This window comes from Vombatus ursinus, unplaced genomic scaffold, assembly GCF_900497805.2.
Source record: "Vombatus ursinus unplaced genomic scaffold, bare-nosed wombat genome assembly UNPS02014808.1, whole genome shotgun sequence".
NCBI classification, from domain to species: domain Eukaryota; kingdom Metazoa; phylum Chordata; class Mammalia; order Diprotodontia; family Vombatidae; genus Vombatus; species Vombatus ursinus.
The window spans coordinates 1,410,544-1,547,846 of record NW_020954586.1 but is presented as its reverse complement, the minus strand read 5'-3'; the positions used below and the strand labels follow the sequence as shown (position 1 = coordinate 1,547,846).

Below are 137,303 nucleotides of genomic sequence, written 5' to 3'. Positions count from 1 at the left end.
CCCCCCCCTTACACTGTCGTCACCGTGGACCCCCCTTACACTGCCGTCACCGTGGCCCCCCTTTACACTGCTGTCACCGTGACTCCTGCTCACTTGAGGCTTTCTCTATGTCTCAGTCTTCCGGTTCACCATGTCTAATGCTACAGTAACATCCCATGAACTTCATGTTTGTGCGGGTGTTCTGCCACTGATGTGTGCGAGAACCAGCTCTTGATGAACTAGTGTCTTACCTTCAGGATGCTTCAATATCTCTGAATTCTCTGGTGTGGAACAAGGGCTTGCCTCATTCTGAAGACTTTGCCACGTTCATTACATTGGAAAAGTTTCTCTTGGGTATAATTTCTCTGATGCTTGATAAGGTTTGTCCTTCATTTGAAGGGTTTCCCACATTCGTTACATTCAAAGGGGTGGAGTTGTAAAGTGATTCAACCATTCTGGAGAGAAATTCTGAACTGTCCCAAAAGGGCCATAAAACTGTGGATACCCTTTGATCCAGCAATACCAGTACTAGGTCTGTATCCCAGAGAGATTTTTTTTTTAAAAGGGAAAAGGACCTACTTGTACAAAAATATTTATAGCAGCTCTTTTTGTGATGGCTTAGAATTGGAAATTGAAGGGATGCCCATCAACTGGGGTATGACTGAATAAATTGTGGTATATGATTGTGATGGAATACTGTTGTGCTAAAATAAATGATGAGCAAGATGATTTCAGAAAAACCTGGAAAGACTTATATGAACTGATGCAAAGTGAAGTGAGCAGAACCAGAAGAACATTGTACACAGTAACAGCAATATTGTAATTATGATCACCTCTGAATGATTTAGCTATTTTCATAAATACAATTATCTAAAATGATTCTGAAGGACTCATAATGAAAAAATGCTAACCACCTCCAGAAAAAGTCCAAATACAGAATGAAGTATACTATTTTTCTTTCTTTCTTTTTCTTTCTTTCTTCTTTCTTTTTTTCCTTCCTTCCTTCTCTTCTTTCTTTTATTTAATTCCACAAAATGACTAATATGGAAATATTTTATATATGATTGCATATGTATAACCTATATCAGAGTGTATACCATGTCAGAGAGGGAAAGGGGAGGGAGGCAGGGATATAATTTAGTACTCAAAATACAAAAAAAGGAATGTAAAATTGTTTTTACATGTAATTTGGGGGAAAATAAAATATTATTTGAAATGCAAAAAAAGTGTGAATATTAATCTTGAGCAGTGCTCTCATTTTTTCAAGAACTAATGCTGATGGGGCTGTGAATAAATTGGCATGATATAAAATTGTTAGTGCTATGAAATGATTCCATGTTATTGGAAAGAAATATAACAACACACGAGTTACAAAACTGTTCATGCTCTTGGACTGAGGGATGCCCCTGCTAAGCTATATCCTTAGATGTTATTGAGAGGGACAAAACCTTCTATCTTTATCACAAGCCACTAACAAGATAATGCTTCCACACAGTGCTTCAGTCTGTGGTCAGTCTACAGTCAGTAAGCATTTATTAAGTTCCCACAATGCCCCAGGCACCGTGTTAAGTGTTGGGGATACAAAGAAAGGCAAAAAGAAAACAGTCTCTGTCCTCAAGGAGCTCACAGTCTAAGGGGGAAGCAACACGCAGATAACAATGTACAAACAGGTTATGAATGGGACAAATTGGACAAAATCAGTGGAAGAAAGGGACTAGCTCTGAGGGGGATGAGGAAGATTTAAGTAGATGATGAAAGGAAGGAAATAGAGAAATGGATTATAGATTGCCTTCCCATAGAGTTCATCCATCAACAGGAGATCTCTGGAATGGTAGCTAAAGGGGGATGGATGGATAAAGTGAGGTTTTGGGCGGATGGAGGAAACATGGGCACATTTTACAAGCAGCAGAGATCCCTAATAATCTGTAGACAGGGAGAGATTAAGGATAAATTGAGAGAGTGGGGATGATAGAGATGACAATGTGATGGAAAACAAGGGACAGGATAGGATGGGATCACTTGTGCCTGGAGAGATGTTTGCCTTGGTAGGGTGAAGGACCACTCCTTCATGAGACAGGGTGAAGAAGCAGAGTGGCAGAAGGTATCTGAGTGAGGCGAGATGAGGAACAGGAGAGACAAGCTCTGGGTTAATGGCCTCCATTTTTTCTGTAAAATATGAGCCGAAGTTCTCAGCTGAGAGGGTGGGAGTGGGGATCTGTGAGAGGTATGAGGAAAGTTGGAAAGGTTTGGAAGAGTCACTGTGGAGAATGGAATAGTCAACCATTTGGGGAAGTATAAAAAGATAGTGTGGAAAAATGATTAATTATATTGTTTGGGAAAAAATTATTATATTGTTTCAATCCAACCTTATGTGATTAAAGGTTGTTCATGCTTAGAATGTTGCATGACCCTATTAATTCTCCAGGAACGCTAGGGATGGCTACAAGGTATTTTGTGGGTCCTGGATCTACCCAAAGCATTCTTGTTTTGGGTTACCACACCCCAGACTTGTGTTTTGAGTTCCCCTGTGTTTTGGTCATATTGCCCTCTTGGTAAAATTACTTAACTGTGCCTGTGTGGTTCCTCTGCAGACATCCTTTTCCTATAGAATATAAACCTTCCAAAGCCCAGATGAGAGGGAGCCACACCTCCTTTCTGCCTTGCTCTCCTCTATCAAGTGACCTAACACAATTCTTTCTAAAACTATTTCAGATTTTGGGGTCTGTTCTCATGAACAATAATCTTACTGCACTGAGAAGCTGGCTGAGATCATGTAACAAAAATCTGTAGCTGGCCCAATTGTCATGGTTTCGTGATTTTCTCCAGCTTTGTTCAGAAGTACAGGAATAGGAATGAAGGGAGCAGGTGGTGGGAGTAATCCAAGACCAAGGCTTGGCAAGGCAAATTCCTTCACCGTGTCCCCAAGGGGGCAAAGGATTTAAGAGAAGAGAACAGTGTAGTGCTGAACTGGTTCACCAATGGATCAAGAAGGGGAAGAAAGAGGAAAGTGTGGCCAGTGTGGGAATGATGGTCAAGGGTTAAAGGTCACAGTGCAGATGAACAGGACCTGGGGTTGCAAGGCAGAGGGAAAGATGAAATGACAAGAAATTGTGCAGCTAAAGGAGTTTCAGAGTTCATGACCATCTGTGGGTGACAGCAAGATCAAAGGAGTGGCCACTTTTGCGTACAGATAAGGTAGAGAAGTAGGTCATGGAAAATGAGTAAGTCGAGGAACTGGGGATTAGGGTGTGCGGGGGCACATCAACATGCATGGTGAAGCTTCTAGTTTAAGGGCAAGAGTTGAGGAGGAGAGAAAGACTGTGAGCCAGGCACTGAACTCACTGAGTAAAGAAGGGGAGTGTTCTGGAGGTTGGCAGACAGCAGACACTAGATTGATAGAGTGGTAGATGTGGATTGAGCAAACTGCAAAAAGTCAGAGGTTACCCAGTAATGATGGTGGAGGGACAGGCAGCTTTTAGAGGGGCAAGGAGTATTTTAACTCCTCCACCTCAGAGTCACTGAAATGAGTGAAAGTGTAACCAGTGCTGGGAAGGGAGGCTGGGGAGGCTGTGTCAATAGTCAGGAGTGTCAAGGAGAGCCAGAAGATGGAAGGAGTGGGAAAGGAAAAGACTTCAGATGAAAGCCAGTTTGTCAGTTATGAAGCAGGCATTCCATTAAGCGCAATGGAAGGGGTGTAGAGCTTTAGAGTGGGACATTGTGTGTTTGGGGAAGTTGAGGGGGATGAGGATAAGGGAATGGGCAGTAGGGAGATGGAGAATGGGTTTTGAACTATGGGGAAGGGGTTTCATAATCGCTAGGGAAGGTCTGATGGGGAGTTTGTTAATCATTGTGCAGTTACTTCAAGTATTAATATTGCTTGAGTTTGGCCCCAGGGTGGATGCCCCTCAAGGCATTAGGCAGCTCAGGCTAGGGGACCAGTGTGAGGAGCTGATAGAATGGCATCTCTCCTCCTCCCCTGCAGGAAGGGGCCAGGTGAGGAATGCAGTGTGCTGCAGGGGAATGGCATAGGTGTCCTGTCCGGCAGGCAGGAATAATATTCACTTGAGCAATATTTATGCAACTAGCCTCTTACAGTAATGCTGCTTTTATATTTTAAAGATAACCATTTACTTTAAAGTAAAAGGGATACTGTCATAGACGTTAATATATTAAAGCAATAGGGAATGAAATATATCACAGTACATATGTAACCCTGCATCACACTCTCCCACAAATGCATTCAATAGCTATGCTGAAGAGTGAGCGCACACAGTCAGAGGAAACTGGCAAGGAAACCGCGGGAGGGAAATTCATGTACTCAGGGTAACTCACAGTTCTAGACTTTAAAGTTATTGGTTCCCACAAAACTGCTTGCTCCTTATCACTCTTCAGCTGGAGACATTCTCTGTTCTAGTCTATTCGAACGTACAATTTATAATTCTTTCAATTAACCATCACCCTTAAAAGATGTTAATAAAATGTCAGCTCTTGGTAGGAAAAGCAGTTCTCTTTAAGCTAGAGATGCACAAAGCTCATCAGACTGGCTCTCTCTGTAACACAGAGACTACCAGACCCTCCAGCTATTTGCTGACCAGACGCTGCATTGTCCAATAAGAATCACGTTCATGGCCACGTAGTACCTCACCTGGTTGCCAGGTGACCAGGATCTCAAAGCAGCCGCTTTTGCTTGCCAAGCGCTACACCGTTCTCCATTTCTAGGGGGCGCTCAAGAGCAACAGCGTCATTATAACTCTTGGCCAATGACGTCAATTTTCTCTCCACCAATAAGGAATCACTTGGCTGAAGCCTTCAATTAGAATTGCTTCTTACTCTCATGCCCCCTGTGCAATATTTCTCAGCCCCCCTGCTGTGTCGTTAATTTTCCTCCTCCTGTACCTATGGCAGCCTGTTCTATAACCCAATTCCTCTGCCTTTCAATGGCTTAATTATGAGCCTCCTGTTTCCTGCATGAATCTCAGTGATTCATCTTTCTGTGTCTTTAATAGCTTATTAATGTGAACTCCCCAAATTTCCCTTATCAAATTCAGTCTCCTTATTTAATCGACAACATCAGTGAGAGGGAGACTGTAAGAGACAAAAATAGAAGAGGACTCCGGACAGATCCGTTAGAGACACCCACAGGCAGAAGGTGTGACAGAAAGGAAGATAAAAGTCATTTTAGCGGGGAAGGGGGGGCGAGGGTGTACTTCAGTAAACTTATTTTGAAAAATCCTTCCCTATGACGGTGTGAAAGGAGAGAGAGAACAGAAGAAACGAGGGCGGGGGGTGGGATAGGATGGAGGGAAACATAGTTAGTCTTTCACAACATGACTAATGGAAGGGTTTTGTATGACAGCCCATGTATAACCTACATTAAAGTGCCTTCTCAGTAAGGGTAGGGAGGGAGGACAGGAGAGAATTTGGAACTCAAAGTTTTAAAAAGTTAAAATTGTTTTTACATGTAACTACAGAAATATAAAATACTAAAAAAAAAAAATCATTCCCTTTGACAAAACTGGACTTATACTGGGAGTGCAAGGATGGTTGCCAACTGCTGTCCAGCCTGCAATCGCAGCCAAAATTCGATCCAGCCCAAACCACTACATCCAGAGCTGCTAACAATCTGGAAATCACCGATCCTTCGTGACTTCTCGGCAGGATCCGACACTGCGGGACCCGTGTGCTTGTGCGCTGTTTCCAGGTTTTTGCGACATTGTTCTCTCCTGCCTATCCCTTCGCAGGTTCTTCATCCCGTCATGTTGGCTAACCTGGGGAGTCCCTTGAGGCTCTGTCCGGTGCCCTCTTTTCTCTCTCTGCTGTTTCCCATTTCATCCGATCCTATGGTTTAGATTTTCATCTCTGTGCGGATGACCCTCAGACCTGCTTGTCCAGCTCAAAGAGGCGACTCCTTATCAGGCTGCCTACTAGACATCTTCAGTTGAATGGCCTGTAGACACCCTAAACTCAACGCCTCCAAAGCTGAATTCCCCTTTCTCCTGCAGACGCTTCCCTCTTCTGAAGTTCTCTATTACTGTTGAGGGTCCCATCGTCCAACCAGGCCTCCAGGTTTGCAACCTGGGTGTCATCCTTAACTCTTCCCCCTTCCCCTACAACCAACCAATGGTCAAGTCCTGCTCTTTCATCTCTCCTCCTCCCCTTCCTTGGGGCAGGCTCCTCTGCACACACCTGGACCACTGCGATCCCCTCTTGGTGGGCTTCCCTTCCTCAACTCTCTCCCCACTCCAAGCCACCCTCCACTCAGGTTTAACAATATCCCTTCCTCTCCCCCATTCAGTAAAGTCCAGTGGCTCCCTATCACCTCCAGGATTAAATATCAAATCCCCTGTTCGGCTCTTAAAACTCTTCATAACCCGACCCCTCCCCGCCTTTCCAGTCTGCTTACACCGCCCACCTTCTCACAGGCTCTGCCATTCATCGCCACTGGCCTTGCTGCTCTTCGAAGACTGCATCACCCAAGCCCGTCCTCCATGCTTGCAATACTCTCTCTCCTCACTTCTCTCTCCCGTCTTCCTACAAGTCCCGGCTAAAGTCCGACCTTCTGCAGGAAGCCTTTCTTAGTCCTCCTTCACCCTAGGAACTGCTCCCAATCTACCCAGCGTTGATCTCGCTTATACTTAATTGTTGGCATTTTGTCTTCTCCATTCATGAGACTGAGCTCCTTGAGGCAAGGGTCGATTTCTCGTCCTTCTTTGAATCTCTAGTACTTAATGGATCATCATGACCTGACTAGACTCAGTGAGCATAACAACGGAAGTGAAAGGAACAGTAACAACAACAAAAGTATATAATCAAAATTACCCTATTTTATACCAGTGAATGAGAATAGAGACAAAGTAGTGAAAGATCATTGGTGTTGAACGCTGCCTATATGATCAGACTCGCTTCGACTGAGCTGCTCTTTCCCCTTCTTAATTTGTTAGGAGGGCTGGCTCTCATTTTGGGAAGGGGAAGAGACATATTTGGAAATGAAAGTGATGTAAAAACAAAATATGGAATAAAATTGTATTTTTAAAAATCAACAGGGTATGCTACATTGAACTTATTTTAATATAATTACTAAACTGGTAGAAGAGGGGAATGTTGCAGACATGGTTTACCACCTAGGCTTTTGCAAAACATGATAAAGTCTCATGCCATTTATTTATTTTTTGCTTCTAAATTGAATTTTATTTTATTTTCCAAATTTCCTCCCTCCCCATGCCCTACCCATTGAGAAAGCAAGAAAAATAAAACCCATTACAAATCTATATAGTCAAACAAAACAAATTCCTGCATTTCTTATGTTCCCAAAAAGAAAGAGAAGAAAACACATTTCAGTCTGCACTCTTACTCATCACTTCTCTGTCTGAAGACATATAGCATTTTTCATTATGAGTCCTCAGGAATTGTGGTGGGTCATTGTGTTGATCAGGGTCACTAAGTCTTTCGAAGCGGATTTTTTTTTTTACCATGTTGCTGTTACAGTATAAATTATTCTCAAGGTTGCTTATTTTACTCTGCATCAGTTCATACAAGCTTCCCCAGGTTTTTTGTAACCATCTCTTTTCAGAATGGCTGGACTAGTTCACAGCTCCACCAAGAGTATTGTTATTGTACCTGTGTTCCCACATCCCCTCCAGAATTTTGTCGTTTCTTTTTTTGTCATGTTAGTCAATCTGACAGATGTGAGGTGTTACCTCAAAGTTGTTTTGATTTGCATTTCTCTAAATATTAGTCATTTAGATCAGTGGCATCAAATTCAAATAAAAATGGGGGTCATTAAACAATGTATAAGTATCCCTGTGGGTCCCATGTTGACTTAGAAAACCACATATTATCTATGTTTTATTTAAAACATTTAAATTTTGTTAAGTATTTTCCAGTTATGTTTTAATCTGGTTCTCCTATGCCCAAAGGGCTATGAAACTGTGCATACCCTTTGATCCAGCAATACCACTGCTAGGTCTATATCCCAAAGACTTCCAAAAAAAAGGGAAAAAGACTATTTGTACAAAAATATTTATAGCAGCTCTTTTTGTGGTGGTCAAGAATTGGAAATCAAAGAGTGGCCATCAACTGGGGAATGTCTAAACAAGCTGTGGTACACGATTGGAGTGGAGTACTATTGTATTATAAGAAATGACAAAGCAGGATGATTTCAGAAAAACCTGGAAAGACTTACATAACTGATGCATAGGGAAGTGAACAGAACCAGGAAAACACTGTACACAGTACAAAGCAATATTGTTTAATGACAAACTGTGAATGACTTGGCTGTTTTCAGCAATACAATGATTCAAGACAATCCCAAAGGACTTATGAAGTGTACTATCCACCTCCAGAGAAAGAACTGACATGGATTGAATACAGACTGAAGCATGCTATTTTTCACTTTTTCTTTCACTTTTTTTTCTTTTATTCAAGTTTCTTGTACAAAATGACTAACATGGAAATGTTATGTAATTGCACATGTATGTCCTATATCTGACTGCTTACTGTCTCAGGGAGAGGGGAGTGATAGAATTTGGAACTCAAGACTTTAAACTCAATTTAGAACTCCAGACTTTAAACACAAATGTTAAAAAATTGAAAAAAAAATCTGGTTCTTGCTGTACCCAGGAGTGTTGAAGGGGTTCCCATCTTGATATCTCTGATTTAGAACATTTTTTTCATATGGCTATTGATGGCTTAGATATCTTCCTCTGAAAATTGTCTATTCATATCCTTATATCATTTGTCAGTTGGGGAATGCTCTTTTTCTTGTAAATCATGTCATTCTTTTGGAGAAGATACAGATGATCACATATTTAGGTAGATCTAAATCTTGAATCGTTTTCCCCAAATGGCTATCATGATTTCATATGATACTGTGCCAGGATCCTGCAATTTTATTTAAAAAAAAAAAGAATGATTTTGTACTTATTTATTTTTTGTTATTTCTAATTGGAAAATAACATCCTGTGCTGCTTTAACACAGATTACACACTTATCAAAATTTCAAAACATCAAGTAGGGATCTTAATCTAATCTCTCAAACAGAAATTGAACTAGCTCTAAAGGAATTATTTTTTTTAAATCAGCAAAGATGAATTCATTGACTTGTTTTTAAAATTTTTATTTATTTCTAACATTCTTTTTTTTTTTTTAAATTTTGAGTTTCAAATTCTCTCCTTCCTTTCCACCACCTCCCCATCCACTGAGAAGGCAAGCAATGTGATATAAATTATATATGTGGAAGCATGGGAAATATTTCCATATGAGCCATATTTTGAAAAAAAAAAAGCAAGAAAATGGACAAAATTATACTTCAATTTGCACTTAGCTTTCACCAGTTTTCTCTCTGGAGGTGGAAAGCATTTTTTCATTATGAAGTGTTGATCAGAGTAGCCAAGTCTTTCACAGCTGATCCTGGTTCCAACTTTGCTATTTTATTTTATTATTATTATTTCTTTTGGGCTAGGCAATGGGGTTAAGTGACTTGCCCAGGGTCACACAGCTAGTAAGAGTCAAGTGTCTGAGGACAAATTTGAACTCAGGTCCTTCTGACTCCAGGGCCAGTGCACCACCTACTTGCCCCAACTTTGTTATTGCTATGCGCAATGATCTCCCAGTTCTCTTCACTTTCACTCTGCAACGATTAGTATAGGTCTTCTGTGTCCTTTCCCACAGCACAATAGCATCCATCTCAATCATATGCCACAACTTGTTCAGTCATTCCCCTCAATTTCTAGTTCTTTGCCACCACAAAAAGAGCTGCTCTAAATATTTTTGTACAAGTAGGTCCTTTTCCCTTTTCTTTGATCTCTTTGGGATACAGATCTAGCAGTGGTATTGCTGGGTCAAAGGGTATGCAGTTTTAGAGCCCTTTGGGCATAGTTCCAACTTGTTCTCCAGAATGGTTGGACCAGTTTACTACTCCATCAGTAGTTCATTAATGTACCTATTCATTCTCCCTCTCCAGCATTTGTCATTTCTGATAGGTGCGAGGCAGTCAGAGTTGTTTTAATTTGCCTTTCTCGAATCAATAGCAATTTAGAACATTTTTTCCTATGACTATAGATGCCTTTGATTTCTTACGAAAGATGCCTGTCCATATCCTTTGATCATTTACCTATTGAAGAATGGTTTTCATTTTTATTAGTTTGACTCAGTTCCATATTCAATATATATTTGAGAAATGAGGCCTTGATCAGAGAAACATGATGTAAATTTTTTTGGATATTATTTCATTGTCTATGGTATCTTTTAGCAAAATGTAGTTTCCCTATCTTTTAATTAAGCCTTATTTTTGCTTTTGCTTCTAGCTCTATAAAATATTCTTTTGGGAGTTTGGTATAGCCCTGAACAAGTGAATTGACTTAAGTATTATTGACACTTATTATATTGGCTCAACTGACCCATGAGCAATAAATGAATATTTCTCCAATTATTTGTCTGTCTGTATCCCTCCACAAGACTCACTCCCTTCTCCGAGTGGTGAGTTCTGCTTGAGACCGAGGCCTCCATTTTGTGAAGGGGCCCAGACCAGCCAGCTTTTATTTCTCTATGCTGGGAACCTTTATCTCCCCTCATCCCCTTTTCAGCCTCTTTCTGGGTGTTGTTTTGCCCATGAGAATGTGAGCTCCTTGTAGGTAGGGACTGTCTTTCTTTTTGCTCATCTTCATAGGCTCGGTGCTTAGCAGTGCTTGGCACATGGCAAATGCTTAATAAATGTATTTCCTTCCTTTATTTCTGTAGTGTTTTACAATTGGATTCACAGTCCTTGGATGTCTCCAATGTCTCAAAACACTCATCCTCCTGTCTCTAACTCTTGGCTTGTTTCCAGTTGAGTCCCACCTTATGTAAGAACCTTTTCTCAGACCATTACCCACAATTCATCCTGTATATATCTGGCTTTTATGTAGCTGTTTGCACGTTGTTTTCCACATTAGACTGTGAGCTCCTTGGGGGCAGGGTCTGTATATGTGTATGTGTGTTTCTTTGTATCCCCAGAAGATAGCATAGTGCCTAGAACACAGTAGGTGCATACTAAATGCTAATTGACTGAATCCTGGAAGATACACTTCCAAATACATTGTAGCTACTATAGTTATTTTGAACCAAATTTCTTTTTCGAGCTTTTCTTGCTGGGTTTTGTTGGTTATTTATAGGAACTTATAGAAATGCTGTTATTTAGCTTATATCCTGCAACCTTAAGTTATTATTTCAATTAATTATTTAGTTGACTACCTAGGGTTCTTTATACCATTATATCAATAACAAAAATTGAGAATTTTGTTTTCTCTTTATTTTTGCTTATTCCCTCAATTTTTTTGTCTTATTGTTGTTGTTTTTGGTATAGCCAGCATTTCTAGCACTATGTTAAATAGCAGTGGTGACAATGGGCATCCTTGATTTACTTCTTATCTTAGTGGAAAAGCCTGTGACTTTTCTCCATGACACATAATGTTTACTCTTAGATTTAGACATTTAATATTAAGGAAAGGTCCATTTAATATTATGGAAAGGTCCACTTATTACTGTGATTTTTAAATTTTCCACAGAAATGAGTGTTGAATTTTGTCAAAAGCCTTTTCTGCATCTATTGATATAATTATGGTTTTTATTACTGATATTATTAACATGGCTTGTTATATTTATAGTCTTCCTTATATTGAACCAACCTTCCATTTCTGGCATAAATCCAGACTGGTCTTAATGTAAAATCTTTCTAATAAGTTGTTGTAGCATCCTTGCTAACATCTCATTTAACATTTTTGCATCAATGTTCATTAGGAATATTGGCCTGTATTTTTCTTTCTCCGCTTTGTTTCTCCTTGGTTTAGGTATGAAGACGTTATTTGTGTCTTAGAGATGAGAAGGATTCTTTTTCTTCCTGTAATAGTTTGTGCAGTATTGGATTTGATTTTTCCTTGAATATCTGATGGAATTCACTCAAGAATACATCTGGCTATGGCGTCTTTTCTTTGGGTGTCCATTTATGGCTCGATTTCTTTTTCTGATATTGGATTAGTTCATCCATTTCTTCTTTTGTCAATTCGTTTATTTTATATTTTCCTAGGTAGTCACCTCTTTCTTCTAAGTTACCAGCTTTTTAGCATATAATTGGGAAAGTAGTTTCTGATAATTTCCTTTTGCTCTTCAATTGTTCCAAGTTCTTCTTTTTAAATTTTCTTTTTAAAAATAGCAGGGAGGTGAGAGGGAGAGAAGGTTGATTTTTGATAATTAAAAAGAATAAAAAGTTTTAAAAGTTTTAAAAAAAAAAGGAATATCTAGGCTACACTCTTGAATGCTTATGGATGTCTTTTAAGAGGCTCTCCTGTGTGCTTGATGGAACCAGAGCAATGATTTGGCAAACCCCCAGAGGGAGTCCCTCTTCTAGCTGAACCTTGGCAGAACAGACTCCATGAACACAGTCATCCTTTTAAAGACTGCTCCATACAAATAACCTGAGGATCATGCAACTAAATGATCTCTGTTGTATTCACCCCCATCCACTGTGCTATGGCTCATGACGGAAAAGCATTGGACAAAATGCGCAGAACAAAATGCCACCTTCCTTGTTTTTACAGTGAGCTGTTTCCCATCCTTACATCAGGATTGTCCAGGATTCCTTGGAAGACATCTCCGCAGAAAGACCCCTCCATGGTCACAGTCATGGTCGTGGTCCCACTCTCCTTACTGCTGCCCTTGTGATAGGACTTCACTTTAGTCCTATGTCCCCAGTCAGAATGGCCAGGACTACAGCCCTGATGAAAGGCCTCAGGACAGGTGGATTCCTTTCCCTGGGGTTATCCTCCAGGACCGCCTTCACCTTCGAAGACACTGGGGCCCTGGGGTGCAAAAGCAAGATCCTCTTAACTGGGTCCTCCATTGTTTGGCTCAGGTCCCTGTTCTCAGCTGAGCCCTGGACCTTGAGGTTTCCGGGCTGGGCTCCTGAGGACTCCATCAAGAGCTGCTTGTGCCAGAAAAAGGATGGAGGCATCAGGAGGGACTGAACACACAACATAGCTCAGGGCTTTCTGATGGTCATGGACCCTGGACACAGAGAATGATTATTTCTCTCATATTAATAACCAATTAATATGGGGGGAGGGGGAAATCCAGGTTTTTTCTTTTCTGTTTCCTCATTCAAAGTCCAGTCTCTCAAGTTTTATGAGTTGCCCAAAAATTTACCCCACCTAGACCATCTTATCTAGGTGGAATTCACACTCCACCCAACTAGAAAACCCTACAAAGAGAATCTAATCTAGGTGAATTCCAGCCCATTGTGTTCCATTCTGACAGTCTAGGGTGGGTGGGTAGATTCTCTTTAGATTGGCTGAGGCTGGGAGTGGTCTGGATGGAGAAGAGTAAGAGAAAAACAAAAGTCATGTCTCCCTCTGCCCCCCAGCCCAGCTCCCTATTAGAATAGGTTCACCTCTCATTATAATATTCATTCTTCATTAACTGTTAACCAATCAGAGTTGATTTCCACCAGTTGGGAATACACACTCTTCCATGTGTCAAGAGGCCTCCATGATGGGTCTCTGGTTTACAAGACAAAGCCAAATGACCATTTTATTAATTATTTGCTATCCACAATTAATAAAATTATTAATTACCCAGAAATGATGTCTCTTGAACTTTTCATTCATCATATGTAGGCTGTTGTGTTGCAATGTTTCATTCATTCAAGAGACACTGACTGCCACATATTGGTGGGGAACCAGCCTGACTCAGTGCAGGGGTGCGCAGTCACAAGAAGGACGGGCCACGTGCTGATGGACTGTTGAGGCCACGCCAACTGAGCTGTGGAGGTGGTGCAATTGTGGCCCCTTTCCCTCCCCACAAATATCTACACTTTTACACTTAAATGTGCACACTCGAAGGCATCCACAGTCCAAGTCTACTGAGTGTTTCTGTTCCACCAGTTAACACAAGTAATGGTTAATCGATTTTGTGCATGTTCTTCTCAGACCGAACTCTTAATAATTATGGTGAGTATTAAGAGGAACCTTTTGAAGTGCAAGTGTACTATAGAGATAAGGCAGGACCTTGGACGCAGCCACAGGGGCAGATTAGTACAGATCTGGGACATACCCCAAGAACCATGGATGGTAGAGACAAGGATCCCAAGCCAACAGTCAGAGGACCTAAAAATACACCTTTGCAAAGCATAGAGGAATTCTTACTTCAGAAGTTAGGGGGAAAGAACAGAGGGGAAAGTGGGTGTCTCCCTAGAGAAACTGAGAAAATGTGAGGATTGCAACGATAGAAATAAGGGTGAGAGCAAGGTAAGGACACTAGACTACTAGCCAGAGGACTTTTTATAAAAACATCAAAACCACTGGAACTTAAGCTTAAAAACACCCCCTGAAAGGCATTGAGAATTTTCTACTTAAGAAATTAGAAGGGAAAAATCGGCCCAAATTCCCTGAAATGAGTGATTTCTACCCTATGGAAACAGAAAATAAGACTAAAAACAATGAATAAGTGATCTGGGGGATATCGGGCCATGTAGCATTCTAATGTGGCAGCAAAAACATTAAATTAAATAAAACCTCTTTTGTCCTGAACCGTTAGGGGACTGTGTTTTGTTTGTCTAATGTTTGTTTTCTGTAATGTAGTGTTGGTGTTCTGGGGTCTGGTAAAGCCAGCTATCCTCTTCCTGTGGTCTTATGAGTCAAAGGAAAAAGGATGAAAAGAGAGAGAAATTTCCGGCTGAAAGTTTCCAAGCTCCTAATTCTGGCCAGGTTGGGAACTGGGAATGGAAGGAGAAAGAGAGAGGGAAGGAGGGAAAGAGGAAGGACAAAAGAGACAAAGACAGAGATAGTGAGACAGAGATAAAGATAAAGAGAAGGGAAGGATGGGGAGAGAGAAACAGTCTTTTCCCCTTTCGTAGAAACATATGGCATTGCAAACTAATTAAAAACAAATTACACAATGTGTAATTTGTTTGATGTGTATTTCTAAATTAGAGTGTGATTATTTTTATATGTACTGAGTATCTGAATGGGGTTCTGGGGGTATAGCCCCCCAGGGCTGTTAAAAATAGAAACTTTATGGAATTTCCAAACAAACAGCACATAGAAGACCCTCTAACACTATTTCCCTTCCGTGCAGAATGAAAGATTTATTGTTTAGTGCAGGGGAAGAAGGTGATTTCACTGACTACAGATTGCTCAGTCCCTAAACAGAATTAAAGCCAGTTTAAAAGAAAACAAACCCCCAAAAACCTGCAAGCTGCCTTCTTTTTTTTTCCCAGCCTGAAGTTCCAAAGTATTATCTGGTACTTAGGAACGGCTTAGTGCAGCTGTTAACTTTTCTCTCTAGCAGCTGTTAACTTTTCTCTCCAGCGGGGAAAGAAACAGGTGCGTTTAAATTAAAAAGGCAAATTGTTTGGAAAATGACAAAATTTCATTTTAGGAGAGTGGTTTATCTGATCACTGTCATCTGTGAACAACAACAGAATTTAATTAATTCCCTTGGTAAATTAGAAGCAAAGCCACTTAAAAAGAAATTTCTGCATCTGCCAAATTGGAAGTACTGTATTGGCATAATGAGAAACTATCAGTAAACCTGAATGTTCTATCCCCGTCGGAGAAAAGCAAAACTTTGCGATGAATCTTGCTATGTGAGAAAAGTGTGCTAACTGGCAAAGGAGAGATTCAGTGGATTAAACAGGCACTAGTTATGGTTTGGAACATGATTTGACAAAGAAGTGCAGGACTGAGAAGTAGCAATAATGGAAAGAAGGAGGGATACTGAATCCAAACATAAAAAGAATGTAAAATTTGTGATTTGCAAGATCTAATCTGGGTGGGTCAGTCAGGAAAGAGAATTAAAAGAAATTATATTTACTCTGACACTCTCTAGACTCAAAATTAAATTAAGAAACAGTGAAAACTATATAAAGGATGCTCTTAAAAGCAGAAAAAATGTAAATGTAACTCCAACAGCAGAACTACAGTAGAGATTTTTCACCCAAAAGGGACTGTACGAAGACCTCATTCTCCCCAGCTATCAGCACCTTCCAGCATGGACCAAAAGAAAAGACCAGGATTTAGGGAGGTGTTGCTGAAACCCTCACCTCCACACCACATCCCCCTAATCAGTAAACTCCAATGGCTCCCTATCATCTATCTCCAGGCTCAAACAGGAGACGTTTAAAGCCCTTGGTGACCTGCCCCCTCCCCCCTTTCCAGCCATCTTACACTCGATGCCCTGGCACATCCTCTGTGGTCCAGGGACGCGGCCCCCAGCTGTTCCTCAGACAAGACGCCCGGGCTCCCCACCCGTCACACTGGACTATTGCTTTTCCTAGGTTTCCAACTGCTCTTCTGTTCCAACTTTCTCCCCGCCCGAGTCCATGATCCATCCAGCTGCCAAAATGAGTCCGAGGCACAGATTCTCCACAAACTTATGGCAGAACCCAGGATCACAAAGTGCTTGCTCTCTCTGGGGTCGGTGGTATTTCACTCTTCTGGACTCGGCTTCTCCTGCCTTTTCCGTCTTCTCACACTGGACTTCCCACCCTCAGTCCAGCTTCACCCAGCTAGGAAGCCTCTGAGGCCAGATTTGAACTCGGGTCTTCCCTGACCCCAAGCCTGGCACTCCATCCATTGCACCATAACATATACAACACATAACCAGTTGCCCCCAAACACATACAAGGTATTTCTAGATCATCTCCGATTATTACAGCTTGTTTGCACACAGTCGTTTGCATGCTGTTTCCCCCATTAGACTGTGAGCTCTTTGAGATCAAAGGCTGTTTTTTGCCTTTCTTTGTATCCTAGTACCTGGTAAACAGTAGGTACTTCATAAATGTTTGTTGATGTGTTAACTTGACTTGTAATGTAAAAGGAATAACGTGGACAGTGGTACATGAGCTGAATCCTGAAGGAATCAGAGATTTCTGGGGGTGTAGGAGGACAGAGTGCACACAGGGGGTTGGGGGGCAGCCAGGCAAAAGCCTGCAGACATTAGGGATGTATTGCAGGGGTCAGTCTTGGTCCCAGGCCAGCTTGGGAACATGTGTGGCACATGGAGGGAAATCTAGAGGATGTCCCAAATGCCTGAACTAGTCTCCCTCCCTCTGCCTCCCAGGGTCATGGTCTTCCTTGAAATTCGGCTCCAGCCTCCTGGGACCTCTTTTGTATGTGCATAAAATAAAATACCCGGGGTTACAATGGAAACCAATTAAACCGAGATACAGAGGCCCCAAGTATATGTTCTTTGAGGAAATGGACAGTTTTGCTTTTGAATCTGTCTTCTCGGCTCCTGGTGAAGTGCTGGGTGGGCATGATGCTTCCGGCCCATTTCTGCACGTGGCTCACCGCGGCGAGGGGGAAGGATCCAAGCCTAATCCACCTTGTACAAGGAGCTCTCCCAACCCTCTCTCAATCATTTCCCATTTATCCTGCCTGTAGCTAGTCTGTACATGTTTGCTCACCATCTCCCCCATCAGACTCCTGCTCCTCGAGGGTAGGGACTGTCTTGCCTCTTTTTCTCCCTCCGGTCCTTGGCCCACACAGTAGATGCTCAGCGTTTACTGGCTGATGGAGGGAATGTGGTTTGTCTGAGGTAAGGCAGGAGGTAGACACTGCTATTTCCTGACAGGACATTTGGGAATCATTTCCACCTAGACTGTCATCCGGCAACTCTCTGGGTTTTGATGTCTTTCCTTTCTCCCGGTTCATCTCCCTCCCAGCTGTCAGATCACTCCTCAGTCTCTTCATTCCATCATGTTCCCTAACTGTGGGTCTCCTCCAACGTTCTGCCCAAGCCTTTCTCTTTTCCCTCTTTCCATTTTCTCTCTTTTTCTCTCACCTCTACAGCACCCAAGTCACAAAATCTACCCACCCATCCAGCTCCAGCCCCTCCCCAAACCTCACTGCTGAATCACTGATAGACATTCCACACTGGATGCTCTGGAGCCATCGGCAATTCAACCTATCTACAGTTGAACTCTTCATCCATTTTCTCCCTAAACCCTTCCCTCTTTCTGTCTTAGGCACCAACGTCCATCAAGTCTCCTGGCTTGTAATTTTGGTGCCACCCTGACCACCTCACGCCTTCCCCCCACCAAGTCCACATGGCCATTCAGCTGTCTGCTCTCACACGGCCTTTGGCATCTGCCCCCTTCTCTTTACTCCCATTACAAATCAGGCCCTGGCTGCAGCCTCCTCCTTGCTATCCCCACCCTCCATCCATCCTGCACACTGCATAGGTCTGACCACAGGATCCTCCTGATCAATAAATGCCAGGAGCTTATGACTGCCTCTAGGATAAAATATGAATTTGCTGAGTTTTTCAATTCCTACACAGCCTAGCCCTAACCAATCTTTCAGGCTCACTGGACACTGCTCTCCCTCCCAAGTCCTGTGATCTGGCCCAACTGGGCTTCTGCTCCTCACATTTCACCCGCTTCCTTTCTACGTGCTTTTTTCCTCACCACTCCCCATGCCTGGAATGCCCTCCTGTCCCTCGCTCCCATTAAAATGCAGCTGAGGCACCGTCTTCTGCACGAAGCCTTTCCTGGTCCCCCAGCTGCTGGGACCCGCTCTCCCAAACCATCTTGTACTAAGCCACTTTGTATAATCTATGTTCCTTACTGTTCTATTTACACGGCATGTGTTTCTGTATGTACTTGCTGTGTCCTTAATGAGCATGTAACCCCAAGTGAGCGCCTGGATTTATTCCCAGTGCCGGACCTGGCCCTGTGGGGTGCTCAATAAATCCTCATGGACTGACGGGGTGACAGCAGCAGAGGTGTGTGCTGTGAGCCAGAGAGGAAGGAAGTCAGGAAGGTGGGAAGGGGAAGCACCAGTAATCGCTACACAGGCCAGCCGGCACCACAGACGACACCTGGGCAAGGATGTTCTGAGTTCGAGTTCAGGCCTGCTTAAGATGTAGGGAAGTGGGCCTACATTTCAAGGAGCCAGTGCGGCTTCTCTGGAACGTCACTTGGGAACCTCTTCATTAAATGAGAGGACGCGGATAGCTAATAATGGACACGAGACCCGACTGCTGCCCCTTGTCTTGTTTCCCAGGTCACAGGCTGTTTCTCTGGAGCAAACCAACGTTGCCATTCGAACTCTGGGCAGTGGCCCCCTGGCCCAGGAGGCCACATTTGTGTTTCCTACACAAATCCCAAGCACTCCAGAAGAGCTGGTTGGAACTGGGAGGTCCTGGAGTCGGGCCCACAGTCCAGTTGCTAGAGAGTGCTAGACCTTGGGGAGTGGGCCTGGACCATTGGATTCCTGGATTCACTGACCCACCAAGTGGTCTATTTAAAAAAAAAAGTGCTTCAACAGTGACAGAGGGAAGGCGTCTTCTTTTCTACCCCTGAGCAAAGTCTTGACCTAAAAGGCTGGAGGTCAAAGTGCAGCTTTTGGATTGAGCTAAACCAGAGAAACACCTTTCACATATGTGTGTGTGTGTGTGTGTGTGGGGGGGGGGGATCAGCATTGCTGCTGCCATCCCTGATGCCATGGGCAGGGGGTAGGGGCAACCTTCCCTCTCAGAGCCTCCCTGGCCTGAATGAACAGTACTGAGAGCCAGGGGCAGCTCTGCCATCCCTATCGCCAAAAGCTGAGAGAAGCTGCAGGGACCCCAGAAGCACGACCCATTAGCCTGCCATTCAACTGGACATCACAAGTCTGTCAGAGTGGGCAGAGACAATACAGATAAAAGAACAAAACTCCAATCTAAGACAGAGCATCTGAACCAGGAATGGAAAATTAAAAGGTGGCAGCTGGCACAGGACAGGTAGAGAGCTGGAGGTGATTCCTCATGGTGAAACTGGGGAGGACCCCACCTGAGGTGGAGCCAATGGTAAAAGCTGGACAACCCCTTGGTGCCTGGCCTGTGCTCTCCCACTGAGATGGATAAATCCAAATGACCGTGGCTCCCAGCACTTGGGGTTAGCGGCCCCCATGAAGTCCTGCCCCTTTGGGAGGCCTGGCACACACCCCAGCTCACCTGGGCAGAGCCCTTCTAGGGCTGTGGGCTGACTCCAGTAAAATCACCCTGCTCGGGCCATGGGGTCAGCACCTAAACACAGAGCTCAAGGCTGCTGAGGGACAGTGCTCTCCATGAGGTCCAGAATGTTCTGGCCATAACTAGACCTGGAGGGAAAGGACTCTTGATTCCTTTAAAGTTAGATTTTTGGGGGGCTTCCTTTTCAATGAGAAGATCCTAAGGTTCTCCCATTTACTCACATGCTAAGCTTTTATCCTTAACAGATCCCTTTGCCTCTATCACGAAAATGCAAATTAGAATGGGAAAGGAAGAAAAAAGGAATCAAGGCAGCCAATGTATAAATTACAAATCTGTTCCAAAATATACTTACATTAAACAGCATCAACATTCCACGAGGAGATGGCGCACAAGCGATCCTTGGCCCTCGGGCACACACCGTGCAGGAGTCCACAGGCAGGCCGTGGGAGCCCTCCAGGGCGTGGGGACAGTAAGCGCGGCATCAGCGCAGGCAGAGCAGAGAAGCGCCCCCAGCGTGGCCGTCACAAAGGTGAGGCAAGCTCTAGCTCGCTAATGACCTCTTTAAATTTCTCAAGAATATCATCAATAGGCTATACAGGACAGGTTCAGCAAAGTAAACATTTTAAAGCAAACAACTTTTTTAAACCAAATACACACAAGTTCTTGCTGTATTTATGCGAGTTCTCCATGTAAAATGGACAGTTGGGAAGGTTTTCTTCTTCAGTACAACACGGTCACGGGACGTGTACAAGCCAGTGGGGCGGATGGGGAGTTGGAAGGGGTGGGGAAGGAGGATGCGGAATATTTGTTTTTTCTTTCTTTTTTTTAAGTGACAGATACAACTTGGAGGTGCAAAACTATGGTCCTGCCATCCTTCATCATCTGGCATAACGTTTAATGTAATCTTCAACTTTATTCCGGAAGTCCTCCTGCAGAGCAAGAGAGGGAGTTAATGATACATCAACACTCCAAGAAGAGAACAACTCTAGCCAAATTAGACTGTTACTCCAAGTTCCCAGGGGGTGCAGTTAGGGGAGAGATTTGGAATCACTTTCTCTTGGAAACCATCACAGAAAGCCACCATTCATACACGCCACTGAACCGACGTGTGCAAGAGTGTTCTGCGGTAAGAGCAGTGGGCAGGCCAAGACCGCTCCTGTCCACCAAAAGCAAGCTGCTGAGCCACTGAGGACTAGACTGCCATCGTCAGGACGAAGGGAAGTCACAGCCTCTGAGAACCAGCCACTTACCGTCTATGTGCTTCCACTTCTCTGGCTATTAAGTGGACACGATTTTATTTGTGTCCCTGTTCTGGGAAGAGTCTGGAGGGTTTGGGATTCCTGTGAAAGAGAACTTGTCATGCCGGGGGTGAGGTCGGGGCAGAAGGCAGGGGGTTTGGGGCTGGTGTCCCGGCAGCCTCTGGGGAGTAAGTGACAAAACCCGAAATGGCCAAAGTTACATGGCCACACTCTCGGGCAGAGGGGGGCGGTCATGCGCGGTACCGAGCAACCCCCTCTGGGAGCAAGTTTGGCCCTCGGAGGTCACGAAGCCCCCGAAGGCCTTGGTGTTGGGTCAGCGGTGAGGGGCTAATTTTTGGCTGCAGACCTCCAGGAGTGAGGAAAACGTGCTGAGAAGAGGCGCTCAGGCCAGTGACCACTGGTCAAGAGCGGCTGTGGGCTGCAGGGTAGATGCAGGTGGTCATGACGGCCAAACCTCGCCACATCACTGTTCTGAGTTTTTGGCTGCCTAGAATGTTGTGTCACCATGAAGGACGACCTCAAAGGGTTAGATCAATGGGAGCTCTCTGGACCATTACAGCTATACCAAACGGCCTTCACTTGCCACCTGCCCTCTCACTCCTCCGGCTGTGACCCCAATGCTGGCAATGCCCAACAGCTCTAGGCATGTATGAAGGGCTCACATCCCAGGGGGAGACTCATACATCTGACATGGCCCTTGTCCCAAGGCTGCCTTCTCCACAGAGCTCCTTTTCCTACCACTCTTGGTGCTACCAACATCTCCTTTTACTTGTGACCTCCCTGCCCCGGCGCCAAGCACAGACCAGGGTACACAGCCTGGGGCACGTAGGCCAGGCCACTGCCCTAGGGGCTCTAGTCCAGGCTGCTGAGTGAACACAGACTGAGAGATCACTGACCTCCACTGAGCCTCAGTTTCTGCTCTGTACAATGCGATAATATTACCTTTGCAGGGCAGTTTGAGGAAACTACTTGGTACATCTTGAAGCAGCCCACAAATAGGAATGATGGCAGCAGATGCCCAGTCTCTGTTTGCAGCCAGCTGGTGATGCCGTGACTCCCTCGCATGCTCTGACGGCCCTGTCCCTGATGCACTTTCCCAAGGATCTGCCCTTAGCTGTTCTCTACCAGGGAGGATCAATTGGTCCTAAGCACAATAGGTTTCTGCATGGCTACACTAAGGATTCCTTCAAACACTCTTTAACTAGGGCAGTGAGAAGGGCTCAGACACACTCCAACACTTCTGCTTTTCTCATGTTTCATCCTCTCTTCCCACTCTGCTCTTAGCATCTCTCACCAGACTGGTGTCCTTCCTTTCAATCTCTTTGGATTCCATACGGCTACCAAAATGATCTTCCTAAGACAAAGACAGACCATGTCACTTCCTTTCTCAAAAACATTCAGGGGCTCCCAGTGCCTCTAAGATAAAAGAGAAGCTCCTTTGTCATTCAAGGTCCCTTCTGTCCACTCTTAGACCACTCAGCCAAACCCCCAGCTGACTTCTGAACTCGGCCACCACTCCCCCACCTTCCTGACTCTGAGCCTCTCCTCCCTAGCCCCACCCCCACTCCTCATCCTGGCTGTCCTTCACCTTACAACCCTTTAGTGAGGCTCAGCCCACAGACCTAGGATTCCCTGAGGAAAACATGGTTCTGACTTCTCACGTTTTCCTGGGGCCCTTTTCTAGCTTTCTCACTGGCTCTGTCAACCTTGAACCTGAACCACACTTTTCTATGTACATGTCACCATTTGGATATTTATATCCCCAACAGCTAGCAGCGTGTTTGATATATAGTGGGTGCCCCAAAAAGCTGAAAACAGGTGCAATCTCTAGACTGAAGAATACTCCACACCCACACGCAATGAAAGAAATCACTTAAAAGTCTGGGTCTGCTCCCTCTTGACACTGTTTTCAGCACTGCCCCACACAGCATGGGGAGCAGGGTGAGGAGACTGAATTAAAATGAACTGATTTACATTTGGCTGTTTCCCATCTGAAGATGGACCTGTGGCATTAAGCTTCTCCTCCTCTGCCATGGCTTTACTTTCTAGACAGTACTGGGCTGAGGAAAGTTCTTTGTATATCTCAGAGAGCCACAAGGGTTTTTCTGATTATAGGCACAGGGATCGGATCTGGGATACCACTGGTCCAAACGGAACTCTCAGGGGAGTAAATTCCTTTCACCAATGCAGGTTGGTCCCCTCTCTGAGATCTGTAGTCTTAAAGAGCTGCCTGGAACCTTCAGAGGTGAAGTGACTTGCTCAGGATCACACAGCTAGTATGTGTCAGAGGCAAGATTTGCATCCACAGTTTTCTGGCTTCAAGGAGGACCCCCATTCCATGTTACTATATTGTACTGGGCGTTAAATACTGTCTGAGCAAAACCACAATTCCCTACATTCTCATCAGAAAGGTGATGTCCATTCCTCGGGTTAAAATGGCCTTCAGTCTTATGTCACCTTTAGGTCACCCCAGACTGGCTGTCCCAGAGGCATCTCAAACTGAACTTCTATTCCCTTCCTTCCCTCCTCTCCAAGGCAACCCCCTCATTCCAGGCTCCCCGGGCTGCCACCTTGGTGTGACCCTCATTCCTCACTCTCCTTCATCCCCAAAGTCTAGTTAGTTACCAAATCTTGACATTTCTGCCTCTGCAACATCTCCTGTGTCTGACCCCTTCTCTCCACTTAGTTCAGGTGCTCGTCGCCTCTCCCTTAGACCACAGCCATGGCCTCCTGCCTTGAGACTGTGCCCACACCAGTCCATCTTCACCACTACCCCCAGTGGTTTTCCGCAAGTGCAGCTCCGACCACGTGACTTCCCTACTTGGCTAGCTCCAATGTTGTCTCCAGAATCAAACAGAGTTCTCTGTTCAGCTTTTAAAGCCATCCACAGCCTGGCCAGACACTCTCTGGCCTCACTGGACGTTACCCCAAGTCCTGCACTCCGCAGTGTGGACACACTGGCCCACTTGTATTTGTTCCATCTTCTACCTCTATCCTCTTGCATTGATGACCCCAGGCGCAGAGCACATGTTTCAAAAAATGCTGTATTATATTTTTTACTTATTTTGTTAAACATTTCCCAACTAATTTTCATTCTTTTCTTTTCTTTTTAGTTTATGGGATAAAACAAGCATTTCCATAATAACATGGTATAATTTTTAAAAAGGTGACTACACATGAAACTGCAAATCTCTTATGTACAACTTGCAATTCCTTTTAAATATATAAAGTTATGTAAATTTCTTTTTTTTTTCTTCCCCTCCTTCCCTCTCCCTGCAGAATACACTTTCTACCCATTCCTGCTGCAGAGAGTAACTTTCTTCCTTCAAGGCCCAGCTGAAGCTTCACCTTTGCCTTCTGCGATCCCCCAACTGCTGGTGACTTCCCTCTCAAAGTCTCTTGTGTTTACCCACTTTGTACTGAGGGCTTCCTTGTTGCCTTCCTTGTTAGAATGTAAGCACTTTGTGAGGATTACTTCAATTATTTAATTTGTATCCCTAAACCCTAGCACACAGCAGGCACTTAATTAATGCTTACTGATTAAACTGGCTTCATTTGAATCACACTACTGAATGCACTCCACCTTGTCACTGTGGGGACCTTCACTAATCATGTCAAAATTCCTCCATGCAGCACACACAAGGTTGCCTCAGCTGGTCACCTTCTATTTCCAGGGCAGGTTTTGGGAGTGTGTATTATACATAGAGCAGCTGCTCAGGCTGTCATTTGAGGCAAGCCACTCTAATGAATTCCAACATGAAAACATTTTTAATGACAGTTCATTTTAATGAAGCATGGGAGCCTAGAGAGAAAACAGAAAGCACACAGTGCTTTTTTTTGTCACCAACGACTGAACAAACACTCTAAAAAACTACTTCCTTTAGCAAAGAAAAAGAGGTCATTTCTTTGGGCTGATTCTTTTTTTTTTCTCTAGAGAAAAAACTACCCCAAACACCATCACATATACCAAAGAAAGAAAATGAATAGTGTAAGAGTCTCCAGTTGGGTGGACAAGGGAAGTCCCAGTTAGTCATTAACGACCTTGGAGCATGGGCTGAAATTCATATGCAGATTTTATTTACTCAAGATTAAAAAGGTTAGTAACAGAAAACGGCCCCTTCTTTTCAGGCTCTGTGGCAGGAAACAGCCTCCCAATGACCAGAATTCCAATGCAAGGCAGTCAAAGACTGGCTTTATGAAGAATTTTATCCCCAGTGGAACAGTGAAGGCTGCAAGCTATCATTATGTAGAGGGCATGGGCCAGGCTTTCACTTTTCCAGGTTCCCGGTCAGGTCATTTTCATTAGCAATGCCTACTTACTTATTCCTAAGAACACTTTGGTGCATGGGAAGGTGCTCTTTATAATATACGTTTTACATGAAAGGAAAAGGGCTTCTGCAGAATACCACACTGAGTGACCCTGGGGAAGAGGCAGGGAAACCGAGAGGCTTCAGGCCAGCAGGAGTGAGGACACTGAGCCAGGAAGAGCTCTGGATTTCAGCTGAGGTCAGAGGGAGGTGGGCGGTAATGGAGAAGGAAGGAAGATGCCAGATGACTCAGCTCAAGAACAGGGACGGCTTTATGGGGAGAGGCTTGCTGTCTTTACTCTCACGGGGCTGGACCAGGGGCAGTGGGCCCAAAGAGGCCGACCTGAGCCAACAGAGGGGAACAACGGAGCTCCTCAGAGCCACGTTCTGCAGCTCCCCCAGCAAAGCGCCTGCAAGCAGAGGTGGGATGGTGCAGACCGAACTTTGTGACCTCAGTGTTCTTGTCCACCTGAGGGATTCTGTGACTTGTCTTAACCCAGTTTAGCTCAGCAGTGACTGCCTAATTTGTCACTAGGTAATCAGGTAAAAATTAATAATGAGGAAGATAAATATAATTTGTTGCAGTTTCCAGATTTAAGAAAATCTAATTAAGAAAACATTACCAGCAACTAAACGAGTATGCATCATCTATTTCCCTTCCAAACTGAAATCTTATTTATTTCCATCTTGAATCACAGGAGAAAAGTCAAACCATAGTTTTTGGCCTGCAAAAACAATCCTCTCCATGTTAATATCTTTGTGAATCATTTTTGATCTATGCATTAAGTCGCCATCCGTCATAACGAGATTTTCGTGAAATGTCAGGCAGGATATAAGATTACATGGAGTAAAACCTCATTAAATCCAAATAGAATGCTCAGGGGAAAAGGTCAATTTGAATTGCATTCCCTGCTATTTTTATAAATAAGTTTTTACTGCAATCTTTTGTTTCCACATAACCTAAATTTCCCTCTCTATCTCTTTCCATTATCCTCTTCCCAGGGAGCTAAGCCCACAAAATTAAAAAAATTTTTAAGTAAAAAAAAACAACAACAACAACAAAAAAACCCTGCTATTTTTATTAAGGGAAAATAAGGCCCTTGGACAGGGTGAATAATAACTACTTTCCATTATGCAGCATTTGGAATTAAGTCAGATTTGCAGAAAATTCATCTATTAGAACAAATCTTTTTGTGGTTAGCAACCGTGCATTTGAAAAGCATGGAATTAGCTAGCAGGAGAGGAAGCGACTTGTTTAATGTTCTTTTCCTTCCTCCCAGTGCCCCAGATGTCTCCCCTCTGTAAAGCCCCTTCGGGAACACTCTCCTCAATCTGGGTGCCCAAAGGGCGGCTGCTACTTTAGGTTCTGGGGTAGCACCTACTGCTATAGCTCATGAGCTCCCCCTGGTGCGCTTTCTGCCAACAATCACCCAGCAGACAAAACAAGCTTTTAGCAAAGGGATTTACTGAGATGGGAGAGTGAGGCCAGCTGGCACAAAACACACTCTCCTACATGTCCACAGAGTCCCTGGGCAGAGTGGGGTCAGACTTGGCATACAATGGTCTTCATAAGCACCTATGTGGGATATAAGGGTAGTCAAAAAGAACACACTCTTCAGGTACTGCAGGGCCTGGAAGCCCTTTCTCTCTCACTACGTCTTCAGGGCAGCTCTTCTTGGGCACAAGGACTCTGGGGGAGGGAGGGGAGCCAGGATCTGATCCCTTCTTGCATCCATCACTGGCTTTACTCTCGGCTGACAGAAGTCCTATTCCCTTGGGATGCCTTCCTTTTTTGGGCAACGATCTCTCTCTGTCTCTGTCTGTCCTCAGATCTGTTCCAGCTGGATTCATTGTCTCCTATGACTCTACTGACATTGTTGACAGGGGATGAGAGGAAGAGAAAGTCTTCCCTACCCCTTGCTGCCCTAGTAGAGATGAAGAGGTCTGTCTGCTGGGCCCGGGGTCCTCCAAGAATTGCTTCTTTTATACAGAGAGAAGCGGCGCGTCTAGTTCTTTCAGCTTGTCATGAGATGTTTCCTGTGGGGCACCAGCTGCCTCTATCCAATGGCTGGGGCTTTATAATCTTCTCAAATTGACAAAAGATTGATCACACACTGTTGTGGGACTATAGGAGAATTCCTTTATACTTTGTGATTGTATGACTATATTTTAGGTCTCCTGTGACTTTATCAACTAAGTGTGGGGAGAGAAAGGCTAGCTAGGTAGCTCAGTGGATAGAATACCAGGCCTGAATTTAGGAAGATCTGAGTTCAAATCTGGCCTCTGACACTTACTAGCTGTGTGACCCTGGGCAAATCACTTAACCTCTATTTGCTTCAGTTCCTCATCTGTGAATGGGAACACATTGGAGAAGGAAATGGTAAACCACTCCATTATCTTTCCCAAGAAAATCCCAAATAGGGTCACAAAGAATCAGACACAACTGAATGACAGCAGCAACAGCGGGGAAAGAAACTCTCCCTTACACTGGTTCACCTTCTGGGTTTACTGACAATATCAATTGAGGCTGTCAACTAATTCTGCTTAAAATAATAATAATTATAACTACTATATTATATATTATAATAACATATAATAAATATAATAATAATGATAAAGACAAAATAATAACATGCTTTAAGGTTTGCATAATGCTTCCTTCTCAATAACCCTGTGAGGTAGGTACTAAATGCATTACTAATCCTCTTTTATAGATGAAGAAACTGAGATCCAGAAAGGTTAGGTCAAACTGGGACTCCTGCCAGCATCCCTGGTGCCTCTTATGATGAAGGTCTAAACTGAGAATGTTGGACATTTGAGTTTTACAAGGCCATGCAGCTGCTCCTTGATATAAGTTAATACAGGAAGGCCTTGTGCTTTTGTGTACGTGAGATTGTAACTCCTGTTACCCAGTTTTAGAGAGTCCCCAGAGGCCCTGAGAGGCGTCACCTCATTTCCTACCAGTTTAGGGTGGGTAAGGAGAGACGGTGGAAGACAGTGGGGGCCTGTGATTGTTACTGTCACCTCACACAAGGGAGTGAAGACGAGAGGAGTGGGCATGCCACCTCAGAAGCTGCCACTGTTTTTGTCCTTTGGTTATTAACTGTTTTCTCTTTCACTCATCTTATTTCTATCCCTGACCGTAGCGTGGATACAACCCAGGGCTCTCCCAGTTTATGGAGGAGTTCCCCAGCTCCAGTAGCCCCTAACGAGCTGGAAGGGTCCAAGGGCTTTGACCACTTGTCTACTGTTACAGGATTGGCTGGGCCAGGCCAGGAAGACTCATCCACAGTCACAAGATCAGTTTATTTTTGGCCATGCTAACTCCTGAAGACCATCTACTAAGTCAGAGACAGGCTGCGAGCATTATCAATGCAAAACGTATTCCCACTAATGAAATCACCAATCCTCACAGTATTAAAGAGAGAAATTTAATATACGGAAAATGTAAATCAAACAATTCAGTTAATCAACAAGCATTTAAGTATCTACTATGGGCCAAGCACTTACCTCCTAGAGATAAGACCCTGAGTTAACAATTGCTATTACACAAATGTGCTTTAACATTTACATTCATTATCTCATTAAAGCTCTCCAATAACCCTACGGGGCAAGTATTCTTAAGCATTACCCTTATTTTACAAATGAGGAAACTGAGGCTTCAGAGAAGTTAAATGGTCTGCTCTGATCACATACCTGGTAAAGTTCCTCACTGTAATTAACATTGTTTTGGACTGGACTTTTGGAAATGGTCTGCACTGGTAAATCATGAATGAATGAAAAGAGTTTTGTTTTTTTTTTCTGGCTAGGCAATGGGGTTAAGCAACTCGCTCACTGTCACACAGCTAGTGTTACGTGCCTGAGGCCAGATTTGAATTCAGGTCCTCCTGAATCCAGGGACAGTGTTCCTTCTACCGCGCCACCTAGCTGCTCTGAAAAAAGTATTTTTGAAGTACTAACCATGTGCAAAGCACTGGGCTGCACTCTGGGGATTCAGACAGAAAAGTGAGACCTCTTCTGCTCTCAAGAAACTCATAGTCTCACACACCTTTAGGGGAGATGGCAAGGCCTGGAGGTCTGGAAGGCAAGCAAAGGATTCTGCTGGAGTGAAGAAGGGAGCTACGGCTAATATACAAATGCGTATTTTTCAGTCACTTTGACCGAATCAATGAAAAAGTATTTCAGGGTTTGCTATGTGCCAGACACTGTTCTAGACCTTTGGGAAGCATTCCCTGCCCTCAAAGACCTTTATACTAATATCAGTGACAATCCCCGTGAGGTGTGGTGGACTGGGGAGTCACAGGGACGGATGGTGAGTAGAACAATAGGGCAGTTGATTGACATTTCAGGGGCAATGAGAGTACATATTGGATTATAGTCTTCAGAAAAGGAGAAGAGAAGAAAGAAGAGACACACACAAGCAGCAGCCAAAGACAGTCCGGGGCATTATGAGCTGAGGTGCTGAGCTCTTCCTGGGTGTGGCCTAGGGTGCTGTTTGGAAGGTGGTAAAGAAGGGCCCGCCCAGTGGAAGGTGGCCAAGGTGAAGATGCATGGTTCCAGGGGAAGGGCAGACATTCCAGGCAGAGAAGGAACCGTGAGCAAAGGTAGAGGACAACCACCGCCCCCCCGCAGGATGGTGTGCAGGGAAACAAACATGGAGACTGCAGAGGTCCTTGTGCGCCAGGTTTGTGAGCGAGGAAATGCTTAATCAGAGGCGTCTTTTAGGATGGATTAGGGCATGGGAAGGGAGGGCCTGGCAATTGAGCAAGCAGGCCAGAAGTTACCACGAGAGTCCAGCAAAGAGGTCTGGAGGGTCTGGCCCAGGAATGGAGACAGGAGACGTTGCTGCCTTAGTCACTTAGGGCAAAAAGAAGGAACCAGCAACCTCATCTCAAGGTTTTAAGCTTGAGTGATTGGGAAGATGGATGAGGAAAGTGGTTTTTTGAGGGGGAAAATAAGGTTTTATTAAAGAGGGAATGAAAAGATCCCAACATTTATTTCATTCTCCTTTTTTGTCCTTCAATAGCTTAGCTTTAACAGCTTAGCTGATATTTCTTAAGTGACTGAAAATCTTGAAAAACGTTTGAAATCACACACAAAAGATCACTTCAAGCTTCAGTGCCTAGCCGGTGCCAATCACGCTGCAAGTTCGAAGGAGACATTGTCAAAGCAGGGACAAGGCCTGCACTTGTGAGAACAACTACCTCCACAGCTCCTTTTGATTGGAGGCTATTTATAACCATAACTTACTTTTCTGTACAGATTTCTGCAATGGAAAAAGATCTTAAAATTAAAAGCAAGTCTTGATTGCCAAAAAATTTCTGTTCCATCACGACTACAGATGTCCTGTCTTCTGAGAGGATTTTGGGGTAATCTGGCCCCATTCAAACAGAGCTTTCATTTTCTAAGCTATTACCTTTGGTCAATCGATCACCTGGCTCTTGAAAGCAGCCTCCAGTGACTGTCATTAACTCCATCCTCCAGAGGGGTGAAGGGCTAGTTCTACAAAACCAGCAGTGTTCTGGGCTGCACTGGGGGCCAAAGAGGCCCAGAGTGAGGTGGAGGGCTATCTGACATGCCTTCATCAGTCCACATCTGGAGGATCATCTTGGGAGAGACGCTGACAAGCCAGTGTTCACTCAGAGAAGGCAGAACAAATTGATGGCTAGATCACTCGGGGATCACTTAATAAGATGGGGATGTTTAACCTGAAGAGGAAAGGGCTCTTGGGGCAAACACACAATGATTCAGGTAGATGAAGGATTGAGGCAGAAAGGGGCTCGATTGGCTCGGTGCTGCCTCAGAAGGCTGAGCTGGGAGCCAGGGCTTCGCAGAAGGATTCCCAGAAGGGGCTGGAGGCCCACTGGTCAGCAATGTTGGAGAAGGGATTCATGTTCAGGCAGAGGGTGAGCTACATGCTGGGGCTCCCTCTCACTCTGAGATTCTATGATTAGCAGATGGAAGATTGAAGGATTTCATCCCTTATTGAAAAACCATATCCAAAGAATGCTAACTGATAGGAACCTGAAGGAGTTCTCTCTCCTGGCATTCCACAGGCCTCTGTTCCCAGCCCAGCATTTTCAATGGATGATTGGATGAAGCCAAGAAGACAGAAGGTATGCCCACCCGGGGCTTGGACGGCTCAAAACAAACAGACAAAACTGAACAGAGAGAAATGGGAAGGCCTATATTTAGGCTAAAAAAAATTAATGACTCGACCGTAAGATGTGGGAGACCTGGTTTGATGCCCTTCACTGAGGCCTCACAGAGGCACCGCCTTCTAGTGGAAGCCTTTCCCCCAATGCTACGGTTCTTCCTCTCCCTCTCCCGCCATCTGCTGTTTGTTCTCCTTATACTTGTTCTACATAAACTTCAATGAGTACTTGTCTCTCCCTTTAGAATGTAAACTCCACCAGAGGAGGGACTGGCTCATTCTTTGTATTTGCCAGGATTTAGGGGTACCTGGGACACAGAGGAGCTTGAAATAAATGCTAGCTGACTGGAACCAAGTTAAAACAGTTCGGAGGTCCTCCCTCATCCCCATCAGATTGGCAAGACAACAAAAGAGCATAATAACCATTGTTGGAAGGGATGGGGGATGACGGGCCCTAAATATGTGCTTCTGGTAGGCTAGCCATCCAATCTATCATTCTGGAACCATAGCCAGAAAGTCACTAAATTATATATATCCTCTCACTCAGTGATACTCCTATTAAGCATGTACTCCAAGGAGGACAAGGACAGAAAGGATCCCTTATGGATAAGAATATTTCTAGCTGTACTTTCTGTTGTTTCAAAAAATTAAGTGCATTTGCATGTTGTTGGACTGTGAGTTCTGCGAGGGCATGGACTGTCTTTCTGTCTTTTTCTGTATCCCCAGTGCTTAGGCCAGTGCCTGGCACAAAGCAGGTGTTTAATAAATGCTTTTCGATTTGACCTGAGTAGCTAAACCAATTGTGATACTTGAATTTAGAGTAATTTTTCCATACTGTAAGAAATGAGTCACATAACAGATTCAGAGAAATACTGAGCCTCGTATGAACCAATGCAAATACAGAAACAGGAAAACAAATTATTCAGTGACCAAAACAATACCGGGGGTGGGAGGACACGGAAGGCCCTCAGAACTTTGACTTAAGTAGTGACCAATCTTGAATTCAAAAGGCTGAGAATGAAACCCACCTTCTATCCCTGTGCCCAACAGGTGACAGACCAGACGTACAGAACTAGACCTACTCTTTCACACGACCGAGGTATGGCTTCACTTTGCCCAACTACACATATATTTGTTACAAGAGAGGGCTTCTACTCACTGGAGAATGGTGGAATGGGTAGTCGAGTTATGGGAAAAAAGTTACGACATTTTATTAACTAAAATTAAATTGATTGCAAATTGTTACTGAACAAGCCTGGGGGGTTCTATTGATGTTCAGTATTATGTTTTCAATAGAACATTTAATTTTTTTTAATAAAATAAGGTGAAGCTGTCCTGCAGCAAGGGGAAAGAAAGGTAAAAATGTAAAAACCCACAGAGGAAGGTCCTCAGGGTTTCAAGGCCCCGGGATTTCAGCAGGGCAGCCGCTTCCTCTAAGCGGGCAGTGTTTTAGGAGACTGCCTTGAGTCACTGTGGTCAGAACAACTCCCTAACTGGTAGCCACCCTCACTGGGATGAGCCTCTCAGACTGGAGCTCAACAGATGAGCGCTTGTGCTCTGGATAACCCAGGGACCCCGGCGGTGTGGCTTAGTGTGGCTACTTCTGAGAAGCCCACTAGACAAGCACAGAACCACATACAACAGGTTCCACGCGTGGCCACAACGAATCCTCATGAGACATTAGTACCACAGACGAGGTGCACTGCTACTGTAAGCTGAGGTGAGTCCCTTTCTCTTCTCTGGGCCTCAGTTTCCACGTCTGTAAAATGAGGGTGCAGATAGGCCAGATGATCCTTAAGGATTCCACAGTCACTTAGCTTATTATTCTGTACTCGGGAGAAGACCTAACATTCCAGAAACGAAAAGAGATCTGCTCGCTGACAAACTATGCAGTGAAAAGCAATCGGGTTTGCTTGCCAAAGCACTGACTCACCTTGTCCCGCAGATGGTGTTCCGCAGCTTCAATATTCAAAGGGTCATCGAAATTCAGAAGGTCCTAAAAGTAAGAAAAATGGTGAGTCTGCGAGGGCCACTCTCCTCTAAGGGACTGGTGACAGGGACAGCGACTGCGTGGTAAAACCCTTGGGAGCCAGGATCTGAGTTCCTTGGCTGCTGGGTCACAGGGAGAAAGGGAAGAAAAGGCCACGGTGAACCAGAACCCCAGCACACATTCTATGCTGACTTAGAACTCACTCTTCAATATGAAAATAGGTGTCACAATGACTGGGAAAATCTCTTAGATGGCAGGGACTAGGGTGTAGTAGAAAAGCAGTGCTCTAATATCAAAAGACCTGGGTTCAAATTCTGAATCAAAAGTGGGGTAGACAACTCACAGGGCTGTTAACAAGGAAAGCCACCACTCTGTAAACTTTACGGTACTTCCCATGTTGGCATGCCCTATTCTGGTGCTACTTTTGGTAATGAAGTAAGTAGAAATAAATCTGTTCTCATAATAAGCGTCTTCACTGGTACATGGACAAGAACAGGGCTAAAAAAAATGAAATTCTTCAATTATGAAACTTGTTTAATAAAGCCCTGTTTTGACTCAGTATCTTTAATTCCCTTTTTTGACCCATTCACTAAGTGTCCATTAGTTTTCACGTTTATGAAAATGGAGACTTCACAACAGTACTAGAAATCTGATGTAATGCCAAAACAAAACTAAACAAAAACTCCAAAGGCCAAAGTTTGCTTAGAGAGCTTCAGGGCATCCAGGGCTGGGTCTAGGTGGGTCATGCAGAATAAAGCAGTTAGATTGAGTTAGATTTGCTCTTATTTTTTGAATTCTTCAAAGATAAATACCAAACAGAACAAGACATGGAAGAATTACAACGTATTCTCGGGAAACATAAAATGACTTCCCTGTAAAATGAGCCACCTTCTCCCAAAGGGATATGTGGATCGAGGGCTGTGTTCCTAACCAAAATTAGGCACCAAATCACTTTGTAAAGACAACTACTGTAAACCTCATAACCATCACTGAGAAGAAAGAAGTTATGAAAACCCAGGCAGAAAAGGACTGCCCCAGAGGTGAGGGCTGCTGTTTTACACGCATGCCCTTGCTGGACCCTCAGATCACCTGTGACCTGCCTGTTAGACACCAAAGCCAGGAAGTGGCAGGAGGGGGATTTTAATGTGGATCCTTCCACCTCTCAGCCAAAGCTTTCTTCACTCCTGTGGTTCCTTAGATATCCTGGTTCCACAAGAGGACTCAAGGGTTGTGAGTATACACTTCTTTAAAAATGCATAAACCAAAACAAATAATAAAAAGAAAAAACAACCTTAAAGTTGGTATTGATACAGCACTGAACATCAGCAAAGTGCTTTACATATATCATCTAATTTGATCCTAACTATAACCCCATGTATAAAGTTACTTACAAATATATTACTTAGATGATTTCATTAACAATGATTTTGGCTTCTCAGAATTTAGAAAAGACTCTGGAAGGCCCAGGTCATTTACAATGGTGTGGGAATTTCTCAGGACAAAGAAAATAATTCCAATGATAGACATATAATAAACCTTACAACTTCACAATGTTTTACGTTGTAAATTTTTTTTTATTATGCCATAAGTCTCCTTTTCTGTAATCACTTTGCATAATTTGGCACTGAGTTCATGAGAGTTTGACACATATTCCTTTATTCTTTATGACAAAACTACATTCTTACCACAACGAACAGTAAACACACTTTTGCTGAAAAGTCTGTTTTCCTAAGTCTAGCCTTGATTATAACTTAACAATTATTTTTTGGTGGGGTAAACGGGGTACCATGTCCTCAACCCTTCTCTCCTTACCACCTTCTCACCCCAAGCAAAATAAAATATGTGCTGTCAGACAAAGCCAGTTCCCACACTGGCCTCATCGTCCCTTGAATTCATGGGCTCTCTGTCAGGTAGGGAGCCAGCTTCAGTCCTCTGCATTGAAGAAGCTGGTCACTGAACTGTGTATTTCAAAGATAATTTTCTTTACAATGTAGTTATCACATAAATTGTTCTCCTAGTCTGGCTCTTTACCCTGTATCAGTGCAGTCTTCCTAGTTTTCCCTGAAACCGGACCTTTTTATAATTTATGATGCAATTAACAATCCTAATTGTGAATGTGAATGAGATAAACTCACTCATAAGATGGAAAAAGACAGCAGAATGGATCAGAAATCAGAATCAATGTTTACAATAAACACATCTGAAACACCTAGATTCACAAACAGTTCAAATAAGGGGCTAGAGCAAAATCTCTCCCACTTTGGTTAAAGTAAAAAAGGCAGGAATAACCGTCACAATCACAGACAAGGCAACAGCAAAAATATACTTAATTAAAAGAGATAAACAGGAGACAAATGACATTTTGCTGACAAAGTACCATAAACAATGAATTAATATCAATGTTAAACATATGGGCTTTGAATGACAAAGCATCTAAATATTTAAGGAAAGTTAAATGAGTTACAGGGAGAAATAGCAAAATCTAATAGTGGAGTACCACAATGTATCCCTTTAAGACCCAGATAAATCTAACCAAAAGGTAAACAAGAAGTTAAGCATCTGAAAATAATTTCAGAAATGTTAGATAAACTTCCAGTGATTACTGAATGGGAATAGAAAGGAGTATACATATTTCCAGCTATGAACTACACTTTCGCAAAAATTGATCATGTATTGGGACATTAAAAATTTTACAAATTCAGAAAAGCAGAAATACTGCATTCACTCTTTATGGACCAGAATGCAATAAAAGTTATATTCAATAAAGGCTTAGACCAGAATGCAATAAAAGTTATATTCAATAAAGGTTTGCTGAAGAAACAATGAAAAATTCATTAGAGACTAAACAATTTAATCCTAAAGAATGGGTTTGGTCAAAAAACAAATCATAGAAATCATAATTTTATTAAAGGTCAACAACAATAAAAAAAAAATGCAATATTTTGGGATACAGCCAAAACAGTTTTTAGGGGAAAATTTAACACTCTAAACACTTTCATCAATAAAAGAGAAATGGATCAACAAATTGGATATGTAACTAAAAAGGTTAGAAAACCAACAAACTGAAAACAAAACCAAAAAATACGTAAAACTCAATAAAATAAACTATTAGCTAATCTGATAAAAAGAAAGAGAAAAACTAAATCCCTAGCATCGAAAATGAAAAAGGTTAATTCAAAACAAATGAAGAAATAAAGAAAATTATTAGAAACTATTTTGCCCAGTTATGTGCCCAAAAAAACTGACAATCTAAATAAAAGATGAATATTTACAAAAAATATAAAATGCCCAGCTCAACAGAACAAGAAATAGAAGAGTTAAATAATCCAAATCAGAAAAAGAAACTGAATAAGCCATAAATAAACTCCTGGGAGGGGGTGGACTTGGGATCACGTATACTTATAAATAAAATCTATCAACTATTTAAGGTACAATTAATCACAATATTATATAAAATATGTGGGAAAAATAGCAAAAGGAGTCCTACCAAATTTCTTCTATGTTACAAATATGGTCTTGATACCTAAACCATATACCATAATTTGTTCAGCTATTCCCCAACTGAAGGGGGAGAAGTTTACAGTTTTATGATACTATCAGAAGTGCTGCTATAAATATTTTTATATGGCTTCTGTTCTTCTTTCTGTGATCCCTTTGGAGCAAAAGTCTCAACTGGAGGATGCAGATAACATACTATATGTTAGGGTACTATGTAAATATAAGCTATTATTACTAGCTTTTACTAGGTCTTCAAAGAGTTTTAAATCAGGTGAGTTTTCAGGCCACTGAAAAATGTTTATTTCCATCTCTTGGATAAATTTCCCAACTTTTCATGACACTTGGCATGGTGCAAAGTCATTCTGTTGCATTCTAACCCAATTTGGGAATTTCTGTAATTCCAGAACAAGTCTGTTTTTCAATATATCATCAATACATGTATGAGAGCTCCTTATTCCCTCAAATGGAGGACAAAGCTCACTAGAAACAAAAAATCTCCCAAATATTTCTGGGTGGTTATTTTAAAGCCTGAGAAGATGCCCAGATCTTACAGCCTTGACTTGGGTCGCTTCTGCTAATGGTTTTGGTATAGCCTTGAATGACAAAGTGGATTTCATGGGTGAAAATTTCCCTTTTCCATTCTTCAGTGCTCTAGCTTTTGCCTGATCGTGTCCATGACAAGTATTTTTTCTTCATGGCAGCTGTTTTTTTCTTGGTCTTTCTGCTGTTTTTCCAAACCCAAGGAGCCTACATCCATCTGCCAAAGAAGCAGTAACAACCCCTCTAGCTGCCGTGCCCCTCTAGAGTTTTGCTTGATTATACCTAGGCTGTTTTACAGCTATCGTCTGTCAGCTCTCAGTGGTGTTTTTTGCTCTTGACCATCCTTTACTTCTTGTAGGGCTGATTATGTTTCATTGCAGGTTTGAAGGATCCTTAAAATACTTGCTTTTTTCAAAACAACAGCAGCAGTGATATCTCTCACAGGGTACTCTTCAGGAACTACCCATTCTCCACATTTTCTCAGAGTAATATCCATTTTTTAAAACCACAATAAAAGAAGAACGCTAAGCATGAGCATATGGCACAAAATTCAGCCTGAACCAGCCCCATCTGGTCGAGGTCCAAAGTTCCGAATCAGCCTCGTGTAAGCAGAAGCACAAATGCACGAACGGAAAATTAAACCACATCCAAGTATTCTGCACAATTAAGTCACCTATGGAAGTGTTTCTCCCTCCATACATTTCCCCATCCTGAGCAGACGCAGAATGGCTCCACTTAGCTGCCGGCCGATTATCCATCTATTCTCTACACTAATCCAACTGAAGTGTACATAGTCTTCCTGCCAGAGAGGGAGTTCCTTGAGGGCAGGGGGTGTTTTTGCCTTTCTTTGTATTGCAGGGTTTAGCCCAGTCCTTGGCACACCGGACCTGAGGCGAGCTTGCTGGCTGAACCTCCATCTGTGCTGTGGCCCCTGGGCTCTGACAGGGGAGCCTCACTCATTTCCTCACAATTTCCAGTCCATGCTGTCTCTACTTCCTTCCCCTCCTCACAACATAAACTGGGAAGGGGCGCTCGTTTGCTAGTATTTGCATCCCCAGGGCTTAGCACAGTACGTGACACTCGTAAGCACTTAATAACTCCTTCGGTCCGTCGATCCACATTTATCAAGCACCTACTGTGTGCTGAGCACTGTGCTAAGCACTAGGGATACAAATAACGGCAAAAGACAGTCCCTGCTCTAAGCTACACAGACAGGAGAAATAGGAAACGCTGAACAGAGAGAAGACATTAGAATGAAGGGGGATAAGGAAAGGCTTCTTGTAGCCAGGATTTCAGCTGTTTCTTGAAGGAAGCCAGGGAAGCCCAGAGACAGAGATGAAGATTCACAACAAAAACGACAGTTTCTCTGGCCAAAAGTATTCTAAAAAGTAAAGTCCACATCATTATGTTTCGCTTCTCTGCCTTCTCCTTCCTCATAATGGTTCAGGGTCAGAGCATAGCAGGCCACCAGGAGATGGTAAGGACTGTTAAATTTCTGAGCCCTGGGGCAGCTTTAATCTGCTGACAGGTAGAAAGTCATAGGAAATAACTCCTCTGCTGTTGAGAAGGCCATTTAAAAGGGAACTTTACAAATCACTCGGGATGGCTAAGAGAGTCCTCCTGGTTGGTTTCACACTTTATGTTGTAGAAACTGTTTAATGTAGACAGATAAAGTAAGGGCAGGACGAAGTCAGAAAACTTCAAATGACCACAGCAGGGACTTGCTTTGTAGTTCTGAAAACTGACAACCGGAGCCACTGTGGAAATAGACAAGTAAAGACATACACCCAAGTCCCTACACGATCACACTGAAAGCAGGGCGGCCACTGGGGCAGAGGAGAAGACGTGGTGGGCCAGGTGGCCTCTAAGTGACTAGAGACAAGGCTCTGGACAGACAAGGTGACAGAGACAGACAGAGGAAAGACTGTTCAGCGACGGTGGAGGCATACACACACTAGCTGTGTGACCTTGGGCAAGTCATTTAATATGTTTCACCCTTGCAAGTTTTCTGTGCTGATGAAATCACAGGTATTTGGCAAACTGGCATTTACTTGACATAATGTCTAAAATTAGTAGGCAGGAGAATCGACAAAAATTGACATTAAATGTATTCTTATACTTACGGTAAATAAAGAATTTAATCCCCACACAACATCCTGAAATAAAAAACAAATATGCATTAGGCTCCTGTGAAAGCTTGGCCCCACCAGCTCATAACTAAGACACATGCTACATCACAACAAACGGCCGTCGATAGGTTTTCTTACTCCTAACCTGCAAATTAAAATAAACCTCACTTGGGACAAAAGAAGCTCTGGGCTGCTTGTGCTGAGATGTTGAAACAAAGAGGGAATGCTGGGATATAACTGAGTAACACAAAAGCCTGGCTGTGAAGTTGGCTCTGAGGATCATTCAGTCCGATATTTGGGGTCACGGACAAACTGGTCCTCCTCCAGGTAAATCCCAAAGGCCCTCGGTAGCCATGGTAACTGACCACTGCTCTGTGCCCCTTCTGGGGGCAGGGCCCACCTCAAGCTAATGATTCACAGAGGGAAATGCTGCTTTTTTTTTTAAATTAAAAGAATTTTTTTTTTTTAGATCACTGAAAACCTCCCCCTTCCTTGATGTAGCCTACATATCCATCCCTGGAAAGGTTTGAGGCAGCCGGGTACAGGGGTGAGAGTCCTGGCTGGAGACAGAGGGCCTCTGTCCTGACACTTATACCTCTTCCTCTGGAGGTCCCAGGCCCCTCCCCAGTTGAATGAGGGAGCTCGTCTAGGTGACCTGTCACGAGGACCCCCACTTAGTCACAGTCTCTCCACTCCATCTGTCTTCCTCTGCCGCTCCCTGCCTGTCTGCTGTTCCTTCCATCATTTAATTTTCCTTCTTGAGATTTTTCTCCACCCCCATGGTATTCCAGGTATGGATAGGCTGGTGTTTATTAATTATTGTACATTTATTTCTTTATAACTTATTATTGTAGGTTATCAGTAACAATATTATCTTTATCTCTCCCAAGCTCCTGACACCTTTCTGGAGAACCCCCAACATTCTGAGGGCTTTGAGGCTCACATTGGTGCCTTTAATGGGACAATACAGGACAGATCAACTCCCTGTTTGGGTCCTTGACAGTAAATGATTCAGAGCCAAATGCTTGAAGTTTTTGTTTTTTTTTTTTAAATAAACATACATAACTTGTTTTTAAACATGAAATTATACAAATGGAGTTGGGTTGGTATAAACAGACACGTTAGAGGCAGCTCGGTCACCATGGAAAGGACCTGGCTGTCACCTCTGGCCCCCTCTGCCTGATGGTATCACATCACCACCCTGGGAGGGAGGCCACAGCAGCAGCAGCGCCCTCCTCCCTCTGCCCAGCACCCAGCCCAGGTAGAGGGTTTTAAGCACACTATGAGGCCCTTGTGCACAATAAAAGTTCTCTGTTCTCCTGACCACTTGAGGGCTTGGTGAGATCTTCCTGCGTTCCACCCCCCATGCCCTGGCTCTTCGCAGAAGTACCTGTATGTCAGGGGTCCCGAGGGGCCGTGAGCCCCAGAGCTGTGCCTCAAAAGAGGACTAAGTGCTAGACACTAGAGTGCCCTCCCGAGAGGGGAGAGTAATATTTGTCAGGTGGACAGTAAAGGTGCCTCTACCTTGTCTGCGCTTCCCATGAAACCGACAATCTACAAAGTGATCCCCCAAGGGAAGTATGACTCCTCAGCCCGAGGGTCAGAGTGGGGTATGAACAGGAAGAGCTGGGGAAAGGCAGACGACACGTCTAGGCTCTAGGGAGACAAGTGCGTTTACGGACACCCAAGGTCTTTATCCAAGCTGTCGGTAAAAACGTTGAAAAGGACAGGGTCCAAGGCACGCCTTATAACAGACCACCAGACGGACCCTTCCAGGCTGCCGCCACTCCATCAACTGCCACACTGCATATAACTGCTCAACGAGGTAAGACACCAAAGTCATCCACCAGAATCCACACCAGATCTCTACAATCTGCCCAAAGGGATGTTATGAGAGACTTTTTGTGAAGTGTCTTGCTGATGATTTCTGGTCAAGATGCCTACCCAAATGGAAGTTGACCATCTGTGTCCTCATTTAAGAACAAAACCCAAACCCTAAAAATTGCACCAGAATCAATGATCAAGAATTCAAGGAGAAACTATGGCGGGCGGCTTTTTTACATCTCCAAACTGACTCTACAGAGAATTAGCCAGAAGCCCCCAGGCAAAAGGAAAGAGCTCCAAGCAGACCAGTGCCAGCACAGGCAAACCAGATGGCAGCCTCCCAACACGTCCAGACGTAGGTCAGAGACATGAGGAGCGGCTCCTCTGACGAAGCTCCAGTGTGGGTGGAAGCTATGGTGGAGACCATGGAAGCCCCAGGAGTGGTAATGACCAGGGAGATGAGGTGCATTCAGACCCAGGAGCCCAGGACCCCTCTCCCCACAAGGACCTGGGCTAACCTACTCTGAGCGCACCCTCACTGTCCAGATGCCAAGGTCCCTAGCACTGTCCTGAAAATAGAGGACACTGAACCTCAAAGATCTGGGGTGGCGAGTGCAGGGGATAACTGTGGTAGGTGGGGGTTATCCCAGGAACCCAGGTGGCCCAGAACCAGACCAAGCAGGGCTTACTATCCCACTCAAAAGCACAAGAGGTGAAGCCTGACCCTGGAACAAAACTTTAATTTAGGAACTAAAGCTGGAGTGATGAGCAAGAAGAACACAGACCAACATGGATATAAAGAGTTGTAATGAACCCAAAGGTACCCCAAAATCCAAAGCAGAGGGAGACAACAACTTCATAACAACGGTGAGCAGAGACTTAAAGGAAAAAGCCGATTTCCCACAAAGCCTATGTGACTGCCCTGAAGAAATGAAGCCAAAGAGAATGAAGCAGGAGACTACGTCACCCAGAAGAGAAAGTGGTCCACCTTACCCAAGGAGCAGGCTCTCGAAAAGGTAGCGTAGATGGAGACAGAAAGGAATGTTATTGAAAAAAAGAGAAGAACATGTTAGGTGTCTGTTATCAAAGACAACCTGATGAGCAGGGCAAGGGAGGATCACTGGTCTCCCTGAGAACCATTGCGCAAAGTCAGCCCTGGGGGCAGAGACAGCGGGAGGGACCTCATGACCCTTAGACTCTGGGCACACGGCTGCTAACCTGCACAAGATGGCGCACACATGTGCACCAATGCCGTCTGCTCATGAGTACCAATCGCAATACTTCTGCCCTTCTACGGAAGCTGTCTCCTCCTGTCTGTAAAAGCAGTGGGCAGTTTGAATTCAGGGTGGGCAATACTCCAACAGCCCAGCCACCTTGGTGCGCTAATAAACTCTTTTTGTCTTATTTCCCGAGTGGTACTTAGGTATTTAGTATTTAGGTACTTAGGGCCTAAAATTGTTTAACACCATGATCAAAAAATTTTAAAAGTCTGAACACTATACCATTCTTCAAGAAATCAAAAGTAAAAGCTACTGAAGTCTCTTAAAACCAAAGGGCAAAATGAAATTGGGAAGAATCTATCAATTGCTTCATGAAAGTAAACTCCCGAATGAAAATTCCTGAGAGCATCACAGCTCAAATTCGAAGCTTCCAAGTCAAAGAAAAAATATTACAAGAGGCCAGAAAGAAACAGTTTAGGTATGAGGCCCTCACAGTTGGGGTCACTCAATGTTTCATAGCTTCTGCTAAAAATGAGCAGAGATCTTGGGAAACAATATTACAAAAGGCAAAAAAAATGAGCTCACAGCCATAAATGGCCTGCCCCGCCAAGCTGGGCTATCATCTTATGGAGGAAAAATGGCAGGGACTGTCCTTTGCCTCTTTTTGTATCTCCAGTGCTTGGCACCTAGTAGGTGCTTAAGAAATGTTAATTAATTGATTTCAGGGAATCCTGGGAGGTACAAACTGAAGCCAAGCGAGGCGAGCAGGACCAGAACAATTTATATAAGGATAGCAACGTGGTGACAAAACACGACTCCTAAGGACTTGAGAACTCTGCTCAAAGCCAGGGCCAACCATGTCTCCAGAGCGACGATGAAGCATTTTACCCACCTCTGATGGAGGGGATGGAAACAAGGGGCAGAAAGAGACACACATTTTGGACACGGCTGTGGGGCAGAACTGCTTTGCCTGACTGTGCTTATTTGTTCCAATGGTTTTCTTTATCTTCTGTGCAAAATTGAAGGTGGAAAGGAAAGGTGAGCAATAGTGACGCTTCTCCAAAAGGTGCAAAATGCAAAGAGAAGGGAAAGAAGTCCAGGAGGAAGCAAAGACACGTAGAGCAGGACTTCTGAAAGCCCCGTGCTGAATTCTATGCTTATAAAAATCAAATGGTATGAAATGGATGGTCACAAGTGCATACACAGTACTGCTGGATGTGTGGGAATGCTCCCTTTCGATGTTTAAGCTCAGAATAAAGAGGAAATCTTCTGAAATCGCTGTGCTTTCCTCAATGAGAATGCTTCCTAGGCCTGGATCCTATTTCCCAGAAGCACTTCTTAAACCTGAACTGAGATTTTTCAGATGCTAATCTAGAGCTAAGAGGTGACTGATCAGAAATGAAAACCCAATTAGTCTCCTTAACATCAGGGAGGATATGGCTGCTCATTTTCTTAATATGGTGAACAGAAAGAAGTCAAGAATGTATCAACCAAATTATATCTTTAACTCTTTCCTATCACCTGCCCGCCGTCATTTCTACGAAAACGTCATCCTTTTAAAAAGGAGTTTAACAGCAAGGTGGTGCCATAGTGCACACGGCACCGGGCCTGGAGTCAGGAAGACTCATCTTCCTGAGTTCAAATCCACCCTCAGACACTACTAGCTGTGTGACCCTGGGCAAGTCACTTAACCCTACTTGCCTCAGTTTCCTCATCTGTAAAATGAGCTGGAGAAGGAAATGGCAAACCACTTCAGTATCTTTGCCAAGAAAACCCCACATGGGGTCATGGAAGAGTTGGATCTGACTAAAAAAATGACTGAATGACAACAACAAATTAACAAGGGATCGACAGAACAGGGCCTCTTGCCGGAAATAAATGGGATAAATGAAGAACATGCATTTGATTATTATCATCAACACAATTACCTACAAGAATGCTAATTTGCAAATATTTTATTACTTGAGGCCACTGAGTCAAAAGTTTAATGAAGAAACCAATAATTGGATCCCAACTAAAAAGCGATCTTGAACACTGCTTTTCACACAGCATTTGCTTATTGTTTGTTAGATTTAGTTCTGACATTTTAATCTTTCCATATATTCTAGGCTAACTGTTTCAAAACCAGTTGTATTATCAAATAATTGGGGAAACGATTTAGATTCCAGGGAGGAAGAAAGCACCTTTCAGGACGCAGCTCATGTTTTCCTCCACCCCTCGTGAATGTATCAATGGCCAGTCTTTTTTTCTTCACGATGCAAGATTGAGACTGAGTGTCCGGGTAGTGGGTGTTAGGCCTCCATTACTCTTTCAGCCTGAAAAAGCAAATTCCCTGTACTGCAAATAACAACGTTTTCACGTACAAAATACCTAAATTACGGAGGCTCAATCCCGCCACAATAAATATTTCCTTCAGGATCTTCAATTTTTCCTTCCATTAATGAGCTACACTTGTGTTGTTCAGTTGTTTAAGCCATGTCTGACTCTTTGTGATCCCATTTGGGGTTTTCCTGACAAAGATAATTTCCTTCTCTAGCTCATTTTATAGATAGAGGAAATGGAGTTAAACAGGGTTAGATGACTTGCCCAGAGTTACATAGCTAGTGTCTGAGGCCACGTTTGAACTCAGGTTTTCCTGACTCCAGACCCAGTACTTTGCACTATGGCACCACCTAGCCACCCACTAGATCTATTACTTGATCTATACTTGGAGCACACTGTCTAGCTCTAAATACTCAAGATAAGTAGTCAATACAAAGAAATTATTTAATTTTACATTCCTCAATGCACTCAACTATTTCTGAGTAAACAGCTTGATAGAGCTCCTTGCAAATACTTTTAAAATTATTTAAGAAACAGAATGAAGAATCTGTCACTCAGGGGCAGAGGAAGGCTACATATTTATGTTTCTTGCAATTATTTTGTATTGGTCGAAATATTACTTTTTATAAAACCAAGAAATAATGTTTTTCCAGAATCCATCATCTTTATGAAGAGTATTAAAGGAGTCTGGGAAACAGGAGGGACTGGAAAAGAAAAAGAAAATCTCCCATTAAGATGAGGGTAATTTTATATCAATTCCATCTGTGCTTTGGGCAAGCTGGTGAACTGGCTCCGTGATGTGGGGAGCTGTAGGAGTATTTCTACAGCTGTGATGTGGGGAGCAATCTAAAGATTCCTGGGCTCACGAGCTGCCACACAAAACTGCCCAGGCTCTGTCTGGGGGCAAACATGCCTACGTTCACAGAGTCAGAGAACCCAGAGCTGGAAGGGACCTCAGTCATGGTCCAGCCTGTACTGTCTCTACACAAGAATCCCGTCTATACTATGACAAGGGGCTGAATAACAAGAAGCCAGTGGACCCAGGCTATGACCAGACTGGATTGGGCCCCAAGGAGCTCATGCAGTCTGCTTCTTCCCTTTCTCTCTTCCTCTATTTCATCACTACAGGTCCACCTGCTCACCACCTAGAGAGAATACGGGTAGTAATGTGCATCTGTCCTCACCCACGTCTGCCACGGTCTCTGTTCCCACTGCTCTACAGAAACTGGTCTCTCCAAGGTCACCAATGATCTTCTAATCAGTCAATGAAGTGGCCTTTTCACAGTTCTCCTTCTCTTTGACCAACCCAACTTGTGTATTGGCTCACAAGAGCTGACCATTCCATTTTCAGTGTGAGCATTTACAGTTCAGAAATCAGCAAACATTACGAACTGGGGCTTGATTTCTTATTTTGATTTCTTATTCTGGTTGTAAAAGGTGTTTCCCAGCTTTCTGCTTCCCTTCTAATCTCGGTTGCATTGGCTTTGTGCAAAAACTTTTTAATTTAACGTAACCAAAATTATCCATTTTGTATTTCATGATGTTCTCTATCTCGTTTGGTCATAAATTCTTCCATTCTCCATAAATTTGACAGGTAAACTATTTCTTGCTCTCCTAGTTTGCTTTGGGTAGTTGCATTTTATCTAAATCATGTACTCATTTTGACTTTATCTTGGTATACAGTGCAAGATGTTGGTCTATGCCTAGTTTCTGCCATTCTTTTCCAGTTTTCCCAGCAGTTTTTGTCAAATAGTGAGTTCTTATCCCAGAAGCTGGGGTCTTGGGGTTTGTCAAACAACATATTACTATAGTCACTGACCACTGTGTCTTGTGTACTTAGCATTCCACTGATCCACCACTCTATTTCTTAGCCAGTATCAAGTAGTTTTGATGATTGCTGCTTTATGATACAATTTCAGATCTGGTACAGCTAGGCCACCTTCCCTTGCATTTCTTTTCATTAGTTTCTCTTGATATTCTGGACCTTTTGTTCTTCCAAATAAGAGGTCAGGTTTCGAGTTGTACAATCTTTGCAACCTAGACAGACGTCACAGGAACCTATTTTGGTTTGTGGAATGAGCTTTCTTAACACAAGAAGCTAAGAGAAAAGAATGACAGAGGTGTTATTTTCAGTGCCCTTTCGATCTCTAAGGTGGCAGAATACTCAAAAGGTTTTATTTTGATAAATGACAGTATTTTTTACCCTGAAACTCCTCTATCAGAGGGGTTTGCACAAAGCGAATTTTCAGTTGGGGAACTGCTTAGAGAAACACAGTAGCAACTTGTGAAAGATAGTATTTCCTTCTCAAGTGGGTAATTATTTTATTTATCAAAATGGGAAGAAGAAAGACATTTGTGTGAGGAACAGACAGTTCTGAGAGGACTTGAGAGAGAAAGCAGCTGCTCAGATAAAGGTGCTTTGAGGGCACAGTGAAAAAGGTCCCTTGGAGACGAGCATACAGACTAACGGTGAAGGCAGCTGGAGGACGCTCTAGCTACACCTGGCTGTCTTGAGCACTTTGAAGTTCAGAGCTGGAAGCTCACAAACAACAACGAGAAAGCCGATGCTAACTATTTCTGTTGTGTATGAGGGAAATGCACATTTGGAGTTTCTGTTAGCTATGGTTACTACCCACAAGGAGGACCTGCCTGGAGACAAGAGAAGCAGACAGAGGGCGACAAAAGTCGTGGAGGTTAGCACCGCCTCTCGCTGAGCCCCGCTGCCTGGAGACAGGCCGGCTCTACCGCGGATGTTGGAGAACTGATCTGATGACGAGCGCGTGGCTGTTTCAAGGAGTTGATGGGAAGAGCACCCGGGCTCGTCTGCCTTGCTCTTTGGCACCATCTACAGGCCAGGAGAAGGGAAAGCCCTCTCAGCCCCTGGAGCAGGCCCGAACGGCTTTATAAGCTTCATCCATTCCAAGCTGGAGGCAAAGGTTTTTCACTGAAAGAATGTAAGCTGACTTTGCACCCCTCGAAGGGAGCAGACCAGGAACGTGTAAAAGATCTGACACAGACACGGACTTAAGATTGTGCTAGAAAAAGCACCCAGTTTGTGGTCAGATAATCTGGGCTTGGAGCCCAGCTCCACTGCCTGGCTTCTCTGGCCTTCAGTTTCCTCCTCTGTGAAATGAGGGGCTTTGGCTAGGGCACGTCCAGCCTTCATTTTAAGAGCTGGTGAACCGTGCACAGCATACAGTCCAATTTCAACATCAAAATGAAAGGACTAAAGAACACGGAAGGACCAATTAGTAAACAAGTGATGATGCAACACGTCAAAGCTAGGTCGAGGCTCAATAAATTAATTTTGGGGCCGTTTCTCTAGGGATTTTTCTTCAACTTGCTTTTCATTCTGTTCTTTCTGCAATGACTAGAGATGAATTAGTATTTTACGCTACTGAAAAATTGGAAAAACCCAGAGAACAGCACTGGCAGAGACCTCAAAGAGGTCACTTGTTTGCTAGGCTCATGAATTTTCCGTTTAAAAAGGAATTCTGAATAAGGAGCTTCCAAATGTGTGGTTTCCTGCGGTCTACAACCCTACTACAACAGTAAAAAGCCATTCTGTCATAACCTTGAAATTAAAAATGGCAACTCAATGATGGGAACCCGACGTACTTGTTCTAAGCAACTGCTCAAGGTGGATCCGGTGAGGCGTTTTCCTCTCTATTTTAGACAAGCTGACATCATTCACAATGAGTTTATGTTAAGCGCAGCACTGCCTGGGAAACTCTATGATGAAACAATTAGAAGAAAAGCAGCCCAAAAACATGAAAGGTCTTCTACTCAGCATACAAATCGATCCTGCTAGCTACAGAAATGGAGGGGCCTTTTATTTTTGGTCCCAGAACCAAATGGTGATAATAACAACAACAATAAAGATAACAACTAGCACGTATATGGTGCTTACTATGTGCCAGGTACTGTGAGAGATACTTTCCAAAGATTATTTCATTTGATCCTTAACAACCCTGGGAGGTAGGTGTTATTATTATCTCCATTTGACAGTTGAGGACACTGAGGCAAACATAGGTAAGGTGACTTGCCCAGGATCACGTGATTAGTGTCTGAGGCTAGACTTGAACTCCAGGCCCAGTGTTTGATCTACTGCACCATCCAGCTGCCTTACAGCTGGAATCACGTATCATCTGTTCTGTGTTCATGGAGCATGGACATGTGATGGACACATCGGGACATCAAAATGTTTCTTACTAAAACTATCTAAATAAGAGAGAATAAACACATATTAAACTCTCCAGGGATGAAGCTAGGTAAACTTGCCATTGAAACCTTTTGGATTCATTCAGAGGCAGTATGGTACAGTGGACAGTGTTAGGTTTGGAGTCAGGAAAACCGGGGTTCGAATCCTACTTCTACTGCTGTGTGTGATCTTGGGAAAGTGACTTAATCTCTCTGGGCCACAGGCAACTCCCTAGGAACTACCTCCTAAAGCCCAGCTGGGCTATGATCTGGGATTTCTCTCACCCTCCAAGAGTCCTTCATCTATCCCTTTTAGAAGTCACTTGTGGAGTGGCCCGGGTGCTACAATTTCTCAGCTGCTTTCAAGGGGAGTCCCTGCACTAAACTGAGGAGGAAGTAGGGCTAGGAGAGGGTACACACCTGGAGACACATGATCTCCCCTGTGCCTGCTTAGTCAATCCCGCCATAATCTACAGACCACGGGGGCAGGCAGACCTTGGTTTCCTGAGTGCTTTTCCCACACAATGGCCCCCCAATAAAGGCTGAGTGACTCATCCCCTTCAGGTTTCCAACCTTTTTTTCAACTAGAAACCAATTCAATAGACATCTATTACACACCTACTCAGTACAAGGCAAAAGGCAGTTCAGAGTAGTAGGTGTGGGGTTGGGCTCGGATGTCAAAGTCTGCCCCATACAGACCATCCTTGGGCCATCCCTCAACGCCTCTCCGGGACTCATCCCCCTGGGTGCAGGGAGTTCACTCTGGGTAAATAAAAGGTGCTCTGCCAGGTTCTTGGAAAAGTGCTAGGCAAGGGGGCATCTAGATGGTGCAGTGGATAGAGCACTGGCCCTGAAGTCAGGAGGACGTAAGTTCAAATCTGGTCTCAGACCAGACACTTGACACTTACTAGCTGTGTGACCCTGGGCAAGTCGCTTAACCCCAATTGCCAAAATAAAAAAAAAAAAAAAGTGCTAGGCAAGGCAGAGTGCCTGCCCCCCCGGAGGGGACAGTCTGGTAGGGGAGGCTGGGCGGGAATACAATATAAAACAGGGTACAGAAGTTCATAGGCAGGTCCAGAGGAGGAAGAGAGCATCTCAGGTGGGGAACTGGGGAAGGCTGAAGACCAGCAGCATCCAGTGAAGAGCTGCTGTCAATCAGCCACCAGCACCCAGGAAGGTAGAAACGGCCCCTGCCCTCCAGAAGCTTATCCTCCAAAGGGGAGACAAGATGCCCAGCAGAACCCATGAGGTACCAAAGACAGAGAGGGCAGCCCGGGGCTTCCCTGAGGGGTAAAGGCCTGGCAGTCTGCTACTAGCTGTGCCTCCCAGACAGGCCACTGGACTCTTCTTGACCACAGAAATGGTCTCCAAGGCTCCTTCCAGCTCCAGGACCACAGCTAGGGGGCTAGGAGGAGACCCTGGTGTAAACTGAGGCAGACGGGAGGCTGTGGGCAGCCACTAGCATGTGGGGTATCTGACTCAGGGCTGCGCCTGACTCGTCACTGTAACACAGGAAATGACAGAGGCTCCATACCTTTAACGTTCTTGTGGGAGCCCATCCAGTGCCGTCGATTGAATGTTCTCTCAGTAAGCTGGAAGAGACAGGAAAACACGCACTGCTTAGTCAGGGTCTGGAGCAGTCTTACCGACACATGGACAGGGCTATCAAGAGTGAATTCATGATACGCTCATTTCAGCATCGAAAGATTTGTGTGGGGTTTTCCTGGTGTGGATACTCTCCTCCCAAGACACAGCTTGCAACCCTTCTACAAACAACCCAGTAAATAGCCCTTCTCCTGAGCCAGAGTCTCTAGGAGCCAGCATCTGGAGAAAAGAGTAGATGGAAACATGTTTTCCCAAGTCTTTTGTTCATGGGTAGTGATCTCGGAAACCTTCTGTAGGAAACACTACTATGACTCCAGGAAGAACACCTGTATCTTAACCATCTGGTCTACTCCTAGGTTCTAAGATGGGCGAAATCTTCATGAATCTACAAAGTTCCATTTTATGATGTGCTTTTTTAAAATAAATTTTTCTACTGGGGGGAGGCTCGGGCCTGCTTCCTCTGCACTGCTGCCTGTCCTGGGGCCATTTTCCCCACGAGCTACAATCCTTAGGAAGAGCTCATGTTTGCGTCTTCTTTCCTTGCCCTCTTCCCGGCTTCCTCAAGGTTTTCCTTCTCTCCCTCTCCCGCTTAGGAGCCTGACACAGGCCGCAGGGGTTCTGCTATAAGAGAAGCCCAGGGCACGGAAGACGACTCATCATGTCACCCTGGCAGGACGCTTGGAATGGTATTTTATGACAAGTTGCTACAACTCTCTTTCCAGGCACCAACTACGCCAGTCATTTACGGAAAGCTGTTCATTTTCTGTTTTGGTCAGAGTAACCGGGGTGCAAAGGATGAATTTACTCTTTCTTTCCATTTCTTTATCATGCAGCAGACACTAGCAGATTGCTGGGAAGTGGCTTTTACCTGAACATTTGTGATAATATCTTAGGTGCTCACAATACCATTGTAAGTATTCTAAATCTAACACAGATCGATCTGGCTGGTTTGTTTGTACTTTTCAGGAGACAAACTGGACAGGAGATTTCCTGAGTCCACCAGGTGGCAGCATCTTTTAGAAATGAAGAAAATGAAAACGACTCTGGCTGTGAGGACAAAACTGAAATCTAACCCTCATCTCTGGTCAGGACACATTCTGGATAAATGAGCTCCCGAAATGTCTCCAGCTGCAAGTGGACTCAGATTCTGGATCTCTGACATTTCTTCTCCTACTATCTCCTCGGATGTTACTTGTTAGCTCTGACGGGGGCAAATGGAAACACAGCATAAATGTGTCTGGAGACAAACCCAGGACCTTGTTACTGTGTGTCAGAGTCAATAAATCTTCAAAGTTGTGTTTACAGCAGTGGAGGTCATGCCTCGGCAGCCCTGTGGTGATGCTGGGCACAGCCCGATGCTCCGTCTGCTGGCACCCCATTCTCCTCCCCTTATTTCTGTCAGATGTTCTGGGTTTCCAGGCTTGCACCTGGTCCTGCAGCCACCCGGCCAAAAGCATCAGAGTGTTGGGGAAGTGTGTTCTTATCACAACTCGATACAGAAGGGCCAACAAAGTCTCCAGGAAGGGGCTGGTATGAAATAGCACAGGCACCCCTCCCCTAACACACACACACACACACACACAAACACACCCCTTCCCACCCCAGGTGTTTCTTGCCCTGTCCTCCCATCCATCTGCCCTAACGCTATCTGACACTTTGCAGGGATCATGACAGCAGCCCACAACTCTCAGGGGTCACCGTGACTGACCCTCCTTTTCTGCTCCCACATTTAAATGGTCAGATCTTTGGTGTCTCTTCATAGAGTGTTGGTAATCCGTCACAACCAGAGGAACTGGCGGGGACAGGAGGCTGGCTCTCAGGCCTCGGGGGCAGGAGGGGGTGGGCACAGCATTCCACAGTTGAGTGAGCACCGATGTGAAGGCAGAGGCCCTGGGCTGGAGCGTGGGCTGTCAAATCTAAGGGGCGTAGGAGGGGACCTCTCGGGCCATGGGCACCTCGAGATCCTGTGACCCCACGAAGGATCCAAAGACTGCCCCCAGCATTTTGGCTGGCCCAAGGCTGATGCACTGATCTGGAAAGTTTTACTGGCGCAAGATGAAGGATACAGTAGACTCTGTCTGCTCCCTTTTTCTCTGCCCCCACAAATCACACCAGAGAATCAATTACTCACAGATTTTAGTCATCCTTGTAATTTTTTATAATCAATTTTTTTTTGCTTGAAAAGGTTTTCAAATAGAGGCAAATAACCTCCTAGAGGCCATGTGTTTTTGGCCTTCAAACACAGCATTTACGGCAAAAGCAGCACTTTCATTATGGAGGAAGGCTAGTCAGTGCAGGAGTGTGAAAGGCTAACAGAAACATGGGCCATGAATCTGCACATAGAGATCCATCCACACAGAAGGAGCCCACCGGGAGAACGGCAACCTGATTTCAAAATGTAACATTATCCAGGTTCTGTTGCACCTTCACTTATTTTGTTAAATACTTCCCAATTACCTTTAACCCGGCTGAGGCTGCACTTGGGAGCACTGCCTCTGATGAGCTACGTGAAGCAGGGAAGGAGCTGGAATCTGGCATCAGAAAGTCCTGAATTCAAGTCCCATCTGTGATATTTATTAGCTTTGAGATCCTTGGCAAGGCAGGGCAGCTATGTGGCTCAGTAGATAGAGCGCCGGGCCTGGAGTATGGAAGACCTGAGTTCAAATCCAGCCTGAGACACTTCCTAGCTGGGTGACCCTGGGCAAGTCATTTCATCCCATTTGCCTCAGTTCCCTCATCTGTAAAATGAGCTGGAGGAAGACATGGTAAACCACTTCAGTACCTTTGCCAAGAAAACCCCACATGGGGTCACGGAGAGCTGGACAGGACTGAAATGACCGAACAACAACCTTGGCGAGGCCTGTAACCTCTAGCATCTCTTGCAGAGCTAAATCTATGACCCTTCGAGCTTGCTTCACTGTCTGGTAATGACAGCCTTTGACATTATGAATGCAAATTACAATAAAAAGTTTACTGCTCAAAGGAGCCACCCTCTCTTTCTGCATTCCTGTGCCCTCTACGCGCTGCCCCAAGCGGGGTGTTTATGGAGGGAGAGTATCTCCTTTCCAGTCCTCCCGACCTTCCAAGGCAGGAAGAGGAATTTCAGGGAACATCAAAATCTGATCTTGAGATGCACGAGCAGACGCCTTAAGAGAGCCCAGGCATACCAGGGCGGAGCTGCCTGGACCAGCACCATTTCACAACTACGTCACTAACATCTGGCTAAACGGTTAAGACATGTTGCTTGTGTCAGAACATCTGGGCTAAAATCCCTCTCACTACAGGCGTGAGTTGGACAGGGCACCTCAGCCCCCTACGTCTCGGACTCCTCAACAGTAAAAACGAGGTGACGCGCACGATCCCTTCGTGCACAGAAAGAACAACACAAAACTACCGTGCTCGTCCAGGTGAGAGGTGTTGAAGGCCGGCCCTGCTGGCTGCTGTGTGACTGGACACCAGGGGCAGCCACGAGAAGGCATTCAGAGACCCAGCTGATCAAACTCGGCCAAGGACACAGATCCCAGGTACTTTAACTTGAAGCTCCACTTCTGAGCTCTATTTGTGGGCCTGGGGGGCGGGGTGCATGGAGCCAAGATGGCGGAGCAAATGCAGTGACTTGCTTGAACTCTCCCCCAAACCCCTTCAAATACCTGTGAAAAAAGACTCTAAACAAATGCTACAGCAGCAGAACCCACAAAAAGACAAAGTGAAACAACTTTCCAGCCCAAGACAACCTGTACGGTTGATTGGAAAGGTCTATGGTGCCAGGTTGGGTCAGAAGCGCAGTTCAGCGTGGGCTCGAAGGCAAAGACCAGGCCTCACTGAACCTGGAGCAGGCCTCAGAGGACTGAATCACAGAAAGTTGTGGCAGTTTCCAGACTTCTCAACCCACAAATGCCAAAGACAACTGAGAAGGTCAGTAGGAAAAGTCTGTTGGACCTGGATGAGAGAGGAGCTCAGTCCGGTACCAGGCCTAGCGCAGCTCTGGGGTGCCGGCTGCTTCCGGAGTTCTTGGCCCACAGATGGAGGGGGAATGGAGTGTCTGATCAGAGGGAGATTATCTGCAGGAATCTCTTTAGTGGTGCAGGATTCTCTTGCTTTGCCTGTCCTAGGATCTGGGTCACAGTCCTGGGTGGTGGTCCTGGGGCGAGGAGGAGTGCTGGCATGGTGGACCTTGTAGTGGTGGTAGAGAGGAAATCCTCCTCACAGTTCCAAGGCAGAAAAGAGTGCCTGTGGTCACTCATAGACCAGAGTACAGGCCAGGAAAGGAGTAAACACCTCGACTTTGATCATAACATCTTGGAAGAACTAAAAATTTACAGGTCCCTAGAAATATCTCTGAAAACAGCTGCACAAAACCCCTAAAGCTTAGGACAGTACATTCTCCACACTGGAAGCAGATCCCTACCTTAACAAAGAGTTTAGAACTCAAGTAATTGACTGGGAATGAACAGGCAGTGGAAAAAGACTCAGACCACAGAATCTTTCTTTGGTGACAAAGAAGATCAAAACATACAACCAGAAGAAGACAACAAAGTCAAAGCTCCTACATCCAAAGCCTCCAAGAAATATATGGATCAGTTCCAGGCCATGGAAGAGCTAAAAAAGGATTTTGAGAAGCAAGTAAGAGAAGTAGAGGAAAAATTGGGAAAAGAAATGAGAGTGATGCAAGAAAATCATGAAAAACTAGTCAACAGCTTGCCAAAGGAGACCCAAAGAAATACTGAAGAAAATAACACCTTAAAAAATAGCCTAACCCAAATGGCAAAAGAGGTCCAAAAAGCCAATGAGGAGAAGAATGCCTTAAAAAGCAAAATTGACCAGATGAAAAAGGAAGTCCAAAAACTCACTGAAGAAAATACTTCCTTAAAAATTAGAATGGAAGGGGCAGTTAGGTGATGCAGTGGATAGAGCTCTGGCCTTGGAGTTAGAAGGACATGAGTTCAAATCCAGTCTCAGACACATGACACTTACTAGCTATGTGACCTTGGGCAAGTCACTTAACCCCAATTGCCTCACCAAAAAAAGCAAAAAAATTTTAAAAAAAATTGAGAGTGGAGCAATTGGAAGCTAGTGATTTTTATAAGAAATCAAGACACTGTGAGACAAAACCAAAAGAATGAAAAAATAGAAGACAATGTGAAATATCTCACTGGAAAAACAACTGACCTGGAAAACAGATGCAGGAGAGATAATTTAAAAATTACTGGACTATCTGAAAGCCACGATCAATAAAAGAGTCTAGACATCATCTTTCAAGAAATCATCGGGGCAGCTAGGTGGCGCACTGGATTGGGGCAGCTAGGTGGCACAGTGGATAGAACACCGGCCCTGGATTCAGGAGCACCTGAGTTCAAATCCGGCCTCAGACACATAACACTTACTAGCTGCGTGACCTTGGGCAAGTCAACCCCATTGCCTAACCAAAAAAAAACCAAAAAAAAAAAAAATTATCAAGGAAAACTGCCCTGATATTCTAGAACCACAGGGTAAAATAGAAATGGAAAGAATCCACCAATCACCTCCCGAAAGAGATCCCCAAAGGAAAACTCCTAGGGATATTATAGCCAAATTCCAGAGTTCCCAGGTCAAGGAGAAAATATTGCAAGCAGCCAGAAAGAAACAATTCAATTTTTGTGGAAACACAATCAGGATAACACAAGATTTAGCAGCTTTTACATTAAGGGACCGGAGGGGTTGGAATATGATATTCTGGAGGGCAAAGGAGATAGGACTACAACCAAGAATCACCTACCCAGAAAAACTGAGTGTAGTCCTTCAGGGTAAAAAATGGTCATTCAATGAAATAGGGGACTTCCAAGCATTCTTGATGAAAAGACCAGAGCTGAATAGAGAATATGACTTTTAAATACAAGACTTAAGAGAAATATGAAGAGGTAAACAGGAAAGAGAAATCATAAGGGACCTATTAAGGTTGAACTGTATGTTCCTGCATGGAAAGATGATATTTGTAACTCATGAGACCTTTGTCAGTATTAGGGTAGTTGGAGGGAAAATTTTATGAGTATTTGTGGGCTTCAGGTCAGAATGCTGAACCCCTAAGGGCTCCCCTTCAAGCTCCTCAAGTCCAATGCCCTAACACCTGGATCTAGCTCTCTCCAGACATTTTTCTCCCCTCCCCATTTACACAGAAATTACATGTTTACAGAAGGGCAGAAAAGTGAGAAGAGAATACCTGTCTGTCACACTGGGGTCTGGTTATGCCATGGGGTGGGACAAGGAGTTGGGGAAGAAAGATTCACTGGGCCAGAAAAAGGGTGTGTACTAGCTCTGATTACAACAACCAGTCATTGTGATTTCTATTATCTGGATAAAACCAAATGTTTTAGGAGAAAACTGCCCTAAAGCTGCTCTCCCAAGGAGCCCAATGATGCCCTGACACCTCAACCTTCTGTGCCTCAGATCAGGCCAGCGGCCTGAGGGCAGACCCACCTAAGGGACCTCTTCTCAACTGAGTGTTCCTTATACCCAGGGGGCATCAGGGAACTGGCTGAGGCTTTAGGAACTGTTTTTAGAACAGAATGGAAGAAATACCTCAATTACTTTAAGACTGGATGAAAATCATACCTGAATTCTTTAGCTCTTTCTAAACCATAAAGGAGGAGGGTCTGCATCTTAATGACTTCCCTTTCCCACATTCTTTCAATGATAGCTCAATTTCTGACACAAAATGCATTTCAACTTCTATCCCAGCAGAGCTCAGAATTCATTTCATCCCCAGAAAGAAAGCATGAAAAATAGCTGTCACCATGATTTGTCAAATAACAGGGAAGTAAATTGTGCCTCATTATCTAATCGGATCCCCCTCCCTGGAAGCTGAATAGAAAGGAGATAATTTCTACTGGGTGTCTAGTATGATGTCAATTTATCAGGCATCATCTGACATTCAACTGGATGTCAAGCACACAAGAGTCTTAAAGAAATTTGGTCACAAAGACTGGGTTCTAGTGCTCTTGGGACAATTTTGGAAACAGGCTATTTAAAATTCGGCGTCACAAATCTGAGAGCTTTCTGAAATATAGAATAAATACATTTTCATTCACTTGTTAATGGAATAGCCCCTGGGATCATCCATGACGATGACCTAGCAATGCTGCGACTAGCAGGCTTTTGTGGAAAGCTCAGGCTAGCCCTCGTTCTCCAGGTCACAGAGAAATGGTGTCCATTGCTGGGTTAACAGGCAACACCCCAAAGAAGGCTGGTCAGCTCCATCACTGGAGACTAACCATGATGCTTTTGCAACATATCTGGCTGTGAGTGGGGAGGGCAGAGATAACTTACAATACACCTAAGTAAAATTAAGTCACAGAATCAGAGCTAGGAAAAACCTTGGAAGGCTCCTACTCTAAACATGTGTGAATGTTGACTGAGTATAAATCTTGATTCTCTGAAGCATTTGCTGAAACTAGGAGCCCTGACGAAAGAATATTACACAAATCAATCAATCAACAGCGCTCCCCTTCCCTTTAATGTCCTTGGGACAAATTTAAAACAAACTCTAAAATGAAAGAATCCCATTTAAAATGGAACAATAATTCTTATCTCTGATACTTTCAAAGATCTGTGAATTAAGTCATCAGTGTAGGTAGTCCACTCACACATACACATCACGGCCCCTTCTTCTCCCCTCTTTCTGGCACCACACAACCACTGGCTACACTTTCCCAGGAATCCTCCACGGAGGATCTCCCCAACACACCTCAGTCCATCCACTTTTCCTTCCCTCACTGGTCCATCCTTTGCACTCATTCTCGCTACAAGACCTGCCCCACCTCCTTCTCTGTTCCAGCCCTTCCTGATAATGACTTCATGCCCCTCCATGGGCTGGATGAAGCCCGGGGCACACTGGGCCATTCCACTGCTCTTTGGGTTATTCAGATCTCTTCCAGAGCTGTGGGGAGCATTCTAGGGCTTGACATCACACACATAATGTCAGTGGGCAAACACCAGGATTAAGGAGATGCGATTTTACAGCAAAGGGCACTTTCACATCACTGAAAGGGTGGTACAAGTTCTCAAATGCCATACAGCCCAATATTTTTCTTCTATACAATTATATTATTTTTAGAACCAAGAATAATAAAATCTTGACTAAGAAAATTAAAATATTCAAGCTCTCAGTTTGGGGTAGAACTTCTTCATTCATGAATTATGACTTTAAAAAGATTTCAAAATGGGAAAACAAGGGCCATTTTCCGATATGAATTACTAAGCTTGCTGCCTGAGATATGACAACTATAATATTGTCCCTGGAACGTGAGTGAAGATTTCAGTTACTGCTCATCTGTCCTTGTGGATGGCTCAAGGGCAAAGGCCCAGGTCTCGAATAGATTTTGTCACTTTGTGGACGATCCTGCCTAGCAGAGAGAGCTCCATAAACCTGCAAAATTCAGGCATTTTCCTCATAACTGAAAGAAACCAACCAACCAACCAACCAACCAGAGATGATAGATTCTGGGGCAGATTCGGAGCCAATCTTTCCCTGCTCCTGGGTGGCTCAAAAGTTCCAAAAATTCTCTTAGCTGTCATCCACTGAAGGAATGTTTTCTAATTGCACTTAGTGTCTGATTACTAATTAATTAGAGGTTGAGGCCAAAAAAGATTTCTGATCTGTTCTTTTAATTGAGTGGCTACCACATTAACTCAGGCAGGGAATCCCAGGAGCAGTTATCACCAGGCGTGCGTCCAGGACCAGCACCAGGGACTCGGGAGCAGGATCAGACGAGAGAAGGGTGCACAGATGAGAGATACTACGAAAGTAGAAATGACAGGAGTGAATGACTGACTGAGCCTGGGAGGCTGAAAGGAGGATGGTGGTGCCCTCGAAAGTAAATTAGGAGCTCAGGGGGAGGGAAGGTTAGGGGAAAAGATAACAAGTTCAGTTTGGGACATGTTGAGTTTATGATTTCTACAGCACATCTGGTTCAAGATGTTTACCGGGCAGCTGGAATTACGAGACGGGAGGTCGGGAGAGAGGCTAGGGCTGGACAAGCAGATCAGACCGCCATCTGCACGAAGATGGTAACTGAACTCAAGGGAGCTGCTAAGGCCACCAAGTGAAACAGTGCAGAGGAAGAAAAGAAGAAGGTTCCAGATGGAGCACTGGGGACCTCCACGGTTATCAGGTGTGATGTGGGTGAAGCCCTTCAACAGGGACAGAGAAGGAACAGTCAGAGAAGTAGGAGGAGAACCAAGAGAGAGACCTGACACAAGAACGTAGAGAGAAGAAAGCCTCGAGAAGAAGAGGAGGATCAATGGGTCAAGGATGAGGACTGAGAAAAGGTCACTGGATCCGGCAACTAACAGATCAACTCTAGCAAGGCCCTGAGAAGCAGGCGTCACGTAGGTGCTCAGCAGCACCACCGGATCCAGAGGCAGGCTCCATGCCAAGCCCCTCGACAAGCCTCTGCTTGAAGGCCTCTAAGGAGGGGAACCCACCACCACAGAGGCAGTGGGGGGGATGCATTCGAGGAGGGAAATACCGATGTGAAGGATGCTCCCAGCCTCCTGATGAGGAAACTGAGGCTCATGGAGATGAGTGGCTTGCCCAGGGTCACACGGCTCACATGTGCTGAAGATACTGATGTGTTTTTGTCCCACACTAGGTGGCGCAGTGGGCAGAGCACTGGTCTCCAAGTCTGAAAAACCTGAGTTCAAATTTCTTCTTGGACATTTACCAGCTGGATGACCCTGGTCACTTCACCGCTCTATGACTTGGTTTTCTTATCCATAAAATGGGAATAACAATAGCACACACCTCACAGGACTGACGTGGGGACCTTGAAGAGCTACACAAATGCTACTGTCATTATTACTATGGCCTCGTGGTCTTGGTGTTTCTGAGACGCTTCCCTTTGATCTCAGAGAAACAATTTCCACATTCTAAAGTGTTCTTTTTCTAACCACGACATAGGAAATTGCTTTCTCCCTCTCCACCACAAACACTAATACACCAATATCCTGGCACAGAGATATGGGCAGACTAATACCCAAATCAACCAGGACTATTTGTAACAACTGTTAAGTCCAACAAGAATCAAAGGAAACGGGTGTCAATCCACAAATATTTACTAAGTGCCTGCTATGAGTCAGGCACTGTTCTAGGCACTGAGGATAGAAATACAAAGGTGAACTGGTCCCTGCTCTCCAGAAGCTTCCACTCTATGGTATGAATCCTAACCAGGCGTAATCCTCAGTCAGAATTTGTTTTTGTACAGAGGAATCTGAATCCTTCAGGACACCAAAACAATGGGCTGTGAAGGACTCCACAAAAACCCAACAACTTCCACAATATCTGCTGAGGCCGAGTTGCCGTCATGCCATCCGACTGGGTCTATCACAGTCCCACCCACCTGATGTTGGCATGATGTTCATGCACTAAGAGGATCCTTGTTTAGCAAAGAAGGCTCAGCATGGGCTCCTCAGTTTCTTAACTTAGGGACTCAATGATCTCAGGTTCCTTTCCACCTCTAAAACTATGAAGTCATCATCGCACGCACACTAACTGAGACTAAGTCCAAAACGGATTTCTGGCTAAAGAGAACATTCCAGTGCCCAGCAGTCTAGTTAACTGAGATTTTAGTCAAGTCACATGTAAAAAATTACTTCTCTTGTTTTGGGGGTTTTCAGAAGCTTTTAAAGAAGCTAGTTGATCAACCAGTCAACAAACATTTCTTAAGCATTCCCAATGTGCCAAGCATTTTGCTAAGCACAGGGGTACGAGGAAAAGGCAAAGACAGCCCCTGCCAACAAAGAGCTTACGTTCCAGTGGGGGGAGGGAATAAAATGTATATAGATACATACAAGCTTCACAGATGGTAGTTCTAAAATAAGCTTATGTGGGAAGGTATCAACAGTTAGCATGACCAGGAAAGGCTTCCTGCAGAAGGTGTCTTGTGAGCTGAGTCTTAAAGGAAGCTGGGAAATGAAGAGCTGAGGTGAGGAGGGACAGACAATCCAAAGGCACAGAGATGGGCAACGGAGCTTTGTGGGTACAGGAAATGGCAAGAAGGTCGTTGGAGTCCACGGAGGGGAGGACAGCACAAGAAGACTGGACAGGTAGGAAAGGGAGAGCTCCTGAAGAACTTAAAATGCCAAACAGAAGGTTTCTATTTGTTGTTAGAGATAAGAGAGAGCCCCTGGGATTTAGGAAAATCACACTGGCACTTGAGCAGAGCATGGCGTGGAATGGGGAAGGACCTGAAGCAGAAAGCCCCAGGGGAAGGCTACTGTAGTAGTCGAGGCAAACAGTGATGAAGGCCTGGCCTAGAATGGCAGCTGCCCGAGTGGAGAGAAAGGAGAGAGTCTGGAAAGGAAGTGAATGGATGTGAGTAGGAACAGAAGAGCTGTCCACAAGGAGGTAACTACCAGGCAATTCAAACTGTCACACGACCCTCCTCGGACCGAGAACCTGCCTCCCTGTAACATCCACAACAAAAAGTAGAATTTTTCACCAAAGCCACGTATAGGATCTGAGCTTACATCGACAGTGAGGAGAACCACGGCTCGGAATAGAAAGATAGGGAGCGTGTGTGTTTGCCACTCTGCTTTAGACAGACAAGAAGAAGCATGAGGGTACTTGGTGTTTAGGGAGGAGACTGGAGCTCCAAGGAAGGGAAGGAAGGATACACAAACTTTGTATGTTTTGCCACTTTTGACAAATGCCCTCCCCGCCCCCCCCCCCACACACAGTGGCCCCTGACACATGCTACTGAATGAATTCTCTTCTACGCTGCCAAGGTCATCTTCCATTGATATTTATGGCATTGCCAAAGTCATAAGCTATTCTTACGGCAGATGACCACAGGCCATGGGAAATTAAGTTCAGATGTTTCAGTTGTGCCAACTCTTTGTGACTCCATTTTGGGGTTTTCTTGGCAGAGATACTAGAGTAGTTTGCCATTACTTTCTCCAGGTCATTTTACAGATGAGGAACTGAGGCTAACAGGGTTAAATGACTTGCCTAGGGCCACAGTGCCAGGGTGGTGCAATATTTCCTTCTAAGCTGTGTCTTAATAGCTTAGACACAGTTTAAGTGTCTAAGGCCAGATTTGAACTCATGAAGACACGTATTTCTGATTCCAAACCTAGTGCACTATCCCTTAGCCACCTAGCTGCCCATAGGCCATAGACCTGATAATAAAAAACCTCAATTATAAATTCCTCAAAAATATAGAGAGGAATTTTCTTTCTTTTTTTCTTGGGGGATAGGGTACAGAGAAGGTAGTGAAACTTACCTCAGACAGATTTCCCCCATCTCCGTGATGTTAGGATGCCAGATTCTAGTCAAACATTTTACTTTGGGAGGCTGCAAAACAGAGAGAGGTTACAATGGCATTCTCAAGCAGACAAAGTCATTGTGACGATATAATCTTGGCTATATTATTGTTAGAGACTTTCACCAACACTCTTCTTTGTTTTCAGCTCAACAGATCAAGCCCTTCTCCAAATCTGAAATCCAAACCTTCTATGCAAAGTACAACCGTCTTTAAACACAGCATCTACTGCTGCTATTTTTACTAGGAAAGGTTTCCATAACCTATAAGCTAAATGGTTATTTGAATCTAATAGCAACCTTTAACTAAATCCTCCAATGAAAGGGCAATAAAAGGGCCTCAGTTTCCCCAGCTGTAAAACACTGGAGTTTGATTAGACAAAGATGAAGTTCCTATCCAATATTCTAGGACTCTAGGCCTCTGAACTCCATGAATTACAGCTGGAAATAAGTGATAGTGTCCTTAAACGAGATGGGATCTGGGATGGTGGAAGCATGGCTAGACAACAGTGCCCATGAAAAAATGGAGGGATTGAGTAGACTGTGAGTCAGTATGAGTCAACAATGAGTCAGCAGCAGTGTGACTTGGAAGCCCCCAAAACTAAGAGAACGTCAATGAAGAGAGACAGAGCATCTTCACCAAAGCTCGGAGCTCCGTTCTGGACCCGACACTCAGAAATGATTTGGACAACCTGGAGGGGAAAGTCCTGGGTTGGACTCCAGGCCCCACAAAAAGGATCTCAAGAAATTGAGGCTATTTAGCTGGAAGAGGAGGTTGGGGGTGAGGGGCAGGAAGGGTGAGGAGCAGTCAGGGTCTTCAAGGATTTGAGGAGGGGTACGACCTCCGACTTTTCTTGTCCCCACAGGGCCCAATCAGGAGAAATGGATAGAGGCTGCGGGGGCCAGACGAACCCTGGGTCAGGCATGGGCTGGCAACGTGAACCTCAAAGTCTTCTCAATTGCAGAATCTATGGTTCTATGTGACTGTGGCAACACTTCAGTGTGAATGAGCTTTGGTTAAAGCCAATCAACAACGGTGAAAGAGATCAGATCCCTCCCTAGGGTGGGGTATAACACCATCACAGATTTAGAGCTGGAAGGACCAAAGGGGTCATCTAGTTTGACCCTCTCATTTTAAAGCTTAGGAACAGAGGCCCACAGGCATTAAATGATTTGCCAAAGGTCACAAGGGAATTGGGAGCAGAGCCAGATTTGAACCAGACTCCTCTGACTCCAAACTTGAGGGTCTTTCCATTGGGCCATATGAGCCCAGTGAAAGAGGAAAGAGGACAGAATAGTAGAGGTTGCTGGCACCTGAAAAGGGGAGGACGACTCCTCTCCTAGAAGAGAACAAGGTAAGTAAAGACCAAAGAAGACAGATTCCACAGTTTGCCAAGGGCTGGCAGGCTGCCACAAAGAGAAGCTAGGGCCAGAGACATCTTCTCATCTACAAACAGGGACGATTCCATCTCAAGATTTATGAGGTTTGTTTTTTCAGTAGGACTAGTTTCCTATAAAGGGAATTGGTTTCCTAGAGATTTATTGGCTGCAGCATATCTACACCCTGTATTTAAGAAGGAAGGAAAGCCAAACAGCACCTTAGAAGAAGTTCTATCCAAAAAAAAAAAAAGCTAAATAAAATTTAAGAAGATTTGGTATTTAGAGAGTATTTGGATTAAGTTAGTGGGAAATGTATTTAAGTAGAAACCCTCCTTCCCTGCTAGATAAGTGAGATCTCAATTAATCACAATTTGGATGCTAAAAATAAAAAAATTAGGTAACACTAAATTTTTATTTTTAGAGGTATCTAAGAGTCAGCATGAAATAATTTAAGATTATATAAAATCAATGAACAAGTGTTTATTATTATTATTGTTATTATTATTATTAATAATTTTTTTAAAGGCAATTGGGGTTAAGTGACTTGCCCAGGGTCACACAGCTAGTAAGTGTCAAGTGTTTGGTCTGAGGCCAAATTTGAACTCAGGTCCTCCTTCCACTGTTCCCCCTAGCTGCCCCAACAAGTATTTATTATCACAAGCACTAGGAATTAAAAAAAAAGAAACAGTCACTGCCCTCAGTGAGCATTACATTCTATACGAATGTGTATGTATACTTCCACACAAAATATGGTACCAAATATATACAAACTAAATACAAAGTCACCTGGGGGAGGGGATGAGACCAGCAGCAAAACTGAATATGGTATAGGCCACGCCACATAGAGGTAATTTGATTAATCTTTTCCTGGAATGATTTTCAAGGTTATCATATAGGATTCAAAAGAGGAGGAAAAAAAAAAAAGAAAGGCCTCGGCATATGTCTTAGATCCGTGGAACCATTCTTCTATGACACCTTCACAAAAAGAAATTGGTTTTTCAGTAAGAATGGAAACAGATAACCTTATGGACAGATGGCCTTAAAATCTCTAATGGAACATTCCACTGAAAGTCTAAAAAATCAGGAGAAGTTTATCAATCTGAATTTTAATATGTCTAGAAAAACTTGGCTGGGGTCAGGCCTACTTGGAAACTTTTTCCTTTTAAACTGCAGAAATCTTTCAGTAGAGAGAAGAAAATACTGAAGTAGGCCGGCAAGAAGAAGAGTCAGTTTGCGTTCCACAGAACGAGGCACGAGCGAGCTGGCTCAGCACGGCCCGCCTCCACTCCTGGACTCCATTCTGTCTTGACCAGACTATGGCCTAAGCACAAGCAAGCAGCGCAGGCTGCAGGCAGTTTGAACGCTGTTCTCCTTCTTCTTTTAAAGAGGCACAGTCGAGAGTGCCAACAAAAAGGCCTGCCTGTGGCCGTCTGAGTCTAGCAGCATTTAGAGTGTCCGCTCTCTCTCAATCAGCCAAAGCAGCTGCCATATTAGTAAGTAGAACAGCGCACATTTAAACCCCTTTTTAAACAACTCTGTGTGATGCAAGTTTGTTTATCCCCATTCTACACAGGAAGAAACTGAGGCTCCCAGAGCTGAAGTGACTGGACTGCAGCTGCACAGCCTGGCACAACAGAAAGGACACCAATGTGGTGTGAGAAGACTGAGGTCCAAACCCACCCTGATTACCACCTGTGGGGCTCTGAGCAAGTCATTTCCCTTCCTGAGCTCCGCTTCCTCATCTGTAAATGAAAAAGCTGGCCTAGTTGGCTGCTGAAGTGCCCTCCCTTCTAGACCATGTCATCGAGCGGGTCTGATGCCCAAGAATCAGGCTGGTCTAACACAAAGTACTGGATTTCTGGGCAGAAGAGATCTAGGTTTGAACATCGACTCTGACCTTAAGCAAGGCCAAGGCCCCACTCTGGGCCTGTTAAACACTTGTCATACCTGCTTCACAGCATTGTTTTTAATTTGATAAAAATACCCATTATCAGTTCCTGCCATGTAAAACCAGGAGGTCAAAGCCAAGAGCCAAATCTATGATTACAAGCGACAGCCATCTTATTTCCTTCTAAGGTCTATACAATTAAGTCAATGGAACCAAAGTCATGTTCTAAAGGCTGATCCTCTCCCATGTTACTCCATTCTGATGAGTTCTCTAGTTCAGGCCTTGATCCCATCCTCTCTGGGCCACTGCGCCCGCGCCCCTCCCCCCCACTACCCTGACTCTAATATTCAATCTCTCAGAGTCGACTGGTTCCATCCTTGCTGACTACAGATCCATCCCATGTCTCTCTCTGCTCAAAATTTTTTTCAAGGCCCTAAGCAGACCCTCAAGTTAGCATACTATAATGTCTCTTCAATTATCAGTCAAAAGTCTTAGGAAAATTTTTATCTTTACAGTGTTGTCCCGATTTATGCCAGTCCTGGTTCTGATCACTTCACTTTGCATCCGTTCATCCAAGTCTTCCCAGGTTTCTCTGAAGTTTTAGACCAGGATTTTCCGTTACTCCCCAATTAAGGGATGCTTCCTTAGTTCTCTAGTTCTGGCTGCCACAAAAAGAATCAGTGTAAACATTTTTGTAACTATACCCTTTTCCTTTATCTCTTTGGGTCCAGGCCTAGAAAAAGTGTAAGTGGTTCAAAGGGTATGCAAAGTTTAGTGATTTGGGAGCAAAGTTCTAATATATTTTCCAGAATGGCTGGACCAATTCATAGCTATACTGCAGTACCCCCAGGGGCTGGTTTTTCCATAGCCCCTCCCACATCTATGGGATCTTACAGGTGTGACATCAGACTTAAGAGGTGCTTTAATTAGCATTTCTCTGTGAGTGATTTGGAGCATTTTTTCTTATGGTTGTTAAGTTGGATTCCTTGCACTTGAGGAATCTAATAAAAGCTTGTTGAATTAAATTTAGTCAGTGAGAATTTCCCATTTTGTTCCAATACTCTTTGGGAAACAGGTTATTTGGAGGTAGCTAGGGGGCACAGTGAATAGAGCTCTGGGCCTGGAGCTGGGAAGACTGAGTTCAAACCTGGCTTTAGACACTTACTAGCTGTGTGACTCTGGGCAAGTCATTTAATCCCTGCCTCAGTTTCCTCAAGTGTAAAATGGGGAAAATAATAGCACCTTTTCTCCCAGGGTTGTTGTGAGGACCAGATGAGATAATATTTTAAAAGCACTGAGCACAGTGCTTGACACATAGCAGGTGCTTAATAAATGCTGGTTTCCTTGAGATGGATTTTTCCAGGGCATCAAGTTGAATCGTTATAATTACAGAATTTAGTTTTGTTGTTATTATTTTAAATTCTTTTCAAGAAGACTATTACGTAAATCTGTAACTTAAGTCTGGTAGAATAAAAATATATACTTCACTGTGAGATGGATTTCCTCTATAGCGAAAGACATTTTATATACTTAAAGAACCTCAAGAGTCGTGTAGATGTGACAGTGGACATTTCTGGAGAACTTCATCAAGTTTCCACTATCTCTTTTGATCTTCCAATCATGTCCCTGGAGTAAATGCTACAGGTTTTCCTAAGCTCGTTTTACAGATGAAGAAACTGAGGCTGAGAGATGGAGTGAATCCCTCATGGGCTGTGTGGGATTCTGACTCAGATCCTTCCTGACTCTAAGCCTGGGACGAGCCTTTCATAAAGCCAGAGCCTCCCTGCCTGAGGCGGCAGTAATTTTAACTGAGATCTTTGGGTTTAATCATGAGGCCCTGTGGTTAAAAGCAAGTTGTGTTTTGTCAAAAACTGAGTAACTGAGAAGAAGGTGAGAACTCAAGAGCAAAACAGAAACTCAGTGATTGCACTGGCACCAGGCTAAGGACGAGGTATGAATCATGTAATAGCTAGGCACTGTCTGGGGTGCAGTGCAAAGCTTTGAGAAAATAAAGCAATAATAAAGCTAACATTTACATATCCCATGCTAGACACAGTGGGAAGAGCTTTAAAATACTGTCACGTTTGATCTTCACTACAAAGCTGGGAGGTAGGTGCTGTTATTATTATTCCCATTTTAGAGATGAGGAAACTAAGGCAAACAGGGTTGAGTGACTTGCCCAGAATTAAACAGCTAGTAAATATCTGTGGCTGCATCTGAACTCAGGCCTTGCTGAGCTCTATCCACTCTATCCACTGCCCCTCACATTGTGCCTTTGCTAGGCCCCAGGGACTGGTGGGGATGCGAAATTCAACAAACAAAACAATCTCTGTTGCCAGAAGTTTACATTCTAACAGGGAAGACAACAAGGACCCATCTAGATGTGCATGCATGTATGTGTATATACACATACCCACAAATACAACAAAGAGCATAAATACAAACAAGCCCAGAGGTGTCAAACACGATGTAGTCTGACAGCAGTTGTGGGGATTTTAGGAAAGTCCTCTTAAAATCCAGGACACAGAGATGAGGAGAGAGGCAAAGGCAATGAGGCCCGAGATGGAACGTTGTGGCGGAGGAGCAGAGAGAAGACCAGGATGGGCAGAGTGCAGAGTAAGGGAGGGGCAGCATCACCCACGGAGGCTGGAGCGGCAGAGGCTGCGGCAAAGTTGGCAAGGGAAACAACAAGCAAACAGAGGAGCTCCTGTTTGGCTCCAGAGGCAACAAGAAGCCAGCAGAATTTGGTAGAGCAGTGACGTGGTCAGATCTCCCCCAAGGACGATCACAACGGACTGGAGAGGGGCAGGGGGAGACGAGGCGCAGAGAGCAGGTAATCAAGGCCAAAGTTCTCTTCAGCTTTAGATCTGTGATCCTTCTGTTTGGAGGAAATGTGGAGGGGGAGAGAAGACGGGTGGGAGAAGGTGGGAGGCAGTTGTCAGTTTTACAGCCTTTTGTCTCCTGCTCTGTAAGGAAAAGAAATGACCTTAGAATGGGAAGCATGGGAAGCGAACAACGGTGGAAGAAGAGTGGAAAGGGAAGAGGAAGAAGCGTTTATTAAGTGCCCCCTACGTGCCAGCCACTGTGCCAAGCGCCAGGGGTACAAAAGGCCAAAAACCAGTCCCTGCTCTCCAGGAGCTCGCCATCTAATGGGGGAGACAACACGCAGAACACACACACCGTCGACACACGGAAGACGAAGGAAATACTGACCGGAGGGAAGGCTCTGGACTGCAGGGGGCTGAGAAAAGGCTGGGTCTCGGGGTAGCTGGGGCAGAGGTGGGGAGGGAGAGGAAACATCCTCGGGGTCTTCCATAGAGGTAACTTGGATTCAAGTTAAGATTCAGGTTGATGACTACTAAAAAAGGTATGGTTTATTTTTAAGTTTTGCCTAAAACAATGATCTGCCTTTTGTCAAACTGAGCAGCTTGCTTATGATAATTTGGACACTGATAGTCCCACAGCAAAGAGAAAACCCAATCCCCTCGCCACTGTTTCAAGCTCCTCCTACAGTCTGACGCTCATTAGGGAGCAAATCTAATCTAATGTCCTCTAGTTAGAGATGAGGAGGCCAGAAAGGTTCAGTGCCTCCGTTAAAGACAAGGGAGGAAGGAGCAGAGTTAATGGGACCCTGGCCCTCCCACTTTCCACTGCATTCCTGCCTCTGGGAGGCCATCTTCCCTGGTCACACCGGTGGCAATTCAGTGGCAAGCCAGGATTGAATGCCAGAGCCTTTGACCGCGCTGTTTCCTACCCCAGCCAACAACCAGCTAACTGCATCTCCTACCTGAAACACACTTGAACCACTCAGGCCTCTCGGGGAGGCCATGAGCTCCAGGCACATTGCTGCACCTTTTCACCGCACCCCTCAATTGCAGACACAGGATCTATAGACCAGGGGAAAGAATGTTTACTCCCCACCATCCCCTAAAATGTTCTGAGTGGTATATAACGTAAGAAGAGGAGACTGCTGACAAGATGGCCGGCACACAACTGGGCACAAAGAGTCAACCCCGAAGTATGGGACGGGAGGGAGACGTCAGGAGCAAACGGCTTCTGAGTCCAACCGGAAGGATCCACAATGTCTGGTTTTGCCAGCACAGGAGTCGCCACAGTCTCGAGGCTACGGTCAGCACTCCAATCTCCCGCCCTCCCAGGCAATGCTGAGCATCCCCAGAGGATTATTTCCAACAACAGCTAGTGAACATCTGCTGCTGAATTTTAAAAGGCTGTCACCTGTCAGACCAATCGTGTCTATGACTGTAAATCTGACAAACTCTGTTATACATCCAAGGCGAACAACTACCCTTGTTTCAATGGAATCCGCCTCTCATGTTGTATTCATCAGTCAAATGTGGTATGTTAAATAGCCCCAAATCCATTAATCGACCCTACATTGCCGCTTAATGACTCTCCTGCCCACATTCCATACCTTGCTCTGACTAGCTGACACCCCAAGATTCTTTCGTTTGGAAGGGGCACTGTCGGGGTGGCTCTGGCTTAGCAGAGAGAACAGCTGGACTCTTCACTTGTTTAAATTCTCCCCATTTTCATATAAGAACAGGATGGCTGAGGCAGGGAATGGACAGTGCCTGGGGGACAGCCCTAGAGTCGGGAAGCTCTGGGCCCAAGGTCTGCCTCTGACCCACACAGGCACGTGACCATGGCCTTGCCATTTAATCTCTGCCCCAGGAAACTCTCTAAGACTATGGAGTTTCAGGGCAGGGGCTGATCTACACTGGTAGATGAGTTTCCACAATGGATGAGCAGAAGCTGAAGAAATCATGAGTATGAACTGTCCCCACTTCTCCCCAGGAGAAATGATATCCCTCAGTCTGCTGAAATGTCCATTTCTCAGTGTTTCTGCCTTAAGTAAATTATTCTACAAAAATGAGATGCCATAGTCCATCTTACAGATTTCAAGAACACTTTCTAAAGAAATTGGGGTTACTCAACTAATCAATCCACACCAAATATTTAAATTCTTAAAAAATTTCAAGTTCTAAATAATCAGGATCTTTTGTTAAAATGTTCAAAATGGATACATTTTGTTTTTGTACAACAATTGTCTCCCAACCTTCCTCTCCTACTCCCACACCTGTCGTACCTTCCCATGAAATTAAGAAAAAAAAGTTAAGCCAAAGCAATATAATATAGTGGTCATAACTGAATAGACTTTTTTTTTTTTTTTGCTCCTGTAGTTTATAATTTCTTAACAGAAAAGAAAAAAGTTTGTTTGAACATCAGCTCTCTGGAGCCCAAATCTGGATTTGATCTGAGCTGTTACCTCTATATGACTGTAGTCACTGCCCATGATGCTTTCTTTATTCTGCATCAGTTCATACATGCCTTCCTGCGCTTCTCTGAATTTTTCAAATTCGTCATTGCTTATGATGCAGTCTATGCCATTACATTTACATACCATACTTTGTTCGGTTACTGCTCAATGAACAGGACGTAACTTGTTCATAGCTTCTTGCTATTACAAAACAGCACTGCTGTAATCTGTTTTTTGTCTCTATTTGCATCTCTAGCACTTAACCCAGTGCCTGGTACATAGGAGGTGCTTAAAAAATGCTTACTGACTGACTGACTGCCACAGGCCTCCTTTGGGTATAAATTCCGCAATGCAGAGGTGCCAAACACACATTGTGACCAGCTGGCAGAATCAGATTAAAATGTAACTGGGAAATATTTAACAAAATAAATACAAATACAATAGAACGTAAGTAAAGTTAATATGTAGTTTTTCAGTCAATATGTGGCCAGGGTGATTCAGTGGTTCCAGCTTCTATCTGTGTTTGACCTCACCTGTGGTACCAGGATCCCTGGCTCACAGGATATGGACACTTTGGTAACTTCTTTCATACGATTCTAAATTGTTTTTCACATCCACTGTACCAATCCATGGCTCTATCTAGGAAGTACTAATGAGTGGGCCAATCTAACACTTCTCATCTTTTGCTGTCTTGGTCAATTTGATGGGTGTGAGCTCCAGCTCTGATGTTGTTTAAAAAACATTTCTATCATTGTTAGTGATTTGAAAACTTTTTCATATAGCTGAGCTTTTGCACTTCTTGATTTGAACATTTTCATATTGTCTGACCTGTAATTTGTTGGGGAAACGCTTCATTTCCGTACAGATTGTGAATGACAGATTTTTATCAGAAATGTTGGATAAAAAGGTTTTTTTCTCAACTCTTAACTTTTCTCTTTATTTTTAAATAAATTTTTTTGTTAATACCTTTTGTTTTTACATAATCTGCATATCCCGATATATCCTTCCCCCTGCCCTAAACTTCCTCAAAAGAAAGAATAAAAAACAGAAAAATGAAGCTGTTCGGTAAACCTGAGCCTGACATTTCTGGTTGTGCTCCACATCTCCTTATCATCACATCTCCTTTGAGGCCCAAGCTCTGCGATCAGGACAACATATTCCATTTCACTGGTCTGTCACTGTGGTTCTCTCCCTTTATGTCGCCGCAGTCATCATGGATGGCATTTCACCAATCTGTACAAGCTCTTCTCTGAATTCACCCCCTGATGTCCTGGTTCTTCCAAGCTCAGCAGGATCCCCCCATGCTCACGGCCCAGTCCGCTGCTATCTACCTTTGTTTCCAGCCTTTGTGGCTCTCTGGGAAGCACTGCTCCTCGTGCTTCCATTTCTATGCAACCCGGCAGTGGACTCTCTTGGGTCAACGAGCACGAACATCTTAGTCCACTTTCTCTGAGTCGTTCACAGCAGGGCCAGATTGTTGCCCTCTTTTCCAACGCTCATCTAAAACTGACGAATCCCATCTTTCATCAGTTTTGGCCAACTTAGGTTGAAACCTCAGGCGGGTTTTTATTTACATTTCTCTTACTATTAGTGATTTGAAACACTTTTCCTTCCGGTCATTTGTGATTCTTCTTTTAAGCATTGTTCTTCTCAGGGCAGCTAGATGGTGTAGTGGATAGAGCACTGGCCCTGAAGTTAGGAAGACCTGAGTTCAAATCCGGCCTCAGACCAAACACTTGACACTTACTAGCTGTGTGTGTGACCCGGGGCAAGTCACTTAACCCCGACTGCCTAAAAAAAAAAATTGTTCTTCTCCTTTGACCACCTACCTACTGGGGAATGGCTCATTTCCTTATAGATTCTGGATGTCTCAATTTTATCAGAAATGTTTGTCTTGGAAAGCCTTTCCCCCCAAATCATAACTTTTCTTTGAGTCTAGCTGCATTGATTTTGCTTTTGAAAAGTTTTTAAATGTTCCATGATCAAAACTATTTATGAATTTTGTGGTTCTCTTCAATGGACTCTTTCATTTCCTTCTGGCTCATCTTAGTAATATGCAAAAATGCTGACGATTTTTTCTGGATTTCTGCTGAAGCACTTAATTATCTCTACTGGCTATTTCTTTTTATTCTTAAGATCTTCTGAGTGAATGGTCATATCACCCAGAAGGAGGAACAATTTTGTCTCCTCTTTACCCATGCTTAGTCCCTTAAGTTCTTTATTTTAGTTGATGGAATTAGAATTTCTAGTGCTGAGTCAAATGTCAGAGGAGACTATACCTATGTTATTGTTAGAATTTTGATCTTTTACACCAACTTGAAAGAGCTGGCCTTTATGTCACCATAACAGCATTTCCCTAACAAATGTGGCTACAGACTACTTTAGGGCTTAAAGCACACAGTGAAAGAACTTTGAAATGCTGATCTGGAGGGACCTGTATTAAGGAACATCCCCAGGATAAAATGGGCCACAGGGAAATTTGGGAGCAAGATGGAGGAAAGTTATTTCCATACCCCCAAAAGATATACCTATTAACTGGAGAGGTGATGGTCTATGCAAAGAAACATGGTCAGAGGGCTAGTTTGTTTTGCTTAATTTTATGTCTCTACTATAAGGAAGGGTTCTTGGTGGGGGGAGGATAGTTATTGAAAAGTGATAATGATATTTTAAAAAGTCACTAAATCCTTTTTTAAAATTGGGCTATATTTGAAGTTTGATGCATAAAAAAATTAAAGTAGATTAAAGTAAATGTTCTTAACTTGTAAGCAGGAAAAATGAAATTTTGCTCAAAGCACAGTAATAGTATACTTTTAAAGTTATAAAGGGCATTATTTTATTCATCTAATAGGTTTAGCGACAAAAGGGACTTTAGTTTTAAATTTAAAGGGAAGAATTTGATTAGATAAAAAGAAAGTATACATGTTTTTTAGAAATATATCATTAACTGTGCTTAATCAGTATTCTGATAAAGAAATCTAACCACATTATCAGGAAAAATTTAAGGACAAAGAAATAGAGAAGGCAGAAAACATTTAAATATGCCTACCCCAGGGGTGGGGAACCTGAGGCCTTGAGGCCACGTGTGGCCTTCTAAGTCCTCAGGTGTAGCCCTCTGACTGAACCCAAACTTCACAGAACAAACCACCTTAATAAAAGGATTTGTTCTGTAAAACTTGGACTCAGTCAAAGGGCTAATGCTGGTTCCCCACCCCTGGCCTACTCCCAAGCTACATAATATTTGACTAGGGATCCAAAGGCAGGTCAAATGACTCCAGGCTCAGAAGATTTTCATAGGCTCATAGATTGAGAACTAGAGGGAGGGAGGGGTCATCTAGTCCAGTCCCCTTCATTTTAGAGATGAGGACACTGAGGTCCCAGAGAAACTAAGGGATGTCCCCAAAGTAAAGCTGGGTTTCTATGACATTTCCTGTCTTGGGTGCTCAGCTGCAGTCTTCTAGCTCCTCACTGCTCAAATAATCAGAACCTGAAATGAAGTTTAGTTATACTGAATAAGCCCTATTTTTTTTTAAATGAGGCTCACTTATTCCTCATAAAGATGATTTTCCCAAAAATTAAAAGAGAATCAGTATTTGATCTGGTAAACTTACAAAAAGAAAAAAATCCAGCTAACAAATGCTTTCACTTACTCTTCTACAGCACAAAGAACCAAGAAATATGACTCTAGGACTCTAAGTCTGAATTCGGGGGATCTAAAACAAAGTCCCAACCCTCCATGATCACAACAGATGCGGAGCCTCTTCGCTACATGTAAAGGAACATGAAAGAAACAAAGCCATTTTAATGCCTAAATTAATATTTAAAATTAATAAAATGGGATGCAATACAAATTTAGTTTTGATATATATAATGCAGAGGCAATTATTAAAGCTGACCTCCATTAAGGAAATGGCTCCTGCCAAAAGGTATTTGCTTTGCCTTGGCAATTCCTACTTGTGAGCTCTGCTCTTTTCAAATACATTAACTGAGCTCATCTGCCCCGACACATGAAGGAATGGCTCCTTAATAAACAGAACCCATTTATCTCTTTTTAATAATTAAGCCTAAGTGGCACATGACTGCAGGAGAGGCTCTTCCAAACCAAAAGCAACTTATTCCTGTAACCTCAAGTACTCCACACGACCCAGCAGAGGGCACGCTCCAGTCACCCTCACCTCATTCCCCTTCTTGCTGCTGACCTTCCTTGATGAGCACAATCATTCACAGATTACCCGAACACCCCCGACCTCCAAAGAGCAATGGCCGGGGTCACGCACCCTAATCCGAAGGACCACAAGTCGCCAAACCAAGCTTCGGAGAGGCAGGCCCGCTTCATTACCAACAAGCATCGCTGCCAGGAGCAGTACATCTCTGCAGTTCAAAGAGTGCCATCAATACATATCTTTTCACTCTTTTTTGGTATAAAAATAAACATATGCCAACTCCAAAGTGGAGGGCATCCAAAGAACAATGAGAAAAGGTCTTAGGGTTAAGGGAAGATTCTGGGTGGCGTCCCTGTTTCTCCTGACTGGCCTGAGAGTTATTCTGGTTATCCTAGCACAGTCACAGCCGCCCACGTGGGCTCCCCTGCCCTCGTAGTTGTGATGTTTTCATGGTCTGTCTCTTCAGTTTAAACGGAGTAGAGAACTCCTGGTGAGGCAAGGCCCTCTACCAACACACGTCTTCAGCTCTTCTACAACTTGTGCTGTGGCCCTGAGAGGGGACGGGTCCGGCCCAGATCCCAGAGGCAGATCTCCACACTAATCCTTCCTCCCTCCTCGTCCCACAACTCACCGTTTAGGCTCTGGCCCCTGAGCGATCACATCTCTGGCAACTTCACTCAGGTTTTATCCAGCTTGGAGGGTCAATGTACCTCTGGACCTACTTTTGATTTCTAATGGAGTATGCCACAAACATGGTAGTTTCACGCCCAAATTCAGCTTTAATCGACGTTGGTTTGTCAGGAATGAGTACTTATTTTCCTCACTGACTCTTTGTAACATTTGGTCTGGAAGCTCATGGTGAGAAGGTATGTGTACTTGGTGCAACTGGAAGTGTAGGTGGGCAGCGAGCCCAGTGAGAGCTGGGTAGCAGGGATACCTCCAGCCTGCATACTGAGAAGTTTATCTCAACTCAATGGCTAGAAAGAAAAAGTAGAGAATGCTATCTTGGGAAACTGAGATGAAATATGGGGGAAAGAAAGGATAGTTCTTTTTCATCTGGACTCACTTTCCCATACAACAAATCTGGTTAAAACTACCAGCATGGTCACATCTCTACCCACTCAGCAAGTGCCTTGCTGACTTCCTGGCTAGGTTAGGCCTCACACAGGAATTCCCAACAGATCAATCATGGGACCACAGTCATTGGTCACACGCTGTGACACATGATGCACTGGAGTTTTGTTTTTGTTGTTCAGTCATTCAGTTGTGTCTGACTCTTTATAATCCCAGGGACCACGGCACACCAGGCTCTTCTGTCCTACACAATCTCTCACGGTCTGTCCAAGGTCATCTCTCCATCTCATCCTCTGCCGTCTCCTTTTCCTTTTGCCTTCAATCTTTGCATTGTACTAGTGTGAAATGCCCCAAGGAGCAGAAGCTGATGGGATGCCCTCCTCCTTCTGGTCAGGGGCACCTGAAATCCTGGCAGGAGCTGACAGGGGCTCACGGGAGCCAGGATTTCTGGAGAGGAGAGGGCTGTCCAGTAGTGGAGGTGAAGGCACTTAAAAGCAGGCCTCTACTACTCGTGCTGGCTGGACTCCAGAACTAGCCATTGTCTAGTCAGGAGGCCCTGAAGCCCCACCTTCATTAGGAGGTGTTAGGTGAGGCACAGAATTAGAGATGGGGGGTCTCTAATCAAAATTCTAATTAAAGCCACAGGAGAAATTTTGCCTAAAGTCTATCTTGGCATCATAGTTTCAACCCCTGTACTTTGAGTCTCCCTGGGTCCTCTGTTTCCTTTCTATTCCATATACTCCCACTCACCAAGGTACCCTTTATATATCAAAAATTCCATCACAGTATATCTTCAACATGGATACAGCTCATAGCCAACAGCACTGATAGAGGTCACCTTTTATAACATTCCCAGAGATTAATAATACATATTTCCATAATGACTACCAAAATTTTTTAAACTAAAAATTCTCTTTTGATAGAGAAACCTCCCACAGAACCCTTTATCTGGCTTGGGCCATAATTCCCATTCACTTGGGAAATATGTGGAAGAGAAGAAATTATAATTGGGCACACTAGGCTACAGAAAGATTTCTGCTAGAAAAATTACCAATAAACAATAAAAGCAGCTGGAAAAGCCTGTGATCTATCCTTGCTTCCATTTGTTTCATGGGTTTTAAAGATACCACTGCCTTGACTTGAGTCCTAACGTCCTCAACTACTAAAGACACGGCAAATTTCAAAGGTATCAGCAAGTCAGGGAAAAGAAAGCTTGGCTTCCCACTGCATGTGATGGGAAGGCTTTCAAAAGGAGCTCAGACTGCAGTCTAACAGCTCACAATGGTGAGGTGGGAAGGAGAGAAGAGAAGGGAAGTCTGAGCAGGAGGCAAACAGAGTGAATTGGAGAAATGCTTTGGGCTAATCTCTAGCCTCTTATCCTGGACTGAAACAGTGGGATTTCACAAGAAGACAAAACAAAAAATTCCCAAGAGAACTATACTGTATGATGTCAGCTAAGAAGAGACAGAGCTCCACCTTATTAGGTTTTACTCCAACAGACAGAAAGAACAGGACCTTCATTTCTCCACTCTGGGATTAGATCAAATGACCCAACATCACCAGCGTGTTATCACATGGAGTCAGCTGATTTGCTGGTAACTGAGAACACGGAATAACCTTCGGGCAAAGCGAGGTCAAGGGGCACAATGACTTCAGAAGAGCAGAAAGACCACTCGCGTTTGGAGTGAGAACCGTTGGGCCCAAACTCAGCTCTTCTACTGACAACCTATGCGACCCCAGTCAAATCCCTTGGGTGATCCTCCAGATCAGAGGACCAACAGACCTGGCCTCCTGGGGCCTCAGTTTCCCCTTCTATCACCTGAGGGGGTTAGTTTCATCTTTTTCTGAGGTTCCTCTCCACTCAGTGTCTCTGCTCTTAGGAAGCTCATGATCAGAATAAGGGTCTCCCATAAAAGGCTGTCTGGACACTTGTCAGCACAAACATGGCAGTCACCTGTGTAATGGACACCCACCCCCACGCCCCTTTCCTCTGACAAGCACGATGTCCCCCTTTGGAAAGCCTTTCACTGGGAGGAGGCCATCTGGCTTCGGACCCCACTTCAGGTCTCATTTATCCATAATCATCAGAGCATGACTAAGTAAGTCCTGTGCAAAGAAACTATCACCTTAGGCTGTATTCAGAGAAGAGTGGGCTGTCAGGGGGCAATTCCAAACTGCACAATCACATTGAAATGGTCATAGAAATAACCCAGGGGCTGGCCACTCCTGGACACGGGAGACTCGGCCCTGAGGCCTCTCCCTCCCTCGACCACCACCCAGCAATGTCGTGTCACGATGGGGAACGGGGAAAACACAGTCCTGGGGGCAGTGGCCAGGCTCTCAAATATGCAAAAGTCCAAGAAAACAAGCAAGCAGATCAAGATGCCGACTACTCACCACCATGTTGTAAGCATCAGGGACTTCTATCTCAAACTGAAATTTTCCACCCTGGTAGTGACCCTCATCTATCAGAAAACACACACAAAGAAAAGAAAAAGAAACCTTTAAAAAATGAAACAAAAAACAAATACCACATTAGGATAAGGAGGAGAAAATGAATAATGTTTTGAAAGAACTACAATAGAAAGTCAGGCATTAGAAAAAGGGCAAGAGTTATAACCTAATTTCATTTGAACAAATCTGGCTAAAATTATTTCTCACTCACTTTCAATGATAAAATCAGAACATACACACTCAGAAAATATTCAAAAGAACAAATTGTACAGCTGTGGTCAAGACTGGAGCACCTGGGTCTGTTTCCTCGTCGCCCAAAGGAGGAGTTGATTTGGCTCAGGCGAGAAGCCTTCCCTGGCTGTCTCTCTCTGCCCTTTCCTAGAGTGCTCCTTTGCTCCCACCTCACCCTCCCCACATTTTATTTGTGTCTGTCGTATCGCTGCTAGTAGAATATAAACTCTTGAGGGCAGGCAATGCCATTTTTTCTCTTTATCTCCAGCACCTAGCCCAGGTGCTTAATAAATGTTTGCTGATGGATCGATGGACTGACACTGTCCAGGGACCCTTCCTCCAGCTCTAATGGTTAGGATTCTCTTCTATGAGAACTGACTTCTTGCCTCCAAATTTAGGTCAACCCCTTTTCAGCTTTCTCCCGATTCCTCACACTTGAGAATCCTATCTCTACACCTAGGGCTGTGCCTTCTAGTGGCAGTATTTACAATAGTTTCAGTGCGGGCCTGTCATAGCACTGTCTCTGACAATGGCTGACAGCTGCCTGGCACACGATATTCAAAACTGCAAATATTCATTTGAGGATCCAAGTTAGAGTAAACAGATTAATTGCTAATCACACAAATTCTGTAATTTGAAAATGTGTATGTCATCTTCAGATAAAACGAAGGGTTCTCCCGCATCCTAACAGACTTATCGTCTTGGCAAAGCAGCAGAGATTTGATCTTTTGTTTCCATTCAAATCAAACGAAGACCAAACATGACTCGCTCTTCTGTTAGCTTCCAAGGAATCCACTGCCATCCAATTCCATTTCCATAATGTGCTTCTGCTGGAGCACTTCAGATACCTTACACCCTGGGCTCTCTGGGGGCCTCCGTGCTCAAACCACAGGAGAAAGTGGCCAAGAAAACCTTCGAAGAGACACAGGAGACTTTTCACAAGTTCAAAGGCAGGCAAGAAATAAACAAGCTTTGCAGACTGGTTTTTCATGGTGAACCTAGTGCTGGATGAAATGTGACCTTCCTGACGTGACCACCGCAGCTGAGCCCCGGGGAAGACCAAAGCTGCTGGGGGAGCGAGGCCCCTCTCCACGGCCGCTGTTGTTTTCTCTCCGCCTCCTCTGTTTTTCCCCTCCTTTCCTACTAAGTGTGAGCACACGTCTTTCTTAGGCCCCTTCAGTCCCCTAATTTAAATTCTGTTTCTCCACAAGCTGCGGGTGGCTCCGGAGTCACAGTCAGAACACCTGAAGTGGCCGCTATCCTTCGCGTTCAAAGGTGAGACACACAGCGCTACCCCAGCCGCGCGAGCACCAGTGACGGGAGGTGCCGTGTTCACTTCACACAGAGGAAGGCTGAGTGCTGAACGAAGTTACCCACGCTTCAGAGGTGTGAGAAGTGGCCTCTCAGCCTCCCCCCTTTCCCCCCACACAAGGTAATCAATTCCAATTTTGCAAACAAACATTTTTCCTTTCTTTTTGCTCAAAGTCTCTCTGTAAATTTGGCTTGACAATGCTGCTTTGAAACTTGGAAATGGCAACAAGGCACTTCTGGGACGTGTGGTGAGTCAGTTACTACTTCTCCCGTACAGGTGACTCTCCCAAATCTGAAAGCCACACTCACTTTACTCACGCACACACACATCCACATGGTCACCAGGCCTGACGACAGACCATCCAGTGAGAAATTCCAGTGTCTGAGATTCCAGAAAGGGAGGCTATTCTGCAAGACCACTGGACTGGACAGTAGGAGGCCTTAGTTTTAGACCCAGTTTTACCACTAAATCTTGGATGACTTGAGGCAGCCTGGATCGAACATTTTTCACTTGGCAATCTGAACCACTGAGACCCATCTACTCCACCTCATGTGGGTTAGCTTTTTAATACCTCTAAGAGCCCCACCCATTACGGGGCCACCTTTCCTGCTTCCTCGGGAAAAAGAAAGCGGCATCAACAACCACAACAACGACAAAAAAGAAGAAGGGGGCATTATTGTCCCGCAACTCCTGTCCAACACTGGGCTGGCTGTTGCAAACATTCTTTTCCCTAACAGCTCACAGCATCTCCAAATACCATCAAAAGCAAAATCATACAAGAAGGCTCCAGATAAGTCTTGATGCAGGGATTCAGAATACCAAGAACACTGAGATGCTGAGGCCAGGACAAAGGCCACCATGATCACAGTGAGGCAGGACTTTGAGAAAGCCAGCCTGTTGTGTCCTGTCTTCCAATTGGTTCCTTGCTCCAATCCAGAGGCTTTCTTAACACGGAGTCCATGAACTTGTTTTAAAACTAGTCTGCTAACCATATTTCGGTATGGTTGGTTTCCTTTGGATTTCTCTGCATTTCATTTCATGCAGTTGAACATTTTATCCTGAGGAGGGAGGGGTCCACAGGCTTCAGCAGACTGCCAAAGGGGTCCATGACACAAAAAAAGGTTAAGGACTGCCACTCTAAGAAGATGCCCTCAGGCAATCATGGCAATATAAACCAAATAGGGTTCAGGGACAGATTGGAGAGGACGTGATATATTAAAGTAGCTCACAATGACCTCATGGAATAGGCAGTATTTTTATTACAATGCAACCTCGGGGCTATCCTCCACTCTTCTCTCTCTCTCTCACCCCCCATCTCCAATCCACAGTCAAGTCCTGTCATTTCCTCTTCCTAACCTCTATCCAATAACCCCCTTCTTTCCTCTGACTCTGCTGCCACCACCCTGGTGTAGGCCCTGGCCACCCCAAGCCTGGACTATTGCAATAACCTGCTGGGGGTCTGCCAGCCTCGATCTCTCCCCACTCCAATCCCTCCCCTCTTGTCAAATTGGTAATTCGTAAAGCACAGGTCTAATCATATCATACCCCACCTCAAAACAAACTTAAACTTCAGTGGCTCCCAACTACCTCTAGGATCAAATACAAAATCCTGTTTGGCGTTCAAAGCCCTTCGTGATCTGCCCCTTCTTACCTTCCCAGCCTTTTCACACCTTACTCTTCTCCTAGTACTCTGTGATCCAGGGGCACTGTGTGCGTTCTCATTGGCTGGTTGTCCCCCGTGCCTGGAGCCCTCTCCCTCCTTATCACCACCTGGTTTCCATCAAGTCTCCATTAAAATCTCATCCTCTGTAAGAAGCACTAGTGGCTGGCCCTTCTTAGTCCTGCCTCCTTCCTTCTGAGGCTAACCTCAGTCTGGCCTGGATGTGCGGTTCCAGGCAGCTGTTCACAGGTACCCCCAATAGACCACGCGCTCCCTGAGAGCAGGAACTATTTGCCTTTTTTCTTTCCTTGTAGCCCTGGTGCTTAGCACAGTGTCCGGCACGAAGGAGGTGCTCACGAGTGCTAGTGACCGGCTGACTGGCTTTTGCCCAGTGTCATAAACTCAACTAGCACCACTCATTTCAGCAGCTTCGCTGAACGGGTGCCGTGCAGTCAGGGTCTGGGCTGGGGCTTGGGGGGAAGAGCACACTGACTAGAGTTTGAGGAGTCCACAAAACAAGAATGCTAGGGGCAGCTAGGTGGCGCAGGGGATAGAGCTCCAGCCTGGCAGTCAGGAGGACCTGAGTTCAAATCTGGCCTCAGACACTTGACACGTACTAGCAGTGTGACCCTGAGCAAGTCTCTTAACCCTGATTGCCTCACCAAAAAGCAAAAAACAAAACAGAAAAACCAAGCATGCCCCCCCAATCATCCTGTGCCTTAGGATGTTCAGTATTAAAATGCAGCCTCACAAAATGCACCATACCTAACAGTAGCTACAACCACAAAAAGGGATGAAGGGATGAAAGGCAATCTATCTGAGGAAGTATCTGTTGCCTTCAAAAATATTCCTACCAGAGAAATCAGGCAACTTTAGGCACAAAGAGGATGTCCTGACTTGCCCCACCAATGGGATGGGCTCCTATTTCTCACTCCAATTTTCTCTTAAAATTCCAGTCTTGAGAACAATCAGCTAAACAGGAGAAGACTGTGAGAATATTCTAATTTTCTCCTTACAATTGATATATTTTTGCCTTTAATATACACAAAAATCTTTGAAGAGAAAGTAAAGATTTAAGATCTAGGGCTAAATATTAAATTCACCAAATTTCCTAAAATAGCTTAGGCAGATATTTCATGAAAAACTAAAAATCTCAAATATGGAAGTATGTTTAATATGATTGTACACATACAGCTGTCTTGCATGCCGTATTGGGGAAGGAGGAGAGGAGGGGAAGGAGGGAGAAAAAAATTTGGAACTCAAAATCTTATAAAAGTGAATGTTGAAAATGAAAAAAAAAAATTAAAAAATTAAGAACATCAATTAACAAGTGATTTATCTGATAAACAGTACACTCTACTTGAAGTTGTAAATGAAATATGATTTTCTGATACTTAATAAAAGGGTATTTGGAGGAAGTAATAACCCCCAAGATAAAACCTTCCCCCCAATCACATAGATAGATCCCTTTGCCTGGCGCTCTACTCGGTACTGATCAACCTTTGCCTAGCACTGCCAGGCTTTACGTGCACAATGGACTTCCTTCGTCCCCCAGAAGGCTCTAATCGCTTTGAGAAGAGCTTGTATCACGCCCACATCGTACCTGTCTTTGGTTCTCCTTTGCCTGGCATGGTGCCACATATGTCACCGTTGCTTAAGAATGTAATAATGAAGTGGGGTGTGACAAACGCTTCCAAGAACTAAACTTGGCCCAGTCAGGGGAAAGTGGAAGGTGAATTCGTCTCTTATCATGTAGGCCCTGGGACTTGAGTGAAAGGTTGAAACAGATGAGTCACAACTCCATTCAGAAATCCAGGTCACCTCATTCCTACTTCCTGTTAAATCAATCTCAAACAACCAAAAATAGCAATAAAAAAGAAAAGGCTAGGGTCCAGACCTGGGAGTACACAGGCCTAGCTATCTCCCAGGTAAGCAAACTCCCTCTATGAACGCAGGTCAGCCCCTTCTCTATAAATCAGTCTTAGAGGTTACCTAGAGCACTGAGAGATTCAGGGATTCGTCCAGGGTCACACTGCTAGAATGTCAGAGGCCGGCCTTGGACCCAGGGCCTCCTGGCTTTGAAGCCTGTTCTCCACACTCTACGTCAGGCTGCCTTTAATTTAAAAAAAAAAAAAAAAAAGCTTCAAATAAATCCCAAGGGAGATTTTTATTAAAAATATCTTTCTAAAAAAAGGTCATCGAAGCATTTTAAAAAATAGAATGAAATTCAGAGAAAACAGAATGAAGTTCAGAGAGCTTTGAAAGTAACACTGGATTTTTAATTTATTTAAAGCCATGTTATTGAGGTTCACTGTTCTGCCCTTAACCCTCTTTCCCACAGTGGCTCCTTCAAAGCTTTCCACCCGGCCTCTGACGTCACCATCACCAAGAGTGGCTGCTTCTCGCTCCCTCCAGTCTCAGCTAAGACCGCACTTTTTGTAGCAAGCCTGTCCAGGTGCTCCTCAATCTTCCTGGCTTCTTCCCACCGAGATCCTCGCCAAGGATCCTGTCATACCTGGTCTGCAGATAACGGCCTGCATGTTTTCTCTCCCCTTTAGACTGGGAGCTCTTTGAGGGCAAGGAGGACCGTTGGCCCTTCTTTGTGTCCCTGGGGCTTAGCACAGTGCCTGGCACACAGTAGGCACTTAACAAATACTTCCTGATTTGGAAATGCTTTGGGGGGGAGGGGCAGAGTCATTAAAATCAGAATTTAAAAATTTTAAAAAATCTTTCTCAAATCAACACTACAAAAAATTCTGTGTAGAATTTAGAGCAGGCTGGGTCAGCTCCCTGTATAAATGCCCATGGGATGTCTGTGCTACACCATTAGAAGAAAGGCTTCTGGGGGGTTTATGGCATGCTAATTTTCTCAAGCTTTAAATCTGTATTAGACCATTATTTAGGAATTCAACTCCTCTCTCTTCTATAGTGTCCTGGCAACCTGCTTTAATTTCCCAGGACAAAAAACTTTAAGGTGCTATAAAATGTGGATTATTAACATTATTTCGTCCCACCCAGGGCCTGGCCAGTACACGTGCTGCCCTAGAGGCCAGCCCCAGAGAAGGAGCATCCTCTGTCACCAACCGAGGCTAGGAATCGGGACAAGATGACGCATAATGGGGTTACCCCAATGGAGAAACATTTCAGACTCTTGCAGCCTTTTGGCCGCTGGCAGCTGCCAGGCCAAGCCTTTTTCCTCCCTAAAATGGGGCTCACCAGTGCACCTGTGTCACAGGGCTTGGGTTGCAGGTGCTCTCTGAATTAATTTTATACAAATGTAGCGTGAAAACTGGTCCAGGTGCCACCATGTTTTTATTTAACACAGAAATGCCAAGCCTTAACACCTCTGCCCGCAGCACTTCTCAGGTAAGTCATGACATCGTTATGACCTCAACCCCAACACTAACCCTCAAGCCACAAAGAGCAGCAAACAAAAAGAATGTCCAGATTCCCTGCCAAGTCGCCAACAAGCCCACAAGCATCCTCCGGGGCGGTGAAACCCCAAACACTGGACACAAGGGGTGTCACAAAAGAGAAGTGATTTCTCTACCAAATCCTCAGCCCCCAAAATCTGTCACGCACACGCCTCTTTTAAGTGTGATAACAAAACAATAATAATGATTACCAGCACCACCAGAATATCTCTGTGTGCGTGATTTCCTGATTGTTCCCTAATTCTAATACAGAGAAACAAGTAATGACAATACCTTCACTTAAGAAAATACACGTGAGTGTATGACCTTTATCAAATTGCTTACTATCTCAGGAAGGGGGGAGGTGAAGGAGGGAGAAAATGGGAAACTCAAAAACATGTTTTTCTTATTTTTATTTAGTATTTTATTTTTCCCCAGTTACATGTAAAAACAATTTTTAACATTCATTTCTAAAATTTACTCAAAAAATTTTTAAATGAATGTTAAAAATTGTTTTTACATGTAATTAGGAAAAATAAAATATTATTTAAAAAAAGAAAACACATGTGAAGCACTCTGCAAACCTCACAGCTATATATGTATATACCTACGTATACACACACACGCACGCACGCACGCACACTCATACCATTATTATTATATTGGCCATTTTGAATAGCTATGGACTTTGGACGGCTGTTAGAAAGTCAGCCAGATGGCACAATAAGCGGATTGGAATCAGGAAGACTTGAGTTCAAATCCTGCCTCAGACACTTCTTAGCTGTGTGACCCTAGGCAAGTCATTTTGCCCCTGCCTACCTCAGTTTCTTATCTATAAAAAGGGGGTGATTATCATAGCACCTCCCTACCAGGGTTGTTGTGAGGACCCAATGAGATAGGAAGAGGGCTTTGCAAACCTTTAAGGGCCATCTAAACGCCAGCTACAAAGCTCATGCATTTTACTTTTCTAGGCCACAAGACTACTGGGTATAAAGTATGGGTCAGAACAAGTCTGCACAGCCCAGCAACTAGTGACGGCCAACAGAAGGAAGGGGCAGAGGTGATACGAGTCTAGGGGCACGGAAATCGGGGGCTAATGGTACAACCCCCCAATTGACACCTACAAGGCAGGCACACAACCACTGCCTGTCATGGTGGTTCAATGTCACTGAGAAAGTGCTTCTGAAGAACGGCCTTTAACACACTTGACACACTGACACAGAAGCGCTCAGTCACTTAGGAAGAGAAGCAAAGATGATAAGAACAGATTACAAAAGGAGTGGTTACAAAAAGGACGGATTCAAACAAATGTACCCTACCGCTCAGGCTCTGCGGCTCTCACTCACACAAACGGGGTGCCCTTGAACCTGAGTGTCCTCGTCTGTAGAATCAGGGCGCCAGACTGGATGACCTCTAAGATTCCTCGATGCCAGAGAATCAAGTACTGCTGTGCTCTGGCCAGCCAATGCCCCCATCCCAGCCCACGTACTGTGCCCCACCTCACCCTGCTCTTCTCCCCTCCCATACACAAAGGTGGATGTTTCTCTGGGGCATCTCCCCAAAGCCTTGGCTGTGAGGCATCAGCACGTAGTAGAAAGACCCTGGCTCTGGGTAGGGTCCTTGGGCTTTTCCTAGCGACAACACTGATGGGCTGGGTGATCCTGGTCAAGGCACTTAAACTCCCCTACCCTCAGTTTCTTCATCTGAAAAATGCAGATAATAATTGCTCTGCCTGCCACACAGGGCTAACACAACGACTGAATGAGCTAATGCGTATAAAGTGCTTTGTAAACTGAAAAGCAATAACCTAATCAAATATAACCACCAGCTCATGTTTCCACCATCCACTAACTTAATCAGCTAGCTATGTGGCTATCAGGGGCTCTCTCCTCCCTCTACCCCACCCCCAAGCTGCTGTAATCCTCCCAAAGGTGGAACAGGGAGAATTGGGGGGCGATTGTTCTGCTTACTTTGAGGGAGAATGAAAGAAACAAGTGATTCTCTTGCAGGAAAACTGTTTTGGGCTTGTAGTAGGCCAAGGAGTGGGAACAACTTCACTTCTTCCCCAATTCATTAGCTTCCTGCCCAGCTCCTGGACCCTGTCTGACTGTCCGCTGTCCCTCCATCCATCTCAGCTGTGTCTGCCCCAAGATAAGCCTGGCTCCTAGGACGCTGAGGCAGGAGGACTTGTCAATCAGATGCCCTTGGCGTACTCTCTGCTGGACAAGGGAAGGGCACAGTGGAGTCCCTCCCAAGCCCCTATCTGACCAAAAGGTCTTCAAAGTCCCCTATTCCCATCTGAGCTAACTCCAGAAAATCCCACACAGAAGTCATACTATTTATGTCAACTGCTTAGTGTTTCTGCCTAACTGCTCTGCAGCACAATAATGGTAATCTACCATTAAATATCACACGAAGTTATGTTGTAAATTTTATGATTACATCAAAAATCCTGTGTAACTATGTTCAGCTTTTTGTCATTTGTTAGCCACATACCATATTCACTCATGAACAACTTTTAAAAACTAAAGGAAACACTGTCAATGAGGAAGCAAACAAATCACACCAAAAGTTGATTCAAATAGATAAACTTCATTGCAAAAAGTAATGATAATTAAAAAGTGGAAGAGGATTTTTTTTTTAAGTCTAAAGGTTTTAAAAAGAGGAAATTCCCTTTCCTTTCTAAACATTCTCCCGCACTGCACGTCCTCCTCTGATGCCTGTTATGGCCTGGCAGGGACCCCAGATTCTCCAGCTCTAGAGGCCTATGGGAAGCTGGAAGGGTCTCATATACACATAAAGAGGGGTCGGAGGAGGGAGGGCCCCACTGATAACCCCACGCATGGATCTACAAATTATCCAAAAACATTACCTGGGGTGACTGTTAGCTGAAAGTAGTGAAGCTTGTTTGGATCAGGAAAATTCACTTTACATGTACCTACAAAAGAAAACAATCGTGAGGAAAGTGTGACAGCCAGAGGGAAGACACCCAGCATAGTGGGAGCTGTGGCTCATGGCCACGACTGACTGACGGTGTAGACTGTGAGTCACTGGGCCACTTAGCATGCCACAGGTTCCGTGGCAGAGTGCCAGGCAGACTCCCTCCAAGTCATGCTGTGTCCTGGCCACAGTGAAGGCTCCAGTTGGAAAAATCAGTAAACGTTTTTAAAGTACCTACTGTGTGCTGGGCACTGTGCTGTCATTTGCACACTAGGAGGAGGAGAATCAGCGTCCTCTGGGGTCACTGCCTCCCAAGAGAAAAGCATCAGCACAGGTGCAGGAATAGAGGCCAAAGGAGAGGAACAGGGCCAGGCAGTGTCCTCTGAAAGGAGTCTAGAAGCCCAGAAGCCCTTGGGTTTCATTTTACACAGTAGCACCAGTCCCTCCCTCGGAACACACCAGGATCTTGATTGTTCTATTATTATGTGACTTTTTAAATAAGAATAAGCAGAAGGAAATCCAACTATGACATATATTTTTAGGCAAACATAAAAATACAAAAGAGATATAATTTACTTGGGAGGGGCAGTTAATTGTATTAAATTTTCCTTAACACCTTGAATAAGGTTGCACAGATGGGATTTGTCACTGAGATAAAGATTTATTGTTTTTTTTTGTTTTGTTTTGTTTTTTTAGGCAATTGGGGTTAAGTGACTTGCCCACGGTCACACAGCTAGTAAGTGTCAAGTGTTTGGTCTGAGGCCGGATTTGAACTCAGGTCCTCCTGACTTCAGGGCCGGTGCTCTATCCACTGCGCCACCTAGCTGCCCTGAGATAAAGATTTATTGAAAACAGGGGTAGCATTAAGCTAACCATCCTTCATGTCAATGTTCAATTGGCATCTCATTAGCAAGGCACAGACATGACAATGGTGATGGTTCCAGGACAGCTTTCTGAAACGCATGAATCATGGCTCTCCTTGTGAACAAGGAGTCTGTGACCAAGAGTCACCAGAAAGGAGATGGCCGTGCCACCTCCCTCGATAGCGTCTGCCAACACGGGCGATCTGTTTCGTGTGACTTTGTTTCTCCATGTGGATCCTGAAGTTCCCATATTTCAGTGCAAATGAAAACAGAAGACTACGTGAGCTGCTAGAAATGAACATAACAAACGCCTGAGGATCCCCCAAACAGAGGCCCCAAGTGACTGTTTAAGACACTTCCCAGGGCTAGCTCTTCCTCACAAGCCCTCTGGCCACGTTGGGCCCTCCTGTGCCGGGGCCTGCTTCCAACGTCCCCAGGGCCTCCACACCACAGTGCCACGTGGCATTGAAGGAGGAGTGTGGGGTAAAGGAACCAAGAAACAAAGTGGTTTGTTTTCCACTTCTGTCTTGTTCGTGAACTTACTTTTCTCCAGGCCTGAGTGGAGCTTTTCTCTACAGTTTCTTCTGTCAATCTGCTGACATGACATTTTCAGGGACAGTTTTAGGTCATGGAATCATGGGATCCAGGGCTTACCCGAGGGCCAAAACAAGTTTCTCCCCCACCGGTGATTATAAGTAGAGGGGGACGAGACTCAGCCAGGTACGCCCACTGCCAATGCTTCTCTACCAACAGCTTTAACTAGAAGTGAAACCTTCTACTTGTTTTCGAGGGGGTTGTGGAAAGATTTTTAAGCTTACGACAAAAGCGTGTCATTGGCATTCTGTGTCCTGCCTCAGACTGAGCCACGGAGACTCCGGTCAGCAAGGAATACTTGGATAAAACTGCCTCTGTTCCTTTTTTCAGTGGTGGGTGTTTTGGGGGACGGAGAAGAGGGACTGTGTGAAACTCATTTATCTTGGCCCGATGAGGAAGGACAGCTGGGTGTGCTTTTCACTAGTAAGGGTATCAAATCAAATCTCATTTCAAGGAAAAGACTTGTTTTGATTTTGCCTCCTAGATTACTGAATAAAATGGAGCCAAAGCTACAATTCTGTAAACTAAAACAAAAATGGAACATATTCTTAGCATCACCAGTCCAGAAAAAATGATGCATAACTGTGCCCTTTCTGAGATGAGGATGTGAGGAGCCATTAGGATTTGTACAGATGGACAGGATAAGGAGGAGTCTGAAAAGGTAGACATCCGCAAAACTGAGTGAACTAAGGCTGAAGAAGAAGATTTCCCTCTCTCCACCTTTCCCATTATTTGAAAACAGGCCCTTGGGAGAACGACTGGTCATAACCACCACAATGAGTATGAGCTTATATGTAGCCTATGCCTAACAAGATCACACAAAGTGACTTTGCTTCTCAAGATTTTCACTTGTCTTTTAAAAAGGCAGCAATGTTACCTTCATAGAAAGTGGGGTAGGTGGGATGGGGCGGGGGTGAGGAACCTCCCTCACAGTGAAAAGTCAGAAGCTAAAGTGAAGGCAGAAATGGGTAAAGGGTAGACTTCCTGCAAGATTAAAGAACACAACGCCCTCCGTGGAGTCACCGAGGCCCACAGAGACTCTGCCACGGCCGGCTGGGTACTTACAAGGTAAATTGGCTTCAAGCTCTGCAACCTCTGTAGAAAACAAAAAGACTCTGGTTAGTGCCAGTTAATTAATGCATTTTCAGACAAAATCTGTCCCCAGTGGACAGAGGCTTCTAGAATATTGAAAGACCTCAGTACAAAGAAGTTTGACTTTCACTAAATTGGTGAAAAATCTAAACTCCAGATTTTTAAAAGAAGTAACCCTGAGGACAAAGCAGGCTAACGTGCTCTCTACAAGGGCCTTTCCAGAATAATGCCAGTGACCTGATGTTAGCACAGCAGCTCTCTGACAACAGTGTACCGTCCAAAGCAGATCCAACACTCCCTCTGAAGTCTCTCTTGGACGGCCTGCATGTCACTCAGAGGCCATGAAAGAGACATGGCACACTTTTTTCCAGAAGCTACGCAGATGAGTTTCTGCTGATATTTATACTTATTTCTTGTCAGAATACTGACGATGATAATAATGACTCACATTTATGCAATGCCTCGGATACAGCTGCTAACAAAAACTGTTTGTCATCAACGCCTGGCCTGTCATCCGTCCAACCAATATTCTGAGTATCTTGTCCCAGGTTTTAGAGAGGGTCAGGCTCAGAAGCAGGGGGACAATTACTTATTTTCAGCCAGTGGAGCCTGCAGCCTCCCTGACACTGGTCACTCCTAGCAGCAATCCTATGTTACACATGAGATGGGTGGTTGATGCAGTAGTCTCTCTGTTCGGTGCTGCCAAGAGGAGGGGAGAGAACTCGGGCCCTGGCCTGTGTACACCAAGTAATGGAGAAGCAGGCAGTGGCCCTGGGGGAGGGGAGGGCAGAGCTCGGAGTTAAGGAAACTAGCAAAGCAGCCTTAGGGGGGAGGTCAGTCTTAACAAAAGGATCAGGAAGGAGCAGCGCCCCACAAGCCAGAGAGGAGAGAATCTAGATAAGGTGAGGGGTCAACAGCGTGCAGGTCTTAGGGCGTAGGAACCATGAGGAGAGGCTGGGCCAGGAAGCTGCACTTGCAGCAGGCAGAAAAGGGAAAGGGAAAACAGCTAGATGTGCTGAAAGCAATACTGTACCCTCCACTGTGCTTTGAGGTTTGCAAGGCAATTTGCAATTTCCTGTAATGGGGTGGGAGGGATGGGAGTGTCACAAACCTTCTGCGGCTTCTTTTATGGAAAATGAGGCACTGAAGGTCAGAGGGGAAATGACCAAAGATTTTCACAGCATCTCAGGGCAAGGGCCCAATGCCCACAGCCACCATAAAATCCCCCGTATAATCACACACCTCTAATGGCCCTAGTGGTCAAGGACGGATCCTACTGCAGCTGGTGATACAGTGGATAGGGTGCTGGGCCTGGAGTCAGGAAGACTGGAATTGCAAATCCAGCCTCAGTCACCTACTACCTGTGTGACCTGGGCAAGTTACTTCATCGCTGCCTGCCTCAGTTTCCTCATCTGTAAAATGGGGATATTGATAGCACCACCTTCACAGGGTTTCTGCGAGGACTGAATGAGATCATATTTGTAAAGTGCTTAGCACAGTGCCTTGCACATAGTAGGCCCTAGATAAATACTTTTTTTTCTTGTCTCCTTCCCCTTATTGTTGTCATTCCCAGTTATTATCTAGAAGTTGTTCATTTGCCCTTTTAAACTTCCCAGCCACAGTAATTCTCACAGGCAACTGTGGGGTGGGGGGGGGGCGGGTGGTGGTCTCATGCCAACAACCATAAGATGTATAAAGGTTACTGAATGAGTCTGGCATATCTAAGTAGTCAGTCAGCAAACATTTATTCAGGGAATACTATATGCTAAGCACTGTGCAAAATGGATACAAAATGGACCAGATCTGTCCAAGTTTCTATAACTATCCAACTTCATCAGCAGTGAATGAGCAGCCATCCCCTGCAGTCTGGGTGTGCTTCACAGAGAAGTCAAGATGGCGCTGAAGCTAAGGTGGGACTGGGCCAAATACATGCTGTGGGAAATAACCCTGAAAGCACCAAGGGATTGGTTGCTGTTATCATTTGGTTTTCATTTTATTTTTTTTCAATTAGCAAGCATTTATTTTCTCACTCTATCCCAATTTAAAAAAAGAAAACGAAAACCTTGTAACAAATATTCATGGTCAAGCAAAACAAATTCCCACATTGGTCATGTGCCAACATGGATGTCTTGCTTTGCATCATGAATTAAGGTATTGGTTTTTTCACCAGATATTTAAAGGAGCAGATGCCAAAGAATGCAGAAAAAATCAATAAACATGAAGACCCCAAAAAGTGATAGAGCGAACACTGCTGACCACTGATGTACATGCTTATCTTCTCATCTTTGTGGGAATGATCTAAATGCATACTGAGGGTATCACTGATGAAAATCAGAAAAGGGAACAGGCAGGATTTCACAAATGATGTTCTCTAGCAAACCACATCTTCAAGGTCACATAACTGGCTGGAAGATTCCAAGAATACAACAACCCCCTTTATTGTGTGTGGATTTTAAAAGGCATCTGACTCAGTAAAGCAACGTGGCCTTTACAGGCTCTCCCCAAACAAGGAATCTAAGCACGTGAAGAACATACAAGAAACGAGACCAAGGCCATCACTCCGTCAAAAGGAAGACGCGTGCTGCTCCAAGGGCTCGGCCATCTTTCGGGGATGGCTTGCACAACGTCCAAATGAAAAAGCAAGGTCTTATCAAACGACAATGAGCTCAACCACGTGATGCTAACTGCTAATATAGTACTGTGTCAGCTGCACAAAGTCCAAGACCTTTATGGGTCTTCAAGGGAGCTATGAATATTCTTTTAAAACTCTTCTTTGAAGGTAATTGTCAACAAACACAAACATATCAAGACATAAAAAGAATAAGAAAGAGTACTGTGTAAGAAACTGTGAACTTCTGTTAAGGCCGGTTTGTTTTTAAAGAGGTAAATCTCCCTTTCCAGGCTATGGACACATTATTCCCCTGCACATTCTCTATAAGCCAGCTATACTAGCCTACTTGCTGTTACACACTCTCTCGATCCTCCCTTCTTTCCCTCTCTCTCTCCCTTCCTTTCTCCTCACCTCTGACTCCGAATCCCTGGTTTCTCTCGAGACTTTGCTCAAGCATCACCTTCCGCAAGAGGCCTTTTCTCTTCCCCTTGAGCTGGCCTACAGTGTCTTGACTAGTAAAGAGCACTGGGCCTGGAGTCGGAAAGAATGTTTCCTCATTCAATGCTGCCTCAGACACATCCCAACGGTGTGACCCTGGGCAAGTCACTTAGTTTCTACCGGCTTCAGTTTCCTAATCTGTAGGATGGAGATAACGATAGCACCTACCTCTCAAGGTAAATGTGAAGACACAAGGTAATATTTGTAAGGTGCTTCACCAATGACTAATTAGCCTGACTCTTCTTCTCTAAGATTCCTTTCCACGGTATCCTGGATGCGGCTGCGTATGTGCTATTGTCTTCCCACCAGGACGTCAGTTTCTAGAAGGCAGGAGCTGTTTCACCTTTAGTTATAGGCCACATGTGGAGTGGGAGAGGCAATGGGAACCCTGAGGTTTAGGGGGAAAGCCACGTTGGAAGCGTGAGAGGGTAGGAGGGCTGGGCAGAGGCAAAGTCAAGCTTGGTCAACTTTGTGATTTAATGGGGGCAGCTCCTACAGAAATTCACCCCCCCCCCCCACACCAATGCTGCCTTTGGCAGACATGTTGTAAACTACTGGCATCTGATAAAAGTAGACTGAATCAGCTATCTACAAAGACAGAGCCTGAGAAAGGGGGTCTCTTGTTAACGGTGACTCACAAAGAATCTAAACTCACAGAATTTTTCTTCTTTCTGTAAGATTATGCAGTAAATCAGACAAACATTTATAAATGAAGGTAAGAGAAATATCCTCAAGGAAACGAAAAGAGGTTGGCTAAATTAAGGAAGGGGGAAAGAAAAAGGGCAGAGAGGGAGCTGACCAGTTTGAAAAATGCTTAGGGGGCCCTGTAGGATTCAAGCCAGAAAGGAACACTGGATAACCACCCAGTGGAAACTCTGGAATGTTCTACCAACCTCAGGCACAAACTGAAAGGATACTGAGAATACAGATATGCGCCTGACCAGGAAGCTCCAGGGGTATCAGAGATGTGCCAAAAAATTGCAAAGAGGCAAACCATCAGCCATTTCTATCCCATATAGCTCCAAAAACCACAAGTCCAAATAAGTTCACATCAAGTGAACAAGACAGTCCACCTATCGACAATTCTACTGTGACCACAGAAGATGGTTCCCAGGGGTAGCTAGGTGGCGCAACAGATAGAGCACCGGCCCTGAAGTCAGTAGGACCTGAGTTCAAATCTGGCCTCAGACCAAACACTTGACACCAGCTGTGTGACCCTGGGCAAGTCACTTAATCCCAACTGTCTCAAAAAAAAAAAAAAAAAAAGAGGGTTCCCAGTCAACTCTGTAGAATAAAGATCTGCTTCAAAGCGCATTAAGCAAAGCTTATCACAGAAATTGACAGCCAGCTGGTCTGGGTCACAAAGCATGCTGGGGAGAAGGCGGAGCCAAGATGGCAGAGCAGTGGGAAGAAGCAAAGATCCCGTCCACCAAACCCCATTCAATATATCAAGAGATAATAACTGGAAAGTGCTCAGCACAGTGCCGAGCATATAGCAGACGCTCTATAAACACTGTTGTTGTTTTACTTTGGACAGGCCTAATTCTTAAGAACTCTTTCTTGAAAACAAACCAAGGTTTGCTGCTTTCCAACTTTAGCCCAGGGTTTCTAATCCTGCCTTCTGGGGCCCACAGAACAAGGCCAATCCCTCTTTTACAGGACAGTCCTTTCCACACTGGAAAAAGGCCATCATGTCCCTTCCTACTCTTCTCTTCTCCAGTTCCTTTGGCATGAACTGGAGGCCCAGAGAGAGGCAGTATGGTACACTGGCAAGAACACTAGGTTTAGGTGAAAAGATCTGGGTTTGAATCTGGGTCCTGCCATTTAATACCGATGTGATCTTGGGAAGGCTGTTTCCTCAGCCACAAAACGAAGGGCTTGGATGGAGGGCCTCCAACTTCTCTGCTACTTCCAACCTAGGATCCTGGTTGTCTTTGTCTGGGACACTCACCTAATGTGATACTCAGAAATGAAAAGAGATTCTAGATGTGGCCTGAGAAGGCCAGAGGAGCTTAGAACCCTCACCCCCTTACTCCTGGATGTAGAACTCTTTTAATGAAGCCTTTCTTGGCTATCATCTCCCTCTACTGACTCATTCCGAACTGGAAGTCCACTAAAAACACCAGATTTTTTCAAAGAAACTGCTGTCTAATCATGTCTCCCCCATTTGGTACAGAAGCCCATTTTAAGTGTCAGATGTTATGATTATTTATTCTGCTCACATGCGTCTTATTCAATTCAGCCCAATGTTTTAGCAGGTCAAGAACGTTTGGGATCCTCCCTCTGGCTATCCCTTCCAGCTTTCTCTCATTAGCTAATCTAATCAGCATACCAACATGCTTCCTCCAAGTTACCGATGGCCAACAACAGAGTTCTGGAACACTCCACTGGAGACTTTGTTCCGTGGTGATCTGGGATCACCAACTACTACTCTTTGGATTCAAGCACTGAACCAGTTCCAAATCTATCTAACTGTATTATCATCTAATGGAGCCATTGAATCGACAAGGAGAAAAATCTGTCCTGGACTTGAGTCTCACCATAAGGAGGATATGGTTGCTGGAGTAGATGTGATGAGAACTTTGGTGGCAAATAAGACTTGGCCAAATAGCTGGCTAAAATACTTTTATCTCCTGTACACACCAGATCTGCTGGTCAAAAGGAAACAGATTTAGTTTGGCATAAACTACTCTTGATGAGGCCATGCTCTAAGTCTGTGATTCCTACTTCCTTTTCCAGATTTTCAGTAACCATTTATATAATTAAAACCTTCAAGAATTTAAAGTCAGATTGCCAGAAATTAAAGTCAAAATGGTGGCCTATAATGGTCTGAATTCTCTTCTCTCTTAAAAAACAAAAACCAAACAAATCCGGACACCACCTTGTTCTTCTCCATGTCTTTGCTACACCTCCTGTTTTATAAGATCTTTTGAAGGTCACTCCCAGGGACTCAGCAATCACACCTGCCAAGTCTTTCAGTACCAGAGGGTGTAATTCATCTGGATCTAGTGACCTGAACTCATTAAGGGCAATCAAGTGCTCTCTGCCTCCCTGCTTATCTTGGCCATCAATACCCTCTTGGCCATTTTCTCTTGGTCCATCTCAGTCCAAAGAATATTTGTTCTCCTTGCCAGAGAAAACAAGCAAACTCTGAGTTCTGCAACTTTGCCTTCTGTCCTGTTATCATTGGTCCCATCTACCTGAAGCTGACTTTGTTCCCCCTGGATCTCTTCTCTAGCCTCAAGCTTACTCTGAGCTTGGGCTCCTGGCACTATGCTTACACCTCCATGTCACCCCTTTGTACTCATCTCCTATCTCCTGTCCTTGCTTCCATCTTCTTTATGTTTAAAAAAAAAAATCTAAGCTCCCTGCACACCCACATGTGTCTATTTAGACAATGTTCTTTTCCCTCTTCGTCAGAACTGTTTCTTTGTGTGTTCAGAGATTTCATTTTTGAGCTTCCTATCCTTCCTGGGATGAATATGCCTGTAGATGTCTGGTCCACTGGATTCTACCTAGCCTTCCTCTGAAACCTGTGAAACTGTTCCTGCCAAATCTACAGTATACGCCAAACTATGACTGGCTTTTCTCTTGTCTGTGACAGACTTGGAAACAGAGCTGTTAATTCCCACCAAACCTGCCCTGGCAATGGTGTTCTGAATACCGGTGAGAGTCAGGTAACATGACAGATTCAATGCTTGCTGATTCTGTGGCTCTTACCCTTATACCTCATATGGAAAGTGGCCAAGCATCCTTACAGCGACCACCATTACAAATGCAGGATACATGGCTCTCGTAGCCACTGGGGGCAGCTAGGAAGAACAATGGAGAGAGCACTGGACCTGGAGGCAGAAAGACCTGAGATCAAATCCAGCCCAACACTAGTTGTGTGACCCTGGGTTGAGTTCTCTCATCTGTACAAAAGGATAAAATGAAAAAAAATATTTGTAAAGTACTTTGAAAAGCCTTAAAGTGCCACATAAAGGCTAGCTATTATTATCAGCCTGTAAAGAGCAGAGGTCCTCGCCCAGCTAACTAACTTTTCCTGTGAAGAGCAGGGTCGTGTAAAAGAACAGGAAATGTTTTTTCTTGGGGAAACTTTGATCTGGTCCTTTGAGGTGCTGGCTAAAGAAGAAAGGGGACCCTAACCATCCTAATGGTCACGTCATGGTGAAAGAAGGCAAAGAAGGGGTGCAGGCTCAAAACAGTATCAAAAACAAAGAAACCCCACCAGACTTGACCACACCTATGACCTCCAGGGAGCAGTCCTTCCAGATTTTATTTCCACAACAGGAAGGAAGAAGCAAAGGAAAGAATCTGAGAAGACCCTTCAAGGCTGGAGTTAGCCATTTGGGTCCTAACAAAGTAGATCTGAAGCTTCCTAACACCAGAGATGATCCACGCCAATAATATATTGAGGCTTTCCAGATGATGTAGGGCATTTTCTGTACTATACCTCATCTGGGTGAAATCTATTTTGCCATGGCAATAAGAAATTACAAGTATCATTAAAAAAACAAAAAACCTAGTCTACATCATCATTCAAATGTTTTTTTTTATAATTCATAAAGTGAAAAAAATTCATAAATTATATTCGTAAAATGTTTCATTCATCTGAATACTGTCTTAAAAATGCAAAGCCCTACAGAAAAAGCTCCACGTAATTTTCAGTTCCTGATCCTCCCTTATCTTGACTAATCTGGAAATAATAAAGTTCATAAATCTCCTTGTTACATGCAACCACAAAAAGCCAACCACGAACATTGATCTTCTTAAAATATTCTTGGGAGGGAATTTTAACTACCTTTTGGAACACTGTTTCTCAGATACAACTATGATCTCATTCTTGAAGCATTCAATATGATCAGCAGATTTGCAGTTTTTCCATTGTCCTTAACCTCCTCCTTTACAAGCTGTCCAAAATTCCCAGAATCAAAGATTCCACTTTTACTCAATATTCCATTTCCATCTCTTAGTCTTCTTGTCTTTGGCAGCACCATCTTGGATACAAGACAAGAAGAGACAGCTAAATTTCATCTACTTGCCAAAGTTTTCTGAAAGGCAACTGGAGGAGATGCATAATTTTACCAAACATCTTTCTAAGAAAATTGATCTTTTCTCGTTCACAACTAAAGATAAAATCACACAGTCCACTCAAATAGCAATTGATATCTGAGATATCAGAATATAAACTTCAAACTGAATACCACATTGTTCTCCTAGAAGACATTTACTTACAGGTAAGATTCTTGCCATGAATCCAAGGTATAAACACTCTCTATAAAACACAAGTAGTGTTCCATAGCCAAAGGTATCTGAAAGGCTATTCTTACTGAGTGGCCATTTAGCCTGTAACTTTCAAGGCCACAACTTGCTTTAGAGACTTGCTAGCCAGAAATCAAGACCACACATACGAGGTCTTGGTAGCCCATGTGGCTGATTCTACAGAACCTTGAGGCACTCTCACCTGACACTTAGCACAGAGGAGGAGCTTAATAAATGCTTGGTGACTCTCAGGAAAGGTCACTCAATCAGGCTCATTCATGTGGATCCAACACTTATTGGTAGAAGGAAGACTCAGACATTCTTGCTGAAATATAGACATTCTTGCTATCTTTGGGTACTTAAACTACAGTATGCAAACATCTCTTAAAAGTGGTTTTAAAAAAACTGTCATACTGTATCAATTTTGAGATTGCAACTCCCTATCTTGCCCAGACTATAAAACCACGGCCACTCCAGGGCTTGATCCTACCATGGATTGGCACAGAAGTTTTAACCTGCTCCCAATGTCCCTCTTTAGGCAGCCTTAAAAAGTAGAGCTGTCCAAATGGAAAAGGAGTGACCAAAAGGTCATTGAAGAAAATAATTCCTTAAAAATTAGAAAGGAGCAAATGGAAGCCAATGACTTTATAAGAAATCAAGAAACAATAAAACAAAACTAAAAGAATGAAAAAAGAGAAGACAATGTCAAATATCTCACTGGAAAAACAACCGACCTGGAAAATAGATCCAGGAGAGAGAATTTTAAAATTATTGGATTAGGTGAAAGCTATGATCAAAAAAAGAGCCTAGACATCGTCTTTCAAGAAATTATCAAGGAAAACTGCCCTGATATTCTAGAACCAGAGGGCAAAATAGAAATTGAAAGAATCCACCAATCACCTCCTGAAAGACATCCCCAAAGGAAAATTCCTAGGAATATTAGAACCAAATTCCAGAGTTCCCAGGTCAAGGAGAAAATATCGCAAGCAGCCAGAAAGAAACAATTCAAGTACTGTGGAATCAGGATAACACAAGATTTAGCAGCTTTTATATTAAGGGATTGGAGGGCTTGGAATATGATATTCTGGAGGTCAAAGGAACTAGGATTAAAACCAAGAATCACCTACCCAGAAAAACTGAGTACAATTCTTCAGAGGAAAAAAATGGACATTCAATGAAATAGAGGACTTCTAGTATTCGTGATGAAAAGACCAGAGCTGAATAGAAAATCTGACTTTCAAATAAAAAACTCAAAGAAACATGAAAAGGTAAACAGGAAAGAGAAATCATAAGAGACATATTAAAGTTGAACTGTTTACATTCCTACCTGGAAAGATGACATTTGTAACTCATGAGACCTTTCTCAGTATTAGGGTAGTTGGAGGGAATATTTATATATTGATAGAGGGCACAGGGTTAGTTGAATATGAAGGAATTATATCTAAAAAGTAAAATTAAGGAGTGAGAGAGGATTGTACTGGGAGAAGGACAAAGGGAAAGGTAGAATGGGGTAAATTATCTCACATAAAAGAGGCAAGAAAAAGCTTTTACAGTGGAGGGGAAGAGGGTGGAGGTGAAAGGGAATGAATCTTACTCTCATCAGATTTGGCTTAAGGAGGAAATAACATACACACTCAATTGGGTTTGGAAATCTATCTTACCCTACAGGAAAATAGGGTGAAAGGAGATAAGGGGGGGGGGAATGACAGAAGAGAGGGCAGATTGGGGGAGGAGGTAATCAGAAGCAAACACTTTTGAGGAGGGACAGGGTCAAAGGAGAGAACAGAATAAACAGGGGGTGGGATAAGATGGAGGGAAATATAGTTAGTCTTTCACAACATGACTATTACAGAAGTGTTTTGCCTGACTACACATGTATAACCTATATCGAACTGCTTGCCTTCTCAGTGAGGGTGGGTTGGGAGGGAGGAAAGGAGAGAATTTGGAACTCAAAATCTTGTGGAAGTGAATGCTGAAAACTAAAAGATTAATTAATTAATTAATTAATTAATTAAAAAGAAAAAAAAATCCACCAAAAAACAAGGAGGGCTCTCTGATGTCTGTGATGGGAAGAAAAGAGAAAGGACAGGAGAAAAACTTCCAGGGAAATAGCATTATAGATTTGTAAACCCAGAGAAAGGGACTGAAGAATCATTTTAGGGATAGGATATGGCAAAACAGAATTAACCGCAAAACTGAGTAAGTCTTGGAAATCTTGCTAGACTGAAAGAATCAAAACAAAACAAAAAAAAACATGATTTTGGTGGTTAGAAGCTTAAGTATACGATTTGTTTTTGGTGAGCTACCTGTTACAAATGAGAGAAAAGTTCATTTTTCTCTGGGTCAGTGACAAAAATACACACTGGCCTCTATAAAGACAAAAGTCGGGTCAAGTGTATGGAAGAAAAAAACCAAAAAACTATAAAGGAATGTATAGAATGGTTCCTATGAGACAAGTTCTGCCTTCACACCTGACCTAGAGACTGGATATTTCCAGATTGCAAAGTTTTACATTTTGCTAATAGTCAGGAATATTCCAGAATTCATTTTCTTGGAAAGGAAGAAACATTCTAGAATTATGCACTTTCGGGGGAATGGGGCCCTTTCTAATGATATCTGATATCTGTTTTATACATGGTGAGAGACATGTAAATTATGAAATAAAAGTGGATACATTTATAAAAAAATAAAAATTCAACAAATAAAGTGTACCAGAACCAGAGCATTACCACGGACTAAACTATTGCTCACAACTGTGCAGATACAACACTGATCCAGAAAAACAAAACAACAACATTTTAAAATGGATGTTACCATATGAAATACTCAATCTCTAAGCTACGTGAAAAGTTGCTAGAGACCTAGCTACAGAGACCTAGTGAAAGAAATGAGAACCCCTCCCCCAGTCACGCTGCCTGTTACGGGAGCTGTCCTGAAGATGACTTCAAGGAAGCCTTCAGAAGATAAGCTTATACCTCAATACTTTTATTCAATTATGAAGAATACTTGCTTTGTCCACCTATGCAGTAATCCAGGGAATATTAACTTAAAAACAAAAACAAAAACAAAAACAAAACAGCAGGATAGTGACTTCTCTCAGAACTATTTCCATTTAACTCCACAGAGAAAATGAGAAGGTGCTCATCAGAGCTGCTGACAGCCAATGATGCTTGTAGAGACGCACCATTCTTTACAAAACCCAGGATTTCCTTTGGTCCCAACAACCGTCTGTCATTGGGAGCAGACACTCTGGGCATTTTTATTCCCATTTTGCTCAATGGCCAATGGCCAGCAAATGGCTGAGGTGGATACAGAGCCAAGGTCTCTCCAAGGTGCTCTGTCCACTAGACCTGCTGCCCCAATTAAGGCTGAAAGAGAGGGGCAGTGGGGCAGCCAGGTGGTGCAGTGAATTGAGCACTGGCCCTGAAGTCAGGAGGACCTGAGCTCAAATCCGGCCTCAGACCAAACACTTGACGCTTAGTAGCTGTGTGACCCAAGTCACTTAACCCCAATTGCCAAAAAAAAAAAAAAAAGAGAGAGGGGCAGAGAAGGAACAGGGAAGGAAAAGGACCACTAGATGTACTACCCAGAGCTCAACTAGCCATCTCCATTCTTACAAGGGAGAAATCGCACCCAACACTCAGAAATAATGCATTTTTTCTCCTCTCATCAGATAGTCCTCGGGACCTGTAATCGCATGTGAGAAATGTGTGTCAATTTGGAAATCTATGCCAAAATGAACAGATCAATCAGATCCTTCTGCTCCTGGGTCATCCAGCAAGGACCTCAAATACACATGCCAGACTCCTCCTCGCCTACATCTTGTCAAACCTTGACTCTCGTTGCAGAGAGGCCTCCCCACCTCTTCCATCTGGAGTTACAGTCAAATCAACGCAAAGAATGTCTAGGGACAAACTCTTAACTTTGTGTGCATCAAGGAAGCTATGAGCACTCTCCCAGCATCGCAATCACTAAACGCTTCCTCTCCTGGAGTACCATGATGGAGAGGCTCCATGAAGGACAAGTGCTCCCAGGGGCTGCTTTCCATTGCCCGGTCTACCTGCATAAACCTGGTACTAAATTCTCTGTCATTGTACTGAAGGATGCCAGCTCCAAACACCATTCTAGAGTTCAGGTTTCACAACATCTAAGAGACTTAGCTATAGTAAAAGCAGCTAGGTTTAGTCCACTGGCTTTCCAGTAACTGAAGCTGGAAATTGTAGAGGGACATTCAGAGGATCCCAGAGCTGGAAGGCACTACGCCCAACCTGGATCCTCTCTGCAAAACCCTCAGGAGCTCATCACCCAGCCAGTGCTTGAAGACCTCACAGGGGGAGGGGCCCAGGGCCTCCAGAGACTCCCCACTGCCCAGAGACCGGCGCCTGAGCTGCTGTGCTCTCGGTGATCATAGCACTAGGAACCCAAATATCTTGAGTCTGTGGACAAAAGCTGTTTCACATCTGTTTCAAAGCGGTTTCTCCCAAAGGCCAAGCACGCGCCTTACTTCCCACGCGGCCGGGTTCAGCAAATGCAAACATACTTTTTTAATCAAAGCAAAATATGAAACACAAAGGTAAAACTACTGCCAGTTACAAGCTCTCAGGGGGCAGGGTTCCTCTCATATCTTTGTGTCCCACGGGCTCTAAACAGGCCTTGGTGCTCCAGGAAGTCGGCTGAATGAATGCTGAAAATATGCAACCTCTTCCAAACGGAAAGGGTCTAGGACTGACGTTCTGGATGAGTTCCACCATGAATACTGTCCATTAACACAAGAACAACAGTAGTTTTAGGTGACTCTTCATGTTAACCTTCCAAGAAAATCTTACTTTGTTTGAGATGTTCCCGAGTTTGAACCTCAGAGCTTGAATGGCCCTCAGGGTTCAAGTGTCCAATCCCTTCATTTTCTGATCAGACCCAAGAGACAAAGTGTTCCGCCCAATATCATGCAGGAAGTTAGGGAAGGAGGTAGGATTAGAACCCAGGTCTCTTGACTCAGGCAACAAACATTTATTAAGCACTTACCACATGCCAGGTACTCTGCTAAGCACTGGGGATACAAGGAAGGTTAAACAAAACAAAAAGAGTGAGTCCTTGCCTCTAACAGAAGAGACCACGTGGACGTGGACATGATGAAGAGCTCGGGGTTCTATGTGGCTCTGGAGGGAGCAGGGAGCCTCTGGAGCTCATCGAGCAGGGGGTGACAGGCGCAGACCTGTCATTTATCATTTATTTATTTATTTATTTATTTATTTTTTAAAGGCAACTGGGGTTAAGTGATTTGCCCAGGGTCACACAGCTAGTAAGTGCCAAGTGTTTGGTCTGAGGCCGGATTTGAACTCAGGTCCTGCTGACTTCAGGGCCGGTGCTGTATCCACTGTGCCACCTAGCTGCCCCCAGACCTGTCATTTAGAAAAGGCAGCTGGGCAGCTGGAGTTGGGCGGCTCCTGCGAGCATCCAGCTGAGAAGCAGGCAAGGCCCGGGCCAGGCAGTGGCTGTGGGGGCAAAGAGAAAGGGCAATGGATAAGTCTCACACTTTTCCTACTACACCCCACACGGCACCCCTCTGCAAACCTTAGGTGGGAGCTGTGTGGCAGTGGAAGGAACCCTAGATCTAGAATCACAAGGCCTGGCTTCAAATCTGGATCCGCTGCTTACCAGCTGGCATGGCCTTAGGCAAGTCTCTGCCCTTTCTAGGTCTCAGTTTTCCTCATCTGTAAAATGAGGGGGTTGGACTTGATGGGCTCAGGCCCCTCCCAGCTTTAACGGCTGACTAGGACATTTAACATAGGGCAGCCTTTTCTTGGCAATCAGTGCCAGGGCATCATGCCTGCTCCCTCCTCTGACGCAGGCAGCGCTTCGGGGTGATCTCCAAGGTCCCTGCTGCCTGCAGAGCCCGGACTAGGAAGTGGGGAGGCTTTGAACTCACGCTCTCAAACAAGCCCCTTCGTTCAGCCACAGGCTGGTCTGACTTCCTTCAACGAGCCAAAGTGTGTTTTGACTGATTACCTTTAACAAGCAGTTTGTCCCTCACAGACACTCTCCGTGTGGAGTCCGAGGCTGCGCTAGATGGACGGGATCCTTTAACGCCCTCATCCCTCTTCAATTTGCTCGCCAATGTGAGCATTACTGCTACCTTTACCCTGGAACAAAGAAAGGAACAGAAGCAAGGTGAATTACCTTCAGGTCAACCATAAAAGATTGACAGGTTTCCTGTAATGGCGGGAGCGGTGAGCCTCATTTACCAGGAGCCCGAGGACAGCCCCAGTGGTAAAATTCCTGTAAGCATAATGCAGCCTCAGGAGACCCACACCAACTACCATGTAAGAACTCCTGGAAGGAGGATGGGCTTGTGGCTGTCATGAAGAAGACATTACAGAAAGCCTGCCTGGGAAACACAAAGGTCTGTACCACTGCCTCCCACCACCATTAGCCACGAGGATCCTCCCGTCAGGGGCTCCCTTCCTCTTAATATCTTTCTGCCAAATGTGCCCTCTATAAAGTATCTACTTCAAGCAACAATACCCAAAGCAATCTCTCCCAACAGGAACAGAGAGAGCTGCCCAGGAACGACTGAAGCCCTATCTGCCATATAAGCACAGCATACCTGGTAGAAACTCTAGCTTCTACCCATGTGTTGACACAGAGCTCTGAAGAGCTGTCAGGTGCACATGGAAAGGCAAATTTCAACCAAGGGAATGGGCAGAGTTAACACTCATTTCCTCTGGCTAAAATCAGCGTGGGCCCATTTCTATGTATATTGAGGCTGGCCACCTGGATAGTACTGAGGAGCCATCCCCAGAAGGTCAAGCCCCTTTGGTACACAGAGTAGGCACGGGCACAGAGGAAAGGAGACCGCAGCAGGAAGCCAAGGCTGCAGCCCTGGCCCTGCTGGGCCCATTGTCAACATTATCAGGCCGAGGCCCCACAGAAGGCTTTTTACCTGAACTGGACACTTAAAATGCTTTTATTAAAAAATCCTATCTAAGCCCTCATGAAGAATCACTGCCCATTTAAGGAAAACAGCTAAGGACAAGTGACAGGCTTTTCAGACATGATGTTTCTCAAAGTTTTAAGTATAACTAAGTACATTTAATACAATCTATCCCGTCTTAATATGAAATGACAAGCAGGAGGGGAATTTTGTTTCAAAGTCCAAGTTCCCTTTGGCTGGAGGGGAACTCCTTTCTCCTCATCACACCCTTAGTCAGAGGCAGGAAGAAGACGCTTTCTGAGTCAAGGGGATTGTGCAACAGCTTCTACCTTGGCCATTTCCTTCCACCCCCTCCCGTCCCATCACCCTGGCAGCCACTCCCCCAGGCTCGGGACAGCCGAGCACATCTGGAACCACATGTGTGGCAGGCAGCTTAGCTGAGCAGACCTGTCTGGTGGTAAACCAGAAAACAGACTGCCAACCTGTTTGTATAGTGATAAAAGGGAATTCATCTTAGACCACAATGATACACTTTACCCAATTAGAATTTAGTAATGAGACTCAAAATCAAACTACCTCAGGACTACTACTTCAGTGGACGTGAAGCCACATTTAGGTAAAGAACTTCCATCAGCAAAATAGCTGCCTGAGAAAATGAGAGAAGAGAGCCCAAGGTCTCATGGGAAAGGCCCAAGGCACTGTCTGAAGGGATAATGAAATAAATATCCTCAAATTTCTTACAAGATGAGGGGTCTACACTCTCTGTTTCTACTTCTTCCCTCTTAGTAATGAGTGCTCCCTAATGCTCTTTCCTCCCATAGTTTAAACTATCACCTCTAAGCAGATGATTCCCAACTCTTTATCTGGATTCCTGACCTCTCCCCCAAATTTTATGATCATATTTCCAACTGCTTCCTAGATATCCCTGAGAGGTGCACGGGGAGGGGAAGGAGCCAAGGCCTTGGAGGCAGGGGATCTGCCTGCATTTAGATCCCAGCTCTGCGGCCTGACCAGGTCAGTCCCTGGCCTTACAGGCCTGCTACGTGCTCACCTATAAAATGAGCGAGCTAGACAAAATGACCTCTAGATGTCCTTCCAGCTCTAGATCATATCAGCTCCAACCCTAGGACCCAACACTCGAAGCTCAATGTTTAAGCTCACATTTGCATTTCCTTTAAAATTTGATCATATTCCTAACCACTTTATATCTGTTGACAGATCTCTCAGAATCAGTCACATTGTGGTCATTTTTTACTCTCTTCCCACCCACATGTATCCCATTGACTATTCTGCGGCTGCCAGCCTACTCCTATTGGACTATTAGAAGGACTCCTCTGTATCTCCCCCAATCCATCTTGCAGGTCACTTTATGAAGTGAGGCCTCTGATCACATCATTCACCTTCTCAAAAACTCTCACCTTGAAACAGCTTAGGACTAGACTAGAAGTGAAACCAACCCAACAGACATTCATTAAACACCTGCCTTGGGAAGCCGTCTATACCAGACAATGGAGGGCAGAGATACCAAGTTTAGATAAGGCCCTAGTTCACCTTAGGGGAGAAGAGAGCCAAAAGGATACATTATCTCAGTGCTTTAGAGACTTAGAAAACGTAGCATCATATGAGGTCCAAAGGAAAGATGGCTGTTTATAGACTCAGGGAATCTGGGAAATCTTCCCAGAGAAGACGGCACTAAAGTAAGATCCATTAAAGGATGGGCAGAATAGAGTGCCTGAAGAACTATGTACAGATGTTCTCAATATTACAGAGGAGGCAGCAACAAAAAAACATCCCAGAGAAAAAGAAGAGCAAAAAAGCTAAATGGTGGATGACGAGGCTTTACAAATAGCTGAAGAAAGAAGGAAACCAAAAGGGAAAGGAGAAATGGAAAGATACACCCAAGTGAATGCAGAATTCTAGGGAATAGCAGGAAGAGAAAAGAGGGTTTTATTAAATGAGTAATATAAAAAATAGAAAACAACAAAGTGGGAAAGATAAGATCTCTTTTAGAAAATAAGAGTTATCGAGGAAAAGTTTCACACAAAAATGGGCGTGAGAAAAGACAAAAATGGTAAGGACTTAACAGAAGTAGAAGAGATTAGGAAGAGGTGGCAAGAATACACAAAAGAACGAGACAAGAATAATTTTAACATCACTGACAACCGTGATGATGCAGTTACTGATCAAGAGCCAGACATCCCAGAGAATGACGTCAGGTGGGCCTCAGGAAGCACTGCTAACAATGTGGCTGCTGGTGGTGATGGAATCCAGCTGAGCTATTTAAAACCCTCTGAGATAGTGCTGTTAAAGTGCCGCACTTAATATGCCGCAATCGGAAAACTCAGCAGCGGCCACTGGAATGGAAAAGATCCGTTGACATTCCAATCCCAAAGAAGGGCAACGCCAAGGAATGTTGAAATTACTGAACAATTCTACTCTTTTTCTTTCTTTCCTTTTTTTTTTTTTTGGTGAGGCAATCGGGGTTAAGTGACTTGCCCAGGGTCACACAGCCAGTGAGTGTTATGTGTCTGAGGTCAGATTTGAACACAGGCATCTCAAATGAAACATGGGCTGGTGCTCTATCCACTGCACCACCTTGCTGCCCCAATTCCACTCATTTCACCTGCCAGCAAGGTTAAGCTTAAGATTCTGCAAGCTAGGCTTCAGCAACATGAGAACCAAGAGCTACCAGCGGAGCAGGCTGGTTTGTGAAGAGGCAGAGGAACTAGAGACCAAATTGCCAACATTCGCTGATTATGGAGAGAGCAAGGGAGTTCCAGAAAAACATCTGCTTCTGCTTCATTGACTGCACTAAAGCCTTTGACTATGTGGATCAGAACAAAATGTGGCAAGTCCTCAAAGAGATGGGAGGACCAGATCATCTTGTCTCCTGAGGAACCTGTATGTGGGTCAAGAAGTAACAGAACCGAACACGGAACAACTGATCGGTTTAAGTTTGGAAAAAGAGTACAAGGATGTATACTGACACCTTATTTAACTTATATGCAGAGGACATCAGGCAAAATGCCAGGCTGGACAAATCAAAAGCTGGAATCAAGGTTGCTGGGAGAAATATCAACAATCTCAGATACGTAGATGATGCCACTCTGATGGCAGAAAGTGAAGAGGGTGAAAGAGGAGAGTGCAAAAGCTGGCTTGAAGCTTAACATTAAAAAAAAAAAAAAAAGACCAAGATTTTGGCAACTGGTCCCATCATTTCCTGGCAAACAGAGGGAAAAGAAAGGGAAGAAGTGTCAGATTTTACATTCTTGGGCTCAAAGATCACTGCAGATGATGACTGCAGCCATGAAATTAAAAGACGTTTGCTCCTTGGAAGAAAAGCTTTGGCAAATCTGGACAGCAGACTAAAAAGCAGAGACATCACCTTGCCAACAAAGGTCTACATAGTCCAAACTATGAGTTTTTCCAGTAGCAATGTATGGCTGTGAGAGTTGGACTATAAGGAAAGCTGAGCATAGCAGAATCGATGCTTCCAAACTGTGATGCTGGAGAAGACTTTTGAGAGTCCCTTGGACTGCAACGAGATCAAATCAGTCAATGCTTAAAAGAAATTAATTCAGACTATTCATTGTAAGGACAAACACTGAGGCTGAAATACTTTGGCCACATAATGAAAAGGCAGGACTCGTTGGAGAAGACCCTGACGTTGGAAAAGATTGAAGGCAAAAGGAGAAGGGGATGGCAGAGGATGAGAGGGATAGATGGTGTCATGGAAGCGACAAATATGAGCTTGGACAGACTTCAAGAGATTGGGGGGGGCGGAGAAGGGATGGGTGTGCTGTGGTCCATGAGGTCACAAAGAGTCGGACACAACTGAACAACAACAAGGAATCAAGGGAGCATTTCAAGTACAAGGAACAGCATGAACAAAGGTAAAAGAGCTCAGTGATGTCAAACACATTCACCGGGTACAAAGTAGGCCAGCAGCTGTAGAAGATAAAGCCAGCAAGGTAGACTGGCATAGACTACAGAGGGTCTTAGAATGCCAGGCAGAGAGTGCCTCTAATCACGAGGCAACACAAAACCACAGAAGACATTTTTTAAAAGAAGAATGTCATCAGAAGAATTAGGGGGTAGGGCTGAGGAAGAGGCCATTCTGATAGTCTCGGTAGATGGTAATAAGTGCCTGGTGGGGGTCGGAGGCAGTAGGAATAGAAACAGACAGATGAAAGAAATGTCTCAGAGGTAGTATTTTACAGAACATTTGATTTTTTATTAAGGGGATTTGTTCTGTGAAATTTGGATTCAGTCAAAGGGCTGCACTTGAAGACCTAAACGGTCACATCTGGCCTCGAGGCTGCAGGTTCCCCACCCCGACTTAGGGGATATATGAGGTTATGACTCTGTTTACCTAGGTTTGTTCCACTGCCACTGAAGAAGCAGGGGATTATGGATCCATCTTCTCTTTAACTTTCATGGCCTGAGGGGAAGGTACAAGATCACAACATGTAAATGAACGCCTTCTCTGTCACTCTGATGTCACTTTGCCTAGAAGAGGGCTCGTGAGACTCCTAACAGGGGTTCAGGGCTTCTCTGGGGCCTGAACCTATGCTCGAGCCTAATACTAAAACCTAGGTTTTTACCTCCACGTTTCTGTGTTGTGATGAATACATATTTGACAGCAGTTACCGACCACGTGAACTCAGAGAAGAGAGATTTCTCTCATAACAAATGTGGTGATCCAGATGAAATAGGCTGTAAGGTTGGAAAGCCTGGGGCTTTCACTTCAGAAGTCCTCTGGGGCACACAAAGGTATGTTTACTTGGAGAATTTTGAAGAGGAAAAACTCAGCCAGGCCATAAAGACCACTACCTCTCCACCCTCAAAAAAATTCCCAGAAAGGGAGACAAATCTGTCTTCTATTTGTGTCCTGTGTATTTCTATGTATTCTTCTGTATTTTGTTTTTTGTCTTTTGCATTTGAATAACCAGTCTACTTACACTTAGTTTGGTAGGCACCCAGATATTCTGATGAGCAATGTGATTCAGGTGTCTAAAGCAAGGGCTGGCTGGACTGAGAAACTCTGGGTTTTAACAGACAGGACAAGACATTCCCCTCCAAACTTTGTGCCCTGTTTGCCTTAATACTTTGTGGCAAAAACAAACTCCTTTAAAACAAAACAACAAAAAAACAAACCAACTTCATTTTTATGTAGGTACACAAGCAAGACACTTGTCTATGTGCTGTGGCCACTGTCTCTGGTTTGGCCAGGATAGGGTCCAGTGCTGTGGCTGTGATTGCTAGTTCAGTGACTATGGTCTGGTATAAAACACTGCAGTGGGTCAGTCAGAGATCCCCCTTCTAGCCTGGTTCTGGTTCTGATCCAACGACGGTAGGGTCACAGGCTAAATGATCCTGGTAAGATGCATGTTTGGCATCTATTTCAATGTCATATTGAGCACAGGTCAGAAATCATCTGAGTTCATTCTTTCTGTTTACTGTCTCAGTTATCCATTTAACAACGCTGTTCCCGCCACCAATAACAAAACGTTGGACTGACAATTTATTTCGAAGGGTTCAGTAAATTGGTAAAAATGTTTATTCCACAAAGTATGGCATCTAGTCATTCCATTTCTTCTAAAGACATTCCTACGAATTGTCTCCTGGTTAATTGGGGAAAAGATTCCTTTCAAGGAATCCAAATTATCTAAAATCCAGTTTAAAAACCTCCGTGAAGATGTTTGGATAGGATTACTTCAGGGGATAAATATCCTTACCCAACCCCCAGAAATATTCTTTGATTTTAACACCATACTTGGATTTAGATTGGTGATAGAAAATCAATACCGTTTCCAAATGGCTTACAGGCACATTTGGGCAGAACTTAGAATAAAAAATTCTGCCCTAAATTTGAAAAACAGGCCGCCCAACAATTGGCTCTGACACCCATCCCTATACACGTGTCTATGGACTTTGATAATCTGAAAGGCCCACCTTCTTGCGCAAGTGAGGAGTGAGGGTCCTGACCCCACTCTCAGCATAAAACACCTCCCTAAGTTTTCCCAGGAAAAGGGAAATAGAGAGTAATGAACTGGAACAAGCAAAGGGAGCTTAGAATAGTGGGGAAGACTATCCTCCTGCCACTCACATGGTACCCGCCTGTACCCCAGGGGATGGCAATTCTTAAAATGAAGATCTTGCCTGAGTTGAAGTTAATTATAATACATTTTTACACCTTAGAACAGCTCTCCCTGATGTCTGGGCTACCTTTCAGTTCTGATGCTCAACTCTCCTTTTCAATATGCAGGTAATTATTACCAATGACTAGCCTTTCAGTGGGAGATAAGGAGAAACGGCAAGATCTCTTCTCAGCCTTAACCCTGGTCAGATGGAGGGGTGGAGATGAGGACAATCAAGAGAAAAGGAGAATTTATGGCACTGTAAAGTAATTGAGGACGACATCTGTAACTGAAAGGTCATCCCTTTACTGTCAACTTCTAAATTACAGTTTGAGTGTTTTTGTAAACGCCGGAATATCTTAGTGGATATTTGGTCTGTAGCTTCCTAAAGCCAAGATTCATGCAAGTAACAGTGAAGATTTCTTTTTTCAATCACTCTTTCCCTTGGAGATGATAGACTCACTCTTTTAGTAGGTGATTTCACCACTGGAGAATGCTAGGAAAAAATGGTTTACAGCCTGCAGCCTGTGGGCTTCATCAAGTGATGGTGTACGTCTGTATTTTCTTCCGTGAACTGTTAGCAGAACTTAAATTAGAGGCAAAGTAGAGAAAATAAACTGAACTGGACTACTCAACTTGAAATGTAAACAGTAAGGAAACTGATAAAGGAAAGAAGTAGTGGAGCGTCAGATTTGGATGAGACAGAGCTAAGGAAAGGGAGTCCCAGTTCAGATGAAGGGTTGAAGCAGAGGGTAGCAAGAAAGGGGTAGAAGTCTGCAAGGCTTTAGTCAAAGTCCACTGGAAGAGAAGAAAGGTTTGAGCAAGTAGAGATTAAAGGACAATAGGTGGAGAGTGAAAGAAAGCTGGCCACCATTTGCACTATGAATGGAGGATTTGAAAGTCAAGGGTTTGGAGTTTTGGAAAGTGAGGACTAAGTAGGTTATTTTTTTATTTTTATCTCACTGAGATAAGAAAGGTAAGAGATTTCTTGGAGAAATGCCTGGTAGTAATTTGAGACTGAGAACATTCTATCAAGTTATAACATTTACCAAATGAAAACTATAGCAATTAATTTGCAGCATAGAATGATTTGAATATAGCATAGTAAAAACTCTGTCCTTGAAGGACTATTAGAAGGGTATGTTCTCAATCTTTATGTGGGGGTTATAGTCATAATATCATTATGTTTACAATTTTCAGAGAGCCTCATGGGACCCCAGAAAGAGGGAGATGAGGATATAAGACTGCCACTATAAATCTTTGAACAGAGCTAACTGAAAACAGTGGGCCATAAAATTTGAGGTGCTGGCAGCTAATGGCCCTTGGGAAAATTTCCATTTTGAATATCATTTATGATTATAAATCCAGATTTGATTTGATTTTGCCCTAAAACTAAATTATGTGTCTAATTTAAAGTAAGATGTATTCTCCTACTTGAATGACTTTTGACACAAACATAACAATAATTCCATCTGAAAACAGACTTCATATTTGTTTGGACCAAATCAAAATTTGCAGTGAACAAAGTTCAAGCTTCTCTCTAGATCTCTCTTTCACAGTGTCCCATGCTGTACCTTGAGTTCCAACAGACAGGCAGTATTTCAGCCAACCTCTTTCCCTGGTTCGTCTCCAGCCCTCTGCCATGTGGAAGAACTTAATGTCTCTTTAATGTCAAAGAAGAGGTGGGCCTGCAGGACTGCACTGAACAGAAGCTTAAAACTCTACCTCTAGTCCCTCAGTCAGGAAACAATTATTAAGCATCTATGATGTGGCAGTGGTGCAGTGAATAGAGCACTGGCCCTGGAGTCAGGAAGATCTGAGATCAAACCTGGGCTCAGACGCTTACTAGCTGTGTGACCTTGGGCAAGTCACTTATCTCCTATTTGTTCCTTATGTGTACAATGGGGATCCACTGGAGAAGGAAATGGCAAAGCACTCCAATAACTAAGCCAAGAAAACCCCATGGACATAGTCCAAGGGGTCACAAAGAGTCGGACCAAATAACAAATGTGCCAGGCACTGGACGAGACAACTAGAAATACGAACACAGAAGTGAGGCTACCCCTGCCTGAAAGTGCTTACATTCTATAGGGGGGGGGGGGGGGGGGAGCAACAACATGTACCCAGATTAGTAAATACAGACCAAATTCAATATAAATGTATACACACTGATTGGTGAGTGTGGCATTCACAAACACAACTGAGTTCCTAAAAGAGGTGGCACCTGAAATAAGCCCCAGATAAGAGGCAGCAGAGGCGAGGCAGGAAAGCATCCCAGCCACAGGGAGCCGCCTGGGTAAAGACATGGGGATAGGAGCCCAGCTGAAAGCCATGAGTGTGAAAGAATAATGATATAACATCAGCCTGGAAAGGTAGGCTGCCTGAACTGCGAAGGGCTCTAAAGGCCAAACCGAGGGGTTTGTACTTAACCTAAAGGCAACCAACCGGGAACCCTGGAGCTGCTGGCTATGCAGCTTTGAAACAAGCCCCCCTTCTAATCCTCTGGCGTCATGCAGATCACAGGCCCTCCACGCCTTCTCATCCCATGTCATTCTGGTCCATGGCTCTCCACAAAGGATCTACCCCATGTGTGGGAAAACACTTCCTCTACCTCCTTCTAATGGAACAAAACATTCTTTAAAAGAACAAAATATTCTATATCCCCCAGACACGCTTGAGTCCCCTGCAAGCAGTATGAGAACACCGCCATGGGATAGAATCACTGGAGACGAACCAGGGAAAAGACTTCTGAACCAAAAGCAGGCCTTCAGCTTGCTGCTGTATCGCAGCTCCAAATCTTACTAAGAATAAAAGCTCATCGTTAAATGCCACAAGGTACTTTCATCCTATCACCTTTATAAGAAAGGTAGCATAAACATCATGAGATGAATCAGGGCTTCTTAGACTTTTTCCACTCGTGACCCTTTCAGCACTTCTTACACTGTCACGACCCACAGTTTAAGAAGTGCTGAGAAGAAACTGAGGCTCAAAGAGACAAAATGACTTGTCCACAGTCACATGGAGAATAAGTTTTGGAGCTAGAGCTCCAAGCCAGACCTTATTTCCAGCACCTCGCACAGTGCCTGACACATAAGGGGTTAATAAATGCTGGCCAATTAATCTTCTGACTCTAAATCTAACGTTCTTTCCACTACCCTGTGATATCTCTATAAAGTGGGGGAAAAGCCAGACACCTCATGAATAAGACACTGCGAGAAATCCTTCAGTGGGTCTGTCTCTGCTGGGAGGCTTGGGGAGCTGCTGTTCCATCCAGGTTACCTCCACCAGCTACTCTCTGGGAAGCACTGTTCGGCAGCACCATCTCACAGCGACCTTCGCCTCGGTTCCCCAACTAGGAGCAGCTACAGTGAGTGGAACAGCTACGGTGAGTGCAGCAGCTACGGTGAGTGGACCATCGGGAGCCATTAGGCATGTGCCAAAAATAGAACATCAACTGGCATTGATGAATAAAGCTATTACACTGGCAAGCCACAAGAATCCCAACTGAATGACATCACTTTTCAGCAAATAAAGCTGAGCAGCCTCAAAATCTTAGTGCCAACAAACACGAGCTCTCCTTCAGGCTGAAAATGGTCTAATCACAGTCCCTATGAGAGACTGTCTGGGAAAAGAACTGTGAAACAGCCTAAACCGGGCACCTTCTGGGACTCCCTCAAAAGTGGTCACTATTAGCATGGATAATGACAACGTGCACTAATCCCAACCATTACTCCAGCTCCAGGAGGACTCAATACAAAAGAAGAAGGAATACCCAGTAGAGAGAAGGAGTCTGTCATTCTTTTCACCTTCCTTCTTTCCCATGGTTCTGGGACTTAAGGAAGGATAAAATGCAGAAGAAAACAAAGGGAGCTTACAAAGTCTGCTCTTTTCCTCCTTCTCCACCCACAAATGACCTCTAACTTTAGAGACTAGAAATAGGAATTCTGGTTCCTTGTGGCACTCTGCTCTTCTCAGAATGATGATTCTGAATGCACAAAATCAAATGCAGAGGATTACAAAGGAAATCACTTTTATTGAGATAGTTATCCAAATATATATATATATTTTAAGTTCCCAGACCCCAAGTTAAGAATCTTTATCCAAGAAAAATAATGTCTAAAGGAAGTCTCATGTACCCCAGTGATCTCCTTGACTAGAAAGCACATTTGTTTGGGTTGGGAGCACGATCAAAGGACCAAAAGTTCGTGTGCCTCTGGGAATATATTAAAGCCTCTTTTTTTTGTCTCAACTGAAAATATTAAGAAATATTTCCCCAGTATAAAATCCTTTACCTGAAGAAAGCTTTACCAGTACTTACTTGAACTTCTCAGGAGAAACAATGCCCTCCACTAAAGCCCTTTCCCCCTCCCTTTAGACTTGACTCCTTCGTTTAGGAAAGTGTGTAAAAAGTCAAGAACCAAAGTTCAGGCTCAGGAAAATTTATTGAGGATGGGACCAGACCAAGAACGGGAGATAGCCTTCCCCCAATCCCAGTGGGTATTAGGAGAGCAATTCAAGAGGGGAGGTCTCTGGGATTCTTTCAGGTCACCTTGTGGGGAGTCAGTGGTTTTAGGAAAATGAATGGGTTAACTCTCGCCTAACCCTGAGCAGTCTAATCCTGTTTCATTATAACATTTTCCTTTTTTAATAATTCTATAAAATATGGCTTTGAAAGGACTTAAAGAAAAGATGTGTTAAAGAAAGATGGCCGGAAGCATGAGAATGCTCTTGCTGATTTGAACAATTCTCTCTAAGTAGAACAATGCTCGGGTTTGAATGATGACAGATAAACAAAAATGGTTTCTGGCAGGCTTCTACTGATCGTACAAAGTACACCCCCACTCCCACATTCTCTTAAAGCAAACCTACCATTTCAAGAATAGCTTACAATTGGAAGGATGGAGGACAACTATGAAAGTGCACAAACATTAAGCCTACTTTATTCCAGGCACCTAGGCAGGTGCTGCTGGGATTACATGGAAAACGACCTACCCTGCCCTCAAGGACCTTACAATCAAACAGAGTTACCATCTATACAGAAATAGGAAGGATACAAATCCCCTCTCACCTGGACAACTATAACAGCCTTCTGGCTCAGCTCCCAGACTCCAGTCTCCCCCAACTCCAATGCATCCCCCTAGAGCACAGGTCTGACCAGGTCACGACCTCCTATGTCGATTTATTCTGGTGACTCGGTGCAGCGTACCAGCCTAGATGCAGCTCTTCACACACACTGTGCCATCTCCTCTCTGCCTTAGCAGCAGCTGAGGCAATTCCCAATAGAATGCTGTCCCCCCCAGACCTCTGCCTCCCTGCAAGAGTCAGCCCAAAATAATAGAGACATCGAACAATGGAACACAGATCAGATAGCGGAGACAGAGAAAAAACAGAACTCAATAACCCAGAGTTTGATAAAGTGGAAAACATCATCTACCTAGGGAAAAATTCCCTATTTGGTAAAAAAAAAACTGCTGGGAAAGCTGGAAAGCAGTCTGGAAGACACCAGGCTTAGACCGACACCTCACACAAGATTCTACAATACATTCTTAATGGATACCAATCTTAACATTAAAGATCACACCATGAAAAAATCAGAAATCATAGGAAAAAAATAGGTCACATTTTGATAATAGCCACCAGGGACTTGAGTAATATCTCTCCTATCTTGGTCATAGCTACAGTATGTTTTTCAAATATCTAGTTCACAGATAGCTAGACTTATCTGTACCTAGACTATCTATACCTCTCACAGCCATGGGTAAGAGATATATTTGTTCTTAACCCAGCAAGAGACAGAGACAATTACAAAAGATAAAACTGATAAACTTTGATTACTTGAAACCAAAAAACTTCTGCACAGATAAAAGTAATGCATTTAAGGACAAGAAAAGAAGTGGTTGATGAGGAAAAAAATCTTTGTATCAAATTTCTTTGATGAGGGTTCCATATCTAAGATACATAAGCTGTTAAATATACGTGTGTGTGTATGTATATACATATGTATGACTGAGAGGCATTCCTCAATAGATGAATGTTCAACAGATATGAACAAAAAATTCTCAAAAGAAGAATTGCAAAGTATTGACAACATGAAAAAATGCTCCAAATCACTAATAATAAAAGAGATGCAAATCAAAATAACCCCAAAGTTTCACCTCACACCTTGCAAATTGGCAAAAATGGTAACAGTCAATGTTGAAGGTGGTGGGGGAAGACAGACATACTAGTACATTATTGGTGGAGCTGTGAAATGGTACAATCATTTTGGTACAATGCAATTTGGAATTCTGCAAAAGAAGTAACTAAAATGTCCATACCCTTTGAACCAGAGACTCCATAGCTGGGCTTATACTCCAAAGAAGACAATGATAAGAAAAAAGTCTTTGTATACATGAAAATCTTCACAGCAGCACTTTATGGGATAGCTAAGAATTGGAACCAAAGTAGATGCCCATCAGCTGGGGAATGGTTAAGTAAACTGTGGTACACAAATGTAATTACAATAATGGAATATTCCTGTGCTATAAGAAATAATGTGAGTGATGAATAATGCAGAGAAGTATGGAAAGATCTATATGAACTGATGCAAAGTGAAGTTGGCAGAGCCAAGAAAACAATATACTCAGTGAGTACAAGAATGTAAGTGAAAAGAACACCAAAACAAAAGTTATAAACATCAAGCGAGACTCAAACGAAGATATGAGAAGACCCCCCAACGTGCCCCTTCAAGGAAGTGGGAGCTCCACAGGGATCACAGGTTGCACGTTTCTGGACTTCTTCAATGTACTGATCAGTTGTGGTAAGTTTTTTTCTTTTTAAAAAATACTATTAGTCAGTACAGATCTGTCATATGGGATGGCTCTCAGAGAGGGAGAAGGAGTGGGATATTTGGGATGACTATGGTGATGCAGGAAACAGAAAATAGCAATAAAAACTATCTTTTAAAAAAGGTCTGCTCAAGTCCCACCTTCTGCAGGAGGCTTTTCCAGTTCTGCCACTGTTAATGCTTCTCCTCTCAGATTACACCTTGTCTGTTCTTGACATATCTTATATGTAACTGGCTTTTCACGTTGGGGTGTATGGGTGTTCAGGGAAGACCAGCTGCTCATCCACCTCTGGTATCCACCTGCCACCCAGCACTCACTGGTGGCTCCGCAGCAGCCACACCCTGGTGAACCATCTCAGCAGAGATGCTGACCCAGGCTGAAGGTAAGCGAGAGGCCTCCCGACTCATCAGTGAGTGAGGGAGGTGTCGACCCCAAGCACGTGAAGACTTCCCTAGTGGAACAGGTAGCATCTTCAATGTCTGACCACGCTCTGAGTGCTCCAGAGCGTGGTCAGACATTGAAGATGCCAAGGTCATCCACTGCATCTTGAAGCACCACCAGTCATTTTGATTTTTTTCTTACCACTAGACTCCAATGACTCTGGAAGAGAGAGTGAGGCCAACAACTCTGTGCCACTCTGCCTCTCAGAAATCCAGTCTGTGCGAAAGTCAAAAGCCACCATCCGTACCATTTGACCATGTTTACCTACCTCAAAGTCCTGTGGCAGGTGATGAAGCAGCAGGTACAGATATCATGGGAGCTGCAGTTACAACCCTGCATACAGGCGGCCAAGGCCACAGGGTTTTCTTCTCACTGGACTGAAGCAGCAGTGGGGTTCAGTGGGGTGTCTGAGCAGCCTTCTATTATTATTATTTTTTTTAACGACTACACTGCTCACCTTCTAGTGTGAGAGAGGGCTAGAAAAGGTGCCCTAAAAATTGTCTGCTTCACCTAACCTAAGCCTGGCCTGTTTACCACAGCAGGTAGGGAGTCAAGCCTGTGGTTGAAACATAAAGTATAGAAACTTTTGCAAAGACGATTCCACTCACCATTAGTACATGGAATTTGTGCACGCTTATAGACAACATGAAATCCAGTAGAGCTGAAAGTTGAACAGCTCTTGCTGCAAGAGAATTCAGCAGGTATCGCATCCAAATAGTAGTCGTGAGTGAACCAAGGCTGGCAAATGAAGGCCAGCTGACCAAAGTTGGAACTAGATACATGTTTTCATGGAGTGATCACAGTGATGGAGAGTGCCCATGAAGCTGGTGTAGGTTTTGCAATCAAAGCTAATTAATCTAGTTAACAAGCTTGTATGCCTTCCAAAAGGAGTGAATCACAGGCTCACGGCAATGCGACCGCCACTTGCAGTAAAGTGCCATGCATCAGTGCGTATGCTCCCACTATGATGAATCCTGATGAGGTCAAAGAAAAATTTTATGAAGACTCAGAGACTGTCATCATCGATGTGCCAAAAAGAATAGAAACTTGTGATTCTGGGAAACTTCAATACCAGAAGAGGCACAGATGATCAGGCACGGCAAGAAATCCTTGGGAGGAATGGGGCTGGAAACTGCAACAGTCATTTACTACTGAAGACCTGTGCATCTCATGACCTCATCACCAAAACGATCTTCCATTTATCTAAATACAATAAAACTCCATGAGTGCACCCTTGCAGGAGACACTGCCATTTAATAGATTATGTCATTGTAAGGAGAAGAAACAGACAGGATGTGAGAGTGACAAGGCCATAGGTGGCGCAGAGGGCTGGACTGAGCATAGACTTATCCTCTCTCAGCTGAACATTCGAATTCACCTAAAGTATCAGTCCCAAGGCAAGATGACTGCCTGAAGACTTAAAGTCAACAGGCCAGAGCTGCAAAACAGTTTGTTGCTAATTTGGAAGGAAAGCTAAACCAACAAGCGGTTGGCAACAGTGTAGCAGAAAAGGAGTCGGCAGCTTTCAGAGATCTGATGTACCACGTTTACTCATCTGAGCCAGAACACTTGCAAACATCAAGACTGATTTGATGAAAATGATGGGGAAATTCAAAAACTGCTAAATGAAAAAACGAGAATTCCACAAGGCTTACCAGCAGGAGAGTTCATCCATCTCTAAGAAGGCAGCACTGAATTCCATCAAAAATAAAGTGCAAGCAAAGCTTAGAGAGATGCAGGATTCTTGGCTCAGTAAGGCAGATGAAATTCAGTTTTACACTGATAGTTACAATCCAAGGCTTTTATGATGCCCTGAAGGCTATTTATGGGTCAAACACCTATGGTGCACCTCAACTACTCAGTGGTGATGGAGTCACATTGATTAGTGATAAGGATATGATACTGGAAAGACAGGCTGAACACTTCCATAGTGCTCTCAACAGACTATGATTAACCAATGCTGAAGCCACTGACCACGTCTCTAGCCACACTTCCAACTGAAGAACAGGTTTTGAGTACCATTAGGCTCCTCTCATGTGGCAAAGTGCCCGATATTGATTCTATTTCAGCTAAGATTTACAAGGCAAGGGGGTCCAATGCTCATAAAAAAGCTGACTGAAATCTTCCTGAGTACATGGAAGGAGAAGGTTATCCCCCAGGAGTTCAAGGATGCCTCTACTGTCCATCTCTATAAAGGAAAAGGAAATGGGCTTTCCCGTGACAATCACAGTGTTGGGGGGGGGGTCTCTCTCTTAGTCATTGTTGTCAGCAAGATTCTTGTTCAAGTCTGCCTTAATAGGCTGATCCTTCACCTGGAAGATGGTCATCTACCTGAGAGCCAGTATGGAAATAGTTGATACGGTGTGTGCTGCCTGACAATCTCAGAACAAATGACAGGAACAGAACAGAGGTCTATACACAACGTTCACTGATCCAACCAAGGCCTCTGATACTGTCAGTCCTTGTGAAGGTCATGACAAAATTTGATTGCCTGGAGAAGTTCATCAGTACTGTATGCCAGTTTCATGATAGCATGCTTGCATAGGATAATGGATGACACTTTCATGCTTTCCCAGTCATCAATGGTGCCAAGCAGGGCTATGTGCTTGCTCCCATGCATTTTACCATGATATTTTCAGTGATGTTGTTGGATGCCTTCAACAAGAATGAAAATGGGATCAAGGTCAGCTACCACACTGACAGTAAATTATTTAACTTGAAAAGGCTACAAGCCAAGACTAAAGTGGAGGGAGAGTGGGTGCATGACTTTTCTGTATGCAGATGATTGTGCACTCAATGCAGCCTCTGAGGCCGAGATGCAACAGAGAATAGTTCGATTCTCTGCTGCTTGTGCCAATTTTGGCTTAACAATTAATACCAAGAAAATAGCAAATGGAGAAATTTTGAATCCTGTGAATAAGTCCACTTATCTTTGCAGTACATTTTCCAGGGTTGTATGCAGAGATAATGAGGTTGACACATGCATTGCCAGAGCTAGCTCAGTGTTTCGGAGGCTCCAAAGGAAAGTGTGGGAGAGAAGAGGGATTAGTCTGCCTACCAGACTGAAGGTCTACAGAGCCGTTGTGCTGACCTCATCATTACATGCCTGTGATACCAGACGCTGAGGTCCTTTCTTGTGGTAAACTGCCAAGCATTCAAACTCTACTGCAGAGAGTGGAACTCCAATGGGCTGGCCACATTGTTTGAATGCCAAACACACACACAAAGCACAGACTCACAGAAAGGTCAGAAGAAGTGAAACAAGGACACTCTCAAGGACTCTCTAAAGAACTATGGAATCAATTGTGAAACATCAGAGAAGGTGCTGTGCTCTGTAGGCAAAGCAGAATTGTGGCAGCTCAAAGGAAACATGAGACATGTCCTGCCCAAGTGTTCATGTCGACTATTTGTACCTGACCTGTGGCAGAGCCTTCTGAGCTCATACTAGTCTGAATGGCAACAGTTGGACACTCTGAACCTTGACATCAACACAGTGATGTCCTCTTTGAGCAAGGACAGCTATCAACAACCTGCAATTCCATGCGAGCTTCATCATAACGTGAACCCTCAAGGGCAGGGATGGTGTCCTTGACTTTCTCTGTATCCCAGCACTTAGCACCATGCACTTAATAAATGTTTACTGACTAACACAAATAAGAATGATACAAAGTAGGCTGTTGCCGTCTGTCCTTCGTTCTAGAAGAGGACCATGGCAGCAGGGAAGTAATGCCATAACATGCCAGTGAATTGGATTTAAATAAGAAAACGGGATCTTCACCAAGTGCTCCAGGAAAACTTGAGAGCCTGTAGGAATGAAGGAGCCCTCTCAGGGAAGCAGGATTCAGGAAGATCTTGCTGGAGGAGATGGCTCCTGAGCTAGGTCCTGAAGAAGAAAAGGGGAAGGGTTTCAGGAAAGAGGGAGGAGACCAGAGTGCATGCTCTGGGCATCAGGGATGGCAGCCTGTATTGATTCTGGAGTGGAGAATATGGGACTGTGGAGAACAGGCAGCGGTCCAGTTTGGCTGGAATATAGCAGGTATAAAGGAAAGTAATGAGAAAAAGAGGCTGAGAAGGTAGGCGGGGGCCACTTTAAAGAATGCTCCAATCTATGCAGAATTATATTTTCCACTAAGGTTAAAAAAAATCAATTGCACAAGCCCAAGATGGGGGCAGGTGAGGGATGGGTGTCCTTACAGAGATCACAACTTCATTTTCAATTCATCTTATGCTCGAAACTCCGTATCTTCTCCTTGCTGAATCATCTAGGAAGGTCTACTGAGCTATTCTGAATGTGGCATAACTAGGTTAATGCAACCAGGACAGTGAGACTGGGGCACAGCTAATTTAAAGGTACAAAGAGCCCATAAAAATTGCTGTAAGTAGCATGTCTCCCCTATAATTCAGCTATAAACTGGAACTAGATGGCCACCATTGGTTCTGCCTAATATGTATAAACTAATTTTGACTTGGGAGACAGAATTCCTCCTCCCACCCCCCCACACAACACATACACACACAAAATCAATACCTTGTTTATTGCAAAGAACTGAATAGATAAGATCTAATGATAGCAGAATCTGCACAACTTTTCTTTGGACAGTCCCAAACAACAAGATTAAATAGGAATTTAAAAGTTGGTATGTAGTTCAAAACGGCTGCATTCTATTATTCAAAATGCTGACTCAACCATAATGTCAATACAGAAGAGGATGCAATAAAAGGTGATGGGAGGACTAGGGGAGGAGAGAGGCCCATGCACAGGGCAGATGGTGAGATGGCCTAAGGGGACAGCTGGATGGGATGAGAAGCTGTGCTCTGATCTGAGGTCAGCTGTACACCATGGGCTGGGTGACTGGTGATCTCAGGTCACATACCCCCAAAGCACAGCTAAAACGTGACTCCCATCTACAAAATCCCTGACAAGTATACATAGCACACCCCACTGCCTGAATTCGTCCACTGATGGGCAGCTCACTACAACAAAGAAAACATTTTTCATTTTGAACAGCTCCAATTGTCTATAAGTTTTTCCTAACGTTGAGCCAAAAGCTCTTTTCTTGTAACTTTCACCCAATTATGCCTCTGTGGCTAAATGAAACAAATGAAGAACTTTTAGGGACACAAGTGACACCGACATCATTTCTACCAATTAAAAGTTGGCGTTCCAGAGAAGAAAAGCAGATTACGGAAGTAAACAGCTAAGAATAGGATATGGATTATGGTCTGAGACTTCAGAAACACAAATGAGGAATTCATAGCCCGGAATGGAGATGATCTTGAGAGCTGGTTAAAATCGATTTCCCTGGAGATGGTATGGAAGGAGGAAGAAAAAAAATGCCAACATGTAACTCTTAGGCCAACTATCAGAGAAGCACCCATGACAGCATGGGTTATCCGAAGAGTTATCAAAGCCAAAGGGTCAGCAAGAAGACAACATCCAGAAAGACAGTAACGACCCAAACAGCCTCAGATTTCTCTATTCACGAATACACAAAGTGTGGGCTACAAGCAAAACAAACTAGAGATTTCAACATAAGTAATTCCCACGTTTGCTATCACTACAACGGTAGGTTTTCTCTCATGACCAAACCATGACCAGAGGAGCACACAGACAAAGGACTGGAGGCACCAGAGTCACACAGTTTACAGAGAAGTACACCCACTACAAACTACCCGAACCAGATCGAAACATGGCGGAGAATATCTGGGGAAGGACTAACAGAAGGAGAAAAGGCGACACTGTGGTAAAAGTACACTATGGACCAGGCGTGACGATCAAGACCATCCCTCGCTCATGGACCATACAAAAACCGATGGTGGGAGATGTGACGGAGGGGCTGTAGTCTGCCAGCCTCTGCCAAAGGCCAAACAGACTAAAACTGGAACGAATAAACGAGTTCCAGAAGTTTTGAAGCGAGGAAGGAAATCTGATTTCAATGATCTACAACTGTTTCTGCCAAAAGCAGAACAGTGGCCAAATCATCCATCTGCTTGATGATAACAGCATTCTCCCCAAACTGGAAGAAGCAGGGAGGGGGACTGCTCTTCTGGATGGATTCTGACCTGCTGCGGAGTACGAAGCACTGGTCTTCTGGGGGAAAATGATTATCTCATCTTAATATCTGTGATCAATAACCAAGAAAGTGTGGATGGAATAATCAGATGTGTACCTAGATTTTGGGACAACAGATTTTAAATTCAGAGAAAGGATAGCTAAGACAGATCTAAAATATCACAAGGGAAGTTGGCTCGAAAGGTATGAGATTTTTCAAGAAAAAAATTTTAACAACACAAATATTAATAATCCCAGTGAAAGATGGACCAGACATTGGTCCACAGGGAATTCATTCATCAGCTAAAATTCTAAATAGAAAACAAACTGCAGGAAGAAACAAGGACAACTGATTAAATCTGAATACAGAAGAGTAGCAGGGCACTGTGGGCACGTGTGGAACAGTATCAGAAAGCCCTATATGACATGAGAATTGTTATAAAAGCTAAGGACAAGAAAAAGGGTTTTTTAAAGCCACATTAGGGACAAGATCAAAGCTAGAATAAGACCACTGCTTAGGGTAAATGGGTTGATAAAAATAGATGGAGAAAGGGAAAATTCTTCATCTCAGTGTTTTCTTTCTTATCTACCAAGGACAACCATTTTTTGAGTGGAAAGTATAGAACAAAATTGGATGACAGAGAATTATAACCCATAATAAAGGATCTCTCAGTGAGGTCCTTTTGGTTGTATAAAAATTAACTGCCTTTATAAGAACAAAAATCAATGCAAATGGGATAAGGGGAATTGTAAAATGAAAAAAAAAACTTTTCAGAAAATATCTGAATATATTTTTTTTTTAGTCAGACCAATTACCTCATTGATTTGAGGAAATCCTCTACTAACACATCTGAGAGCCTGCTCTACATCTATAGTCTTAGATAACTTAGCCTAGAGCTAAGTGCCTTGCCTCAGATCACATAGTATATGTCAGGGACAGGACTAGAATCCAAGTCAGAGGACAGGTCTCCAAAAGAAGAAATGTAAACTATCAAACATCTATTTCAAAGAATTCTCTAAATCACTAAGATAATTGCAAATCAAAACAATTCTGAAGTTTGATTTCACATGCATCAAACTAGACAAAAGGGCAAAAGATAAAAAAGGTAACTGCTGGTGGGGCTGTGTGAAGACAGGCATGCAGATGATGGCAGAGCTGTGAATCTGTTCAACTGTTCTGGTAAACAATTTGGAATCATACTAAGAAAGTCATAAAATTGCATATATTGTACTCTTTGACCCAATGATACTATTACTAGGCATATGTCCCCAAGGAAGTCAGAGACAAATATTCCATATCTAAAAAAAAGTTTATGGCAGTATTTTCTGTGATAGGAAAGAACTGAAACAAAGTGGATGACCTTCTACTTTGGCATCCACCGAACAAATCAACTGAATAAATTGTAACATCTGAATATAACAAAATATTCTGCTATAATACTAAATTTGAAAAATTCAGGGAAACATGCGCTGATGCTAAGCAGAATAAGCAGAAGATTACACAAAGACCAAACCAATGAAAAGGGAAACAACATAGAAGGCTATCAAGACTCTGATCAATGCAGTGACCAACTGTGACTTCATAGGACTGTCTATAAGCATGTTTTATTTTCTCAGTAGAGAAGACGTAGACTACAGGTAAGGAACAAGGTATATGTTTTCAGGCAAGGCCAACAATGCAGGGAATGTGTACCTGCATTGTAACTGTACTTCTTTGTTTGCCACGGAAAGGGAGAGGAGCATGGATGGCATCTTTGGAGTGACAGACTTTTTAAAAGAACATTGATAAAGGCTTAGGAGAGAGAGAGAGATTTGGGGGGAGGGAGAAAGAGAGAGAGAGAGACAGAGAGAAGGTAGCTATGAATTGGGGGATGATTCTTGTCACTTCCAATACAGAGCCATTTTAACATAAAATACTTCCTTATAAGACAATGTTTTTCAAAAGTGTTCAGTCTGTGGACCATTTTTAAAAGAGTCAAAGACCCAAAAGAACACTTTGGACAGATAAGACAAGAAGCATTTATTAAGTTGAGTCAAGAAGCATTTATTAAGCACTTACTAGGGCCTGGGCTAAGCACTGCCAAAAAGGCAAAAGAAAAGTCCCTGCTTTCAGGGAGTTCCCAGTCAATCTTCAGCCATGAACCGACCTGCTCCACTGAACAGGGCCCCTTCTGCTATAGTTCCTACTCAACCATAAGAAAAAACACCCCAGCAAGATCTTGAGTCATTCCAGCCAAGGGGAGGAGGGCAGGGCCTAACACATCCTAACAACAGCTAACATTTATAAAGTGCTTAAGAAACACTGACTCAACAACCCTATCTATGAGTTAGGGACAACATCATCCCCATTTTACAGCTGATGAACCTAAGGCTGAGAGAAGGTAACAGCCTGCCCCGAGTCACACAGCTGGTTTGTGGTCAGCAGTAGGGGCTGCACATGGACGTGACTCTGCATCCAGGGCTCTGCCCACAAGGAAGCACAAGGACGACCTGTCCAAACTATGCACAGAATCATGAAGGGCCTTGAGAGGAATCAAGTCCCAAGCAGAGCTGACCAGCGCTCTCCAGCAGACCCGAGAAGGCGGCCTCCATCCAGCTTGAAGGTTTCCAGGGATAGGGGACCCACCACCTTCCAAAAAAGCCCATTTCACTTAAGGACAGTTCTGTTAAGTGTTCCCTTAGATAGCCAGAATCCCCCTCCCTGAAATTTCCCCCATTAAATGTGCCATGTTCAATGATGAAGAAGGAACTTGGCAGAATGTCAAGCTGCTGTTATGTGCTGCTATTATTTTTTTATCTTGACTTTACTTGATGAGAACATAATGATATTCATGCGTATTCAGTTTCCATTTGTTACTCGGGAAGGATACGTTCTTTATGAAAAGGGAAACAGAACCCAGACCAGAGGCAGTACGGAATGGTGGAAAGAACAATGGACTTGGCACTCAGAAAGGCCTGGATTCCACACCTGTCTCAGCCAGACTTCTGCTACTATCTCGGCCAAATCACTTCCCTGCTCTGGGCCTCAATTTCCTCATTAGTGACACAGGAGGACTAGCCTTGAAGGTCCCCCCCAGCTCTGGACCCATGACCCCGAAACTGTTCAGTTTCTCAGGTCCCTTCTGAAGTTTGTAGTTCCCTGGTCATTACAGGGAAGGCACTTTACCTCACAGGGACTGTTTTCTCCACTGGTAAAATTAAGGAGAGAGATCTGTGATGAAATCTTCTATCCGCCTCCCACTAGCTCTGGAGCTTCAGAGGGGCAAGTCACTCACGACAGTCTACAATTCTGAGACACGGGCTCAGACAAAGACAACTGCTAACATCCCGTCCAGTTCTAAAATTCTATGAATCTAGTAATAGCTCATATTCTTATTCCTGGGTGACCTTGGGCAGACAACCTCTGTGGGCCTCAGCCTCCTCATATGAAAAAAATTAGGTGGAATTTGATGACCTCTGAGGTCCTTTCCAGTTCAAATCCATGATCCTATATAGAACATTTAGGTTTCCAAATTATTTTTTTCACAGTAATCCAGAAAGGTAGTGAGAGGTGCTAGAGGAACACTGACTGGCCTCGGAGTCAGGAGGGCCTGGTTTCGAGTTCCCCTCTTATGAGACAAGCTGGCTCAGGGACCTCGAAAGGGGCAACTCTCTGTGCTGATGGATTTCAGAGGAGCTGCAGATCCAATTAGTGAGGAGCAGAAGAGCTGCCAAGGGAACTCAGAACTTGAAATCGCGGGTCCCAACACCAACAAAACCCTTAGGGGTTAATGCAGGTGTTACCCGTTTTATAGATGAGGGACCTGAGGCTCAGGAAGTTTAAGTGATTAGCCTAGGGTCCATACAGCTGTCAGTTTAAGCTGAGATTCAAATGCAGGTCTTCTCACCCTAAGATGCTTTTGTTATTTAGTTGCTTTCAGTCATGTTTGACCCTTCAACCCCTTCTGGGGTTTTCTTGGCAAAGATGGCAGAGTGGTTTGCCATTTTCCTCTCGAGCACATTTTACAGAAGAGGAAACTGAGACAAACAGAGTTAAGTGACTTGCCCAGGGTCACACAGCTAGTAAGTGCTTGAGGCTGGATTTGAACTCAGGTTTTCCTGACTCCAGGCCCAGTGCTCTATCCACTGCCATGCCATCCAGCTGCCCAAGATCCCAGCAGATTACATACTCCCTAAAGTGATCTTAACTGTCAACTTCAGATCATTACTATGACAATCACCTACTTTATCAACTTTTCCACGGCAGTTTTTAATCTCTGACCAGTGCCCACTCCACTTCTGCTCAGCCACTTAGAAGTCACATCTCACCGCCATCAATCAAACAAGAATTTAAGCCCATCATGTGCTAAACATAGGGATACAAAAAAAAAAGAATTGTCCTTGACCTCAATTTACAATCTCTCCACAGAGAAGATGTGTACAAATGTATGTATATATTAAATAAATATGATATAATGGCGAGGGTAGGCATTGCTAATGGAATCATGAAAAGGCCTCATGTAACAGGTGGCCATGGGCAAGTGACATTTAATAACTGCTTTAGAAACTGCCCACCAGAAGAACAAAACCCTGCAAAATCAAACGAAAGACTTTTGAATTATCCCCATCTTCCATTATCTGCCCTCCTGCTTCTTCCATTACCATCATCAGGACTTGGCAAGATTTACTTGGAATGGAATTAAATGTGCTATTTTGACATTCTAAAACTATATCACAATTCCATTAGAATTATATGGTTTAGAATATAAAAATATATTCACTCAACAAACATAAGGCACCTAATACATGCAAGGAGCTGTGGGAGATAGAAATACTCAAAAGATACCTGCCATCAGGCTTATAATCCAGACTGGGAGGTCAGATGTACTGGTCAATAAAAACACTAATTAGAACACAAAGCACACATAGGAGAGGTATCAAAAACGCACCATGAGGATTCAAAAGTGGGAGTGATCACTTCTGGCCCAGGAGATCAAATAAGGCTTCCTGGAAGAGGCAGCATTTTAAGCAGGGCCTTGAAGGATGGGGGAGTCTAATCTGGCTAAAGCACTGAGTAGATAAGGAAAAATAGTAGGAGATAAAGCTGAAAAGGTAGCTTAGATTAGAGACACATTGGGGGCCTTGAATGTCAGGGTAAAGGACTTGGATTTTATTTAACAGGCAAAGAAAGGTTTCTGAGCATCTGAATGGGATCAAAGCCCTTATGCACTGGGAAGACTAATCTGACAAATGTATACAGGGTGGACTATAGAGGCCAGAAGATGCATTTAGAAGCTACTCCAGCTATGGCACTGAGGATTCATGAGTGACTGAATGAGTGGTGGGAATGGACAAAGCAAGAAGGAGAAATGAAAGCAGTTTCCGTACCGATGTGGCACTTAACAAAACAACTCTGTGAGGTGGGCAGCCCAAGGATTCTGTTCCCCCATTTTAGGGACAAGAACGAGGATAAAAAAAGCAAGATGACTTACTCAAAGTCACAGTGAAGAAGTGATAGGGCCAGGCTGTAAACTCCGCTCTTCTGACTCCAAGGCCAACTTTGGCCAAGTCTGAATCTCAGTCCATCCCACCCAGCCTCCTATCAAAGGTACTAATCCCTCCCATAAAGCCCCTGACCAATGGTCATCTAGCCGAAGGTTCAATATTTCCAGGAGCTGAGAGCTTATGAGTTTCCAGCTTTTTGTTCAGCTGCTGGACAGCTCCAGCAAGGAAGATACACTTCCCCTCTATTTTACATTCAGCTTCAAGCTGAGTTCTTATAACTTCAATCAAGAAGCATTCATTAAGCACTAATGCCTCAGACAGAAAGACAAAAGTGAGACAAAAACCTGCTATTGGGGGGAGGAGTAGGTTCAAAGTTAAGTAAATGTAGGATAAATTTTAAAATAAATATACAGAGATTGGCGGGGGAGGGCAGAGGGAACATACTAACATCTGGCGAAACTGGGAAAGGCCTCTTGAAGGAGATGACACTGGAGTTAAGCCTTGAAGGGAGCTTGGGATATAAGAGACAAGTGAGAGGGTTAGGATTCCAGGAATGGGGACAGAGAAAGGGGTCCATGGACAGTAATGAATGAGGAACCAGCAGGCCAGTCTGGCTGGATCATGGAGTGTGTGAAGGGGAGTGAAAAGCAGACTGGAGCCAGATGATGAAAGGCTTGCAAAACTGAAAAGCTAACTCTGTATTTGATCATGGCGGCAACAGGGAGACACTGAACCATCCTGAGCAGAAGGGTGCCCTGATCAGATCTGTGATTGAGGCATACACCAATTTCGAAGCTCTACGGAAGGTGGATTGGAGAAGAGAGTCTGGAGATGTTGCCACCTGAGAGGGGATGAGGGCCTGGCACGAGCTTGGAGTTTAACACAGAACAAATCTAACCTCTTCCTACCGAACAGCTTCAAATCTCTGAAGACCACTATGACGTCCCCCTCGAGCCTTCTCTCCTCCAAGCTAAGTATCTCCAGGCATCTCCACTGCTCCTTATCTTCCACAATCACCAAGTGATCCCTGCCCTCAACACTCCCCAGCTCTAAAGACTCTCAAGCTGTCCAAGACTGGTATCCAGAGTCCCATGCATGAGGTCCATGTGCTCACCTTCTCATTCGGTGGTTACCACACCCATCTTCTCACCCAGCACAAGACAGCATTACCACGAGCTAGCAGCCACATCCACACCATGCTGGTGACTAATATCCACAATCCTTCGAGTCATGTGCATGTGAATGGTTGTCAAGTTAGGTGTCCTCCATTACCCAAGTACATAAATGGGGAGTCATTAACTAGCCCAGCCATATTGTCTCACAGGTTCCAGCCCCTTCTTTCTGAATTCTAAGACTGACCTCACACAGTAGCTAGCCCTCCAGGCTTTGTATCGGTGCAAAGCAGAGAAATACTGCCGACCCATCCAAATCACTGATAAAGACAGCAAATCATTGTGAACCGTTAACAAGAGGTTTGAGAAGTGCCTCCTCACAACAAACCTATAGAGCTGAGCACTTTTTTTTTTCCCCTGAGACAACTGGGGTTAAGTGACTTGCCCAGGGTCACACAGCTAGTAAGTGTCAAGTGTCTGGTCTGAGAGCAGATTTGAACTCAGGTCCTCCCGACTCCAGGGTTGGTGCTCTAGCCACTGCGCCACCTAGCTGCCCCACAGAGTACTTTTTAATCCCCATTTTACAGATCAGAAAACCAAGATTCAAAGTGACTGAGCCAGAATCACACAACTAGGAAGTGCTTAAGACCAAGGCTCAAACCCAAGTCTTGACTCCAAATCCAGGATTCTTTCTCCTCTGCTCCTGATTCTCTCTCCAGGACAAAACCGATCCATTAATAGCCCCAACTTGGTCAGACAAACAGACCCTCAGAGTGACATGATTCGGCCTCTTCACGGCTCAAAAAGCTAAGTCTGAAACCAAGTGCCCCTCCCACCACTCACTTCATTTCCTCTAGTGCCTGCCAAGCCGGCTGCACCCTGCGGCTCTTCTAGTCCCGTCCTCTATCCCTCTAGGCCCGGGACCCCTCTGGCGCCTCTTCCTTAATCCCCCAAAGACTTTCTTCTGTAAGAAACAAAGGTCAGTCTATATGGGGGCAAGTGAACACTGGTGCCAGTGTCCAGGCCTCTTTATTCTTTCCCTACTTCAGAGCCCAGAGCACGGAAGGGCAATCTAAAGAGCACTGTCCCCAGGGCCCCCCAAGTTCCTCCTGGCACACTTACTGCTTGTCTAATTTTAGGCAAGGTAACTTCTCAGGCTTAGTTTCCTTGCTTGTAAAATGGGGACATTATTTATGCAACTGCCATCCCAGGGTCATAGGAGGAAAGTGCTCTCTAAGCAGGATTTCCAGTATCTCAGATATTTGAGCTATTAATAACAACATTTCTATAGCACCTATATGCCAGGTCTTGTGCCAAGTGCTTTAGAAACATGATTTCATTTGATATGACTATTATTTTCTCAGGCCCTGACCACAGTCAGTCGGGGAATCAACCATGCCCCTTCCCAGGCATACGTTCCTACAAACCCTTCCTCAGAGGTGGAAGGGGTCATGGGTCACCCATCCAATCCCAGTAGAACATTGAACAGGAATTCCTCCCACATCCCCACACGAGAGTAGCTAGCCAGTCTCCCCCGAAGACCTAAGTAAGAGAAGCAACCCATTGCCCTGCTGGGGCCTTTGCTCCTCTCCCTCCCCTCCCACTCCCCTCAAAGCCCAGCTCTGCTACCAACTGCCCCCTCCTCTCAGACTGCCCAGGAGTCCCACCCACATTACCCCAGATACCAGTTGGGTATAACCTGTGATTTCATGGTGTTTATAGGAAACTCCCTCTAGAGCTTCTGTGACAGGTTAAGTAAGAGCAGAGTCACCCAGTCAGGACGTGTCAGAGGACAGAACTCATCTGTCTACAATATCTGGCTCTCAATCCCCAAATGTCCAGCTGCAGCTCACCTTGTAATTACTCTGTGTAATGCTCTGTAGAGCATGGGGGCTACTTACTAGCTGGGTGACCCTGGGCAAGTCATTTAAGTCCTGTGTGCCTCAGTTCCTCATCTGTAAAATGGGGACACTGGCGAAGGTCATGGCAAACACTCCAGTGTTTTTGCCAAGAAAAGTAGAGTTGGATAGGCCTGAACACCACCACCACCTATCTATTTACTTATGCTGTTTCCCCCTCAGGAAAATGCTCCTTGAGGATTGCCTGCTGATTGATCACAACCAGGTGAAAATCATTTCTGTGCTCCAGGGCCAGACAGAGCTGTCCCTCTCTCCCACATTCCAACTCTTCTACACCCTGCCCACCCGCCCCCCTCTCTTTTCTGCTTGCTTCACACATGCTGAGAGACCCTCCAACCAACAGAGGATGGAATGGAGCCCGGACCCTTCACCAAGTGGAAATAGGGTCCTTCACAATGGAAAGAACACTGGCTCTAGAGTCAGTCAGACAGTCAACATTTATTAAGCTAAGAGCCAGGCACCGCACTAAGCACCGGGGACACAAACAGAGGTCCAAGTCGCTGCCCTCCAGGGGCTCCCAATCTAAAGGGGAGACAACGAGCACATAAACATGCACAGATAAGCTCTACACGGGACAACTAGGACACAACTCAAAGAGGGAAAGCACCGGAATGCAGACGGGTCGGGAAAGGCTTCCGGGAGCCGGGACTCACAGGGAGCCAGGGAGGAGGAGGCACAGCGTTCCAGGCATGGGGGACAGCCAGAGAAAAAGGACTGGAGCTGAGAGACGACCAGCCAGGAGGCAGTGTTAGCAGATCAAAGAGCAGGTGCCAGGGAATACGGCAGAAGAAGACTGGAAAGGTAGGAGGGGGCTTGGTCATAGAGGGCTTTGATGCCAAACAGAGCATTCTGCATTTGATCATGGGGATCACAGGGAGCTACTGGAGGCTACAGTCAGAGGCCTTGGGTTCAAATCCTGTCTGTGACATTTGAGCAAGTCAAACCTGGCCTCAGTTTCCTCATCTATAAATGAAGGGTTCGGACTAAATTGCCTCTGAGGTCCCTTCCAACTCTAAATCTGCGACCCGACCACCCCCTCCCACCCCTCTGGATGCTCTCCAGGTTAACTCCCTATCAGCTGTGGGGCCACACCCGAACACAGTGTCCAGAAGTCATCTGCCCTGCTCAGCTGCCACAAGCAGGCCATCCATTCCTTCCTCCAAGCTACTAAACCATAAACGGGCCCCAGGCTGCCTATCTGCAAAAAGACGCTGGGCTAGATGAGCTCACTCTCTGCCAGCTCTAAAATTATGAGTCCAGAATTTCCCACATCCTCTTCTGCCTTTGCTCTGACAGAGGGCTAGGCCTGGGCCTTCCATGCCCTCCAGAGCCTGCTCAGAAGGGCGAGAGTTAAAGAGAGTCCTCCAAAAAGGGGGGTGGGGGAGGGAAGGCTACAGGGGCCTAAGAGAGAAAGGGTGGGGGCAGGGGAAGAGCTCCAGCAGGCCTGGGAGAAGGAGGAAGGGAACTGTCTTCAGGGAGGAGGGTCTGCAGATGGAGGGAGGGTGACCGAAGCCTAGGAGAAAATGAAGGGGCACAGGCCTATAGCTCCTCACTGGGAGGGAGGGGGCAGAGATGATGGGGAGGGCATAGAGATGCTTGGGGAAAAGGGTCACAGCAGCAGCAGAGAACACTGATGTGTGTGTGTGGGGGGGGATCACAAGAGTAAGGAGGGAACGGGGATGAGGGAGTGGGCTGAAGCCTGCGAAGGTGAGGGGCTGAGCAGGACAGGGATGGAGCAGAGTGCACACACCGCTATGGGAAAGGCGACAAGGACATGGTGGGAGAGACAGGAGCCCCAAAGCGTGTATGTGGGGGGAGGGGTTCACAGGGATCTATAAGGACACAGCAGGGTCTACAGTCTCAAATGAGGGGGCATCACAGGGGCCTAGGGAGACATGGGGGGTGGGTGGAGACTGCTGTAGCCTCATACTGGGGGGGAGGGAGTTCTGCAGCCCTATATAGGGAGTCACAGGGAGGGGTTTTCCTGCGGCCCCATATGGGAACCACAGGATCTAAGAGGACATGGGTGGGGGGGAGAGTCCCCGCAGCCCTACATGGGAAGTGACAGTGTATGTGTGTGTATGGGGGGGGTGACAGAGGGAGAAGTCCTGCAGCCCCCTGCAGGGGGGATCACACAGGGATCCCGCAGCCCTACATCGAGGGTAACAGGGAGCGGGGACCGGGTCCTGCAACCCATGTGAGGAGGGGTTACATCAGAAACCTGCAGCCCTATACAAGGCAGTGACAGGGAGGGAGATCTGTAGCCTACAGGAAACTCCATGTGGAGGGGGAGTCACAAGGAGGGGAAGTCTGCAGTCCTATGGGGAGGCTTGGGGGGGGGGTCACGCGGGGGTCTGCAGTTCTGTGGGCGGGGGG

At 44.4% G+C, this 137,303-nt stretch overlaps 1 protein-coding gene and 1 pseudogene across 1 annotated transcript; both read right to left on the bottom strand.

Moving 5' to 3' along the window:
• Window positions 1–20,569: 20,569 nt before the first annotated feature.
• On the bottom strand, window positions 20,570–111,399 carry UBE2F (ubiquitin conjugating enzyme E2 F (putative)). The gene is made up of 10 exons (XM_027875358.1): window positions 111,325–111,399; window positions 106,028–106,161; window positions 91,621–91,650; window positions 89,031–89,096; window positions 79,486–79,553; window positions 63,271–63,341; window positions 50,943–51,000; window positions 39,837–39,869; window positions 33,619–33,681; window positions 20,570–20,894 (listed from the first exon to the last, which is right to left on the bottom strand). Exons 2-10 carry the CDS (start codon window positions 106,143–106,145, stop codon window positions 20,844–20,846), a joined length of 558 nt encoding a protein of 185 aa, XP_027731159.1. The 5' UTR covers window positions 106,146–106,161; window positions 111,325–111,399; the 3' UTR covers window positions 20,570–20,843.
• On the bottom strand, window positions 99,399–99,793 carry LOC114052587 (annotated as a pseudogene).
• Window positions 111,400–137,303: the final 25,904 nt, after the last annotated feature.

Bases quoted from the DNA above. Each gene is read 5' to 3' on its own strand.
- UBE2F (XM_027875358.1), bottom strand. From the start codon at position 106,145: ATGCTCACATTGGCGAGCAAATTGAAGAGGGATGAGGGCGTTAAAGGA. The intron at 51,001-63,270 runs GTAAGTTTCACT...TGTCTCTTCCAG, and splicing joins ATGGGGGAAATCTGTCTGAG to CTTACTGAGAGAACATTCAA. The intron at 39,870-50,942 runs GTATGGAGCCTC...TTTTTATTTCAG, and splicing joins CTCCCACAAGAACGTTAAAG to GATGTTGTGTGGGGATTAAA.